The sequence below is a fragment of the Cheilinus undulatus genome, linkage group 17 (genome assembly GCF_018320785.1).
Source record: "Cheilinus undulatus linkage group 17, ASM1832078v1, whole genome shotgun sequence".
Classification (NCBI taxonomy): Eukaryota; Metazoa; Chordata; class Actinopteri; order Labriformes; family Labridae; genus Cheilinus; species Cheilinus undulatus.
The window spans coordinates 9,827,342-9,971,520 of record NC_054881.1 but is presented as its reverse complement, the minus strand read 5'-3'; the positions used below and the strand labels follow the sequence as shown (position 1 = coordinate 9,971,520).

General features: G+C 39.3%; 2 protein-coding genes across 2 annotated transcripts; one reads left to right on the top strand and one right to left on the bottom strand.

Moving 5' to 3' along the window:
• The first annotated feature begins 44,449 nt into the window (after positions 1–44,449).
• Positions 44,450–130,026, top strand: LOC121524837 (synaptic vesicle glycoprotein 2C-like). Its single transcript, XM_041810352.1, has 13 exons — positions 44,450–44,581; positions 70,569–71,477; positions 90,105–90,285; positions 93,503–93,654; positions 110,077–110,210; positions 113,899–113,988; positions 114,066–114,176; positions 114,261–114,349; positions 117,797–117,961; positions 120,846–120,979; positions 123,966–124,169; positions 124,264–124,423; positions 126,032–130,026. Exons 2-13 carry the CDS (start codon positions 70,871–70,873, stop codon positions 126,213–126,215), a joined length of 2,211 nt encoding a protein of 736 aa, XP_041666286.1. The 5' UTR covers positions 44,450–44,581; positions 70,569–70,870; the 3' UTR covers positions 126,216–130,026.
• Positions 130,027–131,292: 1,266 nt separating this feature from the next.
• Positions 131,293–138,412, bottom strand: LOC121525345 (proteinase-activated receptor 3-like). Its single transcript, XM_041811293.1, has 2 exons — positions 138,140–138,412; positions 131,293–134,229 (listed from the first exon to the last, which is right to left on the bottom strand). The coding sequence occupies exons 1-2, from the start codon at positions 138,204–138,206 to the stop codon at positions 133,178–133,180; spliced, it is 1,119 nt and encodes a 372-aa protein (XP_041667227.1). The 5' UTR covers positions 138,207–138,412; the 3' UTR covers positions 131,293–133,177.
• Positions 138,413–144,179: the final 5,767 nt, after the last annotated feature.

Below are 144,179 nucleotides of genomic sequence, written 5' to 3'. Positions count from 1 at the left end.
GCTGTGGATCATAACAAGTGGGGGCTTCTAGCTAGCTTGCCTCCAGCTTCCTAATGTAGCCACTAGTCTTTCATGAAGCACACAGTGTTCCCACAGCGATGTTAGCATATCATTGTGAGACTAATAAAGGAATATATTATCTTATCATACCTGTCATACAGTCGTAACACATCCCAACACCCACAGAAAGTACAGCTTTGAACCTTTGGAAATGTTTCAGAAATATAAATACCCAGCTGAAGCCTAAGTTTAGGTTTTTTATGAACTTTATGCAATGATTTGCAAATCTCATAAACATATTTTATGTTTTTAAGAGAGTATAAACTGCATGGGTCAGCAGGGACAGGGCAACAAAAGGCTGGAAATCTGCTAAAAAACTGCGTCTTAAAAATGTGGAACAATTTTAGAAAATGTTCCTCAATGTATTCTACCATCTACAGTTCATTATATCATCAAACGATTCAGAGAACCTGGAGAAATCTCTGTGTGCAATGGGCAAGGCCAAAGGTCAATGCTGGATGCTGGGGATCTTCGGGCCCTCAGGCGGTACTGCATTAAAAACAGGCATGGTTCTGTACCAGATGTCACTGCATGGGCTCAGAAACACTTCCAGAAATAATAGTTTATCAACACAGTTCAACAACATGCCATCCACTAAAGCAAGTTTAAGCTACCACTATCTCCTCTGTGCTAAGGCTCATTTAATATAGACTGAGGAAAAATGGAAAACTGTTCTGTGGTCAGAGTAATCACAATTTGACATTCTTTTTGGAAGCTACAGGCTGAGTGGTGTGGGCTCAAAAGGACAGGGACCATCCGGCTTTTTATCGGCACACAGTTCAAAAGCCTGCATCTCTGATGGTATGAGGTTGCATTAGTGCCTAAGCAGGTTACACAGAAAAGCCACTATCAATACTTAGATGTGTACAGAGGTTTAAAAGCAACATATGCATCCATCCAGACAAGGTCTCTCTCAGGGAAGAACTTGACTATTTCAGCAAGACAAGGCTAAACCACATACCACATCCATCACAACAGCATGGCTTCACAGTAGAAGAGTCCAGGTGCTGAACTGACCTGCTGAAAACTTTTGGACCATCATAAAACAAAAAATCAGCAAAAAAGACCCAGGACAGTTAAGCAGGTCAAATCTTACATCTGACAAGAATGAGACAACATTCCTCTTTAAAAACTACAGCAACTGATATCCTCACTACCCAGATGTTTACAGACTGCTGTTAAAGGGATACTTCAATATTTTGGGCAAATTCGCTCATTACCATAATTCCTATAGTCTTAGTAATAGGTTTGTTTCTGTTAGTTGTCGGTGCAAGCTGTTTCTAGATCTGAGGGGACCGATATACCAGCTGCACAGCTAACGCTATGTTAGCAGATGGTATTTTTTACTTTCCCTCATCAAACTCATCAAATACACAATCCAACAACTCCAAAACGCTCTCGTGGAGAAGTTGTGACCTGCACATTCACCATGTGAAATAATGATGTATAATTATGTAACATTACGACACATGAAGCAAATACTCTGAACTATTTCTTGAGTAAACCACTGGGCGGAGGGACACAGTGCAGCAGCCATGTCTGGAGTGTAGTTCCGGCTTTGCATTTAACTTTAAAACATCTCCGTCTCGTAATGTTCCATGATTATTTCATAGTGTGGTGAATGTGCAGGTCACAACTTGTCCACGAGAGCTTTTTGGAGCTGTTGGACTGTGTATTTGATGAGTTTGATGAGGGAAAGCAAAAAATACCATCTTCTAACATAGCATTAGCTGTGCAGCTGGTATATCCATCCCCCCAGATCTAGAAACAGCTTGCACCGACAACTAAAGGAAACAAACCTATTACTAAGACTATAGGAATTATGGCAATGGGCGAATTTGCCAAAATGTGTGAGTGTTTAGCATGTTTGGTCATAACTGAATGTAATCAATTGTAAATTTTGTCTGCTATGTATAATTATTTTGTATTTTCTATATCTATTTATGGATTTAGCATCTTTAAAAATCTAAGATAAAGATACTTGAGGAAAGCAACAACTAAACAGTGACAAAAAACATAGGAAACAGCACCATCTACTGGCCAGACACAGTAACTACAGAAAAATCATAGTATCCAGCAAGTGCTCTTTGATCTGCTTAAATATAAAAAAAATCAGGGGTTTCAAAGTTTTCAACCCTAAAAACAAATGTTTTTACACTTGTCTTTCATTTAATGTTCACTTTTTACACCTTTACTGTGATATCACACAGGTTTATTCTGTAATCAAACATCTTTAATTGTAATACATGAGTGTTATAAAATATCTAGAATAAGAGCGAAGAGACAGACTGTAAAGAAATGAGCCGTTTCAGTGGATTGGCTCAGAAAGTGCTCTGTGTATGCAGACAGTCAGACAGATCAGTACTCATACATTATGGATGCTGTGTCCTCTTGCACTCTCGTCCAGACAGATGAGAAATATTTGCCTCCAGTGGCTCCAATTTCCTGCTCAGCAACAGAACAGGAACAATGTAGAATACATTTGACATGCTGGACTGGCCAGGTAAATGTAGGTAAAGTTAGTGTAAATGTCCTCTTTCTGTAATGCATTAGCCCACACTGACTTTTATGTCCTCAGTTCAGTGTTGGAATATTTCTTCTATCCTATCATTTACCTCCCCTTTGAAAGGCCTTTTGGGTGATTTCTCTGTCCAGATTCATTAATAATGTAATGTTTGATTGTAGCCAAAGAAAGGCAGGACTATAATCTGAAGAAAATGTTAAATTAACTGAACTGAATTTTATTTCAACATTTCTGTGCTCATCTGAGTGTCTCATAGCACAAAACCATCACTTTAAAGCTCTGAATGTTTTGCATATTTGCTTGATATCAACTAAGAGTTTAATTTAACTTTCTTTTCTATCACCAGCAACTGTGGCAATTTTCCAAAGTTTACAGTCACGCTAAATTTTTTATGAGTCTGACTACTCTGAAGGACTTACAAGCTTCAGCAGCCACTATGGGAGAGACTCTGCATGCAACTGTTGCCCAGGTTCTTCACCAGTCCAAGCTCTATGGGAGAGTGAGAAAGAGAAAGTCACTGTTGAAGAAACCTCAGACTGAATCTGGACTAGAGTTCACCAAAAGGCATGTGGGACACTCCATGAAAGAAAGTTCTGACCATCAAAAGCTGAACACTCCACATCACCACAAACACACCATTCCCACTTTGAAGCACAGTGGTGGCAGCATCATGCTGTGGGGATGCTTCTCGGCAGCTTGACCTGGAAGGCTTGTAAAGGTAGAGGGTAAAATGAAAGTGGAAAATTGGACAATAATCTAAGTAAGTCTGAACTACTATACTATACTATACAAAGATTTATTTTCCAGCAAGACAGTGACCTGAAGCATACAGAGAAGCTGAAACACAACATGGTGAATTTTTAACAAGTTGTGACTCAGCATTAGTAAAAAGGGTCTAGAAACACTGCCTGTTGACTTATAGGAGGAAGCAAACATGATCTTCCAGGCCAATCAGTGCTGGGTTGTTTTGTTTTGTTACTCACTGCAAAGTCTGTGTGCATTTAAAAGAAAAATTCATGGTATATAGAATAATTGAATCTTTACTTTTCCCAGGTTTTTAACACATTTTGATACAATGAACAGTTTAAAAGTTATCAAACATTTTCATGCATTTGCTTTTTTTTATTATTTAGCCAGCATTGACTTTGTCGACCTCTGAGAGTCAAGTAAAAGTAAAATTTGAATTTTAAAAAGTACTCGATATAGTACAAGTACAGAAAAAGGCTTTTAAATTACAGTCCTTTGAGTAAATTTATTTATTTACATAATTTATTCATTTATTTATTCTTTTATTTACATTTATTTATCTATGTATTTATTTATTTGTCTTTTTTCAATTCATTTACTTGTCATTTATTTATTAATTGGTTTATCATTTATTTTATTCATCTATTTGTTTATTCATTCATCATTTATTAATCTATTTACTTATTATTTATTTACTCATTTATTTAGTTATCTATTTATTTATTCTTTCATCATTTATTAATCTATTTACTTATTATTGATTGATTGATTGATTGATTGATTTATCATTTTTTAATTTATTTACTTATCATTTATTTATTTATTTACCTATTAATTTATTTATCTATTTATTTATTTATCATTTATTAATTTATTCATCTATTTATTTATTCATCATTTATTAATTTATTTACTTATCATTTATTTATTTATTTATTTATCTATCTATTTATTAATTTATCATTTATTAATTAATTAATTTATCATTTATTTATTTATCTTTTTATTGATTTATTTACTTATAATTTGTTTATTTATTTATTTATTTGTCTATTTACCTATATATTAATTTATCATTAATTAATTAATTAATTCGTCATTTATTTATTTATCTATTAATTTTCTATTTAATAATTTATTTACTTATCATTTATTTATTTATTTATTTATTTGTCATTTATTAATTTATTTACTTATCATTCATTATTTATTTATCTATTTATTTACTTATCATTTATTTATTTACCTATTTATCTATTTATTTATCATTTTTTAAATTTACCATTCATTTATTTATTTTACTTCTGTAAACATTGTTTCTTCAACAAAAAATAGAAAATGAATGCCAGTTCTGATCATATCGGAGTGTTGGGTGAAGAAATCCTATCTGATATTATTATTATGGTTGTATAGGATGTTAAAGAGAGTTCTCTATTAGGACATACTGATGCTTTTTTGTGTCAACTCTGCATTGCTGTGGCTTTTACTCTAGAAATCTGCCTGTATCACTGGGATAAAATGGGCAGCATCCCCATGTCCCCAGTACGACCAGTAGAAGGCAGTGTGGTATTTTGATTAAATGGTCCAAGTGCTTCTGCACCAGCACAGAAATCAATGTAAGCTTTTCTTACCTTTCTTATACACGTATTAAAAGCATAAAAGAGTGCAGATATAAAAGGGAGATCTTTCTTTGTGTTCTCTTTTCTTGGAGACTAATCCAACCCTGCATCTGTCTTAGACCCTCACATCTTACCTTGATTTAAAGGATTTATGAATTCTTGGTTGTATCTTCCTTTTGTATCTATCTTTAACGCCTGTATTCACAAGCCAGAAAAAAGAGGCTCTATTGCTGTGGAAAAAAATCCCTTTTTTGAGATTTTCTTTCCATTAGTGAATGGCTCAGGACCTGCATGTGTGACACAGACACAGCAGAACCCACAGGCTGGCAGCAGGATTCATGTAAAGATGGCCACGTGCACGTTTATGTGTGCAGTTTAGTATAAAAGTAGCCATTTCAGCGATGCCTTCACACTCTCCCTCATCCACACCTGCAGACCCCCATTAAAGCCCTTAGTCACGCTACACTTGTTAAGCTATTTTCCATAATTGATTTACAGAATCAAAGTTGTCTCCTGAAAGAGAAAACACTGAGCCGCTGAGCTGTGGGAGGCTTCATAATGGAGAGAAACTCTTTGATAGCTGCTATAATAAGCCTGGAAAGTCTCCCTGTCTGAAGACTGATTTACATGAGGAGCATCAATGATTCAGTACAAGAATGAGACTGTTATTCACCAGTGCTGCCTGCTGCTTTACTGTGATTCACATTCAGTGGAAAGTGATCTGAATTAAAAAAATCTTTATAAACAGTACACTGATTCAGTGTCAATGTATGTGACTGTTTCTATTTCAAGTATTTTGACAACCTTGGGCGATAAGGCTTGTATAGGACTACATGCTAAACGGTGTATATGCATTTAATCTGTCCTGACTGCACAGAATACATTTTTCTTCCATCTGAATTACAGTTCTGTACACTGAATTACAGAATCTCGTTTTTCTTATATTGACAGAATTTGTTATAGTTTTGTTTAAAAAAATCAAGCATCTGCTATTATTGTGTTCTTCAGCAGCACTGGGGTAAAATTATTTTCATATTCACATATTTGAGAAGGCAAGTACATTGATTGATTGTTTTGATTAAATATTACCACAAGACAATGGTTCTCAAATGGAAGGGCAAGACACACTGCACACACGGTGTGATATGTTATACAATATGATGCAGTGCAATATATGATATGGTGCAATGCAATGTGGTATGATGCTGTGTGGTTCAATTCTATGCAATGCAATACATTATATGTTACTGTACACTATGGCGTGATACGATACAATATGATATAGTGTGATGTGATACATTTCGATATGATACAGTACGTCACAATATGACATGATTAGATACAAAAGATATGATATACTGAGATGCAATGCAATACAATACAGAACAACTGCAAGATTATGCAGCACTGCACAATAGACTGTGATTTAATAAATACGATATGATACAAAAGCATGCAATGCAATATCTTATAACACTATGTTACTAAATGGTATGATAGGAAACAACACGACATTATGATGTTAGACACGACATGATACGATACAATACAATCCGATACGATTTGATACAATCAGATACGATTCGATACAAGTAGATACTATTAGCTATGATGCGATCAGATCCAATCTGATACAATTTAATATGATCTGATACGACACAATCCGATACAATTCGATACAATTTGATACCATTAGCTACGATATGATTAGATCCAATCCGTTCGGCTACGATACGATACAACACGACACGATATGATACAATTAGATATGATACGATAAAGTACGATTAGATACAATTAGATCTTTTTAGATATGATTAGATACGATATGATACGAAACAATACAATATGATATGATTAGATACGATTAGATACAATATGATACAATTAGATGCGATATGACACGATATGATACAATACAATACGATTCGATATGATTAGAGACAATTAGATATGATTAGATACAATACAATACGATACAATCAATTAGATATGATACGATGCAATGCAATACAATTAGACAAGATTGATTTAATTAGATTCGGTACGATACTATTCGATGCGATACGGTACGATTAAATATGATATGATACGATAAAATACAATACGATTAAGTACAATATGATATGATGCATTACGATGTACTGTCTCCATCCCTGTCTTGGACCACAAAGCTTCATTCATTCACCCTCCATCATGGCATTTGTTGAATCCTTGTTAGTTCATGCAAGACAAAGAAATCATACACCCAGCTGTAATCCTCTAACTCCCAGCTGATGAACTGATTGTCTCCCAGCACTCACAACCAGTTACAGCTCATTCTCTCACTGAGGTGGCCCATTTAAGTATGCCATCCTTCTTACTGATTCCTCCTTTACCAATGTTGATCGAACTGTTCTGCTGCTGTTCGCCAAGCAGGACTGTGCATACTGAAAGTAACCGAGTCTCTGTGATGCAGTGGCTACATTTTACAGTTTGCCTGTATGTGAATGTGTCTGTGTGTGTCTGTGTGTCCGCTCCTCTCTCCATCCCTGTTGTAAAAACAACAGAGCAGAACGGCAGCCTGAAATACTGCTCATTTGTCAGTGACACGGGAATGCTTTGACCTTCCCAAGATAGGCAGGCTTTGCCGACTCAGCGGTTTCCCTTTTTTTCCAGCCGAATTACAGTCGTCACCCGCATGAGTGAGAGTGGTTTTCCTCTCGTACACGGCAGAGCAGCACAGAATAAAACAAGCAGACCAAACATGACTAGCTTAGACGAAGCAGGTCTGGGAGGAAGAATGCTTTCAGTGGATACGGTTGGAAAAGCTTCAGAAAGGATGACAAGGCTTCTCATTTACATTCTTAGAGTGACAGTACGGAGTAGGGTGGGGACAAAGTATTGATATGGCAGGGCATCAATATCCTGACTCATCATCCTGGTACAAAAATGGAATTGCTAGTGCCAAATTATAAGCATATTTAACTTCATTATGTTTTAATTATGAATTCATTCAACATGCTATCTGCCAAATGCTTCCTGTTACAAGGTTAGACAAAATGCCTTGTCCCTGGGCTTCTTCCCATTTAAAGCAATTGAAAATACCCTGTCATTTCATTTTCATGCCTGATTTATTTCTGATTTGATTCTTTTAAACTTGGCCTCAGCAAAAAAATAAAGACAAAGACACGGAAGAGTCAATGATGATACCTTGAAGTCTCTAAAGGTTGTCAAAATCAAGACAGATCTTAACATCTGTAACACCTGCACCTGCCCACAAACATAATAAACCACAAATGTAAAAGAAATCTGCAGCTTTACATGTAATAATCCACAAATATCATACATTTCCCACAAACATAACAGCAATGGCCTTCTGCAAATGTAACAGCTATTACATTTGCCAGGATTCATTACATTTGGGGTAAGGTACAAGTCTCCATCTCTCTAAATTATAATAAATGTAATGTGTTGTAGAATTTTAACAACTGTCAGCTTCAAGGTTTAAACTCAAGTCACATAAAAAAGTAGTCATTGAGATTTTTTTTATTCGCCATGAAACAGGAAGTTTTTTTCAGAGTCAGTGGCTAGAGTTTGAAACAGGGATGCGAGAGTAGGGTGCTGGAAAGGAGCCACAGGCCGGACTTGAACCCGGAAAAACAACCTGAGACTAAAAACAAATTTCTAAAAACTACTTCCTGTTTCATGGTGAACAACAAAATTGCCATTACTGTTTTCTGATGTGGCTTGAGCTTAAGCTGACTTGTAACCACTGGCAGTCGTAAAAAGACTACTATGAATATCAGTGACCACAAATATTTAGTTAGAATGTCATATTACATTTTAGGAAAATTATTAGAGTGTTTAAAATCTGGAGATTTTCATCTTCCCTGCAATAATAATGTAAGAGTCATTACGTTAGTGGAATTTGTTATTATGCATGCGGTAGGCAACTGTGATTACCTTTGCCTGAAATCTACTACATTTGTGGATTTATCACTGCCATTTTTTAGTTTGAAACTTTCAAGAATTTCAACTGAAATTTCAGGGGATTTGTTTGGCTGTCAGGGGAGATTTTTGTGGAGTTTTGTAACCTTGCAAAGCAGATGGATACGCCCGTTTCTGTGTTCCTCACTGGCGAATCCATTTTGCAAAGCTCCCGTGTGAACCGTTTGGGCCCAGTTAGAAAGTGACAGGACCAATCAGCGATGAGGGACAGTACTTTCGGGCACGGCGGAGTCGTGATGTATGTGAGCAGCAGCAAGAGGCCAGTGTAATTATGGCAGAGGAGATTAGCGTGGATGCTGCTAAAGCAGTTTTATCAGAACTTGACGAGATTTCTTTGTTAAAAGAAGAACAAAGAACAGCAGTGAGGTGTTTTCTTTCAAAAACAACAAAAGTTGTGTACTGACATGTCTATAGTCGCCATGATTCGCGTTATGCAGCTCTAATGGAGTTAGAGCAGGGGCGCAACTTGACAGGGGCTAAGTTTTAGTGTAGTTTATTTATCAAGGGACAGTATGCAATGACACTGAATATTCATACAAAGTAAATGAAAACATGGTTGCACCAGATTTAGGGACTCGCTAATTTCCATTGTCATCGTCATGTGTTTTGCTGCTCTGATTGGCCCGTAAAGATGTGACGGACAGAAAATTCATCCAATCACCATCCGAGTTTTTGTTCAAAGGCTCTGCCCTTTCCCAAACGCTGTGTATGAGTGGTTTTCCAGATGGATGTATGAAACAAATCCATCTGGCCTGCAGGTTTAGGAGTTTTGGGGATTGTATTTGTAAATTGTTGAAAATCTTATGGAGAATTTGTTTGAAAATGTACATGGAATTTTTGGGGACACATTTAAATTCTATGAATGAGAAAAGGAAAGGATTGGTATTTTTTTTTTTAAATCTGCAAAATCCCAGTGTTTTTTTTTTTATCAAGCACTAAGAAGGGGTTCATCCAATCCAAGTATAAGTAATTATACTGTTCATAGAGAGCTGCCTAAAACCTCTCTTCTTTTCCACAAGAACAAAACTTACAGGACAAGTCTGTGTTGGCTTGCCAAAGTTTGATTTCTCTCTGTATTAAAACTAGTTACTGGCTCTTTTACATAATGGGTACAAACTTCCTGAGACTAAAAACAAATTTTTAGTGAACAGGGTTTTAAGTTATTGAAAAACAATAAAGCTGGCTAGATTACCAATGTCTTAGACATTATGATTTCTTCAGAGTGTTTTGACACATTTTGATTCACTCTGCCAAGATCCATGGCTCTACTAGTGTTTCAAGACTACTTCCTGTTTCATGGCGAACAAAAATTGTATCATGACTACGTTGTCTGATGTGAGTTGAGCTGGCTTGAACTCACAGGCAGTTTTGAAAAAGGCTACAACAAACAACAATAAACATATTTCATTTTTTTTTCATGTTAATATTACTTTTTTTGGGAAATAATTACAATTTTTGGAATCTAAAGATCCATGACTTTTAGGAAATTTGGGGGAACTCATTTTCATTATTGGGAATTTTAGAGGGTTATTACATGAAATTTTGGGGGAAATTTTTTTGGACAGTCTTTGCTTTATGATAAAGTTTCATTGAAAGTGTCTTATACCTTTTTTTTTTAAATATGGGGAATTTTTTACGAAAACTTTGAAAAATATGTTTAAGCACTTTCATATAAATGTTCAGTTAATTTTCTTTGACACTTTAAGTAATTTGTATGGATTTTGTAAGGAAAATTTCCATGAAATGCAGAACTTTGAGCAGAAGTTTTGTTCATTCTTAGTTTTCACTAGTCTTTGAGGTCTGTCATCAAAAAAAAAAAAAAAAAAAAAAAAAAGAAAATTAAAATGACTCCACTATCCCCCCTAAATAGCTGACACCATTAACTGAAGACCCCCAACAGCTGACCAACTGTGGACACACAGCCTCGACATGTGCTCTATAACTTTTCTAGTCCTGTCTTTTCTACAGAAACAGGAGTTTCAGGAGATTTGTGGACATTATATTTGGTAAAACATATTCTTGTTCAAAGATAAGGCTGAGATTTTAAACTAATCAAGTTATATTAAATCCAAATAAGTGGAGGAAACGGAAAATGCATTCCAAACAAAAGCTGAAGTTTTAATCAACTTAGAGAGAAAGAGAGAATCCCTAACAGATGTTGCAGCAGGTCACTAGAGCCGTGTTTCTAACATAAAGCGATGGTATATTCTGACATCTGGTGGATAAACGACTTCTTTACAGCTTGTAGTTACGCAGTTTGCATTTTAGTTTGATTTGAAATCAAGGTTACCTCTTCAAACATGAAGAATATTATATAAAGATAAAAATAAAGTTAACATCCTATACCCTGCGCCTCATTTTCTGTCCCTTACTCTTTAGCTCTTCATGAGGACTCTTTCTTCTTCATGTTGGAGCAGCTGTGTTTTCTTGTCCTTGAAATGAGAGTGTCTTCTGGTCAGCTTGTGCAGAGGAGAAAAAAATGACACCCTGACACTTGCTTTTATCCGGTACTTGGTAGATTTATACGCCATTGGCTGAGCTCTGACAGGCTGTTTGTGTTGTGCACAGTTTCTGGCTGTATTGATGTAATGTAAAGCAAGACTGACTGAGAGCGAGGGTAGTGTAAATAATAAATGACAGCTGTGTAAAATACATGAAGTTTCAATCAGTATTTGAAAAAAGAAACAAAAGATTGTTGAGATCTATGAACCAGAAAGCTAAACTGCTGCTCAGATAGCATGTCCAACTCTTTACTGTCTCTGCTCTCTAGCAGTTGTTCTTTCTGCCACTTCTCTTACCCCTGCTGTTTCTTTGACTCTACTCCAGCTGCTTGTGCATTATTTATGGGTCATTGTCACAGAAGTACACTCATTTGAATCCATTCAAGTATTCATACATTTGTACAATAAAGGACATTATATCCAGCAGAGCTTTTCCCTTGTTGTAGTGAGAATAGGGCAGCTGTTTTTGGACACTTTAAATGCTAGATCTGTCCTGTCGAAGTGTTCAGTTTATCTATGCCATACAGGATGGGTGCACATTGCAACCCTGGATCTGGCAGACAAATACAATCAAGCACCAGTAGTGTTATTGATAATGTCAGGAATAAGGAGGCCCATAGGAGCGATTTGTTGCTCTCCATGGTGCTGAAATTCAGGAAGTGCACTGGTGATAGCCATGGCTAGGGGCTTTATGTTTTTGGGTTGTCCATCCAGACATCCACACCTACAGTGCCTATCAAGTATTAACCCCCCTGTGGGTCAGTCATAGTCAACATAATGTTTTTTTTTGACAAAAAGCATGAGGATCAGGCGTGGACAGCCCTCTTCAAGTCATTGTCTTGTAGGAGAACAAATCTTCTCCTAAGCCAGGGATGTCAAACTCAAAGCCCGGCGGCCAAATAAATCCGGCCCATGGTGCAGTTTTACCTGGCCCACAGGATCATGTCATATTTTTGTTAGAACTGGCCCCCAGGTCTGAATTCTGCAGCTTTCCTCCAGTATAGAAATGAGAATCTAACCTTGAAGACTTAAAATATCCTTTGTTAAGTCAGAAAATTTAAAAAAGTAAAGAGTAAAAAAATGAGATAGAGAGTAAAGAATGAGGGAGAGAAATTAATTTGTTTTCATTTAATATTTTCAATTTGCATCTTAAAATTATGACTTAAACTTCAGATTTTGACTTTTTATCTCATATTGTGAACTTTTAGATTCCAATTTTGAATTTCAAGTCATATTTTGAAATTTCAAGATCAAAATTTAAAATTTAATCTCGTATTTTGCCTTTTTAACCTTCTAATTTTGACTTTTAATCCCATATTTTGACTTTTTAAACTCATAATTTAGAATTTTATCTCATATTTTGACCTTTTAGAGTCAAAATTTTCATTTTTAAGTCATGTGTCAAACTTTTAAACTCTAAATTTTGTTTTTTTATCTTATATTTTGATCTTTTCAACTCCTAACTTTGATTTATAATCCCATAATACAACCTTTTAAACTCAATATTTTGAATTTCTCATATTTTAAATTTAAACACATGGTTTTTGATTTTATTTCATATTTTGACCTTTAAACTCATGATTTTTTACTTTCTATCTCATATATTTGCCTTTTGAAAACATTATTTTGAATTTTTTTGTTTTCTGACCTTTGAACTAATATTTTATGTTTTATCTCAGATTTTGAGCCTTTAAATGATCATTTTGACTCTAAAAAAAATCTCAAATTCATTCATCATCAGTTTTTCCCCCTTAGTTAATTACCTGTGAAAATAACATATACAGTTTACGGTTAAAAATTAAATAACACAAATGTTTACCCTGTTGGAGTGATTGAGTTTGACACCTCTGTCCTAAACTGTAGTTCTTTTGCACACTGAATAAGGGTGTCTTCAAGGATTTTCTTATATTTTGCTCATTTATTTTACTCTCTACCTTTACAAGCCTTCCAGGGCTGACTGCCGAGAAGTATCCCCACAACATGATGCTGCCACCTCCATGTTTACCAGTGGGGATGGAGTGCAGAGTCTCTCCCATCTCAGCTGCTGAAGCTCCTTCAGAGTAGTCATAGGTGTCTTGGTGGCCTCTCTCACTCGTCCCCTTCTTGCACACTCACTCAGTTTGGGAGGATGTGCCATATTCCTTTCATTTCTTCATGATGGGTTCAAATGAACTCTAGGGGAAGGTCACAGCCTTGGAAGTTTTTTGGTCCAACCCCCGACTTATCAATAACATTTCCCTGAGTTGCTTGCAGTGTTCCTTTGTCTCCAGGGTGTAATGGTAGCCAGGCATACTGATTAACGAGTGGCTGGACCTCCCAGATACAGGTGTCTTTATACCTTTATTCAACAATCACTGGAGACACATTCACTGCACTCAGGTGAAACCAAATTTCAGTAAACTGCCATTTTCATTTCATGGATGAATTTCATCCAATGAGGGAGGAAACCTGTTAAAGTTGCCACCCTGGGACTTTTCAAAAGCAGTGCTCTCCCCATTCAGTTTCGGGCGGCCTGTAAATATGTATGAGAGCTGTCAGAAGAAACACTTTAATGTCTGTGGATGTGTCTCAGATTTACTCACATCTACAGCTAACTGTCTGAAATTATCTTTAATTAGAGCATCAGTGCACAAATTGAGTAATTCTGCACCTCAGTTATTTACTTGATCAGTGTCAAAAGTGTGTGCTTGAGCTTTTTTTGTAATCTTTAGAGGAAAGATGTCAGTGCATAAGCAGAGAGAAGGGCTTATGAGTTAAATTATTCTGCTCCTGGAGATCTGCATTTCATTGTAAGTCAAAAAGAAAACAGAATAAATTGAAATGTTCAATCTAGAGCCTCTAGCTTGTGTTTCTCGCTGCTGCACACACATGCCTCCGACTGTGCTGTGCTTGCTCATCGACGAGCAGATACCATAAGATATGCAGTCCAGGTTTTCCCCCTCGCTGCTGATGGACCTTTTCACTTCTAATCTTAATTAAATTACACAGAGGACAGAGACAAACAGCCTGAGGGCCAGAGGCCGACACTTTGATGACAGTGTGCTGGAACAGTAACCCTGCATGGTCATAAATCCATAAATCTATTTACTCTTTATAACCTGGTTTAAAGATAACACACTGCCTTTACTGTTCTGTTGTTCTATTCTGAAACATAAAGCCAACATAAATTGTGATCTCCTGAGGTTTTCTGGTTAATTTTAAGTATGATTACTGCCCTGAAAAAACTTGTGATTTAATGTTTGCATATTTAGACATGAAAGCTACTCACAGAGCATTCTGGGATCAATCACATTGTTGACCAGGAAGACAAATTTCAACCACTTTTCTCCCTTATTATGTAAAATTCATCCACAACACAACAATGGTTGTTTACTAGTGGAGCCGAGCAGCATGTCTCTGCATGTCATCTTTGGTTATTGTTTTGATCGAGAGCTGTCTGGTGGCATAAAGACTGTGCATTTAAGCTCAGTGGGAAATTTAAGCCAGTTATAATCAGATGAAATCCTATGCCGCTATCAGAAACTTTAGTTTGATTTCAAAAAGGTAAATTACTATGAAACCCATGCACTCTCTCAGTATTTTTGCACATATATTTGGCTACCCTGAATAAGCATCAAACCACAACATGTGAAACAAACCAAACCACTCCAGTGTTTGTGGTCCAACACAATCTGATGGTGCCTCCCTTGTAACATCGCAAAGAAAGTAATCACAACAATACCACTCCCTAACCTGTGATCTCCATGCACAGCTTCTAAGCTTAACTTTTGTGCTGCTTTGCCAACCCTTAGCAAAGGAGCTGCAAAAGTAATGTCGGAGATCTCAGCATAGCTGTTCCAGAAGTTCAATCTTTACATTGTACTCCAGCCTCAGAAGACTTGAGCGTGAAGTCACAGAACTTTATTTCTAATAAAAACATCCTGGTTGATGTTTGCCCACCCTCTTTTAGTCAGGGTTTATGGCATGTGATTTGTTCTGGTTTCTGGTAAGTGGAGTTGTAATGACCATCCATGTGTTAATGGGTCAAAAGGCAAAGAGGTGCAAAATGGGATAAAAGGCATGGTTAAAGTAAGGTGACAAAGAGGAACAAAATTGGAGGGAAAATGGTGAAAAGTGGTTAAAAAGTGGCAAAAATTGGTTAGAAAAAGGCAAAAATGAATCAAGTAAAGGTAAAGTGGGGTAAATAGATGGGAGATGGTGAAAAGTGGCTACAATGGGACTGAAATTGAAAAACGGGTCAAGAAAGGCAAAGAGTGGTTAAAAAGTGTCAACAGTGGGTTAAAAGAGGCCAAAAAAGATCAATAAAGGAAAGAGAGGACAGTGGAAGGGAAATGGTGAAAAAGTGGCTACAAACGCATTTTAAAAAATCAGTCAAGAAAGGCAAAAAACATGCAACATGGGTGGGAAAGTTGTGGAAAGTGGTAAAAAATGGCAAAAAAAAAAGGGATACAAGCAAACAAATGGGTCAAGAAAGACAAAAAAGGGCAAAAAATTGAAAACCATTATGTTTTGAGTTTCTATGGAAGTTTAGAACAAGCTAACCCTGTTTGCAACATTAGCAGCCAAAACAAACTTTTTTACTTGCTTTGTATTATCTTTTGGTTTGCATGCAAAGAAACTAAGTTGTAGTGTTAACAACATTAGCCTGTTTTTCTAGGAAAAATACAAATGCTTTAGCACCATTTCAGGAGAAAAGTGTGGATATTTTCATTCAAGTGGGTTCTTTGAAGGCATCCCTAACATCTAGATATAACAGGGCAGATCTCCACCACTGTATAGAGCTGAGTAGGCTGCTATTTTTATCTCCTCTCCTATACACTGCAGTATCCACGTTTGCTTATCTTGTTGAGTAGGAAAGTGGCGGTGTGGTGGATGGAGCTGGGCCTTTAATGGCTGCAGTGCATCAGACAGCACATTATCTGCACACTTAGTACAGCAAAAAGAGCCCTGATGGATGCGACAAACCCATGTGCAAACTAATGGGACAATGCAGCGTCCTCTCCTCGGCTTGCACAAACTAACGGCGGCTTGTTATAGAGGTAATTAAGAGAGAATTTCATTTATGGCTTTAACCTGTCAGCTCGATTCAGATGAAAGGGCTGAGCTGAGGATATACTGTAGCAGCCGGATTCACCACCCGAGGAATTCCCATCTGTGAGTCATAGGACGGTGAAGTGTTGCGTGAGACATGCGGGTGTGGGAGGGAATTCTCTGACTCCCTTCACCGCTCATCTGCCTCATTCTTTTAAAAAGAGGGATCCTCAGTGTAATGCAAATCCGCTCTCATCAGTGTCACACAGAGATATGATGACACATAACGCACACAGACAGCTCGCCGTAATTCCAGCTCATACATCTTTCTCTGACTCTCTCACTAGCTTTCTCCAACCATATGCCTCCATGATTTTTTCCTTTGATTTCTTTTCGCCTGCCAGAAAAGACACAACCGGCTCCCACTGCAGTCCTCAGGAGCACTTTGAAGTGTTTGAAAGGTTCAGGCTGACATTGGTGCTGAATGATTTAACAGCCACAGTTTTCAAGTGTTCCAGTTCACTTTTTTAGACAATATGGTGTAATACCGTTACAGAAAGAGTAATATTTAATTTCTGTTATTGTTGGGATAACTGTGCTGTTTGTTTATGCATTTAATGTCTTTTTTTATATTTCACTGTCAATAAAACTGAGATATATATTATTGCAAAGTATAATAAAGGAGAAAATATGTAGGGGGTTTGCATCTGACGTCACCTGTGCAGTTGCAAAGTGGCACAAAATTCATACTGATTCAGCACACACAACCACAATGATGGGGAAGACTGCTGACTTGACAAATGTCCAGAAAACAATCATTGGCATCCTCCAAGGTGGGTAAGCCACAGAAGGTCACTGCTGAAATGGCAGGCTGTTATCAGAGGCTGTATCAAAGCAGATTCAAGAACTTGGAGGAGTTTCACAAGGTGTGGACTGAGGCGTTAGTGGATCAAGAGCCATCAAGAGCTAAAGGCAAGGCCGTCTGCAAGGGGGGGATAAAGGGGAGAGATATCTGGGGCCCATGGAGGTGAGGAAAACCATGGTCCCTTGTAAAGTTTATCTTTGATTACCATATTTTATATTTAACCTGAATAATAACCACTCATATCAAAAAAACAAAACAAAACAAAACAAAAAAGATGTGTATTTATTTATACTGTAAGAAAATATAGCTTTTTCAAAAAGTAAACCTTTTCTCTTACAACAGAATTACCGTTGTTTTAGCAATGTTCACAATGTGTAAGTGCATATTGATTAAACCACTTGTAGACTTCATAGTTCAGCTACAATGTAAAAAAAAAAAAAATCAGGATGCTAAAAGGAACTTAAATAACCCTAAAGGGAAATGACTAAATACTTGAAAAAAGAAGCAAAAACTGGTAAGAATGGGTTAAAAGTGGCAAAAATTAGCAGGAAAAAGTGGTGAAAAATTGATGCACACTGGCAAATATGGGTTGTAGAGCCACATTATGTAATAACGCCGCATTTTGTAAGCCATTAAGCAGTTAGGGTTAGGGCAAGGTAGTAGGGTATACCCTGGAGCCCACCTTAAGTCCTAGGATTAAGGTTGGGTGTTTAGTCTAGAGCCCTGAAGGGGGGTTAGGTTTAGGCATAGGTCACTAAGCGGTTAGAGTTAGGGCAAGGTAGTTGGATAAGGCATACATTGGAGCCCACACTAAGTCCTAAGGTAGGCTTATTACATAATATGGCTTTATTACATAATTTGGTGCTACATGGGTCAAGGGAAAAAGGGTCGAAAAGCTGCAATCTGGTGAAAAGCTGTTAAAAAGCAAAAATTGGTTAAATCTGTCAAAAATGGGCAAAAAGTCCCTTTCACAAAATGTTGTGAAAAGCTGTTAAAAAGTAGAAAAATTATATTTAAAGTGGAAAAACAGGGGTTACATGTGGGAAATGGGTGGAAACAGTGATGACAAAGTGGAACAAGTAAGATATTAGAACATCAGAACCCAATAATGAATGGACCTGGGGGAGGACACATTCACAGAGTTTTTCAGGGGCCCAGCTAATTCTGTGGACGGGCCTGGCTTAAAGTGTTCCTGGTGTTGAGCCACTCCTGAACCACAGACTATGTAATCAGCATCTCACCTGGACTCACCTGAAAAAGGACAGGACTGTTCCTCAGTTGTCCAAAGTCCTACATTCAGATAAGTAAAGTTTGTATTTCATTTGGAAATCAAGGTCCCAGAATCTGGAGGAAGATTAGAGACGCCCAGAATCCATGGTCCAGTCCAGTGTTTCAGTCTCCACAGTCAGTGATGGTTTGAGGTGCCATGTTATCTGCTGCTGTTGGTCCGCTGTGCTTTATCGAGTCCAGAGTCAACGCTGTCAGAAATCTACCAGGAGATTTTAAAGCCCTTCATGCCTCCAACTGCTAAGAAGCTTTATGGAGATACTGATTTCCTTTTCCAGCAGGACTTGGCACCTGAAGCCAAAACTAGAAACTGGTTTGCTGACCACGGTGTTACTGTGCTTGATTGGCCAGCCAACCAGTCTGACCTGAACCCCGTAGAGAATCTCTGGGGAAATGTCAAGAGGAAGATGAGAGACACCAGACTCAACAATCTAGATGAACTCAAGGCTGCTATCAGAGCAACTTGGGCGTCTCTAACCCCAGCAGTGCCACGGGCTGGTCGCCTCCATGCCACAAAGATTCAGTAGTTTGTGCAAAAGGAACTCCAAGCAATTACTAAGCGCAAAATTTAGAATAATTTTCCAGATGGTCAATATTTATGAATCATAAATTCTTTTCTATCATTGTTTTGTGATATTCTAAAATTCTAAGATAGTAGATTTTAGATTTCATGAGCTTCAAGCTGTAATGTATCTGGAATAAATGGATGTTTCACTTCTTGAATCAAGTCACACATCTACCTAAATCTATCTAAGTATGTCTTGATGTCTTAGTTTGCATGGCATCACATGACATCTAGGTTTTAATGTATATTGATCTTGATGAATTATCTCATCCATATTCCTGTTTAGTTTCTTTAAATGTGTGGATTCTGCTGATGTTGTCTGCATATCACGTTCTGTTTTCTTGTCTTTTCTTTGGGTTGTTGCTTTGTTCTTCTGCTTGCTTCTGCACATGTCAAAGCACTTTGTAAACCCATGTTTTTAAAAGTGCTCTACGAATAAAGTTATTATTATTATCATTATGTGTATACACTGTTCAAACGATTAAATCACCCTGTACATTTGATTTATTACTTAAAATGCCACTTTGATGAGTTTGAATTGCACAAATCTTCAAGTACATCAAATAATGGCACCTTTCTTAAAACTTAAAAACAAGCTTGTGATAGAGGAGCAGGAAAATCTGATCACGTATCTGACGTTCTACTTAATTCAAACAAAGTCATGAGATATGGGATGTTGTTGCCTCAGCTGCTGAGAGACGTGGATGTAAATACAGCCTTCTCAGAGTATACTGTGCAATGACAAGTGAACCATGTAGAAATGCTCTTCTGGTCTGAATATCCCAGCTGCTACTTGTGCACATAGATCACGTATCGCTTCCATTTCTGGCCTGAACACACCCATCAGCCGTTAAGACGCTGGCCCCAAATTCATTGCCTTTGGGGAAGTTTGGATAACTTTGTAACTTTTCTTGAAAACTCTGCCAAAGCTGAACTCTGGTAGGAATGATGACATCCATTGTACATCACCCTCTGTCTGTTGGCGTCTTTCCTGCCAGCATTGTTGCTGCCATATGGTCAGTAATAAATGAAAAAGTGATCTCAAAAAAACCTGCAGTTGGCAGAACTGTAAATAAACGCATCAGAGCTTTAAAGTAGGGCATTTATTTAACCATAGGTAAGACATAACATACAAATCTTTTACTGTATACTGACAGAAAACACTTATGTGCTCTTCTCCAAGCTATAAGTGGCAAAAGAAATTCACATGATCTACTCTGATGCAATAACATTATTTGGAGTTAAATCAGCTCAAGAGTAAGAAGTGTGTTTAACTTTTTAAAACAGCAGTAAACATGAGATTTAAATGTCATTTTTTCAGTACGGTTTATGCCTCCATGGTGGTGATAGCTGAGTCCAGAGGCACTATGTTTTTATGTTGTCCATCCATTCGTCCAGGCCATTCTTATGAACTCAATATCTAATGAATACTGCGACTGATTCTCTTCAAACTTTGCATAAATATTCTCCCTGAGTCATAGATGATCTGATTAGAATTTGAAGGTCATAGGTCAGTAGTAAAGGTCGTTGGGCCACTTCTTCATCCCTTGCATTAATGAAGTATCTTAAAAGTATTTTGAGGGATTTTCTGCAAACCTTGCACTACATACCCTACCATATAACACCGCATATGTCCACTTCAGCTCAAGGATAAACTCATTAGATTTTGGTGGTTGCAGGTCAAAGGTTAAGGTCACAGGGCTCATGTTTGAGAGGGGTCTGGCTGCAGAGCGTTCATCTCTGATAGCAACTCTCACAGACTGTTCATCTGAGACACCGTACATCTCAGAGAGGAAGTGCCGTTATTTGCTGGTACAATTAATTTCTGGTTTTATTTTTAGAAAACAACAACAAAAAAGGTTTTTTCATAAACAAAGTCTTGCAGTGACACTCATGAAATAACCACATCGCAAACATTATAGGACTGAGAAACGTTTCATAAACAAAACAGAAAAAAATCAGAGGTCTAATCGAGGATTAAGTTATATATAGGCCCGTTTAAGGAGAAGCTACACCAACTGTGACTAGTTTTAGCTTCATTAGCTTTAGCTGAATCTCACATAGCTATGCTAGGTATGTTATTAACGTTACTACAGAAGCCAATGTAGCTAAGCATGAGCTATAGCAAATGTCATTTCATCTAATGTAGCTATTTAGATATCATATCTACATAGCTTACTTGCTTTGTGAACTTTGCTTTAGCTATGTTAGCTATGGAGCTAAGTAGCTACATATGCTACATGGTCTCATCACCTGTAGCTAAGTTAGCATTAGCAACATGAGCTTTAGCAAACATAGCTAAGGCTAAATTAGCTATGTAGAATACTTAGGTATGTGGGTTATGTAGCTGACATGATTACTTTGTGATCTTAGCTTCAGCTACATTAGTTACATAGCTCTGTTATCTATGTATCTTAAGCAGCTAACAGAGCTACCTGGGTACATACAGTATGTGGTCTTGTTATCCATAGCTAATTTAGCTCCAGCAGCATACGCTATAGCAAATGTAGCTAAAGCTAACATATTTACTAAGACAAAGGAGGCTCAGCTCACTTGCTTTGTGAACTTCGCTTTAGCTATATTAGCAACAGAGCTAGATTAGATTAGATAAGGTCAAATAAGATTAGATTAGATTAGCTAAAACTTTATTGATCCTGAAGGAAATTTGAGCTATGCTAGCAAAGTACCTACATTAGCTATGTAGTCTCATTATCTATTGCTAAGTTAGCTTCAGTGATGTGAGCTTTAGCACAGAGCTAAAGCTAATTTAGCTACAGAGATAACGTAGATATGTATCTAACGTACCTTACATACTTTCTTTGTGATCTTAGCTTTATCATTGTGAGCTTTAGCAAATGGAGCTAAGGCTAAGATAGCTACATAGCTACCATGGCTACATTAGAGACCCTGGTAATAACATTATTAACGGTGGACAAGCTTTTTCCTGCATTCAGACTGTTAACTCAGCTTCATGAAATGTTTTGTAATCAGGTTTTGGGTTTTTGACTTTTACCTTTTGGTATCCATACGCTAACCCTAATTTATCATCTCACAGGCTTTTAGCAGGATGTTTTCTACTTCTAATTAAGTGATATTGTTTAAATTCCTTTGTTATTTTTAATCTGAGTTTAAACTCATGAAAGAAACTTTTGTTTGAGTCAAATCTGGTGCCATCTGTGGTTGAAGTCACGCATCTTACCTTTTTGCTAATCTTATCCTGCACATGCACACATGGTTTTTAGCGATGAAAAATCTCATCCTGTTGTTTTGAACAGTAAATACAAGCTGCTTTGACAGCGTGCTATTAATATTTCGTCATCTGACTCCTACTTGATAAGCAGCTAAAAATACTTCGTGCTGGAGCTTTAACATCGCTCCAGCATTTTATTTTGGCTGTGCGAGGATGAAGAGACAGTTTGCCCTTTCCATTTGATCATGAATTGCCTCTCAGATCAACTTTGCAAAACCCAATAATTCCCAACAATATTAATGATTTCAGCATAGTGCAATATCACTAATGTACCGTCTTCTTCTATGATGACTTTGGTGTTTGTACTTCTACCTCTTGCTGAGTCACAGTGATGCCAGATATGGTTAAATATCTTCCACTCTCTGCAGGAAATTGGCCAGTGACGGTGGCTGAATATGTCCACAGATTGCTTTCTGCCTCTGGTTCCTCTGAGTGGGTGCCATATGACATCTTTAGACTGTGAGGTTGTTAAAAGACGGGCTGAGTGGCACCGTAATAGGATTAACCGTGTCATGTAAGCTATGGTTATTTCTAGAGGAGCTTTGCACCTTGATCCCCACTCCTGTGCATTGATTCAATTACATTTCTATGTAAAATCTCACCCCCTGCATACATCCAAACGCAAAAGAAATGAACCAGTATAAGCTCTTTGAAATGCTGTGGCTGACAGGAAAATGTAAATAATGGTCTGACAAGTGCCTTCCTTCTCCACCAGCTTTACACCTTCATGTTATATATCACTGTTCCTTCTGCCCCCACTTTGTTTACCACCCTATCATTGATCAATATTTGTAGTCTCTTCTTTAACCCTCACCCTGCATTCTCATGTATCACCTCCTGTCGCTCTCGGACGCTTAATCAAACATGAAGCTCTATGAGGAGAAGTCAATACTTCATAGTGCTGCTGTCACTCTGTGCCCTATATTTCATCCTGAGGGCTGCGCTCTTCTCCACCTAGCTTTTGTGAATAATAGCTCGCTATAGAATAGATTATATTCAATTGTGGAGGAAGCGAATCGAATATAATTGATATTCAGCCATCGTAACTGAAGCTCCTCTGTTTGTTAAGAGGGTGTACAATTCTGTACCATACAAAATAATACCAAACCATACCATACCATACTATACAAAACCATACCATACCACCATACCATACGATATAGTGGTGTAAAGATAATCCGACATGGATCGGTTAACCGATCTTGACGTCAGCAGTCCGAGTGCAGAGCCCTGGATTGGTAGAAAAGCGTCACGAACCGGTCTTTGGACTGGTTTTAACGTTAAAGATTGGATAAGTGAAGCTCTGCTGCTTTTCACAGCCCGTTCTGCCATGCTCTGGCTCAGCATCTGTAATTGCGACCCACGGTGACCTTTTACCTTTAAATGAGTGTTCGCCATAGGTGCTCGCTAGGTAAATCGTTCGAAAAGCGATTAAGAACTGCGGCGGCTCATAAATCTCACCTGTTGAAATGGCGGAGCTAGAGTTGTGCTAAGATGCTAATGCTAAACGCAGCACAAACAGACACAAATATAAACACATTTTTGAGTTAAAAGTCTTCAGTTTTCACTGTAACAACAGCCCCTTTATTCACGGGGTTTACAATCGTAACGTGTTTTTGGGAGTTATGATATTAATCTGAGCTGGAGATTAGCAGTTCTCCAGTGAATTAATTCAAGAATGAAACCAGTCAAGAATGGTCAGATACACAGAGAAAGGAAATAACGACGTTTTAGCGACATGTAGACTGAATACTTACGTTAAGAGAAATTATGAAAGGAAGAACATGTATAGAAAGCTGTTTTAATTTGACTGTTTTCAGTATTATTTTAACCCATTGTTCTCCTGTACTAGCAGACACACAGAGCTCTGTCGACCCAAATATCCTTGTGACTTTAAATTCGTTTTAATTTGTGCTTCTTGGGAAAATTTGATATTTAGTTTGCACTGTTGTTGGGATTAATAATGCTAAGAAAGTTAAAAGTACAGAAGGACAAACATGCACCAGTAAAAACACAATTTCATATTTATTAGATTACTTAGATTATTATAAAATTATCTTGTTTTCCTCTATTTTGCAAATGTTTGTTAAAGCACAAAGTTATTTTGATTCAATAATCAGACTGTAGTGGATCGAATCGGACCGAATCGTTCTGTATTTTAATGAATTGTCAGTGAATCCACAAACATATTCACTTCACACACATCCATATGTTGCTGATGAAGCATAGGGAGCAAATTGGGGTTAAGTCTCTGACCAAAAGACACATCAACATTCAGCAGATGGAGCAGAGGATTGAACCCATGTCCTTTAAGTCGCAAAACAAACAGAAATATTTGTAATTCATTGCAGCAATGTATTAACATTTCTAATAACTGACATCACAGTTCTTGGACTGTACCAATCACACAAATTAGCCATTTATGAACAACTTCCATATTTCATTTTTTCATTTTATTTTAGTACAAGTGACAATTCTAAATGAAATGCAAATCTTTTTCTTTGTTTATTGATTTTTTTAAATTTTTTTTTTCAATTCCAGTTATTGGGAGGGATGGTTTCTGGAGGTTTCAGGAGGATGTAGACAGAGGACTTGCGGCCTCCTTCCTCTTTTTCCAAGATTCTGGTTTCCTCAGTCCAATGGCGTGTCGAAACCGTTTGAAGCGTAAACTCCAGCTTGAGGGTCCCGGGACCGCAGCCTCTTCCTGGAGTTCTTGGACTGCTCCATCAGGGGTGGATTTCACCGAGTCAGGCTCCTGTTCTTTTACATGTTTTTCCCTCTCAGCCTTGAGCTTTGTGGAGAGCTCTAGGTTGAGTGAGTACTGGACCCTGAGTTCAGCTCGTAGCTCCTCCATGTCCTCCATAGACTTTGCCGCCATGGCATTGACCTCCTCAGACATCTGTCGAAGGAACGCATCCTGATCAGCCCTCAAGGTCCGGATAACTCTTTGGGCTTCTTCAGACTCAGCTCTCTCCTTCTCAAGTTGGCTTTTTAGTTCACGTTGGATGGTCAAAACCTCATTCTCAAATCCATCGTAAAGCTTATTATACGATGCTTGCATGCTCTCCAATTCCTCTTGGAGAAACTTGTTCTCATCACTTTTCTTCTGAAGTTGACTTTTTAGCTCCTCCAGATCCTTCAAGCGATCCCTCTCATTATCGGCTGACTGTTGCTGCAAGGTAATGACCTCCTCTGCCAAATTCTTCCACTCAGCCATCAAGTTTTGGATGATCCTTTGGTCCTCGGTCACCCTGGCTGTACTGGCCTCAACAACCTCCTTGAGGTCCTTCTGAAGAAGGTCGGCCTGATGCCGGGCAGTCCTGACCTCTTCCTCATATCTTTGGCTCAGTTCGGAGAAAGAACGCTGGAGGTTGTCCTCATCTTCTTGAAGAAGGTCGATGTTCTGTCTTTCTAGCTGAAGCTCAGCAGCAATCTCCTCCTTTTCTTGCAGGAGAACCCTGTTCCTCTCTCTCTCTAGCTGAAGTTCAACAGAAAACTTCTCCTTTTCTTGCAGGAGAACCTTGTTTTTCTCTCTCTCCAGTTTGAGATCGGCAGCAATCTTCTCCTTTCCTTGCATGAGAACCTTGTTCTTTTCTCTCTCTAGTTTGAGATCAGCAGCAATCTTCTCCTTTTGTTGCAGGAGAACCTCGCTCCACTCTCTCTCTATCGTGAGATTGGCAATAACCCTCTCATGCTCCTCTTGGCGAAGCCTGTTCGCTCTCTCTAGCTCCAGCTCAGCAGGTGATTTCTCCTCACCCTGTTCTTGTTGGCTGAGCTGACTTCTGGGCTCTTTCACCTTCCAAAATTCATCCATCACTAGTTGATCTTGAGCCATCTCAAAGCGTTTGTGTTAAACGGTTGCGATGGGTTAAGAGTTGACCTCGTCCAGTGAACAGTTGTAGACCGTCAGATGTGTAGCAATGCTCTCACTGACTAATCAGCTGACGTATATATAACCTATTCCAGCATTCCAGAATTATGACATCATAGTGCATCAATATTCCATTCCGTGTTCCTTTGATCTGAATTCCAAAGTTCTAAATGGACTGAATAGAGTTCAGCACCATGGTTCGGGAAGTACCACTTCTCCATAGCAGATTCAATTATTAGCCATATTGTCTTAAGTATCCAAGTCAGACCTATCATGAGTGACCTGAGCATGAAACAATGGTATAAGCGCCTGTAGAAGACAAAGTGTTGTAAGATATCAACCTTGTTTAGAAAAAAAAAGAATTCATTGCAATCTCAGTCAAAAATACTACATTTCCCACAATCCTGATGTGTCTGATTGGTTGGGTCTGTGGTAACCATGGAAACATCTACCACACCTGAGGCTGTTGACTGTTGATACAACATGCCTCTGTATGAAGCAATATTCAGGCTTACTACATTAACATTTAAAATGAGAACACTTTAACACAGATCCGTGTAGACAAAAGTTACATATATGGTTTGAAAGGGTGCTTAGGTGTGGTTGGATGTTGCCTGTCGTACAGAAATCACTGCTGGGATTTACTTTCACATGTTGTTTTTAATGTTTGACACTTCTGCACCATGAGTGTGGTTGTCTACTGAGTTGGCCACTTTGTGATTTTGGTGATGGCTCCATTATAATTATCAATAGTGCAGACTTTCAGGGCATGTTCTAGCTCTGAGTCTGTCTCACTGATCCATGGTTGCCATAAGATACCTCACATAAGTGACGTTCACATCAAGCACTTGTAATCAGAATAAATGCCTGAGCTGTATAAAAATGTTTCATATAAACAATTCATTCAAAATTCAATCCTCTGATTCGGCTAATTTGGGAAGAAATTTCAGTCCAAACAAGAGGGCTGGTTTATGCCGACAGCTGTTTGTATCAGCCTGCATGAAGACATTAGATCTCATCATCTCTCACTGTTTGGGGTGATTTTTGTCTTGGTTGGGAAAAAAACAAAATTGATCTGTTGCCAGGACAACTTTTTTGTACTTTAAACTTTAAAAGAGCTCAGAATTGTCAATCAGAAAATATATGGCACATTATGGCACATATGGATGGATGGATGGATGGAGGGAGAGATGGATGGATGGATGGATGGAAGGGAAGAAGGAAGGAAGGATTGATGGATGGACAGATGGATGGATGATGATGGAAGGATGGATGGATGGATGGATGAATGATGGAAGGAAGGAAGGAAGGATGGATGGAGGGACAGATGGATGGACGGATGGATGGATGGATGGATGGAGGGAGTGATGGATGGATGTATGAATGGATGGAAGGAAGGAAAGATGGACTGATGGCTGGATGGATGGATGGATGGAGGGAGGGAGGGACAGATGGATGGATGGATGGATGGATGGATGGATGGATGGATGATGGATGGATGGATGGATGGAGGGACAGATGGATGGATGGAAGGATGGAAGGAAAGAAGGAAGGAAGGAAGGATTGATGGATGGATGGATGGATGGATGGATGGATGGAAGGATGGAAGGAAAGAAGGAAGGAAGGAAGGATTGATGGATGGACAGATGGACGGATGGATGGATGATTATGGAAGGATGGATGGATGATGGAAGGATGGATGGATGGATGGAAGGAAGAAAGGAAGGATGGATGGATGGATGGATGGAAGGAAGGAAGGATGGATGGATGGATGGACGGATGGAGGGATAAATCGATTTCTGGATGGATGGATGGATGGAAATATAAGGTCCAATATTTTAGTAAGTTTAGTAAGTTAAGTTTTACTCAAAGATCTACTGCATTGGTGCAATGGGACACCACAGAAGTGTAGAGTGGAAATGGTAATAAGGAATATGTGTTTTGTAGACATTCAATCAAGTAGAACAAATGGTCAATAAAAAGGAAATAACAAAACACTTATGCTAACAGATTTTTCTTGGCACTCAAAACAGAATTAGCCGAGAAGCTGAGGTTGGTGCTGAAAAAGAAAAGAGAGGTTGAATTTATAACTAAATGCAAAATTCTGATGGAAAGTGTAACATACAGTATAGACTTTCTTTTCTTTCTTTTTTTCTTTCTTTCTTTCTTTCTTTCTTTTTTTCTTTCCTGCTGTCTCTTCAGCCAACCTCTGGCTGACAAGTAGGGGGAAAGTAATTAACATCACTGTCACTATCCATCTATTATCCTCCATCCTAATGGAAGATGACAAATTATGGAGCGCAATATGGGATGGCATTGCCCACCTCCTACACCCTTGTGAGTGTGTGTGTGTGTGTTAGAGAGAGTAGGTGAAAAACAGAGAAAGTACAGAGATGTGAGGAGTAGTTTTATAACTCAGTAACAATACTCCAGCCTGGATCAAGTGTTGTAAAGTGTAACTGTATCTGTGGCTGGAGGTGTTTATAACCCAGCATAGTGGTCTGAAACTGCTTAGACGTAAAAATATTTACTGTTAAAGCTGGTGTGACGAATTAACTGCAAATTCCTGTTTTTCATTTACAAAGATGGCTGCAACAATTACACCATTTTATCCTCTACCTTTAAGCCTTCGAAGGCCAGCCGCTGAGAAGCATCCCCACAGCATGATACTGCCACCACCATGCTTCACAGTGATGATGTGCAGTGTATCAGATGTGAATAAAGTGCATAAAGGCTAAACGCCCTTGCAAACTAAGTCTATTTTTTGGTGCAAAATTTCTAAATATTAAAAAAGAAAAAGGATTTCATTTTGTGTTAATGATGCATGCACACAGACAACATTTATTGGTTATTGATGATTCATAGGTGTGGCTGCTGCGCCCTTTTCATCCTTCGCTTTCACACTGAAACCTCACTTAAATTTTGGGAGTTGCTTGTGTATCATGTGGATATAAACTATGATACATAATCGATAGCGTGCACTCAGCCACATAACTAAGGGTTAATTTAAAAGCAACCCAACATGATCAGACAAATTCAACTAATTGTATAGATGTTTGTATCTCTCATGTGTATACTGAACAAAAAAACTCACTTGATATTTGTTTTGAGTAAATTCGATCTGATAAACTCACCAGGAGACCGCCATGTTTTTCGTCTGCACTGGTGTGATGTCGTTTGTCTCCTCGCCGTTCCTATGCAGTAACCAGACGTTTCAGAGTTTACTACAATAAAACTCCCAACAAGTGACTGGATGCAGTGTATAGTGAAACTGTTTTGAGGGCTTTTCAAAGTAAAAGCATCATGTACAAATGAAGAGAGTTTCAAAGAAAAGCTAAAGCAGACTTTTACTTTGAAAAGCCCAAACCGGAAGTGTTCCTGTACTGTGTATATATTCACCTGCAACATTTTGAACCGTGCAGAAACAGAAAAGCTTTATAATAAGTAAAAGTCTGGGGAAAAACGTTATTAAAAAAATGCAATTTGGCTCTTGGCTAACATATTCCACCGATGTGGGCGTACATATTTGCTACAACAAGGTAGATGTGTAGGCCTCACTAGTGTTCAATGCTAGCTTTCTTACCAGCTAAACAGTCCTCAAAGATCTCCACAGGATGACTTTCATTACAATACAGTTCCATTAACATTTTACACAAAAACAAAAAAGGCATGTCCAAACATAAATCAACACAATAGCCCATTAGCTAGGTTGCGCTAGCTTATTAGTGTGTTAGCATTATAATATCTGCTAGCTAAATGCCGCTTTAATTGACATCATATAAACCTCAAAGAGACTTACAAAACATAGCAGGTAAGTCGACATAAACATTGTTAACATTGTTCATACTTACAGGCATCGCTCTAGCATGCAGAAATGAAAAAATCTATGCTCAACTGTGCAGTTACGGACCACGCAATTGCCGAATAACGCTACTTCCGGTTTAGACAGGAAGTGCAGGTAAAAATACATGAGAGTAGAAAACAATGCTCCTGACTGCCACAAGATGGCGCCAGTACATTATAGACATGGTAATATAACATGAACAGTAAATATAGCTCTGTGTGTATCACTTTCCTGTCTAGTTTTGCTGATAACCGCTCGTGGTATGCAGTTAACATTTAGACCAGACCTCAAATCTCAGAATTCTCCATGCATGAGACATGCAGCCTCTCCAAAATCATCGTACTATCAGATCGACTTTGACAGTGACTTAAGACCTGTTACAACATGCCTGCCTGTCAGTCTACTCATACGATCCATATTTTGTCATATTTATCCATATTTGTTGAACACTTTTGGACTTAAAGTAATGGAAACATGAGTTTTTGAGATATTCCGCCTAAGTTTGAAAATAAAGATATGAGTCAGACTGTCTGTTAGATCACACTTTAATACGTTTTCCTGTCAACATGGCACCTAATGGGGATTCAAAGCTTTGCAGCCAGCCTCAAGTGGACAGTCAAGGAGGGTTTTGAACTTTCATACCAGTTTTATCTTTCACTAGTGGAAATTAATGCTCAGTTCTGGCTCTGGCTTCATTGTTATGCACAGACATGTGAGTGGTGGATCTAAGTTTTGGCCAAGGGGAGTAACTGGGATTGACTGAGGTCCTTGAAGATGTTTGGCCTCTCCTCCGAAAGGCTTCTTCAGTTCTAAAGAGACCGGGGTCAGAGCCTGAAAATACAGCCCCTCAAAACAGAGGTAAGAAATGTTAGAATTTCTTCTTCCCACTCTCTCTGTTACCACCGTTGGGATATTTATCACCACAAACTGGCATAACATGAGCACTGTTTCTCAACCTGTGGGGTAAAACCAGTCAGTGCTGATTTTTCTAGAAACAGAAGAGTCTACCTCCACTTTACCTCAGGCACACTTTGGCTGTTGTGCAGATTAAAAATGTTGTTACTCATCTTAGGAGACCATGCAGTCCTGTCTTTCCTTGCAGTTTCTCTTTTCTATCTCAATCACCATCCCATATCGACCAATCAGCATGTCTTTAAGAGTCGACTCCTGTCCTCCAGTTGTAGCAGAAGCTCTCTATTTCCTCGACTTCAGTGAATGATCTTTTTTGTTCAGTCCCACTCTCGTCTCTGTTCTCACACTCCCACTACTCTATAGGTCAACTCAATAATTACATGTTGCTTTGACTGATGCGTCCAGGCTATTCTGACGCCCACACACGCCTCACTGCATTAAGTTCAACATGGTGCTCACTCACGCCTGCCCCTGACAGCTTGTAACAACCGCTTAGACACAACTAAATGCACAAACACACCTAGCACTGGTAGAAATTGTGATAATGAAAGCTAAAGAAGACTGTGGAGTTCTGTTAAATATTATTTTGATGCATTTTAGCCGCAGGCCTTTCAGGGAGCGGTGCAGAAACGATGCACATGCAGGAGAATGAGCTAGTTCACCCAGCAGACCTCACCAGATGAGGGCCAGATATAGATAAAGATAATCAGGCCTGCCCACAGGATGGCTGGACCCTTAAAAACCCAGAGAATGGGCCCATCCCAGCTGTGATTTATTGATGATGTCAATGCATGCGTGCTGGATCAGTAGCATGTTTTGGCACTTTTAGCCTATTTTTTTTCCCACTTTCATCCATTTTTGCCATTTCTTTTGGCCATTTTACTCATTTTTACCACTTACACTAATTCTTGCCCTAATTCTTTTTGCCATTTTAACCCATTTTGCCACTTTTTTTGCCCTGTTTTGTCACAGTTGACCCATTTTTTGAAGCTTTTGACTATTTTCCCCCCAATTTTTGCCATCTTTAAACCCATTTTTTGCCACCTTTAATCGCCACTTTTTGCCCATTTTCTGCTTTAATCAACTTTTCCACTTTCAGCCAATATTTGCCATTTTAAGCCCGTTTTTGCGGTGTGATTCCCATTTTTGCCCATTTTGCCACTGTCTCCTAACCCATTTTGGAGCTTTTGGCCTGTTATGCCACTTTTATCACATTTTTGCAGCTTTTTGCCCTATTTTTCCTCTTTATAGACCATTTTGCTGCTTTTTATTTCCACTTCTTACTTAATTTTGCTGATTTCTTTTTCTTTTTCTTCTTCTGCCACTTTAACCCATTCTTTCTATTTTAAGCATTTTTGCCTTTTATACCACTTTTAACCCATGTATTCTACTTTTAACCCTTTTATCCTAACCATTTTTTCCTAGAGTTTGCCTGTTTTTCCACAGTAATGGCATATTTTTTATTTTATACATTTTTTGCCCATTTTTGCCCCCTTGTTTTGCAACTTTAACCCATATTTGCTACATTTAACCCATTTTTACCACTTTTAACCCTTCCAGGCCCCATTGAACCATTCTTTGCAGCACTTTTCCCATCTTTGCCACTTTATTTTGTCCCCTTAACCCATTTTTGCCATTAATTTGCCATTTTTGCCCTTTATGCCACTTTTAACTCATGTATGCTACTTTTAACCCTTTTATGTCTAATCATTATTTTGCGAGAATTTGCCTGTTTTTCCACATTCTTTCCACGTTTAACCCATTTTGCCATTATAGTTTTAATTTTATACATTTTTGCCCATTTTTGCCACCTTGTTTTGCAACTTTAACCCATATTTCATACCCATTTTGTCCCTTTTTAACATTTTCAGTCCCCATTGAACCATTTTTTGCAGCACTTTTCCCATCTTTGCCACTTTCTTTTGCCCCCTTTACCCATTTTTGCCATTTTCACACCTTTTTTTTGTGTCTTTTTCCAATTATTCAGTTCTTCTCCATCAAAGCTGTCTCAGTTTCTTGTTCTTTATTTTCTGGCACGCTGGTGTTTGTGCACATTATGTTCTAGCAATGAAGTCTTGGTTGGTTTAGTTAAGTGTGCCCAGTTACATTTTTATAATCACTAATATAATGTTACTTCTGTTTTAAGAAAAGAGATAAACATTCTGGAAAAGGCTATATCCTATGTTGTCATGAATAAATAAATACATTTCTTGTTTCTGTGATGATATTTGTTATCATTTAGATTGAAAATACCTCCATGGGCCCCTCTGTTTGGCTGGACCCCAAAAAGCTCTACTCCCCCTTACCTCCCTTCTTATTGTTCATAATAAAGGAACACAACCATGCATCCAGATTCATAAACTCTCAAAACTGCAGCCAAAACAAAACAGGAACACTTTAACAGTAAAGTGTCTGAAGCATGAGGGACCAGGAGACAGCATGAGTCTTCATGCAGACAGCTTATTACAGAGTACATTCTCAAGCGGCTTTTTTTAAATTAGGATGAGAGCTGAGAAAAAAGTAAAGTAAGGGAGTTTAAAAAGTAAGAAATCTGCATGGAGAGGGTAAGGGTTGGGTTGGAGGGATAAAGTCAGGCCCATGACTCTACAAAACACCACAAAAGCCATTATTCTCTGTACAGATGTGATCCAACTTACTTAGCAAACATGTACGTTTCAACCCAAACAATGATGTTCTACTAAACCGAACCCTGGACAAACCAACAGAAGACTTTAAACTCAGTGACCACAGATATCTTTAAGAAGACTCGTGCTCGCTGCTGCAGCAGTTTGTGAGAAACAGAGAGCTCCAACAATGGTATGTTTCCCCTTTTCTCCTCTGGCTTTTATTTGTTCCTCTGACGGAAAAGAAAATGAAAGAAGAGAGGAGGGTTACGGCCCCGGAGTGTTCTCCAGCATCGTCAGGTTCATGTCATACTGGGTAACTCGCTCCTTTAATGTTCAGAAAAAAGACTTAGTGTGGTATTCTGTCTGTGAATGTGGAGGAAGTCGTATTTTAAAGAAAGGAAATGCTAATCTATCATTCTAAGACTGTAATAATAAAGCTTTCTGTGACTTACATGTGTGCAGGGATGCATCTGGAATGATTTGGACCAACGCGACTCTTTTAAGAAGCACACTTCACATCTACAGATGATCCTAAACTGACCGTTACATAAGAAATCAAAGACCACATTCTTTTCCTCCCCTGTGTCCTAAATAACCTGTGTGCGTCATAATTCCTCCGTTGAGCAAAGAGACTCGACACCCTGGCATTTGCAGGTTTGTGATCAGAGAGTTCCTGCTCTCTGTGGGGTCAGAGGTCACAGGGTGAAGACAAACCGTCCTGTTATCAGAGAACTTTCCAGCTTAAAGAAGGAAACAGACGTCAAATATAACATTTACCACAGGATCACTGCGTGTTCTTTTTCTTTCCGGAGCTTTCTGTTTCATTTGCAGAAGTAACCTTTGTCATAGCGGTGTGTAATAGCACTGCATCGAAGCTGCTAATAAAAGAACCTCAGAGACTGAAACATCACAGCTCCTTTTTATTCCCAGATGACTCTTCACACATTCAGAAAAATCCTGGTGATACCCAACGATTCAAAAATACATTTGGCCCTCAAAGGGAACTACAGCACTAATATAGCTCAGATTTTACATGTTCTAGTATGAAAGTCACAAACATCAAACAGATTTAGTTATCCACAGCTGGGATGAGCTGCACTGAAATGCTTTGGTTTCATTCTAGACGAATAGAGAAGTCCATAATCGTTCTTGTCTTTGCCAAAAAGATGCTATTTTTAAAATGTCAAACAATTTTATGGAAAGACAATTTGGTTGGGAATAAGATGCTTTCTTGGCCCTCTTTTCACTTCCTATGACCCTGCAGGTACATATGAGGACAAACAGCTTGGCTTCCTACTTTCTGCTCTTTCTCCTTCTTCTTCTTTTTGTTTTTTTTTTTTAATTATTTTTTAGATAATTGTCCAGAATGTCCACTGGGTTTTAGGACATTTGTTTGAAATGTTGGGAGAATTTGTAGTGTGATTTTCATGGGAATTTTAGGAAATTTGTTTGGATATCTAAGGGAAATTCTTTGGAATTTTTGAGAATTTTCATGTAAATTTTGGGCATATGCCTGAATGTTTTGGAAAGTTTCACTGGAAGTTTTGGGATAACATTTTCATTTGAATTTTTTTGGTATTTATGTGGGAACTTGAGAATTTTTTTTTGGGATATTTTGGGTCCAAAAAAACGTTGTAATTTTTCAGGCATTTCTTTTTTTACATTTTGGTTAATGTTTTTGTGTTTTTTTTTCATGGAAAATTTGGGAATAACCTTTTTTTTCCTATTTGATTAACAAATTCAGGATGGATGTTTGAGTTTTTTTTTAAATCTTGTGGATTTTCAAATAGAATTTGATTGGATGTTTAGGATAATTTTCCGTCACTTTTGGGACTTTTAATGTTTTTTTAGGGCTGGAATTTGCTGTGAAATAAGACGAAATCTGTCTGAATTTGGTACATTAGTTTGAATATTTAGGGCAAAATTTGATAAATGTATTACAATTTTTTTGTGAATTTGATTTAAGTCTATTAGGGGATGTTGCTTTTAAATGTTAGGGTTTTTAAATGAACATTTTGGAACTTTTGGGAATCTAATGGGACATGTTTAAATATTTTTAAGAGTTTCATTGGACAGTTTTGAGATACATTTGATTTTTGTTTTTTTTTTTGGGGGGGGGGGGGTATTTTCAATAGAAACTGGTACATTAGTTTTAATATTTAGGGGAATTTGTCGAAATTTGAAAAATATATTACAATTTTTGGTAAATATGACGTCAGTCTTTTGGGGGGAGTTGCTTTTAAATTTAAGAGTATTTAAATTAACATTTTGGAAATATACTCTACTTGTAAATTTTGGGAATCTGATGCTGATTTCGTGGGGGTGTAACTTTGATATTTTCAGAAATTTTCATGAAAATTTGGAGATTTAATTGTAATCTCTGAGAACCAATTTAAGAGAGGGTTTGCTTTGTAATTTTCTGGTATTTTCAGGAAATTTGGGATACTTGGTTGTAATTATTTGGAAATTCGATTGAAAATTGGGGGTGGAGCTCCTTTGAAATTTCCAAAACATTTAATGGAAATTTCAAAGGGGATTTTTCGGTTGGGAATATTCCATCTTTCATAATTTTGGGGGATTTGCTAAGAATTTTTGAGATATTTTCAGAGAAATATTTAGTATAGTATTTGTGAAATATCTGAACAATTCTGGGGGTTATTTTTATGGGATAATTAAAAACAAATGTTTGAGAATTTTCATAATTTTAGCCAATTTATGTGGATTATGGACGGTAAAATTTCTAAGAAATTCAGATCTTTAAGTGCAAATTTTGTTATACTTTGCCTGAACAAGTCTTTTAGGTCCAGAGTTGTCAAGTAACTAAGTATAAATACTTCATTACCTTACTTAAGTAGAAATTTTGGGTATCTATACTTTACTGGAGTAATTATTTTTCAGCCTACTTTTTACTTCTGCTCCTTACATTTTCAATCAATTATCTGTACTTTCTACTCCTTACATTTTAAAAATAGCCTCGTTACTCTTATTTCATTTCACCTATCCAGATAAATTGCGCCATCTGGATAGAGTGAGTTTGATTGTGATTGGATGAGAAGTGTAAACATAATACCATTCCGACACCCTATTGGTTTGTACATGATCCATCCCACCTGCGCACAACACAAACCACGTCACACTGATGTCCCAACCAAGCACCAGTGAGGAGGTTGGTAGCCAGGAAGGCCAATACTTTTAGGCAACTAGTCGTCGTATCTTCTGCTCCATGAAACACGTTAATGCTCAGTAGTACACATATGTGGTTTTTGAATGTATTTGCATTGTACTAAAATGTGTTCATTTTTCAATGGGCATAAATGCAGCTGAAACAGGTGCATCCCAAATTTTTCAACATCAACATTTTAATATAACATTATAGTCATTATGGCCTTTAGAACAGTGTTTTTTGGGGAGGTGGGGTAGTGCACTCTAGGCCGCTGTGGCGCGGCCTAAGCTTTTGTCCTTAATGGCATTTTCCCCCTTTACTTTTACTTTTATACTTTAAGTAGTTTTGAAACCAGTACTTTTATACTTTTACTTGAGTAAAAGCTTGAGTTGATACTTCAACTTCTACAGAAGTCTTTTTAAACTGTAGTATCTATACTTCTCCCCGAGTAATGAATGTGAATACTTTTGACACCTCTGTTTAGGTCCATCAGTAAAATAACAAGACAAAAGACTCCACCACAGCTCTCAGTGACTGACATTATTTCTGACTGACTAGCACAGACAGAGCATGCTAAACCTTCCCAGTGTTATATTTTCTGCAGAAAAATGCCCCAAGAGTACAGAGGTTCCAAACAAGAATCGGAGCTCAGGAGGTTAAAGCAACTTTAAGTAGCAATTCAGTTTGGTGCACTTTAGCACCACCTAAAGGTCTCTAACTGCAACTGTATCGACATGAAACAGTGTTGTCACCTGGAACTACAGACAACAAGAATTAGTTGGCAAAGCTGGCGAAGACCCTGAGAGAAGCAGAAGAACCATGTGGACTCATCACGTACAGAAATATCGCTGGTAGGTCTGCATCAGTGCGACTAAAAGAGGGCTCATGTCGAGAATTTCAAAACCTCTTTGTCCTTAAATGTCAAACATTCCTATTCCTCCTCTTTAACCTCTCACCCCTGGATGTTGAGACATCTCATTAACCTTGTGCTAACCTGCAGGGCTGCTAAAGAGGCCGTTTGTCTTGTTACTGCGTGTCACTCAGCAGTCAGGGCTTCATGTTAGGGGGTGGACGCTGATGGGAGCGTGTAGCTGTCTGCCTTAAAGCTTGTGACGGTGATGCCGCAAACTCTGAATGATTTATTTCAAATTTTGTAAAAATGTCAACATCACTGCCCTCATGGTTGACCCTTACCTTTAACACAGTGGCACTTTAACATGTTCTTTGGCCCTTTGTCATTGAACTTTTATAAATATCCCAGTCATGTCACAAAAGTACTCTCAAAGTGGTTTGGAAGTCACAGCAGAAGCAGGTAATTACCTTTCTCTACCAGTATATTTGTCAAAGATATGTGTGTGTGTGTGCGTGTGTGTGTAGGTGTGTAAAGTATGAGCAGGAAGATGAGTGGAGTGTGTAATTACAGGGGAAAACAAAGCATGCATTCTAAAGCAGACCCTGAGAACATCCCCCGTTTGTTTTTTACTCATGAAATTATGCACCCAACAGACTGTATAATTAGAAATCAATTAAAGTCCCTATCACACATTCAGCTAAATTACTCACAACAATTCTGCTGTGTATTATCTGAGTGTATTCACTAAAGGAGGCAATATTGAGAGGTTTGAGATGATTGCCAAAAATGTCAAGTTCATTCATGAGTGCCGAGCAGAATGAGAGGATGATGATGTGTAGGCACCAGTTTAAAAATGATAAATCATAATGATCTGCTTCACTGACAGTTTAAGAGCTACATATAAGCACACTGCTTTTGAGATTTGTCTTTTCGTAAAGGTGAAGCAGATGGATTTATTTTGCTATGAAACTCTGAGTTCCAGATGTTAACTGATAAAAGTGCTGTAGCATCGTCTGGTGGTTAAAAGCCTCTGAAAGGAATTGACAGAAAAACAAGCGCTTCTTGATCATGAACTGGTCCTACCATAGCCCTGCCAAACGGGGAACTTAACAAGTAGTAGAAAAATGGGCAAAAATGGGCATAAAAATGCTGAAAAGGGGGTTAAGAGTGGCAAATATTGGTTAAGAGAGGCAAAAAGGCAGAGAGTTACATAATAAAGTGGTTAAAAGTAGCAAAAAAAAAAAAAAAACAGAAATAGTGGTGAAAAGAGGATAAGGAGTGACAAAATGGCAGAAAAGCAGTGAAAATGGGTATAAAGGAGCAGAAAGTGTTAAAATAGGCAGGAATAGTTTGTTAAAAGGGGTTGAGAAGAAGCAAAAGGGGCAAAAATAAACAGAAATAGTGGTGGAAATGTGGTGACAAAACAAAATAGGCCTAAGTAGTGGTGATAAGGGGTTTAAAAGGGACCAAAATAGGGCAAAAGTTGCATAATAGACAGAAAATTGGTAAGAATTGGTTGAAAATGGTCAAAAATGGCTTAGAAATGGTGTGAAAGGGGTTCAAAAATGGCAAAATGGGCAATAGAAGTCATGAAAATCAGTTGAATAGTGAAACAAGCAGAAAAAACAGCAGACAAAATGATGAAAAGCAGTTGAAAATTGGCAAACAGGTAAAAAAAATGGCAAAAAGGCAGAAATAGTGGTGAAAATGGGTTGAAAAGTGGCCAAAAGGGGTAAAAGTTGCATAATAGACAGAAAAAATGGTTGGTTGGAAAGTGTCGAAATTAGCACAGAAATTGTGTGACAAGGGGTTGAAAAGTGGCAAGATGGGCTAAAACAGCAAAATAGGCAGAAAAAGTGGTGAAAAGGGGTGTAAAGTGGCAAAAAGAGCAAAAAAAGGTGATGAATTTAGATTTTCAGTGTGGCAAAATGGATTAAGGGTGGCACAAACAGCCAGGAAGTGTCTAGAATGTACAGAAAAATGGTAAAAAGGGGTTGAAAAGTGACAAACACGTAAAAAATGGGCAAAATAGGCTTAAGTAGTGATGAAAGGAGGTTTAAAAGTGCTAATATGGGCAAATAAAGGTAGTGAAAATTGGTTGAACAGGGGTAAAATGTGACAAAAATAGGCAGGAGAAAAGGTGAAAAGGGGTTGAAAAGTGGCAAAGATGTCAATGAGTGGCCAAAACGAGCAGAAAACGTGGTGAATGTGGATTTTTAAAATGGACGAATTTGATTAAGGAGGGTGAAAATTGGTAAACAGAGGCAAATATAGCCAGGAAGTGTAAGAATGTGTAGAAAAGTAGTGAAAAGTTGTTGAAAAGTGGCTAAGAGGGCAAAAGAAGTGTCAAAAAAGGCAGAAAAAGTGTTGAAAAATGTTGTTTGAAATGGAGGGGAAGTAGTTAAAAAGAAGCAAATAAAAGTGGGTTTATCAGGGGCCTATTCTCTGGGTTTATCAGGGGTCCATTCTCTGGGTTTATCAGGGGCTCATTCTCTGGGTTTATCAGGGGCCTTTTCTCTGGGTTTATCAGGGGTCCATTCTCTGGGTTTATCAGGGGCTCATTCTCTGGGTTTATCAGGGGCCTATTCTCTGGGTTTATCAGGGGTCCATTCTCTGGGTTTATCAGGGGCTCATTCTCTGGGTTTATCAGGGGCCCATTCTCTGGGTTTATCAGGGGCCTATTCTCTGGGTTTATCAGGGGCTCATTCTCTGGGTTTATCAGGGGCCCATTCTCTGGGTTTATCAGGGGCCCATTCTCTGGGTTTATCAGGGGCCTGGACAGTCTTGTGGGCTGACATGCACATAATTAATTTGGACACTTACTCAGTGATGACATGCCTCAAAACTTTTCACCCAGCCCCAGTATCAGAGTTGAGGCCTGGTAAAGGGGGAAACATCCTTTATCCCATTACATTCCCATTCCTATATGAGCCTGGAATAATCTAACGTGTAGTCACCCTAAGTCACCATAATTCTTATGTTATTGTTCATATTTTGAGTGTGTATTCAAAATAAAAAGTTTTAAAATTAAAGAAATCTCTGGATAAAGTTGAAAGATAAACAAAGAAAGGGTGATAGACAGTGGAAAGGTTGCAGGTCCAGATCACGATTCCTGACATCATGAACTGAGCTCATGCAGTTTTAATGCAGAGAAAGTTAGTGCCAGTGGAGTACCTTTTGTCCGCTGTATGTGTGTGCTTGAGCATGCATGTCCTGATATGAATAATGAGAGTGAGTGTGTTTAGTTTTATTCATTTCAGCCCTCAAATTAAACAACAGCTGCTGGATAGAAATGCAAATGTATCTGCATTTTGATGTGACTGAGTGAGAGGGACATCCTCGCAGACTTCCTTCCTCGCTCCTCGAGATTTCCCCTGTAATGGTTATTTCTGAGAGCGGAGGAGAGGAGAGCTCATTCACTCCACTTCATAATGGCCTCTTCTTCAGCCGTGTAGAAAAGGACAGGCTTTTTGGGGATTGCTTACACTCCCTCGACCAGACGTCCGCATTGAACTCATTTAGCCTCAAACTTTTTTGGGAGACACTTGGCACCAGCTTGAACTAATACAGAAATGCAGGGTGGAGACATACAAAGACATAAGAATGCCATGCATTCAGAGCAGGGTTAATCATTTCCTTATATCAGCTTGGGTTCTTAACACTAAAAGGAAACCTGCATGATCAGAGAGTTCATCTTGTTGGATAGATATTTACGTCTCTCACATGTATATTGAACAAAAAAACTCATTGGATATCTCCTGCCTGGTATGAAAGGTGTTATAGCGGCAACGGCTGCAAGCAGCAAACATACAGACAGTCTGGAAAACCGGTTATTGCATGGCAACGGCGAGGAGCGCTGCAGCTGATGTCATACTACCAGTGCGGACCAAAACATGGCAGCATCCTGGTGAATTTATAAACTCAAATTTACTCAAAAAGCAGATGTCTAGTGAGTTTTTTAGTTCAATATACATATGAGAGATACAAATATCTATCCAACAAGATCGACTTGTCTGATCATGCAGGATTCCTTTTAAAGACCCTGTAAAGTGAAATCCAGAGTTTTTGTCTGATATGTTGGACTATAGTTGCTGTAAACTTGAAAACACTGAGATATATACGTGACTGAATTCTGGATTTAGACCATTAGAAAGTTTCTCATCTCTTTTCTGGCTGGGTTTAATTTGGGCAGGGCAAATATGTGGGCTCATGATGTCATGAGCCGACAGTAGGGAATGACCCCGCCCCCTTACAATACAATATAAAGTCACAAACAACAAATAACAAATTTCTTAAATCTGTCATATTTCTCCAGAGTGGGCGTGGCTTCAGCTCACTAAACAGACACGCCCACACCATCCTGGAGCAGATTTCACTGCCTCATTTTTCATGATTTTGAAGCTTAATTTTTATAAACTCAGAGATGCTTTATTTGACTGAAATTTAATTTAAGGGTTCATAACACAGTGACCTGTCATACAACAAACCTAAATAGAGATTCATTTTCACTTTACAGGGTCTTTAAGTTAAGATATTGATGTGGTTGTTGTAGTGACCTCCTTGAGTGTTGCCATATTTTTAGTTTACATCAAACACATTATGTAGCCTAGACTCTCTGGTATGCCCTCTAGTGGTGTCCTCCAGTAACACACAGCAATTACAGGCTGGTAAATTTACAAGGAAGCTTGTGAAGCAGCTGGATGACTGTAAAGTGAAGTATCAAGTATACTTCTGACCTAAGAGTAAGCAAGGGGGTAGAGGTCTGACTTAATTTTTGATTGTTGCTTTTATAAACACCTCATTATAATCCTGCTTTGTAAAATGGTTTCTTAACATTAAGCCAAGACAAATCTTTATTGACCCCAGTTGGGGGAAATGTGGTTATTACAGTAACCTTCTGGAGTGTTGCCATGTTTTTAGTTTACATCAGACACATTAGGCAGCCACAGACAGCCCAAGCTCTCTGGTATGCCCTATAGTGGTGTCTTCTATTCTTGCAGGTGGGTACATTTATACAAAGGCTTGTGATAAAGGTGGATGCATTGTTATGTGAAACATCGAGTAGATCTCTGGCCGAAATGTAGCCGGGATGGGGGGGTTGACTTAAAAAATTAACAAAAAGTTGCAATAGATCAGTGGTTCTCAACTGCTCAGCCATCAGGACCCACCACCTCCTCCTTAAGAGAAATCACGACCCAAATTAAAAAGACAAAATCTTAATTTATTTCAGAAATGTTGGTTAATCAGTATTCTTGGCTACCAAAACACCATGAAGCCAAAAGAACACTAAAAAAATGTTGATCTTTGGACCCTACATAGAAAAACCGATTGAACAAAAAGACGGGACAAAACAAACATGTTAGAAAAGCACATCATTACAGGAGGATTTGCATGAATAGCATAACCTCACAAAGCAGATGGATATGCCCGTTTCCTTGTTTCTCACTGGCGAAAACATCTTGCAAAGCTCCCGTCTGAACCGTTTGGGCCCGGTTAGAAAGTGACAGGACCAATCAGCGACGAGGGGCAGTACTTTCAGTCGCGGCAGAGTCGTGATGTAAGCAAGCAGCAACAAGAGGCCAGTGCAATTATGGCGGAATAGATCAGCGTGGATGCTGCTAAAGCGCCAGTTTTATCAGAACTTGACGTCATTTTTTCCATTTAAAGAAGAACAAAGAACAGCAGTGAGTTGTTTTCTTTTCAAAAACAACAAAAGTCGGGTACTGACATGTCTACAGTCGCCATGATTCGCGTTATTCCTCGGTAGCTGCGCACGTGCAACTCAGTCACGGCTACATCACGTGTTTTATTGCTCTGATTGGCCCCTAAAGATGTGACAGACAGAATGTTCATCCAATCACACTCTGAGTTTGTTTCAAATCTTCTGCCCTTTCCCAAACGCTTAGTATTGAAGGTTTTCCAGATGGATGTGTGAAACACATCCATCTGGCATGTCAGGTTGAAGATAGCATGGAAGTTTGGGAATTTCCAGAAGAATTTCCTTGTTATCTTAGGTAAACCGGCCTTGTTTCCTTTGATTTCTAGAGAAAGATACTGAGAATCATTGGAGAACCTAACAAAAAATACATGCATGGAATCACTGCATGTCCACTTAGGGCTTCCGTAGATGGAGTTTTTGTCACATTTTTTTCCCCTGGCACATATTCACGACCCAGTAGAAAGAGCTTTGCGACCCCCTTTTGTGTCCCGACCCACCAGTTGAGAACCACTGCAATACATGATAAAGCCTTATTATAATCCAGCTTTGTACAATGATGTCTGACTGAAGTTATAAAATCTTCATTATTACTGAATCAAGACATAAACAAGAATTTAAAAATCTAAATTAGCTGAGATTCCTTAATGCCCTTTATAAAGTGGACTCTGCAATGAGGTTCTCTGGTGGTTTTAAAGTTGTCGCTGCAGATCCAGCACCAGTCCTCACTGGAAACTTCTCCCCATGAGCTCCATCTCTCCTCCTCCTCCTCCTCTTTGTTCTCATCATCAGCAGTGTGTGGTTCTGCCAGCCCCCCTGCATCACTGCTGCTCTGTATAATACGGAAATGCTCACTGTTGTCTGTAGGATACAGGCCTATTGATTTCAGTCTGCCTTTTACTCCTACTATCCCCCTCCTCCTCCTCCTCTCCTCTCCTCCCCCCATCACACTCACGCTTCCCACCTCCCCTCCTCCTCCTCCTGCTTCTCTCTCGTCTCTTCCTTGGACTGCAGCAGAGAAACCGCTGCATCGCACAAGACAAGAAACAAGAAATCTCCGGCGCGATGCTTTTGCTCCCTGTTGCTGTTTAAAGAGAGAGGGAGAGGGGAGACTCAGCGGAGGAGAGGCACGATGCATCATGGTCCTGTGTGCGCTGTGAGTATTTCTTTTTCTCTGTTTAAAGCTGCAGCCAAACTAGAACTTCATCTCCCTCCGCACTCCGCTCGAGTGAAACGTAGATCTCATCTTTTTGGATCATTTCTAATGCAACACGGAAACTGCTGATAGCGGAGGATTTCAGCTGGCTTATATTTATGCGTAAAGGCTGTAGAATTATGAATGGGCGCGTGATTGACGTCAGAGTTTGAGAACTTTTAAAGAGTTTGACTGCACGAGCGTCCCAAAGAGCGTTTAGAAAACGTTTTTAAACCAGTAGGGGAGACCGGGGGCAAATTTAACAGGGTGTAATTGTGACATACCACCTTTTAGAAGTGAGCTACAGTGATAAAGTCAGCACATGCTCAGTAGGATTCTCTCTGTTGAAATAGAGCAAGATCACTCCATAATAGCAGGAGCTTCATTTTAAAAACTTCTCTTCACATAAGGCAATTTTTCGCACCATTCCCGAGCATGATGTCCCCGCCTCCCGCACTGGTCTGCATCAACATTGATAGATACAGCAGGTGGCAGTAAGATGGATTCGCCATCTCACCAAGCTCCAGTCTGAAGTGATTGTCCCAGGTCTGAGAACAGATCTGACCAATCACCTGTGCAGAACAAGCTGGTAGCTATGGGTGGGGTTTAGTGTACCGTAATTGTATAACAATGGCTGCCGCTGGTGTAGCGTTCAGCTCGGGTGCAGCCATGGACGGCACAGAAAAGCGTGTGAGACATTTTAGTACTTCTCCTTCAGAAAACTTTTAACAAAGGAGATATCATTTCCAACAATTAAGGCATCTATTTCCTCATTTGGCTAAACAGTCATTTAAATTTAATTTAACCAACTAATCTAAAGAGGAGAAAATACTTTGAAAACAGTCAAATTCCTCACAGGTTCACTGTGTTAACAGGCGTGATGTTAGCCTGATATAATCTTTACAGTGTGGCTAACATTAGCAGCTAGCACTTTCACTTTGGTTTTTGATTTATTTAAAAAAATAAGTTAATCACATCACTATTTTTAGTTTTAGTAATTTTTAGATTTTTAAATGTTCATATAATCAAGTGTTTATTTTCATTATTTTACCTTTATATACAGCACTTTCAAAGCGCTTTTTACTAATAAAGGTACAGTGCTTGACAAATTTATTAGACCACCTGTCATATTTGTCTCAGAGACCATCCAGCATTATGAAGTGCTTTAATACGGACTCTTTCATTTTCAGTGAGCTCTCCATGTTTTACCATTTTGAACAGGAATGAGGAATTTCAAACTGAATTCACCCAAATTTGAGCCGGCTCACTGGGCTTCTCTGAGAAGTCAGAAATTAATCAATCATAACATTCAACCACTAAAACTCATTTTTCTGTTCAGGAATGCAAGTAAATAACTATAATTTGACATATTAATCAAGAAATAAAAATGTGCTTTACTATTATTTCAGTTTTTTGTAAATCAGTAAATTTGAAAATTCATGGATAAGAAAAATAATTATATTTTAGCATTAAAAATATAATTTGGATTAAAGAGCTTCTACATATTGGTGTATTAACCATTGCAGAAACATAAAAAATGATTTAGGTAATTACCAATGCTGTTAATTTAGGGCAGCTGTGGCATAAACCTTACTTTGGTTAGGGTGGTCTAATAAATTTGTTAAGCACTGTGTTTTTATTATTATCTATAAATTAACATTTAAAATACTACCATTTACTTGTATTTCTGTTTGAGATAAATTAGTACAAGTATGGTTTGAATGAAGAAATATTAAACTAGAGTTTTTGAACTTATTTGTGGTTTGTAAATCAGAGTGTCTTAATTCACTGATCAATAATATTTACATAATGCAGACCAGCCCAGCAGACAAACACATCAAGCACAAAGTAACTTATGCTGTAACGTGAACGATCAGGTGTGCTGTTACTCTGAGGTAGCTGAAGTTGCTGACTGATGTCCAGTGGTCTCTCGTTAGTGAAATAAATGTAGCCCAGACCAGCTGCTCCACTTTAGTTACCTTTTTAGCTGTCATACGGTTCACGGAGTCTTGTGACAGTAGTTCTCGTAGGTATTCTGTGGTACGGGCCATCCGAGGTGACCCGGATGATGTCTTGAAGCCCTTTGTCGTCAGCGATGTCCATGGTCTGCAGTCTCTGGCGACCCATCAGCGATCGCATTAGTTAGCTTAGATGTTGTTATTTTGGGGACAAATCCAGGTCTGCTGGACTGCGCCAGTGTAGCTTGACGTTATTGCTTGATCCTATGTTGTTGTTGGTGTCTTTGCTAGCATTAGCAACATTAGCTATCATGTCACCATAGTAAAAATGTTGCTCTTACATTGAGGAATTATGGTCCAGAAATACATTTAAATGCATAGATATTTGTAAAAATGATGCAGCATTTGTTGCTTGGTGAAGGGGGGCCCTGTGTAATGTTCTTTTTGGGGGCCAAAAGTCCCTTGCTAAGCCCCCGTTAACAATGAATAAAATGAATCACAATAGATTATGGGTTATGTAGTTCTCTTCTCCCTGTAAAGATGTATGTACGTTTGCCTTTTTCTCATTTTTTCATGCACCGTTTTTGCACCAGATCAAATGTTTTACAGTCATGAGTCCTCAGATCGCTAGATAGCTGGGTTCATGTATAAGCATTGTAAAAAAGGCTTGATGAAATGTCTATGGGGGATTTGAATGGGGAATTTCGCTTCCAGAATCAACGCTACCAAAAAAGTTGGTGGGCACTGTTGAGCTCTATTGTGCAGTATTAAATTATGCACCCTTAGTAATAACAGCCCTTAATAAAGAGTAAGGCTTGCTTTTGATGAGTAATTTTGTCAGATGACAGAAATTAACAGTCTATCACAGCCTTCACAGTTGAGTCAGGCTAATTACTGTGATGACTCGTAACTCTTTTTCCATAAACAGCTGTTTGTCAGCAGAAAAGACAATAACAGTGATTTGCAATAACACTTTATTTTCTTCAAAAGCCTTCTGTCTGTTTTCGGAGATTAAACATGTTAAACCAGGTGATTGATGGCGTTATGAGTAGTTGACTATCGTTACTCTTTGGGCCTCCCTCCTCATTTCTACACTAGTCTGCTGATGTTAGCATTAGCGCTTTGCTAACCAAACAGTGAGGCTGTGGAGACTTTTAAAGTGAACAAAAGCAAGGCTGGTGAGTGCATTACCAACATTTACATAATTTCAGACTTTTGGTGACAGTTTTAGGCCCAGATAATGTGGTGCGTAGTGGTCCATGTGTTTCTGCTGAGTGCCAGTGTGGAGTCGGCGCGTGCAGGCAGTGAAAACCCAACAGGGAATTTGGAGCAGGCAGTCACCCAGTGGAAAAATACAGAACGGATTTCAAGATAGCAGTAGAAACCTGTGGCGTTTGATTGGTTTGATTATTCTATTGTTAAGAAAGTGGAAAGGATTTGACTAAAAGTGCTCTGAAAATAGCAAGAGTGGACAAAAGTGGGTGGGACTTGTCCTGACTTGTCTCAACCTCGACATGAGTTTGTGATACAGTGGATATGGTTGGGGTTTAGCTGTACCGTAAGCCTGGATATGCAATGGCTGCTGTCAGTGTAGTGACTATGCTATAGCTGATGTAGCTTTAGCATAGTGGCAGTTTTATCAGACATGGGCCACATTTCTTTCTCAAATAAACAGCACAGATCCACACTGAAAGCTTCTCTGACAGAGAATACGTTTTTGCACCTCTCCTGACCTCGGCTTGAGTTTGATCCACCAACAAACTCCACGGTTCATAAACTAAAACAGCACCTGTCTGTCGGGCTCAGGTTGCTACTAGAGCTGCACATGCCTAACTACCTCCTTTTGTCTTGTCACCCTGTTAACTGTCATAGACAGACTTATCCAGTCCCCTTCTGAGAATCTTTTTAAAGTCTTGCCCTCCCAAAATGCTTTAGGAGGTTTTCCTGATGAATGTGAAGTATCCTAGGCAATGGATATATTAATCCGTATCTGGTGTGTCGTGTTATTGCAAAACCTCTAAGACTGGTAAAAAAGCACAACAAAGGCAATCGCTCGGGATATCAATCTTCACCATAAGTCACCATCTTGCTTCATGTCTGTGCAGAGGTGTTGGTGAATTTTTGGCTTTTTCTTGCTTTATGAGCAGCATCATAACAAGAAAAAAAGAGCTAAGGGGGGTTAGATGAGAACAGCTTTCCTGCTTTAAGCACAGCAGGTTCAGACAGCTTACATTTTTATTAAAATCTAATATGAGACAGCAGAGTTAAATCAATGTATTGAAGGACTGATGAAGCAGTGGAGTTTTCCCTCTCTGTTTATCTGTAGAGCCTGTATCAGACACTACTCGCACTCTTCAGCCATAATGAGGTAAGAGTGCTTTTATCCGCTAACAATTTCATGAGGTGGGGTTTTTCAGATAAAAAATGCAGACGCAGTTGGCAAAACGGGGCAAGAAGCCCGCCCTGGTGTTGTCTCTGTCAGAAATATGTCAACACAGACGAGAGAATATAGGATATCCTCTTTATCTTGGGTGCTAACTGCTAGCAACCGCCACTTCTTCTAGCTTGTTGAGGATGAACAGAGGGATGGAAACTGTCAACAGTTGTGTGAGAGGAATTTAAAAAAAACGTAGCTGAATGATGATGGTGTAGATTGATGTTTTGACTTTCTATTGCTCTGATTGAATGATTAATCAATCAACTGATGTATTGACATACTTGGATCGTTAAACCCTTAGCAGTCTCTCGGCACCGGCATCAGGCACCATCCAACAGTGGCTGGTAGCAAGTTTGACCATCGACGCACTGCTTTTTGTGTTTGGTAGGGACTGCAAACATTTGAAATTTACAACAGAAATTCTGAGATTAATCGTGCTTTTAAAAAAATCAATTGAAATCTCTACTTTTGACTCGGTTCAATTGGAAAGTTGCCAGGCTCTCTGCAAAAATTCATAAACTTCACTTTAAATTCATAAAATACCCTAAATCTACAAGAAATTAATACAACCCCCCCAAAATCTAACAACTAACATGATTCAATAATTCATCAGAAATATGACTAGTCTTAATTTTGTTTTAATTGAGTAAAAAATGGGTTACAATTATCATTTTTATTGATTTATTTCACTAAAGTGATTAGAATAGGTTTGTACAATTCAGTAAAAGATATAGAAGATGAGAAGTGTATTTCAAATTATCTCTGAGTGAATGTGTGAAAAATGTTACAGCTGCCCCCAGTCTCCCCTATTTGATGAACAAGTTCTCTCTATTGAGCCAAGGCTCATTATAGCAACACATCTCGTTGGTTTTCATTCATTGTTTTAAGTTTATTTCACAAAAGTTGCAAATGAAAAGAGAAAAAAATCCTATACCTCATTTTTACCTGCAACATTAGAGACTTAATTCATCTTTTATTGTAGGGATATTATTAGACAGAGTAACCTTCCTCTCCAAAAATCTTATTTAAAATGAGTTGGCACACGCTCACAGAGGAGGCATTCCCAAGCTTTATAGTCCGCCACGTGCACCAGGAGCAGCAGAGGAGTGAATCTGCAGTGAGCACACAGGGCAGATCCATCCATTACTCAGGCTTTAATGCACGGTGCAGCGCGCGGACAGTCATCTAAAAACTGTACAGGCAGCACAAGGATTGATTCTCAGTCTGCAGGACAGCCTGAAATCTAATTATGGGACGCGACTTGCGTCAAAAGACTTGGCGGTGATTGATGCTCCTTCCTGTACGTGGTCTGTGGGCTGAGCTCCGCCGGTGAAGCTGCAGTACAGTGGAACAAAGAGGGGGGAAAGTGACGGATGAGTTTTGCATAAAGCTGTCCCACGAGGCTGACTGTGAAGTTTGATTGGATCAAACATGAAGAAATCCGACCAGGTGTTTGCTTGAAGGCTGCAGCTCTCTGACTTTGAATAGTCAGAAAATTAATGTTTGCCTCAGGCTCTGTATACCTCAGTGTTTGCTTTAGCTCAGCAGATGACAATCGAAGCTTGTATTCGCTCTATTTAACCTTTTCTATTGTGTCTTATCTCTGCTTCATCTATATTTCATTGGAACTAAACTCACAAGAGGGTTTGGCTTGTTTGAGTCTGCAGCACATGTCACAAAGAGAGCCAGGAGGCAATCTGTCAGCCAATCAGTAGCCTGGAAAGAGGAGTGAGGGACATCATCAAGCTGTTCAATGGTACCACAACTCTGTCATCTGTTTGTTGCACTTTATGGCTCCTCAATTCTTTACTTCATGGTGCTCAAACTTTAGTTTTTGGGTGATGGTGTAAGACCAGTGCTGGGTAATGCTACTTTTAGATGTAGCTCATGTTAATGCATTACATCCTGAGTTCTTCTGCATGACCTAAAACTAAAACCCTTAGCAAATCATTAACTAGAGATGCACCAGTATTTGTATTCATCCTTAACTGTCACCATTCGGACATCCCAGTTTGGTGCATGCAGTCGTGCAACACATTTGTCTGAATAGAGAAAAAGGCAAACAAAAACAGCCTTCACACCCTCATCCAGGTAGTGGTAATGCCTATAAATGTGATCTAATTGTAGTAAATGACTAATGAAGCTGAAGCAGAAAATTCTCATGCAGAAGCAGCCAGCAAGAAAGCACAGCAAAGCTGAAATCTTATAAACATGGCCTACGTCCTTCCACAGCCTACAATATGATCTATAACCTGCACACTGGTTTTAGAAAAGCACATGTGATTGAACTATTACAGCTCTTCATCATGCTGATAATATAACAAAGAACTGGGTGAAGAAATTCATTGTTTGGCACAGCCATTGCAACAAAACAGGACAGCCCAAACTGAATTTGTTTTGTGCCCTTTTAGGCCAGCACGATTAAATTATTGCAATTTAATCACAATCATGATTTTGACCTTCCCACAAACAAAGAAACATGATTGTCTAAGATTATTTACATTTGAATGCATGCTTCACCTGTAGGAAACTCTATAAAAGTTGTTAATCAAAACAATTTTTAAAAAATAAATAAACTGATATATACACTGATATATGAATGTGGTTCAAACCTAAAACTTCAGTCCTTTAAACACAAGAAATGAGGATGAGCTTAGAAAAAGAGCTGATGTATCCATGCATCCATCCATTCATAAACAAGGCCAATATTTACAGCAAACATGGTCTGATATTATAGCTGATATTGGCAGATATTGACAGCCAATATAAGCTGAAATTTACAGGTGACATAGGCCAGAATATACTACCCATATGGGCTGGTATCTACAGCAAATATGGTCAGATATTATTGTCAATATAAGAAGAAATTTACAGCTAATATAGACCGATATTCACCGCTGATAGGCCAATATTAACTGCTGATATAGTCTGATATTACCAGGCCATATGCACAGAAATTAACAGCTGATAAAGGCCAAAATTCACTGTTTGGATAGGCTGATAATACTGCTGACATAAGCCAACATTTACAGCTTATATAGGCTGATATACAGCCAACATGAGCTGATGTTTACATTCAATATAGTCAGATATTTACAGCTTATATACATTGAAATTTCCAGCCAATGTATATACCACAACTTTCCAGCCAATAAAGTTTAGTTTTTACTGTTGATGTGACTGATACCTACAGCCAATATAGGCAGATTATTTCCAGCCTATATAGAGTTTTTACAGTTTATATATAGGCCATTATTTACAGCTAATATAGGCTGATACTTACATCCAATGCAGGCTGATATTTACAGCTGTCATAGGCCAATATTTACAGCAGATATAGGTTAAGATTTAAGGCCAATATAGGCCGATACTTACACCAGATGAAGGCCGATATTTACAGCAGATATAGGCCTGCATTTACAGCCAATATAGGCTAATATATACGAAGAATCGGGGCCAGTGTTTACAGCTGATATTGGCCAAGATTTACAGCCAGTATAGGTCGATACTTACAGTTGATATAGGCCTACATTTACAGCCAATATAGGCTTTTATTAACAGCCGATACACAACAATATTTACACCCGATATAGGTTAAATATTTTCATCTAATTGGGCCAACAATTACAGCCAGTGGAGGCTGATATTTACTGTGGATATAGGCTTACATGCAAAGTTTATAGGCCAATATTTACTGCTAACATAGGCCAATATTTGGGGCTGATATAGGCTAATATCTACTGCCAATAAAGGCTGATACTAATAGGCCATATAGGCTAATATTTACAGATGACATGGGCCTACTTTTACAACCAATATAGGCTTTTTATATTTACTGTTGATAAAGCCTGATATTTACAGCTGATATAGGCTGATTCTTAAAGCAGATATAATTCAATATTTTCAGTCAATATGGACATAAAGGCTTATTAACAACTGACATAAAGGTAATGAATGATTGTGGACATTTCTGTATCTGTTGTCACAATAATAACCGCTAATTCTGTCGATACCGATATCATGATGATATTACTGTGCATCCCTGTTCTTAAATGAGGATAAATACTGCAGACTGAGTTTTGTTCTTTGACATTCACTTCTCACCTACTGTCGAGTGTCTTATTCATAGGTATTGTGTAGCCGAAAAGTGTAATGGGGTGGATTTAGGGGCCGTTGCTGTCATGTTTGACCATCTGTTAGGGGTCATTGAGGGCCAGAAAATGCCAAAGCAGAATTTTTTTGCCCCAGTCTAGCCCTAGAATTAGTCAGTAGTAGGATTTAAGTTTTCAAAAATAAACAATAGGAACTGAAAAGAAAGTTGTTCCTCGAATTTTGTCCAAATTGCCCTAGCCCCTTTGTCCAAAAACTCAACATAATAGGGATTTTTCCACAAGGTAAATGCCGTCTACTCAATCACCCTAACAGCTAAGTATAAATGCACACTGACACAGCTGTATGTCTACCTTCTGCTACCTGCTAACAAATATGGGTGCCTTTACACCTGAGCTGTTCGGTCCATTTGAAATGAACTCTGCTCTTTAGCTCATTTGGTTTGGCTGGTGTGATATCTACATACAAATTAGAAGTAAAAATGTTTTATTCAGCAGGATTTGGAGTACAGAACCACTGAAAAGAACCATTGGGCACAGACACAGAAATACTTTCCATCAAATTACAGTTTGGACGTCCACACAGGGACCCCCCAGCAGCTGGCCAGACTCCAGCAATCCCCCACAGCCATCATTATACACAGGCAATCAGGCAGCTGTGTATTTGTGTGTGCGTCCGTGGTGTGCGAGTGTATTCGTGCATGCACATCAGCAGGAGAACCCAAATGAAGAGCTGTGTTTGTTCATTTTTGCAGCAGTACATTTAAGAATCTATGAATTTATGTTTCCGCTCCTCTTTGTGCTCAGTGTATCTCTTGGCTCTGAGGCATAATGCTGCTCTATAATGTTCTTCATGTTCATTACTTTAATCTAAACCCTGAATCTTCTGCTCCCCCCGGCACTCATGATTCTCCTGCAGCCTCCAGGGGCTGCACGTTTTAAGTGCTCCATCATTAGCCTGGTTTTTGGGGAAAAGCGGAGTTTGCAGTGTCTGAAAGTTTCTCTTCAGATGTTGTGGAGGCTGATCAAGCTGTTCAGAGAGGAAATACACTGAAGGTTGCTTTCAACTTCCCCCAAACCTGCAGGATTTTTACTGTCACTTCCAGATTCTTGCTTCCTCTTTTAATGATGCATTAGCTTATACTGTCAATTTGTTTTCCATAAACATGGATGATGTGTTTCAACATTCTCCTGCTGTACAAGGATGAAGCCAAATGTGATAGGCACTTAATGGGGTCGTGTTTGACCTTTTCATGAGGTGAGACCACATGAATGCTCCCCTCTTACAGTACTCACAACACTGTGAATGAATTTTCTAGAGCTTTTTACTTTCATCAAACAGCCCAACAGCCATCAAATCTAGCTGAAATTGCAATTTAATAAGGCAGCATGGCTGTTATCATAAGAAGCGCTCTGTTACAGTGAATCTCAGCCTTTTTAAGTCGCAACCCCAAAGATAACGTTTGTGTTTCCAATGTACCCCACCACCATCCCAGTGTGGATGGATGAAGCGCTGTCTGTGGTGCTGAAAGCAAAAGCAAACAGACTGAAAGACCAATTAAGAAATACACTTTGATTTCCTCTTCTTCTGCTTTTATTACTTCTAAATCTAACTCCAGTACTATATTTCTGAATGATATGCTGAATAAATGAAAATAAATCTTTATAGGTATTTGGGTTTTTTCCATCATGTTTTGTTTAATTTCATAACTTTTAATAGTCAAATAGCTTTCTCTGTCCTTTTTCATCACTTCCACTCAGGCCTGCCCACAGAGTTGGCTGTGGCTCTGACAAACTCAGAGAATGGGCCCTCCACTGTTGTGGTTTATTAATGTGTGTTGCATCAGTAGCATTAGTGCTAGCACCCTGGCTAACACTTTTATTGGGTTCTGATGTTGGTATTATTAATATCACCACTTTTTTTCCCATCCATTATTGCCAAAACTTTCTGCCACTCATTACAATTTTTAAACCTCTTTGTCCAAATGTAGCTGTTTTTACTGCTTTTTGCTCATTTTCTTGTCACTTTTTGCATGCTTTGCCCATTATTGCAATGTGTTTTCCCATTTTTTTGCCCATTTATGTCAACTTCTTTTTGCCACTTATCAAGCTTTACCCTTTTCACCTATTTTTGCCACTTTTAACCTATTTCTAAAACATCCTTTGCAACCTTTTGCCTATTTAAGCTGCCTTTTACCCATTTTTAACCCTCCTTGTCCAAAAGTGGCAGTTTTTGCTGCTTTTCACCCATTTTTGTCAACTTCTTTTTGCCACTCATCCAGCCATTTTTGCCACTTTTCCACCACGTAGCTTTTTTGGCGCATTTTTGCCCAATTCTGCAACATTTTTGTCAATTTTTGCTGCTTTTTGCCCATTTTTGCCCACTGTTTTTGCCACTTATTGCCCAATTATGCCGCTATATTTCTCCCCCTTACCATATTTTTGACACTTTTCACCTGTTTTAACCATTTTTCCCATTTTTGCAACATCTTTTTGTAACGTTTTGCCTAATTGAGCTGCCCTTTGCTATTTTTTTTCACCCATTTTTCACCCTCTTTGTCCAAATGTGGCCGTTTTTGCTGCTTTTCGCCCATTTTTATCAACTTTTTTTGCCACTCATCCAGCTTTGCCCTTTTTACCGATTTTTGCCACTTTTCCACCATGTAGCTTTTTTGCCCATTTTTGGCCAATTCTGCAACATTTTTGCCAATTTTTGCTGCTATTTGATCATGGTGCCTGATTTCCCACTGTTTTGCCACTTATTGCCCAATTATGCCACTTAATTTTGCCTCCTTTCCACATTTTTGACACTTTTTACCTGTTTTAACCACTTTTTTTTCCCATTTTTGACAATTATTCTATTCATTAAAGAAGTTGTCTTACTTCCCTCTTATACATTGTACAACAGCACACATATAAATGAAACTCATGGTTTAGTTACTTTGATAAGAGTGGTTATTACTCAGGTTAAATATAAAGTTATCACAGCTTAACTTGAACCATGATTTTGCTGACCTCAGTGCCCCCCCCCAACACACACACACACATTTCTACATGCTTACAGCATCCTTATTCCAACATACCTAGTGTGTTAAGACACACAGGGACTTTAATTTATGTCAGCACAGTAAATGTCTTTTTGTATAGATATATGTATGCTAATAGATACTGTGCATCAGTTTCAGCTTTGATAGCCCTACGTTTGAGAGGGAAGTCTGTATTGTAGCAGAGGTGAGGTCCAGCAGGGCGTCCCGTAGCTCTGATGGCAGGCGATGCACAGTGTAGGTGGTGAAAGGCTGGTGCATCCAGTTGAATTTCTCTGGCGTGTCATCTTTTGGGAAGTGCTTATTGAAACTTACAAGCAGGCTCCTGAGGTGGGTGGCAGTAACTTCTGTCACTGTTTGAATGGTTAGTTTGTAACTAAGTCATCGAGCTCAGGGAACATTTCAACACTAACTTCTTCCAAGTTTCTTTTAAATACTGTGATCTTGTCAGAGAGGAGAAGGACATTAGTGTTTGGGCCTTGAAAGTACAAGATTAAGATGTTCAGCTTGGCAAAATGCTGCCTGAATATGCACGGCTTGCAACCCACTATGGATCAGTCTTCAATGGTGCAAATGCAAGTTTTTTTCTGTTTTTTTTTTCCCTGTGTGTCTGAACAGAATCTTGTGTGCACACAATTCAGCTCATACGAACTCAGTTGATAAAATGAATTCTGGTCAAAATAATGACAGTAAACAAGTAAGGCCCCTCCCTATTTAAAATCATGCAATTTACCCTATATTTATTAGGTGTATTTAGATTTTTCCTCATTCAAGTGGAATTATCTTGCACCCCCCTTGGGGGTCTGGAACCTGAGGCTGACAAAAGCTAGTCTATAAGAAGGGGAAACTTTTGATATTAACAGGCCCAGCTAAAATTATGTGGGCCCATCTGAAATAGTAATCCTGGCACTGTGACTGGGCAGTGTGTCAATATGTCAGAGACAGCCATGTAAACATAACTGATGCAGAGAGCTAACACTGCTTATCTTAGCACCCAAGCTAACAAGTCAGCAGCGACCCTGCTGCATCATGCAAAAAGGCTGGGAGGCTGCATGGAGGAATGTATCAGCAACAGGGTTTGCTGTGTTTAGACTGGGCGCTGTCCAAAGTGTACTAAAGTCTAGACATCAGCATGAGTCCTTCGCACCTTATTTATTTGCAAGAGGTGACTCGTTTGCCCCACTTTCCTTGGATTTACCTCTAAGACATAGCCCAGGTCTCTGTCACTTTCTAAGAGCTCTCATCTCCATCTGTGGAGAGGCTGAGTTTACACCCAGCCATGATCAGCTGATCACCTTTCACAGCCAATCGCAGCTCTCTCTCTCTCAACACAGTGGTGTATTTACATACGACGTATTTCCCAATAATCCCTGCTTGCACTAATGTGGATGCACCACTCTGCTGCTGCTGATGGCAAATCTGAACCTCCTCCACCCCAGCCTCTTCCTTTATAAGCTTGTTGCACCCTCACATTCAGATTCATGCTACTATGGATTAATTGCTTTTGAACTAATTTTGTTGTATTCAGTTTGCATTGCCATTAATGCATCTATCCATGTTGGGGTTACTAGCCACACATTCCCTGGAAAGTCAACGCATGCTGCTCTGCTAACCCAGGGAGCATCTTTTGAGCAGAACCTTCTTCACAAAGTAAAACTGTATATATATTTTGCAGTAAAACTGTAAAATGTATGACGGGAGTGTTCCTGACTGGCATGAAAGTTAAAGCTGTATTGTGCAAAGGAGTCAAGGAGCTCATTTAAAATGGACTGAGGCAAAATGGAAGACTGTTCTGTGGTCAGATGAACCAAATTTTATTTTATTTTTTTCCTCAATGCACAGATCAAAGCAGCTCTGATGGTAAGGGGTTGCATTTGTGCAGGGGTCATCAAGTACATTTACACAAGGGCCAGATTTAGTCTTGACAAAAACTCTGGGGGCCAGACTCTCAAATTCACAAAAATTTAATAAATATTTTGGTCCAATTAGAGTATTATTGTATTAGTATTTGTATTTTCTTTCAAAATGCAGGACATTTTTAGTCATTATCAGTGAGATCTACTCCTGTTATCTATAATGCAGCAGGCCACAAGGAGACAGGCCTGACCAGCATTAACTCATTTCTGACCCCTTTTTGATCGTTTTTGCCCCTTGTTGCCTCTGTAACCCAATTTTTGCAAGATATTAACCCCTTTTAACCCACTTTTCCTGCATGTTTTATCCCCTTTGAACTACTCTGTTATTCATTTTTGCCACTTTTTGGCCGCTTTTCATTTGTTGTTTGTATTTTTGGTCATTTGTAACCAATTTTTGATACTTTTTCCTTGTTTTTTCATCCTGTACCAAATTTTGCCACATTTAACCACTTCTCAACACTTTTTCTCTGCCAAATTTTGTCCCTTTGTGCCACTCCACAAGCCATTTTGCCACTTATCACCCATTTTTGCCCCTCTCTAACCCCTTTTCACCACTTTATCTGGTCATTTTTGCAGCACTTCTGCCAACCTTTACCCTTTATTTAACTGTCTACTAATTATGACTGACAAGTAAATTTCTGAGCAGATGTGAAATCATTATTAAACTGTTACATATGAATCATTTTGAAGTGGATTTAGCAGCTGCAGATATTTAAAGCCAACATGTACTTTTAAAACCACATCTTCTTTTCCTCCTTCTCTGAATGTAATGATCTTTCGGGGGCCGGACTGGAAGCTTTGGGGGGCCTGATATGGCCCCCAGGCCGCCAGTTGATGATCAGTGCATTAGTGCCTATGGCATGGACAGCTTACACATCTGGAAAAGAACTATCAATGCTGAAAAGAATAGAGAGGTTTTAGAGAAACATATGCTACCCTCCAGACAGCTTTTTAGGGAAGGCCTTGCATATTTCAACAAGACAATGCTAAATAAGCCGCATCCATTACAACAGCATTGCTTCATAGAAGAAGAGTCTGGATGCTGAACTGGCCAGACCTGTCACTGATGGCAAACATTTGGTACATCATAAAATGAAAATCCGGCAATTAAGACCTAGGGTGCAGCTAGAATCCTATATTAGACAAGAATGGGACAACATTCTTCTCCCAAAACTCCACAACTGGTCTCCTCACTTCACAGACATGTACAGAGGGGCTGTACATTCTTATTTCCATATTATGCTTGTTTTTCAAGGTGTTTTTTAGTGAGTAATCAAGCAGCCCTGATTGATTTACCTACCTTAAGCTTCTGTACATCATGAAGTTTTTGCTCTGTTTTTCCTCCAGACACACATTCATGACCCACAGCTCCATGACCCACTTTAGCAGCTAAACCCAACTATCCTAAAGGACAAACTCAGGTCTGCATAGATTAAATCAAGGCTTCTGTGGAGAGCATAAAGTGTAGACCTTATTCATCATATTTTAAGCCGTATTTTTTCGTAGGAAATCCTTCATTTATTCTGTGCAAACCCTAACCTGACTTCATGTAGCAGCTGCTGAGCTTGGCGTGCACTTTCATTCACACGATGTGCATTAGCAAATGCTCACTGCAGCCATCTGTGGGCACCGCAGAAAGCCTGCAGGGCTCTGCACACACCACTTGCATTTACATATTGCCAACCAGTATGTGGTCACATGCAGATCTAAGGCCCTATCCATCTTACATCTTTCTTCAACAGTTCTTTGCAGCACTGTATAAAACATTTTTAAAACAAAGCAGAAACAAATATTTTCTGAGTTTCTCCCTGCAGTGTTGGCGTGCACTTTCCCAGGTTTTTGAGCGTGCACCTGCAGAGCGTATGTGTGTCCGTGCATCCGCTGTATATGAGTGCGACTCTGTGAGTGATTAATGAACGTAGCCGGACGGCGTCAGCGGGCCATGACAGCACGACTGCGAGGAAATCATTTCTTCTCTCTCCGTGGACTGCTGATTCAGAACTCGCAGGAATTTTTGCTGATTGCTAAAATCACATCATAAGGGTGCTGTTATAATAACCCCGATCACTGCATCACAGCAGAAGGCGCCATCAAAGAGGAAATAAAAGCCCCCGTAAACGATATTAGCTGGTGTGGTGATAGGGGGAAAGGGCAGGGTTGTGAGTCGGTAGCTTCATGTTTGGTATCCCCGACGTCAGCAGGGTATGTCGTGTGAAATTGCCATATAGGTTTCTTCAACAAAGGACCGGACATTTGGACTTGGCTTTTATGAATTATCTCTAGAGCTCAAAGAATTCCAAATGTCAGCAATAATGACCATTTGCATAAGGAGGAGAACGCTTAGCCTATCATGAATAATGAAATGTCAACACAAGAGGGAAATCGTTCAGATTCTGCACGGCCATCGAGAAGATAACTTTGAAATTTACTCAGATGAAAGCAGGGGAGAAAAAGAAGGAAAGATTGGCAGTCGAGGAGGAGAAACTACAGAAAAAAGGGGATTATACAGAGATCTTTCTGCCTGTTTTGCACCATTATTCACTTCTTCTCTTTAATAAAAAGGTCTCTCAGTGTTGCAGCACAGTGAGTTGATTGGCTATTTTCTTCTCAGGCGTTCGGTGCAGAAACTCTCAGAGCAAATCATGAGGTCTAACACGGCGTTCACCTTTAGTCTCAGCCGTCAAATGCAAAGTTGGAGGAGCTGCTTGGCTGGAAATGAGTTCTGGGAAGTTTGCAAAGTGGACTTTGCTTTAGTTATGAGAAAAAATGTCTGTACATGGAGCATGGTTTTATACTGCAACATTAAAGAGCTTTTTGCTGACAAAGGTAGCCAGCTACAGACAGAAACAATGCTGCTTTCAGCCATCTAACTTAACCAGGAGATCTGCTGACTTTAGTGATGGTCTGGTTCTCCCTGTGGAGTCATCACTTTGGGCAATTTCTTGCAGGTATGAATAAAAATACCATTTGCACAAATATGATCGTAAAGGTTTAGGGAAGACTGTGGTAATAGTTAGAGATGGAAATATCCTCATTTGAGTCATGCATTTGTTGAAAATTGTTGATACCATGTGTGTCTCTAGGGCCTGAATGCAAATGGAGTAGCGTAGCTTCAGTCTATGATTCAACTGGCTTCTACCTGATGACAACACAACTTCTAAGAGCAATACACAAAATTTTAGGGGCTTAATGTGGAGCCAGCTGCTGGAAACGTGAATTTTGATCTTTTCATTTGTTGTCATTAAGGATGTGTATCGAAACTGGGCTGCAACATAGTACCAGTAGCCAACCAGTACATGTAAGGGTGTTTAGCATTAGATGCTTGCAGCAGAAAAAGTTGAAAATGGTTTAATAACATGGATAAAAAAATAACCGATTTAGGAGTTGCCGGCGTGGATTTAATCTTTAAAGACCCTGGAAAGTCACCCAGGTTCCAGGCTTGCTAGAAGAGCTTCCATAAGGAGTTTTAAGGCATGGACAGCGTCTTTAGAAAGGCACAAAGACAAGCTTCTAGAACAGTGATACTCAACGCGTGGCTCTGGAGCCACATGTGGCTCTTTTGTGATGATTTGTGGCTCTTCTATATCTTAATTTTAAATATTATTCCCCCATAAACATTTAAAAAGGGAAACTGTTTTGCTCGTTTTTACGTTTTTTTTTGCCACGTTTCACCCATTTAAGCTACCTTTTGTCATTAAATACCACTTTTTTTCCCCTACTTTTTTCCCATTTTTGCCACTTCTTTTTGCCACTTTTCCCAATTTTTTTTGCCACAAAGCTACCTTGGCCATTGAATACTACTAGTTTCCTATTTTTCCCCCCCATATTTTCCCATTTTTGCCCCTTTTTTCCATTTTTTTGCTACACTTTGCCCATTTAAGCTGCCTTTTGCCAGTAAATACTACTAGTTTCTTATTTTTTTGCCCTTTTTGCCACTCTTGACTGCTTTTTGCCCATTTTAGCCACTTTTCACTCCTTTTTTTTTTTTTTACCTTTTTTTTGCCACCTGTAACTCATTATTGTGTCACTTCTCACCCATTTTTGCTACTTGTTGACTCTTTTTCCACCTTTTCTCCCCATTTTCTTCCCTTTTCATCAATTTTTGCTGCTTTTTTGCCCAGTTTTGCCATCTTTAACTTATTTTTATTGCTACTTCAAGGTTCTTTTGCCACTTTTCACCACTTAGATTGTGGCTCTTACAAACGTATTTTTCAACAATTTGGCTCTTTGGTTGAGCAGGCTTGAGTAATACTGTCTTAGAGGAAGTGAGAGGCTATGATTTATGGTTAAAAAATTACACGACAACATCAGTCTCAGAGGGTTAACAGAGACTACAGTCTGCAATGTTCTTCACACACTTCACCTGTAGACTCCGTTACATTAGAAGAGGAGATTGATTGACATTTTGCCTCTTTCTCCTTGTCTTGAGCATAAAAGCACGCTTTGCTCCCTTCCTCACTTTTACCCCACTGCACTATTTCACTGTTTGCTCACAGAGTGAAGCAGCCTGTTAGCACCACTTTTTTAAACAGCTTTTCTCCCTCATTAGGTCAGTGTTATGTACAATGGCAGTTTGGAGAGTAGTTGTTGTTGAAAAGACCTCCGTGTGTCTGTTCATAATTGTGCAGTGTAGGATGTTGTTTGGAAGTGGTTTAAAGAAAAATGACCAAAACTTGAATATCTTAGGAAATATATGGTCATGTTTGATAGGATGTCTTCGGCTCTATCTGGCCTGAGTTGAGGGAGCCTGGTCAGACCCAGATTTTGCAGTGTGGGCCATGACATGTCTAAGGCATGCTAATAGCTGTTAGAAAAATTTGTTAAAGGTACAACTTGAGAATTTTTTCATGACAGCACAAGGGTGTCAGAAAGCAGGATGGTATGGATCAATTATTTTGGTTTCTTTATCAGTTTTTGACAGTGAAAATTCATACAATTGCATGCCATACCAAACTGAGCTGAACCACCAGATTGCTTGGTGGAAACACATCTGAAGATAATTTTCAAGATTGACCAAATGAGTCATTTCAAGTCCAGTACAAATGGGACTGACTTCCAGCCAATGTTAAATGCTTCATAAAGCAAAACTTGCATTAAACTTGAGATAGTTTGCTTACAAACCCCTTTAAATGGTCATAAGAACTGGTCTTAGTTTAATTTTGTGAATTGTGAGCTTCTTTGGCCATCCTAAATGCATGCTGGGTGCTGTAAATTGATGCAAACTGATTTAATCTGTTCACAATTAATCCAAAATGTGAACAAGTTAAAGAATACTCAGGCACAACACTGAGGCCGGTGCCATTTTTGTATCAGGCTGCATCAACAATAGGTTTTATCATAAGAAGAGGTGTTAGAAGCAAGAGATTAACTTAGTCTCAAGTAGCACTAAATTTAAAAAAGCATGGGCTTGAAAAAAACTTCTCAAACTAGTCATTTTTACTCTAAATGATCAGACCAAATTTATAGTAGGCAATGATGCTGTGTAACAACTTATTAGTGTCCTGCAGACATAGCATGGTGAGATTCATCTCCTCAGCCTGGTGTGCAGAAGCATCCATGGCCGCCGGCAGTCGGTGTCTCATCATCTGGCCGTGTCTTAAAGTTAGTTAGATCCCATTTCTTACTTCATTTCTTTGCTGCATTGCACCAAAATCTCTTGGGCTGCTTTGTGTCGCTGTGGAGCCTGGGTGCTTATGTCCAGATGACGGATTCAAACTGATGTTTTATCTAATCCCGCAGAGCAAAGGTGAGCAGAAACACCATACATCAACCTGCCACTGTCTATTTGGGCACTTAACCCAGTCTCAACACCTCAGTGTATGCTTTCCACTCCAGGGACTGCAGATACTAATAGAATAGTGTGTAAAGCCTCATGTAGGATATGAAATATGGATTTTGTTCTTCCATTTGCAGACCTAATCATACCATAAGACCACTTGGCTGTATTGCATTATGGTGCCTCTATTGAAATAGAGAAACTATAAAATTGATGCTACGAGGATTATTACAGAGGTATTTTCTCTGTTTTTCTCTCTTTTTTCTCATCTTTGCTGAGGATGTCCATCAACTGTATATGAATCATTGTACTATTATTTATCTGACACATTTCTGATGGTGTTTTAGGAGCAGATGCTGCAGACTGATGAGCCATCAGAATGCATTCAATTACAAACATGTAGAGCATCATCTAGACCAGGGGGTCTTAGCCTTTTCAGCCCAGCACCCCAAAAATAAGGATGCCAGAGACCGGGGACCCCCACGGTACCTTAAGGTGGTTGAACACAGCCATGCACAATCAAGAATAAACATGTGCAGACAAGGGGGGATAAAGGGGAGAGCTTTCTGGGTCCAGCCACACTGGGGGGCCATGGAGGTCAGAAAATTCATGGTCCATTGTAAAGTTAAGCTGCGGTATCCATATCTTATATTTGACCTGAAAATAATCACTCTTATCAAAGAAGCAGTTTATTTATTTGTGTGGTAAATGGCCTTCTTAAAATGTAAATCCCTTTTGTTAACAACAGAAATAAAATGGGTTAAAAAATGTCACAAATAGGTTAATAATAGCAAAAAATGGGGGAAACTGTGAAATTGGATGTTAAAGTAGCTGAAATTGAAAGAAAAAAATAAGCAAAAAGTGGCAAAAAAGGGTTAAAGTGGCAGAAACAAGCATAGATAGTGGTAAAAGGGGATTAAAAGGTGACTGAAATTACTTTAACTTGGCAAAAATAGGTGAAAAATTTGGTGAAATGGGATGAAAAATTGATATAAACTGGCCAAAAGGGGTAATAGAGACAGAAAAATAGGCAGAAATTGGCAGAAATGGGTTAAACTGGCAACAGTTAGCATATAAAACAGTGAAATATGGTTAGAATGTACATAAAATGTAGTAAAAGTACTTAATATAGGCAATAATGGGTCAACAGAGGCAACACTAGGTGTAAAGTGGCAAGTCTTGGTTTAGAAGTGGCAAAAAAAGCAGAGAAAAAAAATGATGGAAAGGGTTTGAAATTGACAAAAATGGGTTTTAAGTGGCATAAATGCCTTAAATTGGAAAAATTGGTGGGAAAGTGATAAAAATGGGTTAAAATTGAGCAAAATTGTTATACAGAGGCAACAATGGAATTAAAACAAGTATTCTTAGTTTTTTGGGAGGCGTCTTCTGACCCCCTCTCAGTGTCTCGAGACACCCCCCCCCCCCCAACACTGAGTATCACTGATGTAGAAAACATTTCTGTTTCACCTTCATTAATGTTTTTTGACCCCTAATATTTGGTGGTTCCTACACTGAATCTGATCTGAAAGTTATGAACTTACCTGTATGTTTACTGCTCTTTCAAGGCCTTGAATTCAGGGTTTTGCTGCCATCTTGTTTTGGGGGAGCCAGAGGCAGAGGAGACCACATGGAGCTTAAACAGTGAAGACACTGAAGTAAAAGTCCAATTCAGCTTCTCCACACAGGTTTGATCATGAGGTAGACCTTAACAAGCTTTCTGAGGATGAAATGATGGCATATGCTCCTGTAGAAGACACAAATGTTTTAAAGAAAATATCATTTTTTCTAGGCCTGTAGTTCAACTAAAGAAAACCTGGTTGACTCAAATTACATCCACATGCTGAATAATCAGTTTGTTAAACATAAAAATTAATGTAGCATTTACCAGCACAGTAAATTATCAATCTCATTTTATTGTACTGTAACAAAAATGGACTCAGAGCAAAAATATAAACTGAAGCATCACATTGACACAAGTATTAAGACCCTTTTTAGCTCTGGTTCCTCCCATTTCTCTTGATCCTTGCTGAGATGTTTCTACTCTTTGATTGTATTCCAGCTGTGGTAAATTAAATTGATTGGACATGATTTGGGAAGGCACTCACCTCTCTATAGATGGGCTCACAGCTGACAATGCAACCAAGCCATGAGGTCAAAGGAAGCGCAGAGCTGAGAGACAGGATTGTTGACAGGCACAGGTCTGGGGAAGGCTACAAAAAAGTTCTGTCATACTGAAAATTCCCAAGAGCACATTGGCCGCTATATTTTTCAAATGGAAGAAGTTTGGCACAAGGGGCAACAAGGGGTAGCATGCTCAAGGTCGTTTCAAATTCCATGAAAAACATGTTAAAATTTATCAGACAACATGTTGGTTAAGAAGAAGTGCACGTTTAAGACCAGGTGTAGTCACGATTGAACCAGGTGTAGTCATGATCGTTGCCACTACACACCAATTTTACCAAATGTTTACACTGTTTCAAAGTTTTTAACACCAATTTTGTCAATTTTAGCACATTTTTGCCACTTACAACCCTTTTTTGTTCATTTTAAACCATTTCCATCACTTTTTATGCCTGTTTTTACCGCACACCAGTTCCTGCCACTTTCTGCCTATTGTTGCCTCTCTTGACCCATTATTGCCTCTATCAACAACTTTAAAAAAGAAAAAAAGAGGTGTAAAAATTTTTACACCCCTTTTTGCCTGTTTCAACTGATTTTTGCCAGTTTATATCAATTTTTGATCCCATTCCACCTCATTTCCACCATTTTTTTTGCCTTTTAAAGCTATTTCAGCCACATTTTAATCCCTTTTGACCACTTTTTTGCCTGTTTTAGCCACTTTAACCTATTTTTGATTATTTTTTGCCACTTTTAACCCGTTTATGTTCTTTAAAAGTTCAATTTCACCACCTTTTCCAACATTTTTTGCCATTATTAACCAATTTTAGCAATTCTTAACCCATTTTAATTATGTTTTTTAACAAAACATTTTCATTTAAAGAAGGATTTTTAGAATGCAAATGAACAATTAAAGATATTTTTTTCTTTGATAAGAGTGGTTATTATTCAGGTCAAATACAAAAGTTTGAATGAAGTTAGAACTGGTGTTCTTCAACCTCTTGGCAAATGTTCACATGAACACGTATGATAAGACCAGACGTAGCCACGATCGAGCCAAGAAGTTGCTCGTAGCTACGTCGGAGGTGGGAGATAGGACTGACTGAAGTGATGACCAGCCGGTGCTCTCAGCTCCAGGACTCTTTCAAGAGCTGGTCATACGGCAAAACTGAGCAATTGGAGACGAAGGGCATTGGTAGGAGAGATGACCATGAACCTGACGGTCACTCTGACTGAGCTCCAACAATCCTATATAGAGATAAGACAAAGTTCGAGACGGGCAACCATCTCTTCTGCCCTCCCACTGATTCGGGCTTTCTGACAGAGTGGCGAGACAGAAACCTCTTTTAGTGCAAAACACAAAAAGGACCACTTGGATTTCACATGGTGGTAGTTTCAGTCCTTAATTCAAAAGAAGTCAAGGGTGCATGGGGGTAGAGCTGAGCATTGCATCTCTGCTTGTCATCTTTTGTTACTGTTTTGATTGAGAGCCCCCTGACTGCTGAATTTGCAGACTTCACTTTCGCCACTGCTTGGCTCATTTCTCTCTACGTCCATCATCACCTTTGTACATCTTGGAGGGTAAGATAGCCATAGAGTGTAGCTGTGAGCTAAAATCTGTGAATTGCAAACACTATGAAAAGGATTTATTAGATGGTCTGATGAATGTTTTCATGAAAGAGTTGTGTCTTTTCCACATATTTGTTTTTGTCTGTATGTTCTCTGTAATTGGCCTGTCAATAACAGTGCAGCTAAAGGGCTTTGGAGTGTAATGTGAGGGCCCAGAGCTCGCTGCTTTTTCTCCTGCAGCAGTCTTCGAGCCTGGAGACGACTGGCTGCAGTCTGGCTGACAGACGGCCCGGGCCTGATGTGTTGACAAGTCTTCTGAGAGGCCACAGTGGAGGGAACCCTGAGGGAGTCAGTCATACATGCTGACATGTGCTCCAGCCTCCAAACATAACCCAGATATGACAGAAAACATGGTCCCAGATGCACAAATATTCAAGAATGGAATATTTATGAATGCATTCTGCAAATAAAGATATCTAGTATGACTACTTGAACTTTATTCAGTGGAACTGAATAATGAAGCATAATCAGGAATCCCCAGTATAACGTCCTCTCTGCTCCTTCAGTTTGTCCTCTGCTAAATGTTTTTCATGGATCAGAGAGAAGAGCTGGAGATGCACTGATGCCTTTTATCACCTTTATTCAGCCTCTGTGTTCAGACAGCATGAGTATGATGGAGGTGCTGGGGGTCAACATGACCTTTTTGCCAATGCAGAGATGCTACGGTATCTGAGAGGTCATTATGGGTGACTGTTGACTGTGCTCCTGTTAACGAGGACGGTGATGATGACTAAAGCTTGTTTATGTCGAACAGATGGATGTGTACACACCAGGCTCCAGGGTTTTTCAGCCCTTACAGTCTGTGATTAGGCCTCCTACTGACATGTCATCAGCAGGCTGACAACAGGGGAAAAACAGACTTCATCAGTGGGCCGGGTGTAAATCACGGGAGGAGCTGCCAGGGCAAAACACTGAAATAGCCAAGAAACACTGAAAAACCTCAAGAAGTAGGGGCATCTGTGAGGGGATTGATCTTTGAGATCAGTAATCAGAACTGTTTGGACTAATGCACAATCCTACTGGTTTGTTGTTGATTGGTTTGTGAAAGCAAAGTCAAAGGAATTCCCATTACATCGACTATAAAAATGTTCATTTTTACAAAAGAAATAAATCAAGCATACAGTGTTGATTCAGGTAGGCCGCGAGTCAAACACTGCCATACAGTTGAGATCAGCTGATAATCAGCTGACAGCCAGCTGATTTCCTCTAAGCACACTGTTGGCATACTGCACTCATGCTTCCATATTTAAACTGTTCTAGCCTGACAACGCTTTGCTGCACCCTTTCTGCAACCCTCCTCCACCCCAGCTCCTCCTTTTTTCTTCTTCTGTCTTAATCAAAGTCATTCTGTTGTCATTGATACCTGCTCTGCTCTGGGTATTTTGCTGCATCTCTCCTTGGCTCAGGCTTTCCTTGTCTGCATAGGAAGGCAGGAATGTGCTGTTCCTGCTCAGTGTTTTTCATGTAGGCGCATCAAAGGAGAGTGGATCAAGTGCAATAACTTAACCTGACACACATCTCCATCTGGAAGACCTTCAATACTAAGCGTTTGGGAAAGGGGAGAGGAAGGGGAGACGGTTTGGGCCATAGCTTCATTCTTGTTTTTTAAAACCACTCAGGTGAATTATTTTATGATGCATTAGTTTGGTTTAGTTTGTTTATAAAAGCTAGGATTTAGACATAAATTTATATTGATGGTCTGTGCTTTTTTATGCCTCTATTGTCAGAGGAGGATAGTGGAAAGAACTGGAAACAGGGACGAGAGAGCCAGGGAGAGACACATGGGAAAGTGCCACAGGCCAGACCCGAACCCAGGCCGACTGCACATACAGGGCGCGCCTCAAACCTTTAGGCCACCTGCACCCCAATATATTCATTTTAAGAATGATGAATTATCAGTAGACCTTTTGGACCCATATGCTGCCATGTCCTAGTTTCCCTCTTGGTTTGCTTCTTTTGTTTGATATTTACTGTAACCCTGTATTAAATCCTTTCCTCTTGCTCTTGTTTGGCTCACAGACACAGATGAGGCTCTGTGCCTGTCAGTTCCCATGTATGCTGGCTTTCTTCAACAAAGATCACACCACCACAGCAAACCCTAAACTGGACTAGCAATTTTCTACAGCAAGATCTGTCTCATGTATTTCAGGCGCCTGCACATCTGGTACCCACGCTGGTGTATTTGACAAGAACAGCATCACTGTCTGTTTGCACAAACTCTGTCAGGCACAGTGCTCAGTCCTGATGGTGATATCAGATGGACTTTTGCCTGGGAAAATAGTTAAACTCGTGGATCTGGTTGTCGTCTGCACAGGTGGGACTTGTCTAACTGTGTCAGTAACTTCTCTCATAGTGCAAAAGTGTCAAAAGTCCAAAGGCACTGAAAAAACTCTGCAGATAAGGGATGATTGTCAAATCATTTGAGTAAAGTTTCAAAAAAAACACTCACACATAACCATTATGGTTATAAAAGTGATATATTATTCAGTTCTAGTATCACTGAACATCACAATTTTTAACTGTTTTCTAGGGTCTGGTTGTTGTTTTTACAGATCTGCTGTCTATTTCCCTCATATGTATTTGTTTTATTGTTTTTTTTGTTCATGGATTTGATTCATCTAAGAAATATTACATCCATTTGAAGCCTGTTTTGGTGCAAACATTTGTGATTCTCTTATCATTGTTACAGAGGTAATTGGCTTTTACTCTGATAATATCTACTGGCATCGCCCAGTTTATTATCAATGAACCATTTTTGTCATTTCCCTTCTCATAAAGCTTTTCCTCCTCAGTAGCAACAGATAACAGTTTGTATCAGCGTCGGAGGGAAGCTTGGCTGACTCAGTGTCCAAATGTTCTTTTGAAGTTCCTCTCTCTGTGCCAAGAAATCCTGCAGTCAACTATTTGTGACAGACAGCTTTTCATCACACTAAACCTGCTTTTCTCTCTGTGTCCCTGCAGGCTGATGGTCTCTTCTGCTGAGCTCTGACAGGACCGAGGATCAGTCCCATTTGAGATCAACTGTCTCCATTTCAGCACAGTCTGGCTGCTCCCGTCCAATGGAATTAGACATCGTTACTTAATCATTAGTTTGCTGGCAGCTGAGTGACTTTTCAGCGCTGATAAACTGCCTTAAGTCTTGATCTTTCTGGGAACAGAGGATCATAAACAAAGAGAATTGGGTAGCGTACTTTTGTAGCCCCTGGTGGAATAAAGCTCGATAGTGTTGAATTTAAAGACATCAGTGCCCTATCTGTGCCAAGATGGATGAAACACATAACAACAGGACTTCCTTGGTAAAAGGTGCCAAGGACATCGCTAAAGAAGCCAAGAGGCACGCTTCCAAAAATTTCAACAAAGCCGTGGACCGTGCCTCAGATGAATACTCGGCCCATCGCAGCTACAACCGCTTCCAGAATGAGGACGAAGAAGAGGACAACTACAATTCTTACAATCAGCAGGACGGTCACTATGCTGACAATGCAGCCAACGACGAGGACGGGGCCTCCAGCGATGCCACGGAGGGCCACGATGATGAAGACGAGATCTACGAGGGGGAGTACCAAGGCGTGCCGGCCTACAACGACGGGAAGCCGCGGGACAGTCAGGTGGCTCTAGGCCAGCCGGTTTCTGACAGCCTTAAAAGCCGTAAAGAGCTGGAGAATGAGAGACAGGCCGATGAGGAGGAGCTCGCTCAGCAGTACGAGCTGATCATGCAGGAGTGTGGACATGGGAGGTTCCAGTGGCAGCTGTTCTTCGTGCTTGGTTTGGCTCTCATGTCGGACGGCGTGGAGGTGTTCGTGGTGGGATTTGTCCTGCCGAGTGCTGAGACAGACATGTGTGTCCCCAACTCTGGAGCTGGATGGCTTGGTAAGGATTTTGATCACAGTAGCATAATAGTTTTTGCCTTTATTGGAGACATAGGACAGTAGATAGAGTTGGAAACAGGGATGAGAGTGTGGGGGGGGGTATGTGGTGGAATAGCCATAGGCTGGACCCAAGCCAGGACCTCCTGCAGACAAGGGGCGCAACCTTACCACTAAGCCATCTGTGCCTCACAACTTTTTGAAGTTGTTCAAGCATACCCAAAACTAAAGATGTGAGTGTTTCAATGTCCCACACTTCAATTTGATTTGATTTGAACCCTGATACCATTTGTTTTAGATTAAAAACATATGGGAATTTAGTAGTACTGTTGAGCAGTTAAAAAGTGTGCCCGGCAACTGCCCTCTACAGGGGCAAACTGTCTACTGCAACTGCATTCTTTGGAAAAATTTCTACTGGTTGATCAGGTGCCAAGTGAGGTATGTGGTGCCATCTGTTGTCACCACAGAGCCCAACAATTACCACCCACTTTTTCCATGACGTCAACTTTACCAGTAGCAGCCAACTCGCAGCTTCACCAATCAGAGATGTCTTTGTATTTCTCTGGGATTTAAAGTAATCTAGTGCTGTTGCCCAAGATTGCAAATAAACTGACCATTTAACCAATAGGGACTGTAAGGACATTATATTCACACACATGTACTTTAATATGGAGTCTCCCCCCCTTAAGCCGGGTATATACTGTGCGATTTCAAGCCGACCGTACGACAGTCGTGGCAGAATGTCATCTCATACTGTGTGACTGAATCGTTTACGACGCATGACCATCACGCACGAGTTGTGTGCTCACACTGTACGATCCGATGATTGTGCACGACCTGAGTGCTCACACTGTGCGACTGAAGTCTGGACCGACTGTGACAGAGACCTGCTGAGTTTCCTTTTTGAAAAGTCTCAGAGTCTGAGGGTGAAGTGTTTCCAGTCATATCCTCTCTCTCCCACCTCTATCTCTCCCGCTTTCTCTCTCTCTCCCTCTCTCTCTCCCTCTCCTGCTACCTCTCTCTACCTCACACACAAACAGCACCATATCTGTGTGAGCTGCAGGTCTGCGGATAGGAATATTTCCTGCCCGTTTATTTACTTTATCATAGCGGGGGACGAGGAATTTAGGACGCTGTCTGACAGTTTACAAAGGAAAACAATCCCCCAAAGTTGTATATTCTGTTTGTGTTTCGGAGTTGTACGACCAAAATATCAAACATGCCAGAAATCCTCACGGCCAGTCAGGAGCAGGTCGTACGGTTATACAACGGGCTGTGGTTGGCCGTTGTATGCCACTGTACACAGCATGAGAAATGACGCCCGATCCAACTGAGACCATTCCAAATTCGTGGCTGAATCGCAGGAAAATTGCACAGTGTACACCTGGCTTTATGCAGCTATAACAGCCTCCACTCTTCTTGGAAGTCGTTCTGTAAGATTTTTTGAGTGTTTCTGCTGGAAATTGCGCCTATTCATTCTGTATTTATGAGGTCCTGCACTGATGTTGGACAATCTCCGTTCCAGTTCATCCAAAAGGTGCTTGATATGGTTGAGGTCAGGGTTCCGTGCAAGCCAGTCATGTTATTCCAAACTCATCAAACCATGTCTTTATAGTCCTTGCGTTGAGCACCCGGGCACAGTCATGTTGGAATAGAAAAGGGCCTTCCTCAAACTGTTGCCACAAAGTTGGAAGCATAGGATTGTCCAAAATGTCAAGGTATGCTGAGGATTGGCCTTCACTGGAGATAAGGGACCTCGCTCAAATCTGGAAGAACAGCCTCCTACTATTATCCCTCCTCCACCAAACTTCACAGCTGGTACAATGCTTACAGGCAGGTAAAGTTCTCACCCATTTGACAGCTTGGTTCGTCATTCCACATAACGTTTTCTGTGCTCCACAGTCCAGTGTTAGTTTGCTTTGCACCACTCCATCCGATCCTTGGCATAAGAGTTGGTGATGTGAGGCTTTCCTGCAGCTGCTCGACCATGGAAACCCATTCCATGAAGCTCCACCACACAATAGCTACTCACAGCTGTGAACTTCAGCTCACAATGACAGCTGCTTCTGTATCAAGTTCATTCTGGAGCTGCGCATGCCTCCTACGCCTTGTGTTTTTTTCACTCTGATTGGCCCATAATGAATGAGACAGAACAATCCACCAATCACCATCCTTTCATTTTTTTTTTTTCAAAGGCTCTGCCCTTCCCAAACACTGAATCTTGCCTGAATGCAAATGAGGCATATCCCATGCAAAAAGACATGTGAAACAGTCTATTTGTTGTGTCAGGTTGGTTTTCAGGGCTGCGGGAAAGCATGTGACAGATTCTACTAACAGTAACAGACACAGCTTGATTAGATTACAGAGTAATTAAAGCGACAATCAAGCACAACAAGATGAAGAACACAAATGCTTGTCTTAAGTGATGAATGAGGAAGTAGGCCAAAGCCAGGAGGAACTGAAAACTTGATATACTTTACTCTATCAGGAATATCTGGAATATTTTATAAGTGAAAGTGTCAGATTCATGCTTAAGAAAAGTACAACTGTCACACAGTTGAGATCCTGAGTCCTTACTTGTGAGTGACAGTGAGAAATATTGACATGAAGGTAGATAATAAGACTCTATAAATTCATGAGACACCAGCAATCCCACTGAATGTTTGCAGATGTATGAATTAATCCTTATTATCTGAAAACAAAAGCAGCCACAGATTGTTGGAGATATTTGGGCGTTCCTGCTAATGATGTGTGCTGTTGTGACGTGCAGGGCTGTGCATGGAGAGTACTGGTGGGTGACACTTACAACAGTAATCTCATTGCTTTAGGAGCTTGCCAGTGGGTTGTCATGGCACCAGGTATTCGGATACATGAGTAGGAGGAGTGTTAAGCGAGATGGATCTCTCCCACACCAGGGAAAAGTTGTTTGAATGTGCGATTTGTTTGCTCACAAATATAAAAAAATAGCTGCATGTTATTGTTACTGTACTGCATCCATGCTCGGTGTTAAATTAAAGCATTAGTCACTTCCCATAGAAATGTTTTGGCGTCTTCACACCTTGATTGTTTGGTTTTATAACATGAGAAATGTTTTTTTAGGAGCAAGATGGTTGATTATCCGTCTAGATTTCTGCTGTTTTCTGAGTCATCTCTCAGTCGGAGACAGCAGGTAGAGAATAGAAAGAATGAGTCATTTTAGCAGCTCACTCACAGTATAAATAATGCATATACGCTCACTCGTGGATGTACTTAGAAGAATAAACCTGACACAATAGAAGTGATTGGTGTTTTTAAGCACAGTTACTCTGTGAAGGTTAAGAGACTCTTAAAGTGGTCAATAAGAGAGTCATGAGTAGACATGTGGCCCCATGGAGACGTTGGTAACAAGCAACCAGAGGACATTATGCAGAGATTGGTCACAGTTCAACCTTATAACTTGATGTTTTAATCACTGAGAGTCGAACAACAGTTATTAGAGTCTATTCTGCCCTCCCTGAACATTCTAGTTTAGTTTGAAAGATAACCAGTTCTTTGTGAAATGAGAACAGAGAACATACTTGTCACTATCCAGAGTTAAAATAACATTTTCACTGTAAGCAAACTGTATAACACATCCTAACATGATGCTCTGTAGAGCTAGCATACCATCTGCATTCATCTTACACAAAGTCAAAAAAAGGTCTGTTAGCTTGATGCTAACACATAATTGAATATCCCATTTACGGGCTAACGAAAATTAGCGTCGTGATTGCGGTTATTTTTTAACTTTAAAAAAAGAAACTTAAATGACACATTCTCAACACACAACATCGTAAGTAGTCAATAATAACCATAACTACATACGCATGTTTCCAACGCTCTTAAAAAGCAAATTTAAAACTGCAAGCATTAGCTGACATTAGCTGTCCAGTCTGCCACTTTGCTGTCAACAGGGTTGCCAGGTCTGGGTAACAAATCCAGCCCGATGACTGATAAAAACCAGCACAAAACCAAGCCCAATGCTGAAATTCAACATAAGCCATTCAAACCTCTGCCACACCACATGTATTGCATTTGTGTGTGCAGGTGTACTGCTTCTGTGTGTGACATCTGTGTCTATGTGTCATTGTGGCAGCTTCTGATAAAAAATACGCATAAACAAGACATCAAAAATTGGTCCACACAACCTGCGGACAAAAAAATCTACACGTGGCAGAACGTAAAAAAGTAGGCCAATACCAGGGGAAACCCTCTGACCTGACAAAGCCAAAAAAGTCAAACCTCACAGACACAGCTTATATATATATATATATATATATATATATATATATATATATATATATATATATATATATATATATATATATACATACAGTGCTTAACAAATTTATTAGACCACCACCCAAGTAAGGTTTATGCCACAGCTGCCCTAAATTAACAGCATTGGTAATTACCAAAATAATTTTTTATGTTTCTGCAATGGTTAATACACCAATATGTAGAAGCTCTTTAACCCAAATTATATTTTTAATGCTAAAATATAATTATTATTGTTATCCATGAATTTTCAAATTTACTGATTTACAAAAAAACCTGAAAAATAGTAAAGCACATTAATATTTCTTGATGAATATGTCAAATTATAGTTATTTACTTGCATTCCTGAACAGAAAAATGAGTTTTAGTGGTTGAATGTTATGCTTGATTCATTTCTGACTTCTCAGAGAAGCCCAGTGAGCCGGCTCAAATTTGGGTGAATTCAGTTTGAAATTCCTCATTCCTGTTCAAAATGGTAAAACGTGGAGAGCTCACTGAAAATGAAAGAGTCCGCATTAAAGCACTTTATGATGTTGGATGGTCTTTGAGACAAATATGACAGGTGGTCTAATAAATTTGTTAAGCACTGTATAAATATTTAGTTTGTATTTATAAATACAGAACAGTTATAATGAAGTTAAATGCCTGTATAATGCAACACAGAGTCTATTAGCATACAAGCAGAATCAGTTAAATAAAATAAAAGTTACAACAACAATCATAGTGATGTAGATGATAAACTCTGGCTCGTTATCTCCTCTACATTACATCACATATATAAAAATAGGTATTGATTACATAGAAGGCTTTTCCAGCTCTGTGCAGCTGAAACACTCTTGGGTCAGGACTCCTGCCAGTAATGTTACATCATTACGTTTGGAGCAAACGGCAGCCTCCAGTCTTCAATAGTGAAGCCAAGGCATAAAAAGTAAAAATAGCAGCTCCTTGGGTGCCAGGCTGGCTGCATAAACAAAGGAACCCCAGTAGACCCAGCATCACGTCCTGCCAAGAATTTGCAAATCTCATAAACCTATATTTTATTCACAGTAGAACATAAACTACAGATGAGAGGTTGAAATTGAGACATTTTACCTTTTCATGAAAATATGAGCTCATTTTGAATTTGATGTCAGTGACACTTCTCAGAAAAGTAGGGATGTTACTGACCTGTTGCCAGTTAACCTTATTTAATACTCCTCCAGCTGTTTCTTATGAGTACCATTTACTTTTCCAGCCTTTTGTTGGCCTGTCCCTACTTATTTGAGTATTGTTAATTGTCATGAAACAGAAAAATGTCCTGGTTTCAACATTTCATGTTTTGTTTGTGTTCATATTTGAAGAAAATATGGGTTTTTGAGATTTGCAATTCATTGCATTGTTTTTTTTTTAAATCTTTTACACATTTACACATACATTTTTGTTGTTTTAAAGGTATAAAAATGGAAAATATGGTACTAAATAAAGACCTATTTGGGAGTTTAACTATCTGAGCTAAGCTGAGTTATCCAGATTTAAAAAGAGTCGGTACTCTCATCAATATGAGCAAGGCTAGATGGTCTCACACTGCCCAACATGGATATAAATCTCTGGGAAGAACCGTCTACCAGTAGCCATCCTGTCCCATGTTTTTCAAGCTACATGTAGCGCAGGATTCAGCTTCCTACTGTTAAAACATTATAGGATCTGTTAGGATCTTTTTAAGCCAAAAACACTTTCATTACAAAATCTGAACTACAAGAAAAAGAACTGTCTAGGAATTGAAAAGTTGCTTTTGTCATAATTGTGACTAATCACCTTATTTGAGTGGCCTATTCTCTGATCATGTGTTTAATAAATCTAATTTCACTGAACAAGGTTTTCTGGTTCATTAAATGATGCCTAATATAATGTGTTACCTATGAAATACATCACCTAAAGCGGCTCTTGATCTCTTGAGAAGGTATTTATGATAGATCCTGGAGATTTCATTCATTCATGAGCAGGCAGCACTATCTTTCTCCCTGAATCTACTCCCACAGTGTTCCTTTTCCACTCATAAAGGCTTTCCCTGTGATCTAATATAAAAGGTGAGATGCTATCCAGATGTGGGATGTTCCTGTATTCTCCCCCTTTGCTCTCGTCTGTCCTCTGCATTACCCTCCGGCTGTAATCCCTCTCTTACACTCGCTCTGTGTCTCATAGCCGTGCAGCCGATCTGAAGATATGTGCTGGAGTTAATCTCTGCAGCATTGTGCTTCACTGCAGTTTAGCCATGGTAGACTGGCTCACGTAGCTCCCCGGAGGAAGAGAGGGAGCGATGGGGGGAGTGCTGCTTTTATACACCTCCTATAAACGCCCCCCTTTTCCCCACTTCTTCCACAACATATGGCTTTAATTTGTCTGCGGGTGTTTTTCTGCACCACTCAGTTCGGAGGATGTTTGCTGCTTACTGGCGTTAGTTTTAGTTTCTTTGTTAAGTATGTTGTGGTTACTCTGAGTGTACAATCACCTCAAGCATCGACAGCTGAAGTGAGCCACCACAAAGCAGTGATAAATAGCCTCCACTGCAGCCTGAGGTTAGCTAATTAAAACATCCAGGGACACTGGCCACCGTCTCCTCATTCCTGTCCTCCTCCTTTTCTCCTTCACAACAAAAGCACCGCCACAGGATCCATTCACACACAGACCGTCCAGGCAGAGAGGTCACAATTCAATGTGGATTTATTGTAAGACGTGATTGAGTCGTTACGTGGTCGCCATGAACAAGAAACAGAGCTCACCTTTAAGATTTCCGCCAGTATGCTGAGGATTATGCTGAATTTTTGCAGAAGTTCACCGTTGAAGTTCATTTTTCCCCTAATTCCCCTTTTAAATGGTGCCACATTTGTGAGGAGCATGCATTTATGGGATGAGCAGCAGAGCTGAGTATGTGGGTTGCACCCATGAAAAATTTGCCAAATCCTCTCTGCCGATGCCAACGTGTGGGAGAACCACACACGGCCCCCACAACCACCTCTCATGCTGGTCACCAGGCTGGTCACACACTGCTGTGTGATGGCGTCCTATTCTTCAACCAGCATTTGTTGCAAGTCAGCCAATGTGTAGCCAAGCTGATCCCACAAGTGTTCAGTGGGGTTGAGGTCAGGACTGTTGGCAGGCCATTCCATTCTCTCCACTCCCAAATTTTGGAGGTAGTCTCTGATAAACCTCGTTCGGTTGGGGTGAACATTGTCATATTGAAGGATAGAGGTCAGTCCCAGACTGTGGAGATATGAGATTGCCACTGGTTGCCACTACTTGCTGAATTAACGTTCTAAAATTCCAGTGGTTATTGTTTTATAATGCAGCATTTAGAACCAGTGTCTTTAGACATAATGGCACCATAATCTTCTTACCTGTTTTTAGGTTATGGCAGTTGCTAACACAAGTGTCCTTGAAAGTGTTCTGTACCCAACAGTGGTGGGTTTGGTCTACAGATGTCACTCCTTAGTCGTCCTTGGTGACTTCAAGGCTTAGATGCCTTTTGTGCTGCCGGTGAATCTGTGTCTGCATAATTCAGACTTGGACTCACTCATGGGGCAATGGATTTACTAAGCAGGGCAGTGTGGTGGTCCCGGTATCTGAGCATGTGGATGAAAGTCAAAGCCTTTGGTTCTCCCAGTCTTACTTGCGAGGCCTGGACGTTGATGGCCAGAGGCAACAGCTGGCCTCCTTTATTTCAACTTCTCTTAAGCCGGTTACACACCACTGTGCGGTAACTACTCTGAAAACCGGCTCCCTGCCGGAGGAGTCCCCCAAAATGCCAAGCGTTTTTTAAAGTGGCTGCTGCTGCTGGGGAATGAGGAAGCAATGACGGAGAGGTGCTTCGGTGATTGTCACAGCAGAGCCCGCCCACAAGTCCATCCCAAACCCCCCCTCCCAAAAAACACATAGAGTACCTCACAATCTCGGTATATAAACCATTAACATGTATAATGTACTATAAAACGGAGGGAAAAATACAGTTCCGTCATCATAATAATTCCCCCTAGAAAATACGTTTCAATGGTTGGTTCCACAATATTTCTTTTGGTTGTCTATTAGTATGACGGTAGAGCCGTGTTGTAGAGCTCAGGATACCAACATTATGAGCTCCTCCATTGTTTGCTTAGACCCATGAAGCCTGCTATTTCTGGACTCTCTCCCTCCTTCGATGTGATTGGCTGCTGCCAGGCACCGCTTCTGGGTCCTACCGCCATGGTTAAAACCACCTCCTGTCCGCTGCCCGTCCCTCATTAAAATGACTGGAGGCGATGAGGTGCCGCACAGCGGTGTGAAAAGGGCTTTAGGTGCATTTTTAGGCATCGTTTGGAGATATGGGCCTGGACGATGGCAATCGAGAGGCCAGAGCAGTACGGAACCAAGGCAGAGTGTAACACTGGCATATGCTCCCATACCTGACTTGACCCGAAAATCTGTTGGCCTAACCAGCCAGATTCCATGTCTATAATCAGGAAGATCAGTGTTACAAAGGTTCAAACTAAAATGCTTGTCCCTGATCCAGACGGGTCATTTGAGAGGAAAGAGGCAGTAGCTAAAGATGTGGTTTAGTTGAAGCAGCTCTAAGACTGCAAACTACAGCTATAGTAGCAGTTTTAGGCTAACCTCTGAGGTCAGTCATACACATGGGTCTGTATGTGACTGAGTGACTGAGTGACTTTACTTTCAGAGACATGCATACAGAGTTGCACTATAGGCGTGGTTAAATTGTACTGAAAGATGACGGTAATGACTGCCTCCACTGCAGTGATTACTTGGATAAAGTTTCAGCACTGAGTCCGTTTGACTAGAACTGGACCACGTTTCTGTATGACATAAAGAATAAAAACTACCCTAAAAGCTTTTCATGTTGAGAAAGGTGTTTTCACTCTTCAGCTAAATTTCCCTGGCATGAGTATGTGATAGTAAAAGGGGAAAAGGTTTGTTTTGTGAGTGCTTGTATACAATGGCTGCTAGTGAAGTGATTAGCTTAGAATGTAGCCACAGCGGCAGTTTTGACAGAACTGGACATCTCTTTAATAAAACAAGGGCAGAGAGCAACACTGAAAGCTTTCCGTGACAGAAAAGATGTTTCCCTTTGGCTCTGTTTCGACATGGGTTTATGTTTGTTATGGTGGGTTTTTCGTTGTATCCAGTGGCAGCTGCCGCAGTAGCCGTTAGCTCAAATAGAGCTGTAGGAAAGCAGAAGTTTAATCAAAAGTGGACTACATTTCTTTTTAAACAAGCGCAAAGCCAAAGGCTAAACACCACCATTAACAATCTAAGGCAGCAGTGGCCTGCACAAGAGTAGCGCGTGCGCACCACGTCATTTGTTGCTCTGATAGCTCGTCATGTATGTGATGGACAGAACTTTCCTCCAATCACCTTCTGAATTTTTTCTGAAAAGTCCTGCCCATCCCAAACGCTTTCTATGGGAGCTTTACCAGATGATTGTGAAATATATTCCGTCAATCTGGCGTGTCAGATTTGCTATTTCCTGCAGACGGGGCTTTATGTTTTAAACTGAGAATTATAGGCCTGATTAACTCACATGAATGAAATGATTACTCATATCTTCAGACTGTTTGTAGAACTTTTACAGAGATTATTTTAGTTATGTGGAAATTCTAAAAATGATCTTATTTACATTTAAAATGGTTGCTCTCTAAGCGAGGAGATCAGCATGAGGCTTCTGAGTGAAGAGCACCATTACAGAGACAAATCAGCAGGTGTTGATGTAATTAAAACCTGAGGAATGTGCCTTGCTCCCGTGGGTGTACCATCCTCCCTCCCTCCCTCCCCTCCTCTGCTCTGCCGCTACCCACCTGTCAGTCACACACAGTCCTCCGGGAATCCCTCTCAGCTGGTGAAATCCTGAAGCTCTAACAAAATGTCCCGAACGTCCCGTTGAGGAAATTAACGTCAGATTCTGTCTGCTGCTGTCCGTCTGTCGGAGCTCTCCTCTCATCCATGGCCAGAGTCTGAGAAAACAGAGCAGAAAGATGTCAACAGAGAATTACACTCACACATAAGAGCTAATTACTAAAAGGAAAGAAAAGCAGCGTGCATAGAGACGCTTTAAGAATTAGCCGAATGAATCCCTCTGGATGCAGGGAAAGCTGCACAGTGTACCGTTTAAAAGAGCACACAGCTGTCTGATGGGAGCCGAAGCTTCAGAAACTGATTAGCACGTTAGCTCAGGTGAGCTCAGTGCAACTTTGCTGAGATTCACTGTGTCATAGTGTCAAAGTCTAATGATTTTGTGTCTTTAAAGGACAAAATCAGAGTTAGTTTGCTTAAATTATAACATGTTTTGTGTCTAGATTAAGGTTTGCTGCACATCAGCTAGTTAAGAACATTAAACATTCAGCATTAAAAGCAGTCCTTTTAGGGCCATACAGACTACAACGTATGCATCTCTGCACTTAGCCTTCACAGAGTGGAGCCCCTTAAATAGACATCATGGATCTTATTTGACAGTGTAAATGGTATCGTCCAAAGTGCATGGTGCACAGCTGTTTTTGGATCATCTGTTTATATCTTCCTGTCTTGATGGTGCACAATCTGGGTGCAGAGCCGAAGAAGTTGGATCAGGTGGCTTGATTATACATTGGTGTTTTTGGGGAGTAACCTTGCAAAGCTGATGGGTCTGGCAGTTATTCAAATCTTCAAACTCAAACACCCTCGTGGGTTTACTTTTGATGTCACCTTGTAAACTTGCACTCATGAAGAGATAAGCTCGGCTGTAGCTATCACAGTAGTTTCATCAAAACTGAAAATCATGTCTGTACTAAAGAAAGGACAAAAAATGCACTGAAAGTGTGGGGGAAAAAAATTGGTCCTCTCCTGATACAGGAGGACTTCAATTCACCGACTGGCGCCACTTATAGTGACTGTCAGCGATGATGGCTGAGCTTGCATTATGTAGTTTGCTCCCCAAGGCTGTGCTTCCTGCTGCATCATCTGTTTTGTTGCCCCAATTGGACAGTAATGAAAATGACAGGCAGAGTGTTTGGGCCCTTTGTCAATAAGGTGTTGCACTTATGGATGTGAAATATATCCCATGTAAAGGTTATCATCTAAGTGCCATCTTGTAATCCTGTTTGAAGATTTGGGGTTTACATCCTGGCTGATGTTTTAGCAGATTTTAGCTTCTCTTATCTAATAGACTGAACTCCAGCTGGCTCTTTAAATGTCTCTCCTTTCATTGTGCTGAACACTTTTAGCACACTGTATTAAATATGTTGCTCGATGATTTAGTTTTTCTTTCACAGAAGCATTCCCACAAAATCAGAAACAGCCAAAAAGATGCTGTAAAAGCTTCTGCAAAAAGTGCAGCTTTCCTGTTATTAGAATCCCTAAATGCACCAAGGGATCAGACAAGATGTATATACAGACAGTGCCTATAAAAATTATTTACCCTCTTGGATGTTTTACTCTTTCATTGATTTTGTAAATCAATTATGGTCAATAAAAATAGGCTTTTTAGCCTATAACAATGACAAAAAAGCCTCCTTAATGTCAAAATGAAAACAGATTTGTACAAATTAATGTCATTTTAAAAATAAATAAGTGATGCACCTTTGGCTGCAATCACAGCACTGAGTCTGTGTCGATAGCCCTCACTTAGGCTCACACATCTGGATGCTGCAATTTTACTCTATTCTTCTTTGCAAAACTACAGTTTACACAGGGATCGGGCATGAACAGTCCTTTTCAAGTCCAGCCACAAATTCTCTACTGGATTGAGGTCTGGGTTATGACTCCAGAACATTCAACTTGTTGTCTTTAAACCATTTCTGCGTAGTTTGCTTTGGGTCATTGTCTTAGTGGAAAATAAATCTCAAAAGCCGTAGTTCGCACAGACTGAACAAGATTGTCCTCCAGGATCTCCCTATTTTTGCTGTTTTAATTTTACCCTCTACCTTTACAAGCCTTCCAGGGCTGACTGCTGAGAAGCATCCCCGCAGTATGATGCTGCCATCAGCATGCTTTGCAGTGGGGATGGTGTGTTTGGGGTAAAGTTCAATTTTTGGTGTCTTGTCTGATGGCCAGAAAGCCCCAATTTGGTCTCATCAGACCAAAAAACTCTCTTCCACTTGATGACCGAGTCTCCCACATGCCCTCTGGCAAACTTTAGTCCAGATTTAATGACTTTTCTTCAACAGAGGCTTTCTCTTTTCCACTTTCCCATAAAGCTTTGACTGGGGAAGAACCTGGTCAACAGTTGTTGGAATTTTTTTGCATCCATTACCTGACTTGTCATTTTCAATTACCTTATTAATGAGATAATTTGAATGTTCTTTTGTCTTCATGGTTTAATGGTAGCCAGGAATACCGATTAACCAGTGACTGGGCCTTCCAGTTGGTGATCCCTATTTTACTAATTGTGAGACTGCTTGCACTAATCTGCTGGACCTCTGTTGAGTTAGGTCAGTCACTTTAAAGGGGGTGAGTATTTATATGGAGGGAGCAGCTTTGTTTATTTTACTACACAGCCTTTGTGAACTCCAGGGTTGTCCTTCAATTAGAGCTTTTGAGCATAGATGCAGTTCTCATATTGATCTCATTGGTGGTGGACATGAGATATGAAGTTGTTACTGTGTGCTGTCTCAGGCATAAACATTTAAGTGCATCCATTGTCCCTCTGCCTCAAGGACTTTAACTGACCCTCTAATTTAAATAAAAGCCGCAATCTTAACGCAAGACAAGGTTTAAAGGTCTGACCCGAGCGTGAACCCTGCAGGAAATCAAAAATCCAATCTCAGGAAGATTCATGCTGCATCTCAGATGCCCCATCGCCCCTGCTCCCCTCCCCCTTTATTACAGATACAAACCCACTCTGCAAGGGGAGCCATAAAACAAATGAGGCGCTCTTACCCAGATAGCATCACGCATTCACATGCAGTGTTTGTGTAGCTACACAGATCAGAAGATGTGCCCGGTCTGTGCAGAATGCAGCACTTCTGATGTTCACTTTGATATTTGGGAGGCAGCAGTGGGGCTGTTTGCTCTGCTGCATATAGGAGAGTCTCCTCTGCAGCCACTGTGCATAGATAGATCCAGTGGCTGTCACCTGTAATGAATCACTGGCTCTCAGCATCATGTCTGCGCTGCTTGATAAGACCCTCTACTCTCAGCGTATCTGTCCCATCAACGCAAACACAGGGTGAGAAAAAAAAAGAAAGAGGAAGAAAAAAAGACTTCCTTTCCTCTGTCTGCGTCTTTCTGCTGCCTCGTCAAACAAACACATCTCCCCTCTCCATTCACATTAGCATTTTTATTAGCACATAGAGAGTAAAGTGAATTATTTACCGGCCTGACAACCCCCCACCCCTCTCTGTAAACCCGTCTTTTATGCTGCATGGTGCAGGGACAGGGAGAGAAATGACCCCTGACTTCCTGCAGAAGAGAAGCAGTGAAAAGAGACGACTGATTGGACTTTAAAGAAGAGCTGAAAGGTCAAAAACAGCCTCAACCATCACCCTGCTGTCACACTACATGGTTTTTATATGTATAAAAATGGGCTTAGCTTTATTTCTGGCTGTTTCTTACATTATTTGCAGGATTGCTGCTAATACTCACCATCTTTGGGTGAGATCATCAGATATCAATACTGATATTGCTTCCTGTGTTTTGATTTATCAGATAGTTTAATGGTTGGTCAGTCTACTTAACTTTGTAATGCACTGGGACTCCTACAGGTGGCAGCACAACCTGCATCTTTATTCCATCAACCATATATCTTATCTGGTACCAGGCTAAGCAGGTCAGCCCAGACATCTCTCTCCCCAGTGACATTTTCCAGTTCCTCCTTATTCCAAGGCATTCCCAGGCCAGATGGATCTACCCTGGGATCTCCTCCGAGTTGGACAGGCCTGGAAGACCTTCATAGGCAGGCGACCAGGAGGCATCCTAACCTCCTCAATTGACTTCTTTCGATGTAGAAGAGAGGTTCTACTTCGAGGTCCCTCTGAATTTCTGAGCTCCTTGACCTATCTCTAAAGCCCAAAGCACATCAGTGCCATCCAACGCCAGTTGAATACCCTGCTATTTTTATAAACAAGCCAGCACTGGTGGTGGTGAGACACGTGTGGATGTACCACTCCCCTGTACTTACACTGCTGCTCTATTTCTGACGTGGCTGGCCATGGCTGGTGGAGTGTTTTCCTGAGAGATCAACTGTTGTGTCCATCTCGGCTGCTGTAGTAGCAGCTCTGCTTGATAGCACAGCTATGAAATTTAGTGCCATATTTTGTTCGAGGTGTTGAATAAGTGGGATGCTGGTAAATACCACTGCTTCTAACATTTTGTTACTTGCTCAGTGAGGTGGTGGAGGTGAGCCCCAAGCAGGCTGTCAGCCTTAGTGTCAAACACGTGGCCATGCAGTGGCTAGTGGGGAGTTTGACTGCTTACGCACTACTGTTGGTGTGTAGTAGGGACAGCAACAAGATTGTCCGGCCCTGGTGCATTTTGGGTGTAAGGCTGAGTCCAGACATCCTCCTGAGGAATCTCATTTCGACAACTTTAACCTTCAATGACCTGGTAAATCGAAAGCTTTGTCCTCTTTCAGCGTCAGAGTCCACAGTCCAATGCTGCACCAACCTGCCTGTCAATCTCACAGTCCATTCTACCCGAGATACTTGGACTCCTTCTCTTTCTGCAGATACTCCCCCCGGCCTTGAGGATTCAATCCTAGCCTCTGATCCCTTCGCACTCAGCTACAAACCGCCCAGTGCCTGCTGGAGGTCCCCAGCTGAAGAGACCAACAGAGCCAAATCATACGCAAAACGTAGAGATGAAATTGTAACATCCCCAACCTCCCTAAAGATCCTGTCAGCCCTGGTGGACGATCACACACCTAAAGCATGCCCAAATTTGTGCCTATGGTATGACTGTGACTCTCATTTTGGTTGTACAGGGACCTGATAGCACCCCATATTCCCAAAACACCCCCAACATGACCCCGGAGGATAAGCCAAGTCCATAAAGCATTTGTAGACTAGTAGCAATCTCCCATGCTTCCTCAAGAAGCTCTGCAAGGGTAGAGAGATCCGCTGTCCCACAGCCAGAATTTTGCAAGTCTGTTCAATAGGTTAAACAGTGCAAATATGCTTATGAACAAAAACAATAAGTCCAGGATGTACCCTGTCTCTTGCCCAATTTAGCTCCAGCCCCCATGACTCTGGACAGGATAAAGTGCATGGATAATGGGCGGCTATGTCTTGATATCGCAGCTTATTTTAAATGTGATGAGATCTCTTGACTTGAAATGACAATGCAGTATCCGATTACTGTATGATTGATAGAATCCACTATGAAGCCTGGTGTAAAGCACATATTGGTGATTCACAGTCATCAGTCTAGCAGCACCTGTTGTAACTTAATCCTTTATCCACTTTAATGTGGCTCCTCTGAGTTTGTTACCAGACCTTGACTCTGCCGAGCGCAGACACTCCGACCATCATAATTAGACTTAGGAAATGGAAAACTGCAGCTCCAGTGGGGTTGATGTACAGTGTTGAGTTAATCGATTCCAGCTCTGCTATTTTTATGGACGTACACTTTATGTGACCTCTCAGTGCTCTGTCGATAGCCGGCGAACGGCACAACCAATTTCTGTCTGAGCTCTATATTACTCCAGCGATGTACCTGGAAGGTTTAATGTGAATGCTGTGTTTGTGTCTGAGTGTGATGATAGCTGCAGTGTCACCAGGTGGAGAAGTTCATGTTTGATATGGGACAATGACTGCCATTTCTGTGTAATGCTCATCTGTGTTTATGTGCCGTACTATCAAGGGAAATAGTTCGTCTCTGGCTGTTAATAATCTGCTTTTAATCCAGTGTATCCCACCCCAGCCTGGACATGTCAGAATTTAAGCTTGAAATGTCAGTATAAGATACCCACAAATCCTTTCATGAAGTGGAAAAGAGCATTTTCTACAGCAACAGAAGCACTGGATGGGCTAATGCTTGCAAATGGCAATGTTATGGTTTAAAATGTGACCGTGTTAACTGGTGACTTTCCCCCAAATGTGATGATTGAAACAAAAACAGTGCTCTTAACTGCCTCTGTGTAGTCAGATGTGCATATTGTGACATTTAAACAAAAAATGAGTACTGTCATGGTAGTTACATATCTGCAGGTGGTCTACATCATTGGTCCCCAACCTGGGAGGGCACCAGAGATTTCAGGGGGGCATGAGGCTGTCTGCTTTAGATTTACTCATACTAAAATCATGATAAAACACTTATGAATAGTTCATGCAAGGTCTCTTTATAAGAAAACCTTTGTGTGAGGCTATTTTTTAAATTTGATGTTAATTTTCAACATCTATGTATCACCTTTTGTTTGTGTGGGTCCTCAGCTCCTCAATGATACAAGGGGGCTCATAGGAAAAAAGTTTAGGAACCACTGGTCTACATGACCAGAGAAATATCACCAGACACTAGGGTTGTCACAATGCCAGATTTTTCTACTTCAGTTCGAGAGTAGTAAATATCAAATGATATTCATACCTGCTACAATGACAAAAATAAAGAAGTCATAGGCGCCACAGATTGGGAAGTCTTACTCATGAATGCCAGCGTATTTGCCTCCATCTCTCTGTTTGTTTCTAAGAAAGATTCGGCTTTTCCAACTTTCTAACATGCCAAAAGGACTTTGGATAAACCAATGTTTGCCATGGTGTGAATTTTGAGTTAATCACATGTGCTCTCTTTTTTTTACTTACAGTAACTTTTAGTCAAAATATGACTGCATTTTTTAAAATGCCCGGTACTTTTTGGTCTTTTAAATCAATGGCATAACAGATTATATCAAATTAAAGGGGACATATTTTACCCTTTTAAGACAAGTTTATATTGGTCTCAGATGTCCCCAAAGCATGCCTGTGAAGTCTGTTGCTGAAAAAACCCTCCAGTTTGGAATTTGTTTTGTCTAAAAATCCTCTGTTTCAGCCTTGCTCAGAACGAGCTGTTTCTGTGTCTGTAGCTTTAAATGTTAATGAGCTGTCTGACTCCGCCCCTCTCAGGAAATGGATGCGGCTTAATGGGCGTGGCTCTCCTGATCCTCCTTTCAGCTGGCAGATCAGGAAATTTCTTCTAATTGGGGAGGGCAAACCGTACCTGGGGGGCGGGCCTAAAATCTGAACTGCTTTTTTAGCACACATTTTCTTAAAGTTAGAGAAAGGGGGTTTCTGGTACTTGAAGGGATTGTGAACAGGCCAGGGGCACATATTTTTGTTAGAAAAGCCTGAGAAGGGGATTTTTGCATATTATGTCCGCTTGCACTTCCAAAGTCATATGACATCTCAAAGCTCTGCAGGTTACACTTCATACTATGACTATGTTAAGGCCTTACTTTAAAGGAATTATTATCCATTCTGGGCATTTTAATACAAAGTGGTAATTCTTAATGCTAGCTGTGGATGCATAACCTGACAGACTGTTTTCTATGTCCGTTGCATCAACATATTTATGTGGGAAAGCTCCCATAGAAAGTGTTTGGGAAGGGAAGGGCTTTAAAAAAAATCTCAGAAGTGGATTGGACAAACATTCTGTCTGTAACAATCTTTATGGGCCAACCAGAATGATGTGGATAAAACTCATGCTGAGGCCGGTTGAGGGAAGAGCAATCTCATCTCCTCCAAGAGCAGCTTTCTTTGTTGCTTTTTACTCTTGTTTTAATGAAGAAATTGGCACAAATCTGATAAGACGGCACTTTTTCTACGGTTAGATTTGAGCTAACTGCTACAGCTACTGTATACACCTGCTTACAGTACAACTAAACCCACTCATAACATTGGTAAACTCACACCAAGGTAGTTTGGGAGAAGAGTGAAAACATCTTTTCTGTCCAGAAGAGTTTTCAGTGTGGCTCTGTGCTCTTGTTTTAATGAATAAATGGGGCCCAGTTCTGACAAAGCTGCTGCCATACTATAAAAATCTAAGCTTCCCCATTGTAGGCCACTCCTTGTTTTATTTTGTCAAAGAGATCATTGGATAAAAGTCAACATTTCAGAAGAAAACCACAATAAAATGGCATGTTCTCAACTTTTTACCCCATATTTGTTCTTATTAGTCTTTGACTGGTAGAGCTGTTAATGGAAAATCAGATTTGCTGCAGAGATCTGTGTGTTTTTCCAACATTTGTTTGAGTTTTATGCCGCATTATGAGTGTTTAGGGGAAGCCATGCACAGCTGAGAGTCAGAGAAGGAAACTGTTTCCTCTTTCCAAAGTGTAATTTGATTTTCCTCCACTCAGCAGTTTCTCCAACAAACATTTTACTCCAGATGGTTGGGATCATTTACATCTTTTCCTCCTCTTTGTTTCCAGGCAGCATCGTGTATCTGGGGATGATGGTCGGAGCCTTTTTCTGGGGCGGCTTGTCGGACAAAGTGGGCCGTAGACAGTGCCTGCTCATTTCCATGTCTGTCAACGGCTTCTTCGCCTTCCTCTCCTCCTTCGTCCAAGGCTACAGCATGTTCCTCTTCTGCCGCATGGTGTCTGGCTTTGGGTGAGTCCGCTCTTATCTGCTTTTGAATATTTTTCCACTTAACCCCCTCCTCCTCTGAAGCCCCTCTGAGGCTCCTCTCCCTCTCCCACTGGCTCCTCTCCTCCTGCAAAGTCAAAGTACATGACAGGAGGTTATTCTGACTGCCTGGCACCGGCCCATCTTCATCCCCTGAGAAGAGGGAGTAAAGGGAAAGAAGGAAAATCAAAGCGTTTGCAGAAACGAGTCGAGTACTGTAAATGAACATCTGTGCGTTTTAGCGCCAGTGCGGTCTGCTTGGCTGCTCACATCCTTCATGTAAGACACACCCTCCAATCTCTGTGGATGTCTCTGCTCAGATATGACTAATTAAGGTCATCCTAGCACTGAGCTTTGGGCTTCTGAACATGCCAATGTAGAGTATGAATATGAGCTGTTGTAGTTCCAAGAGTGGCCACTAGAGACTGGCGGCAAAAACTAAGGAATCCTCATTAGGTCTTATATTAAGATGCCTTTTTTGACAGCAGAAATAAACATGCTGACAGTCTTGTACAAGAACAGGTGTGGTCTCTTTAGATAAAGTCTTTACTCATCAAAACAGTACAGGAGGCTGATGGGTGGGTGTGTTATAGCTGTTCATTTTACCCTCTACAAGCCGTGCAGGACTGGCTGCCTAGAAGTATCCCAACAGCATGATGCTGCCACCACCGTGACTCACATAGAGGATGGGGTGTTTGTGGTGACGTTTAGTCTCTGGTATCCACCAAACATAGTATCTTGCCTGATGGGCAAAAAGCCCCATTTTTGCCTCTCCTCTCCTTTTGGTGAACTCCAGTCCAGATTTAATGAGTTTTCTTCAACAGTGACTTTCTCTTCGCCACTCTCCAATAAAGCTTTGACTGGTGAAGAACCTCGGCAACAGTTGTTGTATGCAGAGTCTCTCCCATCTCAGCTGCTGTATCTCCTTCAGAGTAGTCAAAGGTGTCTTGGTGGACTCTCTCACTAGTCTCCTTCTTGCAGGCTCACTCAGTTGGTGAGGACGGCCTGATCTAGGCAGATTTACATATGTGCCATATTCCTTCCATTTATTGATGATGAATTTAACTGAAATTTTCAGTGCCTTGGGATTTTTTTTATGTCCATCCCCTGACTTTTAATTTTCAATAGCCTTTTCTCAGAGTTGCTTGGAGTGTTCTTTTGTCTTCATGGTGTAATGGTAGCCAGGAATACTGATTAACCAGTGATTGGACCTTTCAGATACAGGTGTGTTCATTGCACCAAGTTTCTAATAGTTTTGGATTTCTCGTTAGTTTTATTTTTAATTTGTTTTCACCTTTTCCTTTGGATCAAGATTTAGTTTTTATTTGTGTTTTTCTGCTGGTTTCTTAGTTTAGTTCAGTTTTGATTTTGAGAAAAAAATACTTTGTTTTAGTTTAATTTTTAGTAGTTTTAGTGTTTGTGTTAGTTTTCTTTTAGCAATATGGGACGCCTGTCCCAAAAGGGCTCTTCACTTTTCATTTTATTTATTCAATTTATCATTTTTTATACAACCCAAGACCTAAAATTGACCACTGTGTAAAGTCTTCTGCAATAAATCAGGCCACTTTACTCTCTCTGAGCCTGGGTGTTCATGTCAGACAGTCTGCTGCTGTCAAGGACTTGAACTAATGAGATTTTGTCTCTAATTTTATTTCATTTTAGTTAGACTTGTTAGCACAGAATTTAGTTTGAGTTAGTTTTCCTTTTTCTTATAAAGCTTAGTTTTTATTTTCTCAGTTAACTAAAAGGATTTTTATCTTTTTGTTTTAGGTATTTAGTTAGTTTTAGTTAACTTTAAGGACCTTGCACTCTACTCAGATGATGAAAAAATCATTTTGATGATTTAATGTCTCTTGCAGGAAGACCACTTTTAACAGCTTTTCACCCTCATCACATGATGTTCATCCATGAAACAAAAACAGTGGTTTATTATTTAGTAAACACACCTTATGGAGCGTAGTTTTAAGGAAACAGAGTCCTCAATTTAAAATAAGAAGTAATCAGTGGAGGTGGGTGAAGCTGGGCAGTGCATCTTTACTCTTTGTCTTCTGTCATTGTTTTGAATGAGAACCCCCTGGTGGCCAGATTGACATCCTATGTGCTCAAGTTTATTAAAAACCTCCACATGGACCAGCCTTTTGCAAGTTCACTCAGTTTAACCATCCTGTTCTGCAGTAAAGTCACCTGATTTGCTCTCATCTGTGTTTAATCACAGCTGTATAAGCAGTAGGATCAGTGTAAAAACAACAGCTCCTTCTTCAGTGTCTCAGCGTTAAATTCTTAATTAGTAGCTTTAGTGTTTACACCATCACTTAATTTGTAATCTGTATGCAGATGTTTATTGATAGTTGCTGTAAAGGAGATTTATGATTATACACAGTCATTTTGGGACTATGGAACATTTTTGTGGAAATCTGCTTGAACATATTTCTCAGGGTTTTTCATCTTTTTTACGATGTTAATCTGGAGGAAATACGATTGATTGTTGATGCAAGTTTGACCACAGTCGGCTTGTTTCAGAAGATTTTCCTCAGCTCATTAAGTCTGCTTCAATGAGATGCCACAGCAGAAAGAAAAAGGAGACTCAAACTGCTAATTTGTCACATCACATGGGCTGTTTTCACTGGGAAAAAGGGAACAAAATGACTTAGAGTGAAGATCTTCAGGATACTTACTGTATTTTACATCCACGTAGGTCAAATCAATAAGATATTTATAAGCAGCAGATATCAAAAGAAAACAGGTTTGAAAATGATGGAAAGCTGAGTGAAACATTCAGATCTATTGGTTTATATAACTGATATTTTTGTTATAAAACAAGAGCAATATGCTCTCTCTCTCTGTCTCACGCTCTGAATGCTTGAATTAAATACATACAGTTCAGGGAATATCGTCTGCAGACCATAATATTGCAATCTGTTCAAACTGCAGACGTTATGAAGCTCAATGAACAAAATCAAGAAGAACAGTGAGAGCACTTTAGAGTGAGACATGTCAGACACTACTGGAAATCTGGACTGAAATATTTGAAATAAAAGTCCAAACCAGTGAAGCTGCACAGAAATGAACCCAAGGGTCTTTGCAACATTTTAAGTCCTTTCACTTTTTGTTTTCATGCACCCACACTAGCATACTTTTTTCATCTAAATCTCATTCAAGCAAAGACTGATAATTAAATTGGTGTTTTTTATTTTACTTGCAGGATTGGTGGAGCGGTACCGATTGTGTTCTCCTACTTTGCAGAAGTTTTAGCTCGGGAGAAGAGAGGAGAGCATCTGAGCTGGCTGTGTATGTTCTGGATGATTGGAGGAATCTACGCCTCAGCCATGGCCTGGGCCATTATACCGCACTACGGTGAGATACACGGCAGACTTATCTCAACACTGACGTGAGCCTGGAGCAGATCTTTAGAGTCAAAGGGATTATTTAAGTCGTCACTGTGACACTGATCTTAAGGGGACTGAAAATGACTAATTAATCACTCCACTTTTCAGAAACAATACTAAAAGCTGCTTTAGATAAGATAACGGCAAAGCAATGGCTCTAAGTGTTTTATAAGTAAAGTAACAGTAGAAAAAGTGAAAGTGAAAGCATTATGTAGGTGGCAACATGTCTGCATAAAGACATCCAGATGCAGCAACAGACCGGTGTATATAAAGGCTCCACATGTTTAAACAGTGTACAAATTTAAACTCAAGTCTGGAAAACCCCTAAAAATCATCACTGATTTACACTAGAATGAGTAAATAGTAGCCTTCCTCCTGCCATGCACAAGCTGACTTGTAAAAGGTATTCAAACACGCTGGAAACCTAAACCTTTTTTTTTTTTTTTTTTTTTTTTTTGATCCACCCGTAGGTAGAATCTCAACCTGTTTAAGCGCAATCAAGATAAAAACATCTATTTGTCAGGACAACCTGGGCTATCAGGAATCACAGTGTGCTGCAAGGATGTTGGATAAATGCACCATTAGTGATATGACCAGAAAGTAAAAGAACATAATGGAAACTGAGTGTCGCTTTATAAAAATCACACCCAGATGAATGACCAAGCCTTTTCACATCTGCATTTATGTCCTACAGGCCTTATCTATCAGGAGGAAAAATAACTTTCCATCACACATCAGAAACTAATACTATCATGTCCTTAAAACCAATTTAAATTTTCCTCATATGCAGTATTTCAGTAAAAAAAAAATGCACCTGAATCCCATTTTGGGACTGTACACATCTACAATTATTATTTGGGCCATAGAGGACAATTTCTTCTTACCTTTTATATAACTCTTGTTGATTTTTGGCTGGCTCTGATTGGTCACTACCACCAAAAAAACAATAAAAGAAGAAATTGGAGCATCGTAATTGGAGCTAACGTCACTAAAGCTAAGCTTCCAAGCAACTCCATAAGCTACATATCTATGCTATTTATTTTGCTAAATAAGTTTTGATTGGTAGCCAATGTAGCTAAAGCTAGGCTCAAAAGCAACTCCATAAGATACATATCTTCATTATTTATGTAGCTAAATTAGCTTAAGCTAAGGACCCAATGTAGCTAAAGCTAAGCTCAAAAGCAATTCTTTAAGAAACACATCTACGATATCTATGTAGCCACATTAGCTTTAGAAAAATAGCAAATGTAGCTAAAGCTAAGCTCAAAAGCAGCTCTATAAGCTATATATCCATATAATTTATGAAGCTAAATTAGCTTTAGACAAATAGCAAATGTCACAAAAGCTAAGTTTGAAAGCAACTCTATAAGAAACACATCTACATTATTTTTTGTAGCCAAATTAGCTTTAGCAAAATAGCAAATGTAGCTTAAGCTAAGCTCAAAAGCAACTCCATGAGCTACATATCTAATTTATTTATGTAGCTCAATAATCTTTGGCAAAAGCAACTCTATAAGCTACATATGTACGTTATTTATCTAGCTAAATTAGCTTTAGCTACATATGTAGATGTACAATATATGATGTTTATGTAGCGAAATTCATAGCTACATTCATAGCTATGTAAGCTACATCTCTATATTATTAATGTAGCTAAATTAGCTTAAGCTATCTAGCTAATGTAGCTAAAGCTAAGTTTAAAAGCAATTCCATAAGAAACATATCTAAATTCTCAATAGCTTCATAGTTAATGTAGCTAAAGCTGAGCTCAAAAGCAACTCTATAAGAAACACATCTATGTTATCTATGTAGCCAAATTAGCTTTAGCAAAATAGGAAACGTAGTTAAAGCTAAGCTCAAAAGCAACTCCATAAGATACATATCTAATTTATTTATGTAGCTCAATAATCTTTGGCAAAAGCAACTCTATAAGCTACATATGTACGTTATTTATGTAGCTAAATTAGCTTTAGCTACATTTGCTAGGGCTCATGTTGCTAAAGCTAACTTAGCTCTTTTGGCTTATTTAGTGATATTAATTATATAACTAGCATAGCTATGTTAGCTTCAACTAAAGCCAACAAAGCTAAAGTAAGCCATCATTCAAGTAACTACTTTTTAAACAGGTCTATACATAATTTAGTCCTGGATTGACCTCTGACCTTTTTCTCTATTCTATATATGAAATGTTTCTAAGTCTGTAATTTTTGCTTTTTGGTTATTTCAAGAATGTAACTGCTGGACTTTATTTATGAATAAAGCTGAATTAAAAAAATCTAAAACCAGAAATATGTTGTACTGGCAAATATAGCATTATTAAAATGTTCTGGAGGGGATATCAGTGCCAAGAGCCATCCATAGATTGGCATAAAGGTCAATTTTCAATCATAATTTAATCCATAAACATCAGTCTTATTGTTCCTATGATAACAATGCATGCGCTAATGGGATAGTCGGCAATCCAGCAGAGGGTAAGGGTGATCTTTCCCTCTTAAATCTTCTCGCACAATCAGAACAACCCTGATTTGAAATCCTACTTAATAAAAAACATTCAGCATACAGAATCAGAAATTCAGTTGTGCAGGGGAAACAGAGGACAGCAGAGTAAGGAGGAAGCACAACAAACACAGCCATGGCAGCATCAATTAACAGAGCACACAAGCAAGCAGCTTGTTAATTGTAACAATATGAGTTTGAATACATGACTTAAAAATACCAAAATGACTGGACTGACATTACTACCACAATGATGGATGTAGCAGGTAGCTAACAGCTAGCCACATTAAGCTACTTAACTCTAAAGTCATGTTTGACTGAGCAGTTTTGAGAGTGGAGACTGCTAGTATGTGAATGAATCTGTCAGTGTGTGGTGCGCCGTGTTGGCCATCTTGTTGCAAACCCACCACACATTTAAAAACAACAACAAAAAAAACCCATTTAAATCTGTCATAATTTGCCAGCATGTGTGGGCTCGTCCACAGTTTGAAAATTCACTGTGATTAAAAATCTTTCAGTGTGCCAGGCTTTAGTTGCTTTGCACACAAGTCCACCTGGAAAAAAGCCAGGCATGATTTATTATTTTGGGGTGGCCCCACAGATTTGAAGGTTGGTCCCGGCTGATCCTGGACGTGTCCTCGGCTCGTTAAGAATGAATGTACTAAATATAATCGCACAAGAATGCCAGAAATCCTCATGGAGGATGAGGAAGTAGACAGTTTATAGAGGCAGAAATAGAAGAGTGGCCAAAATGTGTCAATGTAACTCTGATTTCAGCTCCAGAGACTCAAACTGAAGCTCCCCACTGCCTTAAATCGCTCGCACCACCAGTTTAACCATAACTGCAAATAGAAACGGCATTAACTCAACAGTATGGCTCTGCTCTTTATTATACTCCCCGCTGTAATGATGCATATACACCGCTACATTGCAAACAATTCCCCATAGTCGTGAGGCTTAATTTAGAAATGGAGACCCTGCAGGGCGCTTGCCAACACTGAGCAGGTGGCGGTGTAGGTGGAGGCTCTGACAATAACAGCGGGAAGAGAAGCAACAAAACATATGTCAGCCTACACGGGGAAAATGCACACGAAGGGATGTTTTCAGCCAGAACTTCCATCATTTCTAACTTTCTTTGCACCAACAATAACTTTCACAAGCACGTTATTTTTGAGACACAGCTGAGGTCAAACAAATGTGTAAGTATTCATGGGGCTTGTTGTTTATTTCAGGCATTTTTATGTGACAAAGTTAGAGGTTAGAGAGAAAATATACAAGGAGGAATAAAAAAGTTTTTGGATCTCGTAACATTTATTGCTGCAGAGTTGGAGGATAACAGAGAATGAAGGAGGAGTGTGTCAGAGGGATAAGAACAAAACGAGCAGAAATGAAATCAATCCAGTCTGGACGAGGAGAAGACGAGCAGAGGAAGAGATTAGGAGGACAAGAGGGGGGAAGGAGAGGTGCAGAGGTGATTTATGTGGCCTGTGTCGGGGATAATCGAAAGGTGAAAGGATATAGCTGAAGGGGGATAAAGAGAGAAGGAAAGAGCAGAAAGAAACAGAGGAAGAGGGAGAGGATGAGTGAGGACGAAGGCTTCTTTGTTTGGCATTTTTAAGGCCTTGTTGATCAGTGATAATGGAGTTTGATCTTGGATTCTGGCCACAGGGGCTCTTGTCTCTGCCGGAGACGGTTCCCTGAGTCTGTGACTTTATAATGTTTGAGCTGCTGGTTGATTAAATGCCTCGACTGAGGAGTGGTTTTATCCAGAGGAAAGTCACAAGATCAATATCAGACTTCCTTAAAACATGTAAAGAGAGATCAACGAGGAGACACACAATAGTTTGTGATAAAATTAATAAATTCATATGATGATATCAAATGGCTTTGTGTAATATCATATCTTATCGTATCATAACATAGAGGTTCTCAGCAGTCACATGACTTTGATGATGCACAAATGTCCGTTGGGGGCCAAAACAACAATGGTGGATTACAGGATTGTGTCCGTGCTGCAGAAGCTACTGAGCTTGTTATGGCTTTTACAGCAAAATCTGATGCTCCTTTACCACCACCGCAAAATGCATACACATACACATATGATCTTAAATCCAACATGGAGAACAACCAAAAGGACAACTAGAAGAAAGTTTGTGTCAGCCTTCTGTGATCTTCTTCTCTCTTTTGGTGCATTTCCATGGCAGCAGTACAGCGCCACGTACAGGCTTGGCATATGCACTACAGCGTTTTCAGTCATTTTCAGTGGTTTCATGCTCATGCAGATATTTTATGAAATGATTCTATCTTTACGGGAAACTTTTTCAAAATGAAACAACAATACATTGTTTTTGTCTGTGTGCTGATGAAGCCTTACTCACTCCTACAGAGCTCCAGGTGTCCAGTCAGATGAAGAGAGACAAGAGCCTTGGAGAGTCTTGTTCTGAGCTCAAAGGCTAGCTGAGTCCCTTTAACACACTAAAGAATTCCTCATTTGTCACAAGTGTGCTTTTAATGGAAACAATGATGCGCTATCAACCTAATAAGCCTTGCAAGGCAAGCAAGCAAGCAAGGTAGGCCTGTTCAACAAAACAGCTTTTCTATGTTAGCTGCGGTAGCTAGCTCCTGTTTGAGTGTCAGTTTCCTTTCCTCAGCTTTTAAAAAGACAAACTGTTACGAGATGAAGAGCTGTTTGGGAATCAAACAACCAAACAACTGAGCTGACCTGGATGATCTGGATCTCCTAAAGTCAAAGGGAGGAAGGTTGGACGGAAACTAGCTGAAGGAAAAGGGGCATGGTCGCAGTTTCAGTATTTCAATGATTTTGGGACGCAGAGTAGCCTGACAATAAAGAATATTTTTGCACACTTTGAACACTTGGCATAGTTGTAAAATGCCATAAACATGGCCTTTTTGTCAGCATTTCTCTATGCATATATCACTATTTCTATTCTCCACAACTACTTGGTGTCATCTGCAAAGATGTGTCTATCATGTTGTGTCATTTAGTATTGTAAAATTTAAATTATTACATCCTAACACTCAAATCACATATTATCATGTTGTTATGATTGTGCTGATATGGTATAGACTGGCACTATTGTATTGTAGCCACAGAATCTACTTGTCAACAGGCAAGGCATGCTATTGCTCAAGTTTGCTAAGGCAACAGAGACCCTCTAAGGCAGGGGTCATCAACTTCATTTTCACTTGGGCCTCTTCCTGGCCGACGCTGTGGGAGCGGGACATTGATATAAACTGATATCAAATCGATATTTTTGTCTATTCAACACCTAATTATCAAAACAGTTCCTTCTAAGATTAATGGAACTTTAAGCCTTTAATAGTGAGATCTGTCCCTGTCGCCTATACTGCAGCCAGCCACCAGGGGGGCGATTGAGATATGTCAGCTACATATTTCTAGAGTCTTCTTGATCACTGCGTTTGATGCTAATATGCTGTGTCGTGATTGGCCAAAAACATGCAGGAAACAGATCTGTGCACTCTAAAAGAGCCTTAAGTGGAAAATTGATGCAAAAAAACCCTCAATTTTAATCAAGACAACAAAACGTGTTTACCGTGCAAGGTTATACTAGTGAGTACTAGTGCTTCATTTCTGATAAGCCACTAAGTTGAAGGTTTCATTGAAACTTCAAGAAAGAAAGCGAAACAATATTGTGCCATATTTTGCCCTCTCAAATGGTCTGAGTTAAATAATCCTCTGGGGGCCGGATGGGACACCATGGGAGGCCTGATGTGGCCCCCGGACCTCCAGTTGATGAACACTGCTTTACACTAAGTGTAGCGTACATTATTCCTGTTAGTAAAAAAATTATAAAGTTGTCTATTCAAAGTAGCCATCAGAAAATGAAGAGGAGCAATACATCTTAGAGAAAAGGAAGAAAAAAAGACAAAGAGGGTTTTTAATGTTCTTTATTTTATATTTAGAAATAATACTCAAACATTGGCAATAAGGAAATAATCATTTTTTAATAGTCAGATTATCTTTAGGATGATGGTGTTGAGCACTGGTTATACTGATCACACTGTATCATGTCGTGTCATGTGCATTTCTACTGTCTAATATATTAAAATATTTAATAGGAAAGGGAACTCTAACTGAGCACTGGAATCCCCTCTAATCTTGGCTAAAATCCTGCTTTTTAAATTAAATTAATTCCCTAATCCACCATTCAGCAAAAGGCAGCTGGACTGAACGTGACCTGATTAGGTTCATGAGGTCAAACATCGCTGCGACCTCAGAGCCTTTTCTTGTTAATCAATTTGTCAGCAACGCCTGGAGGGATTATTTTACAACTAGCTTATTATCAGGAATGCTCCATGAGTGTTCATTTCAAAGACAATTAAACACAAATACAGATTTGTTTTAATAAAAGGTAATTCATTCAAAAAGGCTAAACACGGGGCCGCGGAGTCTGCAAGTCAGACTTTGGTGCATGCCGTTGCATAAAAAAAACATTTAAATAGAAAAAGTTTATCAGTTAAACCTTTATTTTTGGAGGTAATGGCCTTTTGCTCCATATAACCTACCTAACTGAATGGTTACAAATTTTCTTAGGGCAGTAGTTCCCAGGCTTTTTTCCTTAGGGCCCCCCTGCTATATCTAAAAAACCCCTCCTAAGCCTCCCAGAGCCCACCTGGAAAAATCAAACATGAATTTTAATTGTTTTTAAAAGCTGTTTAATAAAGAGATTTTTTTTTTTACTTTAAAAGTTGTAAATGTACATGAACAAAAATTTTGATTATTAATTTAAAACTCCAACCAAATTTTCAGTTTGATTTCTTGTTAATTTTTGACATTGCACTGTTATAAATGTACAATTTTTGTAATGTCAAAATTTAAGACTTTTTTCAAACTTGGAATTTTGAAGTTTTCCCATAAATGTCTGACTTTTTAAACTCTGAAATGTAAGTTTTTTTTTTAGAAATACATGAATTATAATCTTAAAAATTCATATTTAAAAAAAATGCTTCTTGATAATTAGTAAGATTCTCTTTGTTCATCTTTAGGTTGGCCCTTATATGCCATCATATATATATTTTCTTATTGTGATTTTTAAACAAATATATACATTTATTGATCAAATTTTAAAGATTTATTTTTGGGCATTTTTGTGCCTGTGTTTGATAGAGAAGACAATGGATAGAGTCAGAAACAGGGAGGAGATCAGGGGAGAGACATGCGGTAAAGGGCCTCAGCTCGGCCGTCTGCGTACATGGGGCGTGCCTTTAACCACGAGGCCACCTGCACCCCTATACAACTAACTTTGACTTCCCGCACACACCCAGGGTGCCTGGACCCCTGGCTGGAAAACACTGTCTTAGGGACTATTTTTGGGGGGTTTGAAGAAAACAGAAAGCAGCTGGCACACTGCAGTGTCCAAATATTAATTTCACCAAAGTGACGTCTCAAGCCCTGCTGCTCTTCTTCAGACCAGTCTGAGCCTATAAATATGTGGACATCTGAGCGCTGCAGGGAGCAAGTCCTGTTCTCTTCCTTCATTTTATCATGTTCTTCTCTTTAACATGCTTGGTTTGGATGTGATTAATGCATCCATCTTCCTTTTTACTCTTTTTTTGGGCTTGTAGATAAATGTTCAAAAACTGTGGCACCAAAATGCCAAATTATAGATATGTTTTCCTTTACTTGTCAGTATCAAGGCAACAAAAAGGCCTTAAAATTGTGCATGCAGTGTCAAGAGCCCATAAGATCTCTGCTTTATGTTCCATTACTGGTCTGAAGTAGTTAAGGACTACGTTTGGACTCAGCTCCCATCTTGAAGCTCTCTGCACTGATATATCTGCGTCTCTTCGACTCTCATCACAAACTTTATTCATGTGAGCGAGTGTGAGAGCGCCGGCCAAGGCTCATAATTGAGGTCAATTGATTAGACGCCAGTGTTTTAACACATTTTTTCTGCAGGACGCAGTGGTGTGTGGGTAATAGGTTCCGCCGCAGTGCTCTTTGCATTGACTGGTGGACAAAGGCCACAGTGCTGAGTGAGTGTGTGTGCGTGTGTGTCTGAGTGTGTGTGTCACTTTGTCTCTTTCCAACAGATCAACTCAGAGAAAATAGAACTGTGTATCCTTGATTTGTACTGTATGTGTTTGTGTTGTTATTGTGTGATCTGAGCCCCTGTTTCTATATGCTTTCTGCGCTTTTGTTCAAGGACACACCTGTGCTTTAAAACTTCACGGCTTAACATCCAAGGACAGTGCATGCATGTGTGATTGTGGTAGTTTTTTCTTTTTTCTGTAGTATTTTTGTGTTTTTCTGTAGTATGAAAAATCTTACATTTGGATGTATAAAACCATGCATCCCTGGTTGTGTATTTGTTGCTTTTTTTAACATTCCCTTCCGCTGTCGTGTCCATGCACAAACATTAGCTTTATAATTCTACAGCATTTAGCAAGGAAAGAGCATGCATGTGTGTTTGCATGTTTGCATTTGTGTGTCATTTTGCCTCCTTATGACTATATAAATGCATTTTCAGGAAAAAAAAAAAACAATTTGACACCTTGGTTTTTATATGTGGTGCATGTAGATGCTGCAATGTGAGATATGCAGTGCTTTAGACTGCATGCATGTGTGTTTGTGTTTGTGCATCTTCATGTGTGTCAGTTTTTCTTTTTCTGAGTAACGGGACAATGGCATATATAAGGAAAAAGTCTGCAGTGTGAGATGTGAGCTGCTGCATGAATTTCTGAACACAGGGGCACAGTTTGTGGCAGTTTTCCTCTCTCTCTTTTTTGTGTAAAGGAATTTGTAAATTCTTAAAAATTTGAATGTGCATCTTTGGTTTTATGTGGGCTATGTCTGTGTTTTAGCGAGAAATATCACTCAGTGTTTATTCATAGAGTGTCGAATTATCTCTGTTATTTCAAGATAGTTTATTAAGATGACAGGTCAAGACCACGTAACTGATTCCTTTATTTGTGAGGATTTTAGTTTGATTCCCCATAAACTCAGCACTGAGCAAGAACTAGCATGGTTTGTATTGCAAGGGAAAACTTGCAAGGAAAGATAGAAGAGGGAGATGCAGAAAGAAGATGGAGATGCAGAAAGATAGAAGAGGGAGATGCAGAAAGACAGGAGGATGCAGAAAGACAAGGGTGATGTGGAAAGATAGAAGAGGGAGATGCAAAAAGAAAGTGAAGATGCAGAAAAAAGACGGTGATACAGAAAGATAGAAGAGGGAGATGCAAAGAGAGAGGAGGATGCAAATAGACAAGGGTGATGTGGAAAGATAGAAGATGGAAATGCAGAAAGATAGAAGTGAGAGATGCAGAAAGGAAGGAGGATGCAGAGAGATGAGGGAGGTGCAGAAAGAAAAAAGCGGGTGATGTGGAAAGAGAGAAAGGGAGATGAAGCAAAAGAGAAGAAAGAGATGCAGAAAGGACCAAGAGGGGGATGCAGAGAGAGGAGGAACAAGCAGAAAGAAGAGGAAGATGCAAAAAGAAAGAAGGGAGATGCAGAAAGCAAGAGAGAGATGCACATAGAAGAAATTCAGAAAAAAGAAAGCTGAAATGCGGAAAGAAAAGACTGAAAATGAGAGAAGAGGGAGATCCAGAAAAAAGACAGGAATGCAGAAAGAAAGAAGATGCAGAAGAAAATAACTTTTTCTCTCTGTATTCCTTTTAACAACTGTGTTCATGCAAATACTTCAAACGCACAAGATCTGAATTCCACCTCCAGAGAGCTCTCAATCAAAACAGTGACAAAAGATGATGAGTAGTTTCCTAGCTCCACTCAGCTCCTCTGTTCTTCTCGTGTTGAATTGAGGACTGTTCAGTGAGAAGTGCATGGTGCATTTACTAAACAGTAGAAAAAGTCCTTTATTGGAAATACCAAGCCGTTAGCAGAGCTGAACAGTCTACACTGCTTGAAAAAGCCTTGTGGGGCAACATGCAATAGGAGGAGAGCATGCAGCCCATGGCAGAGAATACTCACAGTCAGTGGTGAATAAGCAGCACAGAACTGAATGATGTACAGCAACAGAGCTGCAGTTTGTAGTAGCAGCTCATGCATCCTTCTTTAACATTTTTACGGAGCATACAGTGTTTCCTATAAAGATAACGCATCTATTATGGCTGCCACAATGACAAGACATCCTGTTACAATGATAAAAATGAGGGATTTCTCTGGCTTTGAAAACTTTTTGATATTTTAGATAATGTTAAGTACTCAACTAAAGATGTTTAAAACCTGAAGTAGTCATTTTTGGATTAATTTCAGTGCAAAAATGTGTCGTATTGTACCTTTAGACATGGTGACTGTGTTTGTCGCAGTGTTAGATTTAGGCTGCCGTATCCCGTATGAATTTGTGTGCTCCGCCGTGCTCCTCCACATACCTCTGCTCCATAATTTCACAGCTCTGAACGCAAACCAAGGACAGTGCATGCGTATGTGTGTGTGTCTGAGGCGTGCTCACTTACTGTAGAGTAGGAACATAAATCTTGCTGAGTATCTGAATCAGTCAGCCGTCCCCTCCAGTCCATTAAAGCTATAATCCCCCTAATGAGGTTTGTACTGGTACAGGCTGGAGCAGCCCCGCAGGCTGCTCTCACACACTTCTCTGCCCATGATAGCGTACTTTCTGTGATTCACTTAGCCCCTTCTATGAATGAAATTTAGACTGTTTGGCCGCATAACTCGCTCATAAATGCTCCGCCACATGTTGTTACTCAAAGCTTGGTGATGAATGGTGAGCTGGGCTTGTGTTAGAAATGTATCGAGTGTAATTTTGACACACAACATAGAGACTGTGTCACATTTCCATTTCATGGGATATATGTCACATCCATGTGGGCAGCCTGTCATTGTCTGTGTTTGGCGAGGGCAGAAGCTTCGAAGAAAACCTCAGATGATGATTGGATGACATCTCTGCCTGTCTCATTCATTATGGCCCAATCAGCGCAATGAAGTTGTGATTGGCCAATTAGATAAAAATCCGTAGACATCTATTTTACGTTGACTTTTTTGTTTTGGTTTTGGTTTTCTTTGTCATAAAATCCAGATTAAATTGACTATAGATAGTTTATAGCAGTGGTTCTCAAATGGTGTGGTAAGGTACACTAGTGTGCCTTGAGGCAAGTCAAGATGTGCTTTGGGGATCTGGCTGGGCCCCTGAAAAAAAACCCAGAGAGTGGGCCCTCCCCAGCTGTGATTTATTGATGATTTCTGTGTATGTGTGTCTGGTCGGTAGCATTGGTGTTAGCATCCCGGCTAAGAGTTACTTCATTTGGCAAGCTATTATTGAGTTGAAATTTTTTTCTACCTATTTTGCCACTTATTTTTGACAACTTATTTTTTTGCAATTTTGCAACTTTTGAAATACTTTTTTCCACATTTAACCCATTTTTTCTACCTTTTTGCTGGTTTTTACCTACTTTTGCCATTATTTGGACATTTCTTGCCAGTTTTTTAATCACTTTTAACCCCTTTTTTACCACCATTTAGCAACTTTGACCCTTTTTGCCACTTTTCTGCCACTTGTAACCTATTTTTCCACCTTTTTGACACTTATAACCCATTTTTGCCATCTTCTTGCCAATTTCCCCTCACTTTGTTTGGCCCGTTATTTTTTTTTTTTTGCCCAATTTTGCCTATTTTTAAAATCACTTTTCCCCCATTTTTACCACCTTTTTACGACATTTTACCCTTTTGGACACTTGTATCCCATTTTTTGCCCACTTTTGGACACTTTCCACATGTTTTTGCCACTTTTAAGCCATTTTTAAAAAACTTTTTAAATACTTTTGCCACATTCAACCCATTTTGCTACCTTTTTGCTGGTTTTTGCCTACTTTTGCTATTATTTGGACATTTCTTGCCAATTTTTAATCACTTTTAACCCCTTTTTACCACCTTTTAGCGACTTAAACCCTTTTCGCCACTTTTCTGCCACTTGTAACCTATTTTGACACCTTTTTGACACTTTCAACCCATTTTTGCCACCAATTTCCCCTCACTTTGTTTGGCCACTTTTTTTCCAGATTTTGCCCATTTTTTAAATCTCTTTTAACCCATTTTTACCCCCTTTTACAACATTTAACCCTATTTGGCCACTTGTAACCCATTTGTTGGCCCCTTATGCCATTTGTTACCCATTTTTTACTCTATCTTGTCACCTTTTGCCCAATCTTATCATGTTTTTCATCACTTTTAGCCAATTTTTGCCACCTTTTGCCCACTTTTGCCACCCCCAGTTGGCCCTTTACCCTTCCTTATGGGCCACATTGACTGTTACATTATTTAAAGTCTGTTTTGGATTGATATGAATATGGTGTGCCTTGAGATTTTGGCTTAACCTTAGGTGTGCGTTGGGTGAAAAAAAGTTTAAAAACCACTGATTTATAGGATAAATAAAAGGGTAAAACATCCAAGGGGGTGAACACTTTAGCCTTTACTAGATAGGTACAGCTGAATAGAGACTGGAAATATGGGACCATGTGGGGTTGACATGCACCAAACATTCACCCGGATCAGGATCTAAACCTGTGACCAGTCCAGTCAGGACTATAGCCTCTGTTTATGGGCACCTGCCCTACTATTTGAGCTGAACCGGTACCCAGATATGCTCTATTCTAAATATTTCAAAACTCATTTATTCTTGAAACATTTCATCAATTTTATGCATGACATGGAGAGATAACAGCTAAAGCTTCCTAGGGTGTCCTGCCTTTTTTTCAATCATAATGAGACTCCAGGGACTCATTTAGAGTGGCTGTATTGTTATGGAGATCACCCACAGAGCCATTGTTTATTTTATTAGTGACATCTGTGCTGTGTTTAAACACAGTGTCACAAAGACGCAGTGAAAAAGGTTAAATAAAGTCAGAAATCTTCCCTTAGATTTTAACATTTCAAAATGCAGACTTCTCAGATAAAGTGCCTGTTTTAAGATTTCATAATATGATGTTTTATACAGTAATACATGCAGCTTCCATTTCAATGAAATACCAAATAATTCAAAACATATCTGGCTGTTAGAAGCTTGCAACACAGAGAGCAATCCCTTGAAAAAATCCCTCCAGAGTTTGATTTTCTTTCTTTGCCTGCTCTGAAATCCTGTAAAAACAGGCGAGTCTTTGGGAGGCAGAAATCTCCAGTGATATTCCTGACTTTAAAAGTTTAAAAGGATTCATAAAAGATAGTTTATCTTACACAAAGAAGCTCATTCAGATGTGTTGATTCTGATGTTGTTTGACCGACTGCCTCTGACCTTTATAAATAATACTTGATATGCCGATCTCTGCGGATCTAAACCTTCAACACAATGCCTGTCTCTTTGTGTCGCTCTCCATGGTGCTGAAAAGTTCAAACTTTAGATCTTTATCTCTAAACTAAGCAGACACATCAAGTGTTGAGAAATGAGGCCAATACAGAAGGGATGAAACTGAAGTGCTTGAGTGTCCACCTGAGGCTGACTAAGAAGGGAATCCCAATTAGATGACATTCCTGCAACAGGCTGGTTTGAACAACAGTGGTCATCTCTTTAGCTCATTTTATTGTTGGTACAGAAAACTCTGCATGTTTTAATAGCACATGACCTATTGATCGTGTTTGATTAAGACTTAAAGCTGGGTTAGGGTCCCAAAAATGGGCTGCAGCTCATTTGACGGACAGGTGTGTGTATTTTTGCTCCTCTAAAGCCCGCCTCCTCGCTGGCATTTATCATTGCTAGGTCATAAAGGCTAAATTTTGGTAGGTTTCGAATAGCTTCAGTTGTATAAAAAGTAACTTAACCCTCAGAGTGTCAGGCGTTCATCTACTCTGGAATTTAAAACAATGCCATTAAAATGTGATGGAAAGGACTGGGAGAGTGGGGAAATTAGACACGCCCACCCTGCTCCCTACTGTCCCTTATCAGCCACAACAGACTGTATGCTGCTTTTTAGACTTATTAAGAGCTACGTAAGTGTGAAACAATGACACGTTATCTCATAGAAGACAGAAGTTCATGTTATAAATCTCATTTTAAGGATAACATGGTTTATTTATTATTGCTGCCAACAGTACTACACTTCCCACGACCCTATAGTGTAATAGCTACATCCCTGATTGGCTGAACTCGCCTTTAAGTGCAACACTGCCGCTAAAAGCAAATTTAACGGTTGTTTTTCAGCAAAAGGCAGGTTGAATTGGGTAACAAATATATGTTGATGATATATGGTCATGTTGAACAGAGGTTCCCAACCTTTTTTTCTTGGGGCTCCGCCTACTCGTATCTAAAAAAAGACTCCCCCAGGACCAACCTGGAAAAATTAAACATCAATTTTAATTGTTTTCACTGACAGAATAGCACACACAGCATAATAGGCCTACATTTATTCTTTTTGGCAAAAGATATGTGTAAACTATCCATTATTAGGACTGTGTATTGGGGCCATGATAGAAAAAAAATAATAATGAAAGAGGAGCTATTTATTTTCAAGAAAAAAGACTTTTCAATCATATTGTCAGGTCTTTAAAGGTCTTTATTCTTTTCTTTAAAAGTTGTAAATGTTCGTGAACCAAAACTAGATTCTTTGAGACTATACTCAAAAAATCCAAACTCTGTTTTCAGTTTGGTTTATTGTGATTTTTTGATATTACACTGTAAATTTACAATTTTTATGATGTCAAAATTTAAGACTTTTTTAAACTTGGATTTTTTTCTTTTTCTAGTAAATTTTTGACTTTTTAAACTCTGAAATTTTGAGTTCGCTTCTTTTATAGATATATGACTAGTCTTGAAAATTCATATTTTTCTCACAAAAACTGCAACTTTTTTTTTGCTTATGCATTAACAGATTAACAGATTTTTCCATCTTTAGGCTGCCACTAATATGCTATAATACATTTTGTTTTTTTTGTTTTTTTTGGGTTTTTTTTTTTTTTGGAAAAAATGTATACATCTAATTTTGACACACAACACCCCGAAGATGATTAGGGCCACTGAAAAAAATTTGCATTCGCTTTTTTTTTTTTTTTGGTCATGAAAAAAGTGCAGAGAAATGAATGCTGAATGCTGAATGCTTAGAAAAAGTCAGAATTCTGAAATTAAATCAGAAGACTTTTACCTCAGAATTTTGACTTTAATATCAGAATTACAAAAAAATAGTGTAAAAAAAGTGCATTAAAAAAAAAAGTGGCCCTAATCCTCTTCCGTACCCCTGGACCCCAGGTTGGGAAACACTGGTGTAGAATGAATTAGTTTTTATATTATCCACTTGATTCAAAGATAAACATGTTTTTTTAAAGCTAAACTAGGCTAACCAGAAGCTCATTCAAGTTATTTCCATAAATGTTGAACTACTCCTTTAATTTAGACGTAGTTCAGACTGGAGCTTTAGACCACACAGAATAAGAAACTATTTACTACTGACTGAAAAGCACCATAGAGTAAATCTACACCTAGTAGTGACAGAGTACGTCATCCCAAGTATTCAGCAACATCTCAGACATAACTGAGTTCAAGGATATTTCACTCTCAGAGAGAGAAATGCTGCCTTTTCTCATTTCTGCAGTAGTTAATAAGAAGATCCCAGAGAGAGAAGCACAGTGGGGAAACAGAGAGACAAAAGGAGAGAGAGATTAAAGACTTTGTGTCTGCAGATGCCAAACAGCGTGCTCCGACACTGGGGTATAAGCTGACCTGCAGGTTAATTAATTTCATAAGCTTGTAGCAGAGAGACATCATGAATGTTTGTCTGTGAGTTAAAACATAAAACCTGACTGAGAGCTAACCTTGAGGAGACAAAACAAGTTCATAAAAGTGAGCCGTGAATGATTTCTGTGTTTTTCCTTCATGTTTAATGTGCTTTCATGTAACTGGACTGAACTCTGCTCTGAAGCTTTATTTCTGATTTTATGTCTCTGTTTCTTTTCCAGGCTGGAGTTTCAGTATGGGCTCAGCCTACCAGTTCCACAGCTGGAGAGTGTTTGTGGTGGTGTGCGCGCTGCCGTGCGTGTCTGCTGTGGTCGCTCTCACTTTTATGCCTGAGAGCCCTCGCTTCTACCTGGAGGTGAGGGAGACGCAGAGCATTGTGGTGCTGCCAGCTCTATTATGACTGTTAATGACTGTGATAAGGAGAGATCAGAGGAAATATCACTACCTTTGTGGCAGAAAAACTGCACTGCCAGCAAATTTATCATCACAGATACACAAACAAAGCATCTTTATGCCAATGCAGAGGATTCAAACGGTATGGTAGAGGGAGTTAAATTTTCATTTGTATTCCAAGGCAATTTCTTTATCTCTTAACCCTAATCGGTCTCTCACACACACTGTGCTTATGTATTTATTCAAACAATGTATTCACTAATTTAATTTTTCTTCAATACAAGCATATTTATGTTAAACCCCACCTGGATCAATAATGAAGTGATTTAGAGGCTGAAAATTTTCCAACTGGACCTTAAATTTCATGCTGTTATTGTGGGGTCTACCTGGACCCCCAGTGCTTGTTTCAGTAGTTTTGATGAACCAGCTAAATAGCATAATTATAATATAATATAATAAATAGCAAATTATTATAGTAGCATTAACATGTGGCAGGACCCTTTACTTGGCTTGCTGTAGCGCAAAAAAATTGCGAAAGTAAAATAACGTAAACAATATCTCTCTCCAGTTTCTTTAAATAAAACCATAATAACCTGTAAAATCAGAATTTTCAAGAGGGGTCTCCCTGCAGACCATACATCTCTGGACGTCCCTCTCACAGACCATACATGAGAGACACAGTCTATGTCAGGACAGAAATACACTCTAAGGCCAGCCACACACTACAGGATTTTAAGCCCGATTTTAGGCAAGATTTGATCCCCGACAATTGTGGGGGCGTATAACGACTGGAGTCTCATCACAAACGATGTTTTGTCTGAGTAGTCTGCATGTGTGTGGTGTCAACACGATTCATTTACTGCTCCAAATCGCATCGTAGCCTCCTAGACCCTGAATCGTAAATATCAAACATGTTTGACCTTACGTGGTCATAAATATCGTGAATTGTAAATATCAAACATGTTTGATATTTATGATTCTAGTTTGTAGTGCTGCTGACGGAGCACCCACAACAACCAATGAGAGCGAGCACACCGGGTAGCATCATCAGACGTATCATACGTACCTTCACCGCTCACAACCATAAACACAACTGTACCTTAATTCCGGCCAGGATTTCATCCTGAGTCTTTCCCTTGTTTTATGATTTTTGCTGCACCTGTAATGCATGCCAGGACACTCTGTTGTGGAGAGACAGCAAGACGGTATTGACAGACATCTGTGTCTTTTTTTTCCCGAAGTCACGTGATCATGTGAGGTTGTAGGCAGGTCGACAGGTGTGTGGTCTACCGTGATCGGACAATCTGGCTGAGTCGTCTAGTGTGTCCTGGAAATTGTCCTGAAGTCTGTGGTCTCCCACGGTTTTAAAATCATTTCAGATTAAAAAGTTGTGTAGTATGTGGCCGACCTAAAACTTTTAAAATAAAATCAGTTTAAACTTTAGTTTGGGGTTAGGGTAAGGGTTGGGATACCAAAAGTTAAAACTTGACCTGCAAAACCTGATTAGAGGATGTTTTATAAGGCCGAGCAAACAGTCTGCTTAGAAGAAAAAAACTTGCAGCAGATGAAGCTACGTAGCTCCAGCATTTTTACACACTTACGTTATCTTTATAAGTTACACAGCTAATGGAGCTAAAGCCGAGCTCAGAAAGCTTTTCTTTGTAGCAACATTAACTTTAGTTAAAGCTAACACTGCAAAAGCTAATGTAGCTGCATAACTATGTGTATCATTTTAGGGGATTTTGAGAGTGTTGATCACTGCTTTTACTTACTTATATGTCCCTTTAGAGAGCATTTTGTTGTCTGGTTGTGACCAGCGTATATGATCAATAGTCTTGATCATGCTCATTAAAGTTAAAGTCCTTGTAAAGTGAAATTCAAACTTTGTGTCTAAACACACTAGATATGTTGGACTAAGGTTTCTGCAAACATGTGAAAACACTGAGATCTCTGTGTGTCTGAATTTTTGATTTAGACTGTTACAAAATTGTTCACCTCTTTCCTGGCTTGGTTTGATATGAGCAGGGCAAAATATGAGCCTGTGACATCACTGGTCTTGATGAGGAGTTAGCCCGCCCCCCTAATGCTTCAATTATATAAAATCACTGAGCAGTTCATCTCAAAACAGTCTGTTGTTAACTGATGTTACTGTCTTTATTGAAAGGTAACGTCCAGCTTCATGTTGTGTTTATGTTCATTGTAAGGTAAATTTCCCAAATCTATCAGCCACAGTGGCCTACGGGTCATTAGATGTATCATAACGGAGAGATTTGTACCAGAAAACAGTAAATTTAATCCCCAACTTCTCTCTGCTCTAGATCAGAGCCAGGCAGCTGCACTCTTATCAGAAGCAGTCTTTTTTTTTATCAGAGAGGATTGTATTTCTCATGAGTGGGCGTGGCTTCAGCTCATTTAACTGACACGCCCACACCAGTCGAGAGAAGCTTTTACTGCCTCATTTTTCATGATTTTGAAGCTTAATTTTATAAACTTGAGATGTTTTTCAAGACTTTAATTTGGCCTGGGGGTTCATAACAAAGTGGGCTATCATACAACAAACCTAAAACAGATTTTTTTTGTCACTTTACAGGGACTTTAACTAAGTATTAATTAAAAATCTAAAACTTAAATGTAACAACTATTTTAGTTAACCAAAACTACATAAAAACTAAGCTTTATAAAAAAAAAAAGAAAAAAAAATCTTTATTCTGTGTTTAAAAAACTAATCAGAATGAAATAAGATTAGGGACAAAATGTCCTTAGTTTTAGTCTTTGACAGCAGCAGACAGACTGGCATGCAGACACAAGCTTTTAAAGAGTAAAATGTCCTGATTTGATTGAAGAAGGCTTCACACAGTTTAATTCAAAGATCAACTCTGAATAAATTAAATGAAAAATAAAGAGTAGTCTGTTTGAATGTGCTTTGAGAAAATTTAAATAACAAACCAGCAAGAAAACTAATTATAACTAAACTGAAATTTAAAGCAAAAATTTAAAACTGAATGACAATAGAAACAGATGAAAAATCACTATTTAATCACAACTGTCTCTTCTGAATTGTCTTGAATGTCTTTAATATTCTTAGAAAAATAATCAAATATAAACTAAATATTCACCGCTGTATCTATGTCTTTCACTACTTTAGTAGGTTAATGCAGCTCTACAAGGCATTAGTTTTAAACAATTTAACTTGAAACATATTTTGTTCTTCTTCATGTACTTTTTGTGTGTAAATGAAAATAAATACAAACATAATTACTGAAAAACTTTCCCATTTTCAAGTTTTTTGCAGGATAAAAGTAGTAGAATAAATTTTCGGGCCTGGTGTATTGCAAAATGAAGCACTTGTAGCTGATTCAGCTCACTTTAAATTGAACCTCCTTTTTTGTGTTAGAAAAAAAGGCTGCAAAAAAAAAGAGCTGAAGTTAAAGCACACAGCAAAGTCTCTGATCCTAAAAAAATGCGCATTACACATAAAAGTACAATCAATATGTAAACTCAAGCCTGAGTAACATTATTATAAGAGTCTAAATTGTGGTTTAAATCCAGATGAAAGGTCAGTAGAGTTCACTCATTCCCGTCTCTTGAGGTTTAAGTGAATCTCCTGCCGTGTTTCCATTGACAGTACTGTGTAACCGTGTGTCTTATAGAACGGTAAACATGACGAGGCCTGGATGGTGCTCAAACAGATCCATGACACCAACATGAGAGCGCGCGGAGAGCCGGAGAGAGTCTTCACTGTGAGTACAAACCAAACACATCCTCTTCACTGCTGCAGAGCCCCGAGCAGCTGATGGACCAGTGTCTCCCCCTGCAGGTGAACAGGATCAAAATCCCCAAACAGCTGGACGAGCTGGTGGAGATGCAGAATGAGTCAGCCAACCCGGTTCTCAAGGTCCTCTTCAAGATCAAGGCCGAGCTCAGAGGAGTATGATGCTTTTTTATTTGTCCCAGTTTGATTTTTTAAGCTGTTGAGATTAAACTTTAGTAAAAACTTCGCTTTTTCTAACAGATCTGGTTGACTTTTATGAAATGCTTCAACTACCCCGTGAAAGACAACACTATAAAACTGGCTGCGGTCTGGTTCACTCTGTCTTTTGGGTAAGAGATTTTCTCCACATGCATCTTTTTCATCATTTTTTATGTTATTATTGTTCACTTCCGTCATGTTAAGTGACACCCTCGGCGCTACTTTGCCAAGTCATCGTTACTCTCCAGCTTAATAACAGTTTCAGTGAAGTGTTGAGCACCCAGGCAGATGCTCTCTCACTTGTATCCTCCTGATGAATGTTGACAGGTGAGATTGGAAAGAGAGAAGCTATTAGAGAGAAGGTGTCATTCTGCGTTTTTTCACCCGGCTGCTCTAATGAAATACAATACGAATGTGTCGAAGAGTTTTAGCCTTAAGGAGAATCTTTCAGAATAGTAGAGGGACAAAAGTGGGCCATGTTAACCTGCAAAAAAATATCATTTATTTAATTGTAATTTGGCATCTTGGTATAATTTTGGGTTTCTATCCTTGGCAGAGATAGCAACGGTAGAAGGGATAATGTTTTTGGATCAACTCCATCCTTCTGTCCTTACTTTTTCAGACTTAGAAGGATGACTACATTAAACAGTACTTGGATAATCAAAGGTCTTATAGGTCATAGGGATCTCTCAAAGAGCCACATCAAAATAATGCAGATGCCAGCTGTTATTTAACCCCAACCCCCCCCCAAAAATGGGACACTGTGTAGATTAAAAATAATGCAATTATCAGCAAATCTCATAAACCCATATTTACCTCTCCTGCTGAGAACATAAACCACATATCAGATGTTGAAACTGAGACCTTTTAGCATTTTCTGTAATGTATGATCTCGTTTTTAATTTCATGGCAGTAACACATCTCAAAAAAGTAGGGACAGGGGCATTTTTACATGTAGCATCCCCTGTTCTTTTAACAACAGTCCGTAAACTTCTGTAAAGTGAGGAGACAAGTTGCTGGAGTTTTGGGAGAGGAATGTTGTCCCCTTCTTTTTTTGATGTAGTGCTGTTTGTGTGTGTCCAAATTTTCTACAGTTGTAACATTTTCTTTGGAAAACCTGCAGTTTTTGGCTAGGTGGCTTTCTCCACCGCATCTGTAGCATTTTCTAATGTCCAGCTGGAGCTCTGGTTGTGTGTTGCTTACTTTGTTCACCAACCCTGCCATTGTGTTTCATTTTTCTGGGTTCTTTCAATGCCATCGAAATCCACAGTGTCTCTGTTTGCCTCCTCCATTACTTATGCAAACACAAGTGCTTTTTCAAAAGTCAGTATGTCCTCCAACCACTGCCAAGGACGTTATGTGATCAGCAGGGTTTTTTAGTTTGTTTGTTAGCAACATAACTCAAAAAGTTATGGACGTATTTTGATGAAATTTTCAGGAAATGGCAGAAACAGCGTAAGGAAGAACTGATTAGATTTTGGGAGTGATCCGGATCACCATCACCATAATTTTGTAGACTAAAACTATGACCAAAAATGTTTGTCAACTACCTTTTTTCCATGAGAAAGACTGGACTAACACTAACCAAAAATAAATCTTTGATGACTAAAACTGACTAAAAGTAAGTTTAGTTTTCTTCAAAATGACTAAAACAAGACTGAAATGTAAATTAGTTTCCATCAGACACTAAAATCTCTGCCTCTCAACTATAGCAAGCAGGGACTCTAGGTTTGGCAGAGTGCATAGAAGACATTACCGTGATTTGGTATCAGATTTAGGCAAGAGAATAAGATCCATACTTGGAAGACTAAAATGTCAGGACTTTTTATGGACTGCAACTAGACTAAAATGATTTAGAGTTTTCGTTGACTAAAACAAGACTAAAACTATAAAGGGTAGAAATGACAAAAATGTGACTAAAACTAAAAAGGTATTTATCTAAAGACTAAGACTGAGACTAAAATTAAAAATAGCTGTCAAAATTAACATTGCCTCCGGCAACAGCTGTATCCTGTCCTAATTTATACTACAGACAAAACGATCTCTTAACATCATTGTCAACGAATCACCAAAGTTACAGTCCTGCGCCAGCTTTCTCAGATCTGACACAATCACCCGCTGTGCATATCACTCTTGGGCCCTCTGTTGGCACTGAGATGAAATAATATTCCACATTCACTTCAAACCACAGGAGAAGTCCCCAAATTATGACGGGTTAGGATTTTATTGAAATCTTTTCATTGCCTCTGTCACTAATGCTGTGTTCCATTTACCTCAGATGTCTGAGCAAGGAATGGCATCGCACCAGAGTTGAATGCATTCCATTTGCTACAAGTTCGTAACTGGGGATACTGGGGGTTGCTCCAACGTTTTTAAGAATTAAGGACCCATTTTTGATCACATATCTCACTGCCAGCTTTGAATTTCTGATTTGCGAGTTTAAATGGAACCCACCATTACTCTTGGTCAGCTCACTGCAAAGGGAACTCACGTGTGACATCATTCCTAGCCCTGACTTTAGGGGTAACTGGAACACAGCAGAAGTCCCCGAATTATGACTCTGTGCAAAATTTTGGGATTTTATAGAAACTCTGTATATAGTTATGATTTTTTTTCATGGCACCATTTTTGAACCAGTTCCTTCAAGAATTTTTCTGAGAGTTCTCAAGGCCAATTGGAGCAACAGTGTGGTATGCAAATCAACACAGACATACAGAAACACCATTTATAGTATTAAGATTAGTTGGAAAATGCTTCTCCAGTTGTGTTTCATTAGTACCATTTACTTTTCCAGCCTTTTGTTGGACCTGTCCCTACTTTTTCAGATGTGTTGCTGCCTTTAAATTAAAATGAGCTAATATATTTTTTTTTTATGAAATGGTAAAATGTCTCAATTTAAACATCAGATATGTTGTTTGTTCCATTGTGAAAAAAATATGGGTTTTTGAAATTTGCAAATCATTGCATTCTGTTTTTTTGTTTGTTTGTTTTTGTTTTTGTTTTTTTTTGGTTTGTGTGTGATTTTTTTTTCAGTTTTTACAATATACACAAACTTCAGAAAGGCCTCAAAAAGTGCATTATAAATCCAAGCAATCTTTATTATTCATGCAAATAAAAACAGAAACTTCATTAAATCATCTGTTGGACTGTGAATGACTCTGCAGACTCTAGTCTCCGTTAACAAATCAATGTTACCTCAAATTTTAGGCTTCATTGTGTATTTAGTGTGCACCAATGTCTGCTCATCAGCCGCTGTTAATAACTTAAGTATTAATTACTAGAATCAATTGATAAAATGTATAGAATATCCAATAAAAAAATTCTTGCAGCACCCTCAGCTATTTTTTTTCCCTAAAATTCCTAAAAGACCATAAAAACATTCTTTCTCACACTCTCCCTGTTGCATCTTAATTCTGCTGTATTCAGAAGGTTCTACTACATTTAACAAGCTCTGATTTCATACTTTAATGTTAAAATATTGTCTTCAATGTGTCAGTCATGGTTATGCATTTAAATGTTCCAAAATCAGCTGATTCAGCATCAGTTCTCAGGTGTAATGAGGCTGTTTTTGTCTTCAGGTTTTATGGACTCTCTGTTTGGTTCCCGGACGTCATCAAGCACCTCCAGGCTGACGAGTACGCCTCCAGAGTGAAGATCCACAACAACGAACGCATCGAAGACTTCACCTTTAACTTTACCTTGGAGAACCAGATCCACAGAAATGGAACATTTATTAACGACAGGTACACAAACTTAACTCTGTATAGATTTGTGACTTTTGCTTTCTCGGAGAAGTCTCAAACAACCTAAAAGTAACAGACTCTGATCTGAACCTAAAGCTTCTCTTGGTCCTGTTGTGGGATAGCAGCGCTATTCTTCATTCCCGTAAACAACACACAGCAGCCGGTAATATTAATCCTGCCTCCTTTATCTCCTGCACAGCCAGGAAATTAAAGGCCTTATCTTTCCCTCTCTTTTCTTCCTCCTCTCTCTCTCCATCTCACCCGCACACACATCTATTCATCCTGCTCCTCCTGGTTATGATTCTCTCACACACAAAGGCTGGAGAGAAGATGCATCGATATGCTGGTTTTGTTCTCCTGCATCCTCACTGCAGACCAGAGTGCATGTTTATTAAGAGATTGAATCTGGACTAAAACCATGAGGCTGAGCAGAGCAGTATGCAACAGATTATACACACCAACAGAGGCTGGTTAGCTGAATAAAGATCAACTTACATTATGCACTAAAAAATCATGTACTTCTAAAGGCAATTATATTCAGCCAGTGTGGCTTTTTCATATTATAGTGACATGCTGAAGGATATTGTGCAAGTTCTCTGAAAGTAGAATATAAAAATACTTTCAAAATTAAATCACGTATCATTTTGTGCGCGTTCTTTTTTAAGATGCAGTGTTTGTTGATAGTCTAAGTAATCATCAGTTCTGATTGGCTGCAGGGTGTCAACAATTTCCTGAAAATAGACTCCTACTAAGAAGCTTAAACTATCTTTTCACTGCGTTAAACAGTGGAAATGTAATGAACATGCTGCATTAAGATTGCTCAAGTTAAATAATCAAAACCTTCTTGGCAGTAAATCTGATTCTGAATCAGATCACATGATTTTCATGCATCTTTAGATAGCTACGTAACTTTTTAAAGATTACTCTTTGGGCTTTTGGGCCTTTTTTTAAGAGTTGGAGTTGGAAACAGAGCAATTTCTTACAGATGGACTGGGATGTGCATCTTAGTTTGTTATCTTAACCAGAGTTTCTGAGTCAGTTTTATATCATCTCTATAGAGTGTAATGCTGCAGTTGCACAGAGATGGACTGACCATCTGGATTGTCAGAAAAGCTGTGCAACTATGGGCCGTTTGTGCCAGACTGGCACATGTAGTCTTTAATTTTTTGATAACGATTAATTTCCAAATTTTCAAGGTAATTAAAAATAATCTCCACATTTTTATACTTCATTATTTTGATTTTGAACGTTTCTCTTTTTTTTTTTTTTTCATTTTGATTTTTTTGTTATGCTAAGGGTCATTGCCTTCCTGTTTGGATAAAGACCTGCTTTTATTTTGAAAGAAAATATTGGTTATGTTTAAGTTTTTAAGTTTTAAGTTTTAAGTTTAATATAAAGTTTAATTTTTGAGTTAATTTTTTTAGATTTTTAAATTTCTACATTTTTAAATTTTACTTTGGGTATTTTTAAGTTTTAAGTTAAATTTAAAGTTTAAGTTGAATTTTTATGTTAATTTTCAAGTTTGATTTTTAAGGTTATTACAAAAAAATCTCCACATTTTAAACTCCATTGTTTTGCATATTGAACAGTTTTTTGTTTTGTGTTTTTTTCGTTTTAATTTTTTCTTATACTAGGGTCAATGCCTTCCTACCTTTAAGTTGAAACTTTAATTAATTTTTAAGTTAAATTTTTAAATTTTACTTTGGGTATTTTTAAGTTTTTGAGTTTATTTTTTCAAATTAATTTTTAACTTAAATTTTTAATTTTTTTAATTCTTAAGTTTTTAATTCTTTTATTTTTTTATTTTGGGTTTTTTAAATTTTACGTTGGGTATTTTTAAGTTTTTAAGTTTTAAGTTAAAGTTTTAAGTTTATTTTTTAGTTAAATTTTCAAGGTTATTAAAAACAATCTCCACATTTTTAAACTCCATGATTTTGCATTTTGAACAGTTTTAAAGTTAATTTATTCATTTTTTTAATACTAAGAGTATTTGCCTTTCCTGCATGGATACAGATCTGATCTGCTTTTATTTTGAAAGAAAATAAGAAACTTTGGGTAAATTGAACATTTTGGCATGAACTTAACCACAGAAAAAAGGAACTTGTTATGGACTGAAATGGAAACATGGGAACAGGTAAAAGGTAAATGTTAAAGGTGCAAATTAATTTTGACAAGTGCTGCCAGTATAATGCTTTAATCACAGTTAATTAAGGTCAACATTAAGTGCACTATTTCTGTTGTCATTGTGTTATCAAAAATGACCTTTTTACTCATCTCTGATTATCTTTTCAATCCATAACAGGTTCCTTTCTTGCTGTTGCTAAGTTCATGCCTTAATGTCATTATTTTCTTTCACAATAAAAGCAGGTCTTTGCCCCAGCAGGGAGACATCTACCCTTAGTTTAAGACAGGAACAGAAATCCAAAATGACACAAAATCTTTTTGAAAAACAGCAGAATTGCAAAATGAGGAGATTAATTGCAATTCAACACAAAAAGACAGATTTTTACTTTTCCACTAAGATGTCAGTGAATTTTTAAACTAAAATGAGACATTAAAAGCAGTGGTGGACTTATTTTATGATGCTGTGGCTGCAGGGAGATGCTGCAGTGCCTTACCCAAAGTGTGCTGAAAGAGGAAATAGCTGCTGTCGCTTAACTGGTCAAAGAAAAGTGTTGGGAAAAGCTGAATTATGTCAGTCAATGCTGAATCAGTTTAAAATGTCCAAGAAAAGATTTTTTTTAAAACCTACATTCTAATGTCCAAAGTCCATTTTCACCAGAGGCTACATTGAGTCTAGTATTGTCTTTGTAAAAAGTGAATTTAAGAGATTTTTAACTGTTTGAATTCCCTCTCCTGCTGCCTCCATCTCCTCTCCTTCCAGGTTTATTGGTATGAAGTTCAAAGCGGTACAATTCATCAACTCATCCTTCATTAACTGCTACTTTGAGGACGTCTCCTCAGTCGGATCCTCCTTCAGAAGCTGCATCTTCATAGACTCCTTCTTCTACAACACAGGTGAGCTTTCCTCTCCTGCAGCTAAACTGCTGTTACAGCCACATAAGTCTCACTCAGCGTCTCTGTCTCTTTCTGACAGTTCATTTTAGATCCGTGCGTTTGGCTAAAGGGGGAAAGGGTTTGGGCATTTATGGCTCTGCTTTATGCCACTAAGTTACTGCTTAACCTCTCTGGCCCTGCACAGATTGCCACTCTGAGCTCAGGTGACTCTGGTTAGCAGAGAAACTGAGCCAGTCTGGGCTGCAGAGCAATGAAAACAGTGATATATAACAGCAAAAACACTCCAGGGATGATGGTTTTTATCAGACGTGATGTTACTTGGATGCTCAAGATACCAAGGTGCATGAAAGTGGCTCTTGAAGCAGCTGAATTAAAGTGAGTTTTATTTGCTGATTCTCTCCACATCAGCTTTCAAAGCATCCAATTGTTCCTTTAGCACAGCCCGTCTAATCTTTCTGGTGCTGATAAAAACACCAGCAGGAAGAGGAGGCAGAGAGAGGCAGGATGTTCAGAGAGAACGCTGCAGCTGATTCAGACCTTGTGGGAGCGTCGGGTGGAAAAATGTTTCCCCACAGCACTCGGGAAAAGAGCTGAACATGGAAAGAGTAAGGACACGTCGGGTTGCTGGTAATGCCCCCTGGGAAATGCAGTCTCTTTGCCCCCGGCAATGCGCCTCTAGAGAGCGGGGGATAAAGACAAACGAGGAGAGACAGACGGAGGGAGGGAGAGCAGAGGTGAGAGAGGGGGAGGTTTTCTCTCCGGCACAGCTGCTGGAGTTTATTAATAAACCTTCGCTTTATAAGGACAGAGAGAACACAGGCATTTACACTGTAGACATTTACCACTGAAATCATAGGAATCTGCAGTAAAGAACCTCATTGAACTGCTTTTTTTCTCCTTTTAGGCACATCTTAATTAAGCTACCTGGGCACTAATGCTGTGGTGCACCACACAGGTCAATTCTGCAGCATTTTTGCACAGTTTATGGCAGAAACAACAATGATGCTGTCTCTACTAGTGGATGAATTCCAACCTTCCATTGAACCCTGTGGCAAACCAACGTCTTGTAGTGAAAAAAATCCCAGCTGGCAAAAACTGCTGTGGTTACAGAATTCCTCAACCCTTGTTATAATGAATATTTCATCAGTTTAAATCTTTTAAAACTTTCCTGGAAAAAAGTGATGTAAAATTCTGCAACTTTATTCTAAAGTCTGTGGAAAAGCAGGAACTCGAGGGGTTGGAAAAAGGTAACTGCAAATGTTCAAGGGGTTGCATATCTTTGAGATAAACCCTCAAGCTTGCAATTGTTTCAACGTATGCATCAGGCAGGGAATCTAGTGTCTATCTTAAGGCTACAAAATAGAAGAAATATTTCTCCTTAAGATTTACAGCACAGAAAAATGATCCCTTTAAGACGGGAGGCTCAAACTCAAGTTTCAGGTCCATGGTAGAGTCATACACTCCTGCAAGTTCAGATCAAACCAATATGAGGTCTGCAGATTTCCTCAGTATAAAAATGCAAACTTAAACTCAGTGAGTTAAAATTTTCTTGTTAAGTCATAAAAATAAAAACAATTTGATAACAAGTCAGAAATGAAAAGAGAAAAAAGGAATTTGTGTTTTTATTTCAGATTTTGCATCAAACAATATTGACTTTAAATTTGCATTTTGACTTTTTCTTTCATATTTTGACCTTTTCAATTCATGATTTTGACTTTGTTTTCTTGTATTTTGACAATTTAGATTCTGGTTTTAAATTTTAAGTCATATTTTGACCATTTTCACTCATGAGTTTGTATTTTATCTTGTGTTTTGAACTTATCAGCTCCTAACTTTGACTCTTAATCCCATACTTTGACCTTTCTAACTCATGGTTTTGATTTCTTTTTAAATTTTGACCTTTTAATCTCATATGTTTGGTTTTTATTTAATATTTTGACCTTTTAACCCCAGGGTTTTGAATTTTGTCTCATATTGTAGCTTTTAAACTCATAATTTTGGATTTTATCTCATATTTTGACCTTTTCTAACTCATGGTTAGGAATTTTATCTTGATATTTAGACCTTTTAACCTCATGATTTTGAATTTTGTCTATATTTTGACTTTTAAACTCATGTATTTAGATTTTATCTCATATTTTGACCTTTTACTCTCATATGTTTGATTTTTATTTAATATTTCGACCTTTTAACCCCATGGTTTTGAATTCTGTCTCATATTTTAGCTTTTTATCTCATGATTTTTTAAATATATCTTATATTTTGACCTTTTCTAACTCCTGGTTAGGAATTTTATTTTATATTTGGACCCTTTAACCTCAGGATTTTGAAATGTATCAATATTTTGACCTTTTTTTACTCGTGGTTTTAATTTTAATTTATATTTTGACCTTGCAACCTTGATTTCGCTTTTGTCTATGTTTTGACCTTTTAAACTCATGGTTTTGTTTTCTTTTTATGTTTTTTCCTTATCCACTCCAGACTTTTAACCCTATATTTTGACCTTTTAAACTCATGGTTTTGACCTGGTTTTGAATAAGTTTGACTTTTTATCTCATATTTTGAGCTTTTAAACTTATTATTTTGACTTTTTTAAATCCCAAAATCATTTGTCATTCACGCTCAAAAAGAAAAAGAGTTTCTGGTAATTAATTACTTGTGAAATTGAGGTTCACAGTGTTTGGTTAAATGTTGACCCTGTTTTGCCCTAATCTCCAAGGCCATAATCTCTTAGGTTATGAATATACATTAACCCTTTATGAGGCAAGGAATCAAATATGGTTACCAGTCAATTTCCTTCACAGCCTCCCCTGACATAAATTTGGATTCTGGACCTTGCACTGATTGAGTTTGACAGCCCTGCTTTAAGATGTTTGAGCCCAAGTTAAACCAAGCTCAAGAGTTAGTTCAGCGTCTTGATTCTGATATTTCTAATTGCATCTGTGAAACAGGATTTAAAAACGGTCCTCTCGTCTCTCACATCCAGACATTGATGACGCTAAATTAACAAACTCCAGGGTGATCAACAGCTCCTTCCACCACAACAAAACCGGCTGTCAGATGACGTTCGACGATGACTACAGCGCATACTGGGTCTATTTTGTCAACTTTCTCGGGACGTTGGCCGTGCTGCCTGGAAACATCGTCTCTGCACTGCTCATGGACAAAATAGGACGCCTCAGCATGTTGGGTATGACATTATTCCTTTTTCCTTTGGACCATGCAGAATGTTTTTATATGCTGTGATTGAAACTGGTGTTAAAGTCGTGTCTCTGTGTCTGCAGGAGGCTCCATGGTGTTGTCAGGCATCAGTTGTTTCTTCCTGTGGTTCGGCACCAGTGAGTCCATGATGATCTTCATGCTCTGCCTCTATAACGGCCTCAGCATCTCTGCCTGGAACTCACTGGATGTGGTCACTACTGAGCTTTACCCAACAGACAGGAGGTGAGTGCTGCAGTCAAATTACCTTTAAGAACTGAACTGCTTACATTGATTAATAATGATACCAGTGGTTCTCAACTGGTGGATCAGGACCCAAAAGTGGGTCGCAGAGCTTTTTTCAGTAGATCTTTTAATTCTTTTGTTCCATCATTTAAGCTTTTTCAGAGATTTTCTCTGAATTTTTAGGACACTGAAGGTGATTTTACATAAAAAGTCAGGGAGTTTTTCTTGGATTTTTTGCTGACTTTTCTCCACAGACTTTTGGTACTCCACTCTGGGACTTTTCTACTAAATCTAAGAGGATTTTACAAGAAATAAGAAACTTCATCAACTCTTTACCAGTAATATTTCAGGACATTTCCATAGAAATGTTTGGGAATTTGGGGAAATTTTCCTGGAAGGTGTTTTTTCCCCAGAAATCTTCTATTATACTTTCCAGGGATTTTAATTTTTTTTATCAAATGTCTTGTTTTCTTTAGTTTCACATGTCTGGGGTCAAAACAGCACCATTTTTTATTAATTCCAACTGATGACAAATATATCAGAAATTTGGGTCATGACTTCTCATAATGGGACTTTTTGAGCCCAGTTGAGAATCATTGGTATTTACCATTTATATGATTCTGACATTAGTAAGAAAGAGAGCATCTTAGCTTTATTACTGGTCTCAACAGTTAATCATCAAATACACTTCAATAATAGACAAAGATATTTCGAGTAAATACAAAATGCTGTTTTTAAGCAACACATCATGCTGCAGTCTAAAATAATTCAAGAACAGATCAGATACAAAGCAACTGACTTCTGCCAGTCTTGAAAGGGCTACAAAGCCATTTCAATAGCTATCAGACTCCAGTGAAACATGGTGAGAGCCATTATCCACAAATGGAAAAAACTTTTAATGTGGCAAACCTTCCCAGGAGTGGTCAGCAAACCAAAATGACTCCAAGAACGCATCAACAACTCATTTAGGAGGTCCCAAAGAACCCAGAACAACTTCTGAAGACTTGCAGGCCTCACATGACTCAGTTAAGGCCAGTGTTCATGATTCAACAATAACAAAGAGACAGGGCAAAAATGGCCTCATGGGAGAGTTCCAAGGCAGAAACAAACATGGCGTTGGTAGTGGGATGATCTGGGTCTGCTTTGTGATTAATGGTACCATGAATTCTACAATCTACCAGGAAATCCTGAAGGAGAACATCCGGCCATCATTTCATGATCTTAAGTTCAAGAGCATATTAGGACAATGATCCAAAATACACCAGCTTATAAAACAAAATGAAGGTTTGAAGTGGCCTAATGATGCTCAAAAACCCTCCAGTGTGGCTGAATACAAACAATACTTCAAAGAAGAGAGAGCCAAAATTCCTCCACAGCGATGTGATGACTCATTACCAGTCATCGCAAACTCTTCCTTTTATTTGTTGCTGCCTAGGGTTGAATAACCAGTTATTAGTTTTAGGGAGAATTCCTTTTTCACACAGGGCCAGGTAGGATTGGATGGCTTTTTCCCTTAATAAATGAAATCATGAAGTTACCCAAAATTAATAATGATAGAAAATTCCAACATCTAAGCCTCCCTTTTGTCTCTGCTTTCTTGTCTTTCAGGGGCACAGGTTTTGGCTTCTGTAATGCCATGTGTAAGCTGGCAGCAGTGCTGGGCAACCTGATCTTTGGCTCACTGGTTGGCATCACCAAGGCCATCCCCATCCTGCTGGCTTCATCTGTTCTGGTCTGCGGCGGGCTGGTGGGCCTCCGACTGCCAGACACACGAGCCAATGTCCTCATGTAAACCTCAGCAGTCTGTTATTTACCAGGTATTCACTCAGCGCTAAGAGGAACCGTCGTGGACTTTATTTACCTAAACATCGCTGAAACATCACCGTAGTCTTCTTGTTATTATTGTTTGATAGATAAGATTGTTCACAAACTCACTACAGGACAAGTTCTGTTCTATCAGAGTAGAATACCTGGTACATAATAAAGTCAGAGTAAATGCAGTTTAACTTTAAAATGAGCTGTAGATACAAAGAGTTATTCGACTACAATCAAAGGTTAGAAATGTCAACGTCCGGTGGTTGATGTCCCAAGTAATCTGAAAGAGATTACTTCAGTAAAGTGTCGATAAATCTGAATATCAGCAGCTCATTCATTTACTAAAAGCCGTTTCACACATGCAACACTCAAATGCACGTGTCACTGCTGCAAAAGGTTTGGACTTCCAACAACCTGACCGATCCAAACCGAGGTGGACCTCGCTTAATTTAAAGGAAAAGTTCAACATTTAGGGAAATACACTTTGCTAAGCTACTGCTTATTTTAGCTTGGCTTATGGACTGTAATCAGGGGTAAAAAAAAAAGCTCGCCAGACTCCTACGTGTTCTCGGAGGTGGTTTTAGGGATTGGCTCCTGGTAAAGACCAATAGAAATCTCAGCTAAAATTACCGTATGGCTTGATCAAATCATCTCTTATCTTGGACGAACCACAGGACATACCCAAATATAAACTATAAATACCACTTGAGCACTCTCTTAAAAGAGCATCGTAACACAAACTTACTATAGTGTAGCTTCAACGTAGCTAATCGCTATATTAGCATAGCCATTGTACCAGCTTACATGACAAGCAAACCCAGCCCATAACTATAGCAAACTCAAATAGAAAACATTTTTACCACCATGAAAAGCTTTTAGTGCTGCTCTTTGCTCTTTATTTACCAAAGAATTGTGGCCCAGTACTGATAAAACTGCCGCTGTTCTGTAGCTACATCCAAGCTAAACGCTACACTGGCAGCAGCCATTGCTATTGGCTTTCAGTACAACAAAACCCCGCCCATAGCTACCGCCTCCTTCTGCTCCAGTTATGCTGATTGGTCAGGTCTGTTCTTAGACCCGGCACAGTCGTTACAGACTGGAGCTCTGCAGGATGGACTGGTGATTGACATGGAATCTGGCCTATCCATCTGTTACGCAAATTTAAAAATAAACCACTTGGAAAACAGTTTTTAAAAGACTGTTTAATTCAGGAAATGTGGCCGGCAGATGTTTTCAGTTTGTCTCCATCTCATAATTTGTGCAGTGGAAACTGATCTGAAGTTATTTTAAGAAAAACAGACAAAATGAGAAAAAATCTAGATTAAAATATTGTGACAGGCCAGTCTTAGGCCGGGCAGAGAATTTGAGTGAGGGGCTCGGATAAAAACACGATGTGCTGTGGTCCTGTGTTGGACTTTATGACCTCTACAAACTCAAAATATTGCATATTTATTCATTCATTTATATAGGCTACATGTTAAACTCCTCTCCAAGTCCTTATGCCAAGCTAAGCTAACTAGCTCTTGATACTCTTGTCCAACTCTCCGTCAGTGGGCATTAAAAAGTGGATCTACTTCTTTAAGAACAAATCCTTTAGTAACAGCTGTATTCTTGATTGTGTATCTGTACATATGGTATCGGTTATTTATTATTTATTTATTTATTTAAGGATTTGCTTTATGGTTCGTTACTTCAGTTTTCTCATCTTTGATCCCTTTCAGGTTGGGGAAGTTCAAACCTTTTGCTGCGTTTTGCAAGAATGACAAGGCCATAGAAAAAAAATCAAAATGTTGTAGTAGATTAGTGAAAACCGGCAACTTCAGCAGCTACATTTCTAACGTGAAAAGAAGTTTACATTTTCTGCTTTTTACAGTAAGAGACTTTTGGGATTGAAAACCTTTTGTCTGAATGCTTCCTCTTTCCTTCCCTCGTGTCCGTGTTGTGTTCGTCTCGTGGCGCCGAGCTCACCATGAAGGGCTTTGCTCTCCGCTCGCAATCTGATCTGTCAAGAAGAATTTACACTCTGCTGTTATAATCTGCTTTTCTCCATGTTTTCTTTTCCTTTCTGCATTGGTTTCTTTATGGTGTCTGTCATCCCGTCTCATCCTCTTGCTCCGTTTATCTCCTCCTGCCTTGCTGCTGCTCCCTCCAAAACTCAAAGGCCTTTCTCAAATGTCGTGCCTCTCTCTCTGTCGAGCCCGTCTCTTCTTCCAAACCTTGCTGGAAGCTTTGCTGCTCTGTTCTGCTTTCGTTTGGTTCTCTCATCTCTCCAAACTGCAGTGTGCATGAACTTCTGTGTGTTTGTGTGATGTGAGTGTACGAGTGCGTCCAGACAAACTCTTAATAGATACAGCGACCATCTCTGAAAGTTTTGTTGAGGTCGATACCAAGGAACACGGAGGAATTGAAACCTGTGCTTAAGTGAAATTAAAAGCCATGCTTAAAGGACCATTTCACCCAAATTCCAGAGAAAAACATGTCCACTAGCATTGTTGACACCTAATGTGAACTCCAGTGGAATAATACCCTTGGGAAGGTTGGGCATATGTACTTAATATATATTATTTTGTCATTGAGGTTTTTTAGTGGGGACCAAAGTGGTGGACCACCAACCTAGCCAGTGCATGCACCGAAACAGGCTTTAACTGGGCTCAGAGTGGGTTGATGCTGGAGTCTACATGGGTAATCCTGCAAAATGTGCACCAGTAAGTCGTAACATGTCCTAACGTCCTGTAGTTTACCGTTCGCGTTAGCTAAGAACCAAAATAACCCTAACTTGAGGGACATGGACTCCACTAGACCTCTGAAAGGGGGCTGCAGTGTCAGGCAAGCACCATGATCCTTGAAGTCCTATAGTTTTTAAGTCAGGCCTCCATTGATCGGACTTGGTTGTCCAGCTCACATGGACAGCCAAGTCTATGTCCAATGTGAAAAACACTCTTAAAGAGACATATCAAATATATTAAGAGGTTTAACTTGAGCATGTTTTTGGGTGATTTGGGTGAACTGAGCCTTTAAAACCTCTAATGAATGCAACTCTTGCTGCTACAACATCAATGTCTTGATGTTTAAAAGCATAAGAGAATTTGTAGAATGATCTTGGTAAGGTGTTCTTTTCTGGAAATGTTCGATCATACAAAAGTGTAACACTAAAGTATAACACTGTTAATTCTAATTATTTTAATGCTCTTATTCTGAAAAGCACATCTGTGCAGAACGTGACCTCCGACATGCAGCTGTTCCTTTGACGTAATTGAACGTGTCTGGTTTCTTGATGCTTTTTTCTGCTTGTCTGCATCTTTCTTTCCTCTCCACACCTCCACCTGAGCTGAAAAAGTCACTCTGAATCACGTTACAAACAGAAATCCTGCATGTTTGTTACTGAAGTCCTTCTGTTGTGTGTTGCTCTCTCCATTTTGGTGTCTTCTCTGTTCCTCCGCTGGGGGGGAAACAGACGTGATTCCCGGGTCAAAAGTGAATGTATCATTCTCGTGTGTCGTCAGATTCGTCGTGGACAGGTGTTTATTATACCGAGTTGACTTAGAGGTCACTGTGAGAGAGCATGCTGGTGGTGAGGAGGCCGTGTGTACAAGATGTTAACCAGCAGAGGGGGTCGAATCTGCATGAAGAAGATTTTACAGTTATTGTAAATTCACTTTCAGGAAGCTGAAGTTGCCAAACGTTTTCAGATTTGAAAACCTCTGCTGTGAAACTACGTGGAGCTGTGTGTAAAAAAAAAACAGTGACCTGTCCTTGATATGATTTATTTTGATAAGAAAGGATCAAGAGAATGCGGTGTATAGGTGGATTCCTCTGGTGTCTCCATATTGAATAAAGAGTTTCATTTGAACAGCTTTGAGAGGGTTTTATTTCTTGACAATGCACCCACTTACACCAGCAGATGGCGCCATTAATACAAAATCAAGACAAAGGCAATGACTGCTTGGCAGTTTTAGTACATCATTCATTAACTGTCCTAGAGCATTAATCCACAAATGATGTTAAGCTGCCCACTCTCAATATGGTTTAATAATAATCAATAATAATAATTAATAATTAATCACATGCTTTATCATCCTTTTCAGCACTCTTCTGTTTCCACTGCAGTGCTTTCTGTAAACACAATGATGTACAATAAGACAACCTCTGCTCCTTCATGTCTCATTTCAGTTTAAAAACTCTCACAGCTCATTGGACAAGTCATTAGGCATCTGGAGTCATGTTATGAAACATTTACCCTTTTACTGCTGCCTTAATTCATTTCCATTCCAAGAAAATGGTAAAGAAATGTTAAATTTTACACCCTTTGCAGCTATAACAGCTTCAACTCCTCTGGGAAGGCTTTCCACAAGGTTTTGGAGTGTGTTTATGGGAATTTTTGACCATTCTTCCAGTAGGGCATTTGTGAGGTCACACACTGATGTTGGACGAGAAGGCCTGGCTCTCAGTCTCTGCTCTAATCCACCCCAAAGGTGTTCTTTCGGGTTGAAGTCAGGACTCTGTGCAGGCCAGTCAAGTTCATCCACACCAAACTCTCTCATCCATGTCTTTATGGACCTTGCTTTGTGCACTGGGGCACAGTCATGTTGGAACAGGAAGGGGCCATCCCCAAACTGTTCCCACAAAGTTGGGAGCATGGAATTGTCCAAAATCTCTTGCTATGCTGAAGCATTCAGAGTTCCTTTCACTGGAACTAAGGGGCCAAGCCCAGCTCCTGAAAAACAACCCCACACCATAAACCCCCCTCCACCAAACTTTACACTTGGCACAATGAAGTCAGACAAGTACTGTTCTCCGTTCTACGTGGCCTACCACTTGAGTTGCTTAGTTGCTGTCGTTCCCAATGGCTTTCACTTTCTTACAACACCACTGAAAGTTGACTGTGGAATATTTAGGAGCAAGGAAATTTCATGACTGGACTTGTTGCACAGGTGGCATCCTATCACAGTACCATGCAGGAATTCACTGAGCTCCTGAGAGCAAGCCGTTCTTTCACAAATATTTGTAGAAACAGTCTGCATGCCTAGGTGCTTGATTTTATACACCTGTGGCCATGGAAGTGATTGGAACACCTGATTTCAATTATTTGGATGGGTGAGTGAATACTTTTGGCAATATAGTGTAACTCAGTTTCTTTCTGAAAAACTACAAAGTGGGGTTTTGGTTTTGAACATTTACACTTATGGATATAGAGTTTTGCAAGAAAGATTATGAGATTTATAACAACATTTCCATCAGCATGGGACACTTTGAAATTCAAGTGGCCAAAAAAAAAAAAAAAAAAATCAGAAGAAATTCAAGGTCACAGGTAATGTTATCTAATATGCTTCTAAACATATCTTGCCATAGCTTTTGAGTATTTGCACACTTCCAAATATGCACAGACTTGCAGTAGAAACTGAAGAAGCCTGAATGACTCATTATAGAGAGAAATAAACAAAAGGAGGCTGTAATTTGTCCCTCAGAGCCACTGCACTTTAAATAATGACTAAAATTCACAAAAGCACATTGATTTTCTTTTTTGGGGGGTTGTAAAAATGTGAATATTTTGAAGATTTTCCTCACAGTTTTATTTTTTTGGGAGACCAAGTCTGTACGAAAACATACTTCTTTGAGTTTTAATTTTCAATTATTTTTTTCTTTTATCTTTGTCCCTCAACTTTTATAAAATTCCAGTGACACTACTGCAGCACAAATATTCTTAAAGCCGAGGTTGCCCTGAAGAAAAGGATGTTTAAAGCTTGCCTGTGCAACACAAAGTTGACGTTTTTCCAAGCATTTTAGGAGAAAAAGTCCAGACGAGACACAAGAGAGCTCAGAGGGTAAAACCAAGTCATGATAAAGCACTTTTGAAGGCATCCATTCTCAAATAATACTGTCTTTATTGTTCCTTAACTCATCTTTCCTCCCTATTTTGATGCTCAGTTTGAACCTCAGCACATTGTCCTGACCATGTGATCGAATGATTAGACACCTGCAGTGATTAGCTGTTGAAGAGGTGTACCTAATGAAGTGGTTGGTGAGTATGTCACACTTATTATGTCTAAAATCACAATGTGGGACTTTAAATCAAAGCAGGGTAAGAGGTGTTATAGTGTGTGTGAACTGTGACATATCCAAAATTGTTAGAGCAAATCTGTTGGGATTTTTCTATTTAAAGTTAGACTAAACTAAATAGTCTTCTTCTTCAGATTCTTCATTCTTCAAAATGCTCCTGTGGAATATTTAGATTTAACCACCAGCTGAACATTGTTTCCAGACAGATGGAGCGAGTAGAAAATATGGCAGGAAACTCTTAACATGTTTCCTTCCAGTGAGGTTTATTGGGGTGTTTTTGCATCCTGTCTCAGCCTGGGCAGGAAACACCGGCTCAGTGAGGGAGGGGCAACAACAACAATGGGGCAATTTAGCTGTTTTTTCTCATTAGGGGTTCAAAAAGCAAAGATTTAGATAAGGTATACATTAAGAAAGAGGTGTATTTTGGAATAATGTCTCAAAAAAATTTCAGTCTAATCACCCTGTTGGAAATAGACAAAATTTGGATTATTTTTTAACCAGCAGACATAACAGCTCCATATGTGACACCAAGAATACAAAAAAGCTTCATTTACTCTTTATAGTTATTTTAATGAAATTATTCCCTTTCAGCTGTAAATGTCAAACATAAATGCTTCACCAGGAAGACTTTCACACTGATATAAACTAGTTTTTATAATATGTATGTACATGGATATTTACATTGCCTGCACTTACAATCTTCTCATTCATCTCTGTGCATCAAAGCTTCATATATAAACTTTTTACTGAAGAAGAAGTCTGCATGTCACTTGTGTTATAATAAATACTGTCAGAGTAGTTTCACTTTCTCTTTGGATTCCAGCCACAGAAAAAAAAATTCCCACCCTTATCTAATCAAAACCAGTTTTTCTGCTCTTTTTCTTAGAAAGATATGCTCAGAGTTTTCCCCTTAAAAGGCTTGAAGTAGAGGCTGGATCCTGCAGACTTGGACATGAGCAGAAAGAGGAAGGGGTCCAGGCAGGCATGGACGCAGCACAAGCACACTGCTGCTTTAAAATAGATGTACAAAGTTTCCGTTCCGTCCATGAATAGCTGCACATAATGGAGGAAGTGCAGAAGTCCTGCTGGGGTGAAACATAACAGGAAGATGCCGCACACCAGAGAGCTGGCCTTGATGTACATCTCCCAGTCATGGTGTGAACGCTGCAGCTCGCACACGATCTTGGCGAAGCAAATGACTGTTACCACGAGGGGAACCAGGAGGCCGAAGAGAGTTAAAAAGAGGTTATAGTAGAGCAGGAAGACATGGGAGTCTGAGTCCAGAGGTAGAACATCATGGCAGGTGGTACGGTCCACCTCAGGGAGCTGGTAGCTTTGCTGCACGAGGAGTTCAGGGATGACAGCAGCGCCGAAAACGGCCCACACGGCGATGCTAACGCAGGTCGTGTACGTCCTCTTTGGAAGCCTTTTGTACATGAATGGGTGCACTACAGCCAGGTAGCGCTTGATGCTGATGCAGGCCAGCGTCTGGGCCGAGCAGTACAAGTTGCCATAGAAACAGGCCGTGACCACTCGGCAGGCAGCCTCCCCGAGCACCCAGTGGTTACCATGGAGATGGTAGTGAGCCTTGAAGAAGAGGGAGAGGAGGAGGAAGAGGTCGGAGACGGCCAGGCTGCAGTAGAGGATGGCAGAGGAGACTTTTCTGATTTTAGTCCACAGCATAGCCAGGATGGCCACGTTGGCCGGGATCCCGACAATGATGACCAGGACATAAATAATGGGGATGACCCACGTGCTCAGAGGGCTGTGGAGGTATTCCACTGTGCTGTTGCTCAGCGACCGCAGCACTGGAGGGGAAGGAGATGAAACCGGAGCTTGTGTCCCATATATGGGGATAGGGTCCGGCTGGCCTATAAAAGTTCTTGGACCGGCTACTGTTCTGTTTCTCCTCGAGCCTTGAGCTCCATTTTTCCCTGCAAGAAACACAACAAAAGCAATGCATGAGAGTCGTAACTCTTACAAATATGTTGATTAAAAAGTGGTGGAAAGCAACTGTGACTGAAGTGAACCTGCATGCTAAAAATTTAGAAAATCATTCAGCACTCGCTCTGTCAACACAGGAAACAGGAAGGGATGCTGCACACTTCCTGTGTCAGTGCCACTCAGGCCTCAGTGCTGATTGGCTGGTAGTTGTGTGACATCAAGCCAATCAGACTGTGTTCTGAGCAGGGCATCAGGGGAAACTGTAGAGTCAAAACTAAATAAATAAATTAAAAAAAAAAACAGAGTGTAGAGTAGCACACCTTTTCATTTATCAATTCTGTCAGTTATTAGTAAAACAAAATGCTGATATCAATCACCAAACTATGACATGGATTAAGTATGTCTTACTAAAATCTACTTATTTTGAAAAAAGGATACTTAAGCTTTGCTTTTTAGATTTTTTAGTTTATGATGCTTCTGTTTTGTTTAGTGGGAGGTGAAAGTAAAAGTACAGATGCTAACCACGTCATCAGCATTGAGAATGACTCATCTAGACCAAAAATGTTTGTGACTGCGGTCTCAACTGCACTCCATTCCCTGATTTCCTGCCCACTGCCCTGTTGCTCTAATTAAGGTTTTAAAAAAAGCTCCAAAATGAATCTTACAAAAGGTTGACTTCAGATCTTCTCATTGTTATTTCCCTGAGCTGAACCTGGAGTCCAGGTTTGCTGGTACTGGGCTTTTGCTCTAAACGTGGCAGTGAGCAGCACAAGCATTCAAAATGCTCAATACAAACAAATGTGAGATGTAGGTGTTATATAACTTTTTACATCTTAAGTATCCAAATAAATTACTTGGGATCACTGTTTTTGTAATCCCACTGTAGCACCCTTTGTCATTATCTGGGGCATTGAGACCAGGAAACCAGGGCTGGGCTCAGCAGACGTACACATCACTGCAGGCCCACCCACAGGCCTGGCTGGGTCTCTGAAAACCCAGAGAAGGGCCCCGGCTGTTATTTATTGATGCTGTCAATACATGTGAGTGGGTTCAGTAGAATTGGTGCTAGCCCCCTGGCTAACAGTTACTTCATTTTGGAGCTGAAAATGTGTTAGTGGTTTCTGTTGTTTAAATCATGTTCATGTTATTCTTCTAGTTTTTTGCCCCTTTATGCCCATTTTTGACACTTCTTTTGCCACTTTTAACCCATTTGTGCTGCTTTTTGCCCATTTTTGCCACTTTTTACCGATTTTTGCCCTTTTTTTTGCTGGTTGAAACTTCTTTTCCCACTTTGAACCCATTTTATCCATTTCTGCCAATTACAAGCCATTTTTGACCATTCTTTTTTCCACTTTTAACCCCAATATTGCCAGTTGGTGCCCTTTTTCCACTTTAAGCCATTTTTTGCCAGTTCTTTTTGCCACATTTAACACTTTTGTGCTGCTTTTCCCTATTTTGCCATTTCATCAATTTTCGCTCCTTTGTTACCTGTTGTCACAGATTTTGTTCTGATTTTTTTGTCAGTCTTCACCCATTTACACCACTTTTTGACACGTTTAACCCAATTTGCTTTTTGTTGTCCATTTCTGCCAATTGTAACCCATTTTTGACAATTCTTTTTTCTAAATTTAATCCATTTGTGCAGCTTTTTTAAACAATATTCTGCCACAGATTTTCCCTTTTTGCCAGTTGTCTCCCATTTATGCTACTTTTTACCACTTTGAGCCTATTTTGCCTATTTAAGCTTAATGCAAACCACTTTTGATTATTCTTTTTTCACTGTTTACCCCAATTTTGCTGCTTACTGCCCTTTATGCCACTTGTCTATCTTTTTTTCCACTTAAATATATTTTTGCCAGCTTTTTCCACTTTTAACCATTTGTGCTGCTTTTTCCCTATTTCACCACTTCCCATCAATTTTTGCCCTTTTTTTGAAGTTGTCACCCATTTATGCCACTTTAAGCTAGTTTTCTACCAATCGTACACTATTTTTGCCAATTCTTTTCCCCCCACTTTTAATCCATTTATGCTGCTTTTGCTCATTCTTGGCACTATCCACCAATTTTAGCCCCTTTCTTTGCCAGCTTAAACCATTTGTTGTCTCTTTTCGCAATTATTCAGTTCTTTCCATCAAAGTTGTCTCAGTTCTTCTATTTTATGTTTTGAGATCCTGATTTTTCTGCTAGTCATAGCTTAGCTTTGAAGTCTGACATTACTTTTCCTAATCATTTAGTTTAGTATGCCCACCCATATTGTTAACATTACCAATAACACAATTATTCTGTCTTAAGAAAAGAGGTTTACATTTTGAAAAAGGCTATATTGTACTACTGCATAAACAAACGTAATTCAATATAGCTTCCATTACTTTGATAAGAGTGGTTATTATTCAGGTTAAAAATAAGATATGCTATCATAGCTATGTTATCAAAGCTTAACTTTACAATGGACCATGATTTTGCTGACCTCTATGGGCCCCCAGTTTGTCTGGGCAGCAGGAAGCTCTCCTATTTATCCTCCCTTATCGGCAGCCTTGTACTAAGTCAAGCACAGTATGAATTAGTGCAGCATGCTGCACATACTGAATTTTGTGCCTTACAGTAGTATGGTAGTTGTGAATACAGTCATGGTAGCCAGACAATGCTACTTAAACTTGACCGCTGAAAAAACAACCCGCACATTGTGATTACAGAGTCCCTGAGATTAGCTAAAATAATTTGGTTTAATCAACCAATTGGTAATTTGATTCAGGCCTGCTGAGTTTGTTAGTGATAAAGTCACAAAAATATTCTACTGAAATTTAAAGTAATATTATTTATTGCCTGTTGTATTTGTGCCAAACTGATAAGAAATAATAAGTAATGAAATGACAAGTAAATGTGGCTTTAAGGCAAATTTCAAACATTTTACAGATCATGTTTTTAAATTCAGGCTTTCTTTGCTACTTCCTTTTAAAACAGTGTTCTTTAGTTTTACTGTGTGTTTTATAAGATTATTTTATTTCTTGCAGTAAAATTAATTGTATATTGCTCAATTTTCCCCGCACACTAAATATTTTAGAACACTGTTTCATACAAAAAAAAGATAGCTATGTCCTATATTACATACACTGTTATTCTATAATGCTGGATTGTTTCTTTTTAAAGCTGCAGTAAAAACTCTTGTAGCGTGTTGATTTTGGCGCCCCCTATGGACAATATAGTACCAGTTTTCCATGCCCTGTACTGTTTTGACTGTGAATTTTCTAGAAATATCTTATCCTGATTACATTTAATGTTAAATATTAATCCCATGACTGAAGGTTTAACGTGGAAATCTTCAGGAGAAAAAAGGTGTGGAGTTCACAGGGACTGAAACTGACTTAGATTTAGTAGACATTGTTACTGCTGGTGTTTCTGGCTTTTATAGGCCACATAGCAGCATTATTAGTCTGTTCATTTACAGGAAAAATACTTGGACATGGCCACTAAAGTAAGAACTACCACACTTCATTATTGTTTAAATGCTGACACTGTTGATTTTTTTATGAACAGTTGAGTTCATCAAACATAAGGTTAAATACAATTAGAAAAAAAGCAAAGTCACACATTCCAATGTCTTGTGTGTTATCCAGCCAGTAGTAGCATGGATTAAATATTAATGCTGAAACAAAATGTCACGTGTACAGAATGTCTTTGGTGAAATAGTGGATCAGTGAATCACCAGGGTGCAGGTTGTAACCTGTTGTTATTGATTAATCTGAAGGTATGATATCTTAGAAATCACACCTACCAGTTGTGAGACTGATAAGTTAAAACATCAGACAGCTAATGCTTTAACTACAAATATTAAAAAAAAGAGAACATTTCAGGGTAATTTTAAAGTAAAAAAGCACCAAAAATAAAATGAAGTGAGTCTTACCTTTCTTTTGGAGTGTAACACTCAAACAGAGAAGAAGAACGAGGAAAAATAAAAGACGTGTTCCCATTTTTCTTATTGTTGAATAGAGGTAAATTAGAGCGCCAGAGACAGACTTCTCCTCTCTGCGTCTTCTTCACATTTCCTCATCACCCTCGGTGTCACCTCCACATGCGATCGCTCTGTGGGAGTGACTCTGAAGTCACAAACACCTCCCCTAACCTACCAGCACAAGAAAACATCTCTGATTCAAAAGGAATGTGGGTCTCCTGTGGGTCGCTGTTTTGACATGCAGAGAGAGAACCTGTGAACGCAACGCCCCCTCACACAACTGCTGTCACTGTTGTTGCACTATGCTCTCCTTTATGAGAGCAAAAGGTGACAGGAAAACACTGTCTGCGCCACTCCTTTGTGCTGTTTTCTTTGTTTACTGTCTTTCAGTAAAGTTAATTTAAGCTCTTTTGTTATTTACTAGTCTTAACTTCTTTTAATTAATAATGTATAGTTTATTAGGGCCAGAGCACTGACCTTTGTTGGCAAGCGCCTATTGTATCTGTATGTGTCATTTCTGTCAGGAGAATTTGGAGGTTTAAATGAGCTAAAAACTCACCAAAATTTACAGAAAATTATCCCTGAGTGGAAATTTTGGTAATTTGGTGGATTTGTGAAAGTCCATCAAGCAGGGGCCACACAGGGTCCCCAAACATGAGATAGGAAAGTGAGTAAGAGCTACAGTGCTTAACAAATTTGTTAGACCACCTGTCATATTTGTCTAAAAGACCATCCAGCATCATGAAGTGCTTTAATGCAAACTCTTTCATTTTCAGTGAGCTCTCCACGTTTTACCATTTTGAACAGGAATGAGGAATTTCAAACTGAATTCACCCAAATTTGAGCCGGGTCACTGGGCTTCTCTGAGAAGTCAGAAATAAATCAAGCATAAAATTCAACCACCAAAACTCATTTTTCTGTTCAGGAATGCAAGTAAATAACTGTAATTTGACATATTAATAAAGAAATATTAATGTGCTTTACTATTTTTTCAGGTTTTTTTTGTACAGCAGTAAATTTGAAAATTCATGAATAACAATAATAATTATATTTTAGAATTCAAAATATCATTTTAGTTAAAAAGCTTCTACATATTGGTGTATTAACCATTGCAGAAACTTAAAAAAAGGAATTTTGGTAATTACCAATGCTGTTAATTTAGGGCAGCTGTGACATAAACTTTACTTTGGTTAGGGTTAGGGTGGTCTAATAAATTTGTGAAGCACTGTACATGCATGAAAGTTGGTACATATATGTATCATGATTAGATGGAAAAAAAGTCTCTTGGGGCCTTCTTCTTAAATGCACAGGGAGTGCATTAAAAACAGCTAAAGGTAAAGTTTGGCCATTTTCCTGCAATTCACAAGTTTCATATTTTAACAAACTAATCCGAGGGACTCCATCCAGTAGAGTCCCGAACTTTTTTGCTCATTCTAGACAACCTGGAGATCTAAGATTGTGCAAACTGTGAATTTTCACCTCAGGGTGGTGCCGTGGCCGGACCCCAAACTTGAACTATTTTTGGCCAGTTTTTGAAGTGAAAAATACATCAATAATGCCTCATAACTTTTTCATGCGTATGCCAATCATCATCAAACTTTACAGGAATGATCACACACTGATCCTGAATAAATTCATACATCAATATCATTACTTTGTCCCAGCGCCCCCATCTGGCAATTAAACATTTTCACCCCTGATTCTTTAAAATTGACCTTTTGAATATGTAGCCCCCACACACCATCCATTCTACGCTTATGATTTTTGGCCTGCATATAGTTCATCATCAGACCTACAAAAAAGCCTCTTGGACCCATGCCCAAATCCCAAAAGAAAGTCCAAAAGCTTCGTCGCTTTTTCAAAATAAGGCATTTTTGGTGGTGCCAAATAACTTTAACCTATTATAACTTTGGTAAACAATGTTCTGTGATCTTCTGCTCTTTCTTGTAAGACAATAGTATCACACTGTACACACTCACATGCAAACATCTCATCACAGCGCCCTCTACTGGCAACAGAAAGCAACACAAATAGGTCATATCTTCATCCCTCTTGTTGTGCTAAACCTGTTGAGCTATGATTTGAAAGTAAGGCCTCAATAATTCGGCACAACAGATATGTTTTATTGGAGGATGTCTCACTGACAATGGCAAGTATTTCAACGTCTCGCCAATTTGACAGGAAGTAGCTATGCGCAGCTCTCATACCAACCATCTTACTGCCTTCAAACTTCACATCTAGGATCAAGGTCTGCCCCTCTATACATTCAAAGGTTAATTTCATTGTTTTTATGTAGCAACCTCAGTGGCAATAGGAAGTGACATAATTGGGCCATTTCTTTATTGGCAAGCAATTTGTTATCAAGCTGTTTCACAGGAAGTCACTGTAACTCTTATATGAAACTTCTGATTTGCATCAAATCTCACATGTAGGATTGGGGTCTGCCCCTCTACATATCTAATTGTGTATTTAAATTTGTATTACATGTTTTTGCTAATGCGCCACCTACTGTAAGAAAGCAGAAGCTTCTCTAGCATCGCCATGCTTTTTGTGCTCTGCTGCAGCACACAGCATGGGTTGCTTTCACCCAATTATTCCCAAACTTCCATAGTTGCAAGACACCCTGAATTGCACCAGAGCGAGGGCCCTTCAGTGCTGCTTGTCACTCTAGTTTAGACTTATCTTTCTTTGATTAATGGAAAAATACAGCCATCTAAATTTAAAATGACAATCTTGTTTACGCTCATCTTTCTCAGGTACGCAGAAAAATAAAACTGCCTAAATTTCAATACATTCCTGTTTGTTATGTGATGCACATATTGAAGTTAGACAATCTTTTCATCAAAGTGAAACAGTGCCTGAAGCGATGTTTGGTTAGGTAAGAAGAAGGAAAGAGGCAGCTGGGAATGATAGGAAATGTCTGTCTGCAGAAGATAAGCCTGTCTGAACATGAGTATTTTTGTTTAGTCCTCACTTCCTCTTTATTTTAAACAAAGTCGTCATACAGTATTTTGGTTTACAAGATCATCAGAGATTTGTGTGCTGGTGCGTCAGATGTGGAAAGTATCATGCTCATTGTAAATAAGATAAAGCATCTGCTGCTAGTATCTGCTGGAGTCTGGTTAAATTTAACCTATTTACAATAGAAAACTGGTGGTGTTTTTGGAGGTGAGGGGGAGTATGAACTGCTTAACAGTCAACAACACTTAAGCAAATGAATAAAGTGCAAAATAACATGAATATAGCACAAATAGAAGGAATAAGAATATGCAAAGAACCATAACTTATGTAACAGAAGAAGGCTTGATAACGCTCCTGCAGGATGATTTTAGCTGGTTATGAAACAGACTGAAATCAATATTGATGACTCCTTATGTCTCACAAAAACCTCTCTTTAATGTCAACTGAAACCAGATTTCTACAAAGTAATGTCAACTAAATAAAAATTTCCAATGTAAAATAAGTGACTGCATAAATGCTTTCTCCCTTTTAAAGTGGCTGGCCTAACTCAACAGAGGTCCAACCAATTGGTGCTAGAAGTCTCACAATTAGTAAAAAGGAGATCACCTGAGTGTAGTGAATGTATCTCAAGTGACTGTAGTATAGACACCTGTGTCTGGAAGGTCCAGTCACTGGTTAATCAGTATTCCTGGCTACCATTACACCACGAAGACAAAAGAGCACTCCAAGCAACTTGGAGAAAAGGTTTTTAAAAAGTATAAGTCAGGGGAAGGACACAAAAACATTCTAAGGCACTGAACATCCCCCAGAGTTCAGTTAAATCCATCATCAAGAAATGGAAGAAATATGGAACATATGTAAATCTGCCTAGATCAGGCCGTCCTCACAAACTTGAGGGAGCGTGAAAAAAGGAGACCAGTGAGAGAGGCCACCAAGACACCTATGACAACTCTGAAGGAGTTCCAAGCTTCAGCAGCAGAGATGGGAGAGACTCTGCAGACAACAACTGTTGTCCTGGTTCTTCACCAGTCAAAGCTTTATGGGAGAGTGGCAAAGAGGAAGTCACTGTTGGAGAAAACAGTTTAAATTCAGACTAGAGTTTCCCAAAAGGCACGTGGGAGACTCCATGGTCAAGTGGAAGAAAGTTCTTTGGCCTGAAGAGACCAAAATGGTGCTTTTTGACCGTCTTACCAGACGCCAAAAACAGTACATCACCACAAATGCACCATCCCCAATGTGAAGCACAGTGATGGCAGCATCATGCTGTGGGGATGCTTCTTGGCGACCAGCCCTGGATGGCATGTAAAGGTAGTGGGTAAAATGAATGCAGCAAACTATAGGAAAATCTGATTGAGTCTGCAAGAGAACTACAGCTTGGTAGAAGATTTATTTTCCAGCAAGACAATGACCTGAAGCATAAAGCAAAAGCTACACAGAAATGGTTAAAAGACAACAAGATGAATGTTCTGGAGTGACGGAGTCAATCCCGGACTTCAATCCAATAGAGAATTTGTGGCTGAATCTGAAAAGAGATGTTCATGCCTAATCCCCATGTAGCTTTAGAGAACTTGAGCAGATTTGCAAAGAAGAATGCAGTACACTTGCAGTGTGCAGATGTGCAAGCCTGACTGAGACCTATCCACACAGACTCAGAGCTGTGACTGCATCCAAAGGTGCTTCTACTAAATACTGACTTGAAGGAGATGAATATTTATGAGGTCACTTATTTTACATTACATATTTTTATTTGTCAGTTTTGCCTCTGACATTAAAGAGACTTTTTGTAAGCTTTTATTGTAAAAAAAATAAATAAAATTGCACGTTCTAGTAATGCTTCTATAACTGGATCTCTGAGCACAAACACCCAGCTGACCACAGATGTGACCTTTGCCTTTGTTTTGTCTCTTTGTTTGTCAGACACACAGGAAGAGATGTTTCCCCCCAGTACCCCTCCAAGCCTCACAGATAGACCCCTCGCTGTCATGTCACGTCCTCTCCTACGCTTATGACGTCATTTACGACATGTAAATACACAAACACCCCTGATGACTCACAGTGAGAGCAGATTAAAGCAGCAGGTCTGCACATATTTGGGTTTAGCATTGGCCAAACGTAAGCATGTGGTTTTTATATTTGACGTAAGGCGGCGCAACACCAAAGTGGTTGTGATTTTATAAGGTATTAAGAGCTTGCTGAAAGTGTGAAAGTACAATAAAGTTTACAAATAATAAAATAGTTTTAAGCAGGTTGATTCAGAAAGATACAAACCACAACAGCAAACTCTTCTATTGGAAGTCTCAGATACACGATTCATCTCTGTTCTCTCCTCTTCAAACCTGTCTGCAGAGCCGGCCTGCTTCCTGTAACTGTAGAGTGGTGAAGCAGTCACTTTATAGAGAACAAGCTTGATGATTCAGCTCTCTGGTTGCCATTTTTACAGGAACAGCAGAAACAGTTTCAATTTGGGGGGAAGTTTCATAAGACAGCACTTAGAATCAAGCATGAGAAGAGGGTTCTGTCAAAAACAATCCACAAACACTGAGATTTTACCCTTTAAACAGTGATTCCTGTACCATTCCCTTGGAGCAGAAGCCCATCACCCCAACATGACCCCACCTCTCCAAAATAAAGGCATTAAAACTTAAATTATGGAATTTAGGCTTCATATTTCATCTGTTTAATTTGAATAAAGCATACACATCTGCTGTGCTTGCATGGTCCTACCAAGAACAAAATCTTGACACGATCACAATCATTTTAGCGGAGGGAACAGAATCAGAGGCGATCTATGGTGACTCAATGAGGGAGCGGAGCACAGCGCTGTCTCGATACGCTTGTCTTATCACTGAAAATAAGATGATCCTACATCCCTGAGAAGTTTTACTTTCAACTGGCTGCAAGTCGGCCATTTAAATGAGATCAGCTGATCTCACCAGCTGACAGCCAGCTGATTCACTCTGAGCACACTATTGGCTCATTGCACTCATGCTGACATATTTAGACTGCTCTAGCCTGGTTATGCAGCTCCCTC

Excerpts from the sequence above, each read along its gene's own strand:
- LOC121524837 (XM_041810352.1), top strand. The coding sequence starts at position 70,871 with ATGGATGAAACACATAACAACAGGACTTCCTTGGTAAAAGGTGCCAAG. Across the intron at positions 90,286-93,502 it reads CGCATGGTGTCTGGCTTTGG|GATTGGTGGAGCGGTACCGA; the intron begins GTGAGTCCGCTC and ends TTTTACTTGCAG. Across the intron at positions 124,170-124,263 it reads AGGACGCCTCAGCATGTTGG|GAGGCTCCATGGTGTTGTCA; the intron begins GTATGACATTAT and ends CTGTGTCTGCAG.
- LOC121525345 (XM_041811293.1), bottom strand. The coding sequence starts at position 138,206 with ATGGGAACACGTCTTTTATTTTTCCTCGTTCTTCTTCTCTGTTTGAGT. Across the intron at positions 134,230-138,139 it reads TGTTACACTCCAAAAGAAAG|GGAAAAATGGAGCTCAAGGC; the intron begins GTAAGACTCACT and ends TGTTTCTTGCAG.